Raw genomic sequence first — 144,179 nt, 5'->3', positions numbered from 1 at the left:
AGCTTTACAATTCAAATGGAAAAATGGTAAATTACCTTCATTTGATGATAAAAACAGTAAGTGAAAAAAAAAGGATAATACCCTAATTTGTGAAGTATGTGAGCAAAGTGGTAAAGGTAAAGCAAACAAATGAATATTAGCATAACAGCTCTAATCAGCACCGTTCGGCATTTAAAACTGGCATCATTATGCTTACTGGACTGTGTAGCAATAAGTAGTTGTGATGTTGTTTACCCACTTAATCTTGTGAATAAATTAAAGCAGAATAAATAATAAACAATAGGAAAAAGGGTGGAAAATCATTTGGAACAAATTAAGCTCCTGCTTATCCTCGGCCTAAGGCACACACAGCATACCCCAAAAGTTGTTGAATATTGAAATGTAGTAAAGGCGGAAAGAAAGCACAGACCCAAACCTCTATAGATGACCCAAACATCTATAGACCCAAACATCTATACATGGAGACAAACCTGGGCAGGGCCCACCGCAGACCCCCCCAGCCCACCCCGAGCCCACCATCTGCAGGGGGTCGGGAAGACCCCTGGACGTCGCTGCGGATGCCGAGCTCTCTCGTCAGTGCAGTCCATGTGGTGTATAGGGTAGGTCTGTCCTCCCCATAAAAGAATGTTTTAAATATTTTCCCCTTTTTATTATAATCAGAAAACCACTGTTGAGGGGTTTGGGGCTCTTTTTTTGTTTGTTTGTTTGTTTTTTGTTTTTTTTTTAAATCAGTTTCCTATATTCCTGTTCATTCAATCCATTGGCTACAAGCTTTTGGATCAGCAGGAGTTTCAATGGTATACACAGGAGTTTTAATGCAACCCACAAGTATCATGCAGGATTCTGCAGAAATCAAACTTAATAACCCAGTCTAGCTTCTGTGTGAACCGTGCCTATAAAACTCAGGGGTATGCAGATCCAGGAATTACGAACTGAAAGCCTGATTGAAAAATCCATTAAAGCATATGTTAGTGATCAACTAATATATGATAAGCTACCTGATCTAGAGTGGATTTTACTTATCAATTTTACAGGAATATAACATTTTTGCTGCTGTTCACAAATACCACATAAAAATCCCAGCAGAGATAAGACCAGTGAAATAGTAAAATAAAACCGAGCGTGTAGTGAATGAAATAACCTTTTTTACAATTTATATCTAAATTTGTATTTTAAAAGTTTACTGGAAAACCATAGCAAAATTTTATCATTTAGTTTCAGTCATTGCTCTCAGAAGACCAGATTCAAAGCTTTTAGCTGCTTTTCCCCCCCCAGTAGAAATCATCATTGGTTCCTTCTCTGTTTACTACAGCACCAAAAAGAACTTTTCAGCAAGCACTTTTTGGGTTGCTGTCCCTAACGCAGATTCTCCAAGGAGCACTTCCCTCCGCCCAGCTGGACTTGCACACACTTCGGACGAAGCCTGGGGAGGAATTCCAGTGCCATGATGAAGCACACGCTATCTGACACGAGAATATGCAAAGAAATATTTTGCCTGACTGACTGACCAAGCAAGACTGAGAGCTTTAAGTCTTCTCCATCGGTCCCTGCTAGAAGGTACCGTGCACCTGGGAGGACTGGTCCCAGGATTTGTAAAGCCTCCACGAAAGCTCTTGTGTGATGCTGCCTTTCTGCCTAATAGCGTTTCAGTTCCCAGCCATGCCCAGACTATTGATTTCTGCAGTGACTGCAATCAGTCATAATGAGGAAACAAGAAAGAAACCATCCATCCAGACATAAACCCACAATCAGATATTATCTGGGGCTCAGTGCTGATTTAATTTCTACTGACCCAGTCATTTGGGCTGGCTAGAGGTTTTGTGCGGGACTAAGAGTTCACTTTGTGCCCAACAGTAATCTTAGCATTATTACTGTGTTCATCATCTTCAAGGCATTCTACAAACAGCAAGAAAACATTTTTTTTACTTATTTCTCTTATTCTCACATGTTGAAGTTTGTTCTTCTTATTTTACCTTTACGGGTTGATTTTATTAGTAATAAGAAAGTGTCTAGCCATTTCCTTATCAAATATCATGCTAACTAACTGTTTTTTTGCTGAATAATTCACCTTTAATGTTCTTTTTTTTCCTCCCCATGAATTCTTTCTCTCCACTTCATAACCAGCTGCTATGAACTTTACTGCTTAATACTATAAAACCCAGATACATTCATTTTCCGGATGAGGAGTATAAACTTTGAAATTACGTATTCCCAAGGCCTTCCACCACTGGCAGCCTTCTGAAGAACTGAAGAGGATGTGCTTAGGTCTTCCTGCCCTTTTCTTTTCTTTCTGTCCTCTGCCCTTCCCCCGTTTTTGTGCCCAGATACCCCTCCACTTGTTTCATTTTAGCCCCACAACACTTTAAATCATTTGTGAAGCTGTTTCCTTTGACCTGGTTTCATAGCCCAGAAAGGTCTATACTTCAACAGTGGTATATATAAAAAAAAAAAATCAATTTTATAGATGGAGAAACAGAGGTACAGAGACTGCATAGCTGGATCCAGACCAAGCTCCGGAGAGCGTACCACCGCATTTCATTCAAATGTTCCCACCCGCAGCGGTCAACATGTCCAACGGCTGCTCCTGACGCAAGATGTAGTCCTTGGTCTTTCACGGCCATGGGCTCTCACGTTGCCATCTGTGGGAACGGCTTTCCTCCAGCTCTGTTTTTTTGGGACGCTAATGTGAAATGATGACCAGAACCAAGATATTCATGGTTTTGTCATCTTTTGACAGCTTTGTTCCTGTCTGCCACAGTAGTCCATGATCTTGGCCCAGGGTATTTAAGACTACCCTAAAGTCTGGGACGAAGACAAAACGCTAGGCTGGTGTCTGCCTACCAAAATTCACCTGCGGCTCAATATCTTATTTAAAAAGTCTTTCTGGGAGCTACACAGGATGACTCTGCAGACTGCATGTGCCCACGGGCCATCCTTTGGGAACTCTTTCTGCACGAGGAGTTAAAGCTTACCCAGGCAGAAGGCAGACGGTCTTGAAGGCGAGCATAAGGCTGTGGAACCAACTGCAAAGCTTAGGAGAAAATCCACACCCATCCAACCCCAAATGCAGGACACAAACCTTGAGTCTCCCTGCTCTAACTTCAGTACACAGCAACTGATGCCTGAAAAACCAAAAAGAAACTCCTCCTCCTGCCTTAGAAAAGACTTCCACAATAACAAAACCAACCAAAGAAAAATGCTATTAAAATAAAACACTCCATTGCTCACACTTCTCTTCCTGGGGAGAGATGACAGAATAAACACCACATGATAGATGCTAGTCCTGCTGCTTAATGCACTACAGGCCAGCACGCTCATGTGAGAGGGATGAAAACAGTCTCAGACTGACAGAAGACAAACTAGGGCAGAATGCAAGAAGCATCCCAGGCTGAAGTTTCTGGCCCAGGGCTGCCTCTCATTAAAACTATGCAAAAATTGTCACTTCAACGTAAAGCTAAATGCAATTCAGCACTATTGACTCAATCCGTGAGGTTTTTTTCTAAGCCTGACACTGGCGGGGAACCTTCCAGTGCTCCCAGAGATCAGCTGAGCTAGATCTGCAGAAAGCCCCTCGAGCTGGGGAATTTTGCAGAGTTGTCATGAAACATTTTATTTGCTCCTTACTAGAAGATGCTCATCTTGTGCAAAAGATCTTTGCAGGTCCCATACTACGCAGCCTTTCTGCCAATCATTCAATCATTTTATTCCGCTTCCCCAGTATGGCCACACTATCGATTTCTTTCTTTACTAATGCAATCATTAGTAATGGGAGAATAACAAAGCATCTATCCCAGATTTCAAACCTGCAATCAGATCTCTTCTAGACTTCACCATTGATTTAATTTCTAGTAAACATTTCCAATCTTAATCGTTAAAAGCGTGGCTTTTGTAGATGTCAGGAAAATATTTTCCATTTAACGTTTAGAAAGAGGCTATCTCTAAGAATTGATTTCCAGGTGTTAAGTTGTAATGTTGAAACCAAATGTATCTCTCTACCGAGCCCAACATGAAATTCTAATAACCCAGTAGCAAAAATAGTCCAACACCAAATATATTTGCACTATTGCTATACTTATTTCTCATTCAACTGATATATGCATTTCCGATTAGTTCCTGACTGTGCTCTGTTCATCTTTGATACCTTCAACCACTTTTTCAGGAACAGAGCCTTCTTCATTAGGAACCAGTGTTCACAGGCAGCCTATTGTCTGTCATACAATTATTATAATTGCATGTACAGCAGGAAGGAAGGAAGAAATTTTGGTTAAAATCACTGAATCAGGACTTCCCCATACAAAGCGTTTATCCTCTTTGAGCATCACCTTCATGGTGATGGGATTCTATTAGACCTACATACTCTATGCTTCCACCTTTCCCTCATTATGCATATATACGTTTATATACATACAGACAGGACAAGAAGGTGTTTCACAAAAGTCTGCCTTTCAGATAGCAGCGTTCCACCTTTGTATTGCGTAGGGCATATTGCAGCACTGGGGCTCAGTCTTTGTCCTACAGAAATTGCTGTGTCCTTTCCTACTAAATTTCTAAATCAGTGCGGTCCCCACCTCCAAAGCTTGGCGTTACCACTGTTATATTGTTAAGAATCAATAGCAATCGCTTTTTCTTGGGAGTTTTCATAATTTTTGACTAGAAAACAAACAAAAAAGTTCAAAAAAGAAGTCACCCTTCTGCTGAAGAACTGAAATAGCCTAAAGAAGAAATACCTATTCTTTAGCCATTATTAATTAACTACAGAAAATATGGTACAAGTGTTCATCTACTTTGTATGCATGCACAGGGGGCCTGAACTTTTAAGAACATGGTGATGAGAAAGCAGAGGGTGACTAGAACACAAATATCAAGAACAGAAGTATTGCACAAGTAGGAGTACTCTACTTAGTGGTTCCCGAGGGAGCTGGAAGAGAAAAAGAAATAACAAGTAGATGTATGAAAATGGGAGCAAATTCTTAAGCAGCTGTGATGAAATATCCTCTAAAATACCTCAACAGTTAAAAGGAAGCAGTGATTGGTCTCTGCACAGGGACCAAAGTTCGTATGCTCCAAGTCACATTGATATAGGTCCCTTCCAATATTACATTTTCTGGTGAGCTGTCACACTAGAGTTCCCATTTGGGAGAAAAAACAGGTTTTCTCCCTTAATTTTATTTTTGATAAGCAGGGCAGGCTGGATTCGCCATCATTTCACAGAAGCCTGAGTGTATTTCTGACAGAAGCGCTCCGGTTCAAGCACAAAGCGTCGAGCCTGATGAAAGGGTTGCTGAGTGACATCCTTTGGCCCGGGCTATGCAGGAGGCAGGACTTGATGATCATGATATAACCTCATCTGGCTTTTGCCATCTGTGAAGCTGCGAAGCGTAGCCTGAAAGAACCAGAGTTTCTGAACATTCGTAAGGTCTAATTGTATCTGTAGCCACCCTAGCATGACAGCTGCACGTGCTAGAAGAATAGCCAAATCTCAAATAAAATGCGTTTCTCGTGACACTCTCCCAAAGGCCATTATTTGAAGGGCAGCCCCACTGCAAATACATCAGAGCTAGTGGCTTGGTTTCAGCTTCACTATATACCAGCCTGTTTTATGCCTGGTTTATATAAACGGAGAGAGGCCAGGAGATCCTAAGGTGGCTCTTCCATTGAATCAACCACAATCACAGTCAGCCAAATACCATTTAACATTATAGATGATGTAATTCCACTGGGATGCAGTTAAAACGAGTCCCAACTCACTCTCCCTAGAGGAATGCAATTTATCTGGGCTTACAGCTGTTGCATTCACAGGATAAGATTATAAAATAATCCTTTCAGGAGCATTAGGAGATACAGTGGTTCCAGGGTGGCCAGAGCAATAGAGTCATACTGATGTCCCGGGAAATGCTCTAACTGCAAACGTGATTTGGGGAAACGAGTACGTGTCCTGCAGGACCTCTACAAATTTCAGTGTGCCTGCGTGAAAGGCTTGGCTTCTCCAAACGCTGGGAATTGGGAAGGGAGCCCACCGCATGACCAAGCATTTTCACGAGAATCAACAGTAAAATGAGAAGAGGAAGAATTTAATGGAAACGTAACATGAACTCAGTAGGACAGAATTACATCCCCACGATGCTCCTCTGTAAATATAACAGTTTCACAGAGTTGGTGCAAACCCTTACACCTACATAGTCCGTGAACACATTGACGATTCCCAGCAGGTATGGATTTACTGCCTATTATTCATTCCTCCTTAGTAATAATATCAATTTAGCTGTTAGTTTTTGTTTTGACTCAGTGCTTAGGAATCAGCGGGGCGATAAAGCTATTTAAATGGAAATACTATTCAAATGCACAATCACCTGATTGGAACATGAACAGCTCCTGCTCCTGAACATTTCTCATATAATAGCTGCTTTTTCCCTCATTAAATGCAGAAATCTGATTAACATTTAGATCACACGTGCTTTACTTACAGCAATTAGGACCAGATACCAGAGTTTTGTTAAACTATGTAGGATTTTTATGCTTTATCATGAAGGGAAGAACAAAGAAGCTCCGTAACACTACATCTGGTCCTTTCTACCGCTTCTGTTATACGTGCACTGTCAAGGACAAATGTTAACTTTAAAGAGAATTCTGCAGGGACAAAGTTACCGAGAAAAAAATTGGACACTTGGATGAACTCAGCTTTGTAGTGTAGTACTATGACTGGTAACACTATAATTCTGTATATTCACTGGCAACACCCAATTAAACAGTCTAAGGGGTTACAACAGCTACAGATTAGGAAATAGCTGCTAGAAAAACACATATGTGGCCTGAAAATGAAAACCTTTTTTGTTCTGATCAAAAAATAATAGTAATCTGCAATTCATAAGGTTCAATTCAAGTTAGAAAGGAACAAATCTCAGTTGTTCCAAAAGCTTCAGAAATATAACTGAAGAGGTAATTTATGATGTCCACCGCATTATTTTCCTCAAGCCACATTGTCACACACTTCACAAGTTGTCATGCTGTTCACCGAATGCTAAACATACAGCTCAGCCCTTTAAAATAAGAAGTACAACCAGAATTAAACAGCAAAACAAAACAAATGAAACCGTACCGTAAGAATCCCCAAGTATATTAACATTTCCTGCAACAGCCTGCTCTGACTGGTCCCAAAAGAGATTCAAATAATTTTAATGAAGCATTTTCCAAAATTAAATTCCATGTGAACAAGTAGAATGGAAATGCGTTTCCCAGACAGACGGCAGGTCCCGGCACTGCTGGTTTCCCACGGCCCAGGCGCAGCCCGTGGTCTCAGTGCCTTGCCCCACCGGGGGCTCGGCCGAGCAGCCGCCTTTTCAGAGCGCACCACCCTCAAGGCCGCTGCAAACCGACAGCTTTCAGAGAGGCAGCCACCCGCTTCCACGGGTGAAGGATGCGCAGACCTCGCAGCCCCACCGATTCAGGGAGCGGACTGCTATTTTTAGCGGTGATCGACTTCTCCAGGCAGCGATCTCTTGAGTTTCCCAGGGTCTCGCAGCCCGGAGACCTCAGCCAGGTGGCTACAAGCACACGCGCAGAGCAGCTGCGTGGCAGAGGCGCAGCGAGTCTGCCGCAGCCCGTGTCAGAGTCTCGGCCTCTTCAGCATAAAGCTGATCTGCTCCACGCAGCAGATCTGACACCGGTCCCACACGCCAGATGTGCCGCTCACACGATGACCAGGTGCCTGCGTGGGGCATATCCGATCCGAGACGTGCAGCACCTTTAGCATGGACAACCCAGAGCTGGATGGGCTTTGATGCGTGCGCCAACAGCAAAAGCAGAAAGTCAGGAATTACATTGCCAGAGGTCTCTCATGGTTTAGTTCCTTCGGAGCAGTTCACCAGAAACGCAGTCTGTGCCATGCTTGCTTCTTGTCAGTGTGCTGCACAAACCAGGCAGAAAGTTTCTCCCATCTGCTTTCTTTTGACTTGCCACCCTAACCCCCCACAGCGTCCGCAAACCCAAAATGCTATTTTCCCTGTATTTGTAAGGGAGTGAGCAGGCATGCATGCACGGTGGAAAAGTTCTTCTCTCCACAAGACAGAAAACCAGGTTTAAAAACAACGCAAACACATTTTCTCTATATACAGGTCACCTTTAATCTTTTATACAAGCACTTGCTCAGGTCAAGGTTGAACCGACTTAAGAGAAGGACTCAGAGTCCTTTGAAAGGGACTGCGAGTACAATCTTGTGTTTGCATTTAATTAATCAGCTGAAGCTTTCAAATCTGTACTATTATCTCTTTAATAGACCGGCACCCTGAAGGCTTTTGCAGAGAGCATCGCGGCCCATGGGGCATACTGATGCAAACCACCGCCAGTCACAATTCCCACATTTGTGGCAACTCTACACAACATGAGACATGCGAACAAAAGAGCTCCAAATTTGGGAGACTAAATATTAATTGATAGTAAACAGAGTAAGATTTAGTGGCAGCGATTAGCTTCCCCAGTTGCTTTACGGGTAATGTTGTTGTTGGTTAATGAACTGTGTCTTTTTCTTCCTTTGTGTTTTTTGTTGGTGGTTTTGGTTTTTTTTTTTTAAATCCTGCAGATGTCCGGCATGGAAGAGCTGTTCCTCAGACGGCTCCCAGATGAACAGCCTGGTGACTGTCTAACTTCCCACACAGTCTGTATTCCTCAGACGCTAATTAGCAATATTTCAGGTGCTGTGAATGATGGAAGAGTCTCTTTTTTGTTGTTTGAGAGATGTTAATAATCTAAATTATTAGATTCAATGCAATCGCTTTCCACACCACTAACCTGATGCCACCACAATGCCTCGAGGGCCTGAAGGGCAGAGAGGAGGTTCCTCGCGGTGGCCTCCTCCACAGCGCTGAGCTGCAGCTTCACTTTAACGAGAACATGAAGAAAACCAGGAAACCTTCAGAACCACATAAGTAAGATGCAACCTTGTTGATTTGTGCACTTTATTACCTGCAGCCCAAAGGCAGCAGCAGCTTCTGGCTCGGGTGCAGAGTGCCAGTGAGCCACTGTGCTTTCCACCACTATGGGTACAGATTTATAAGGGGACCAGCAGCGCTCCCCTTAGCACCTCGTGGGGCATATGGACGACTTACGTGACCCAGCTGAGACTGCGTAACAAGAGCAGATTATCTTTTTTCTTTATTTTTTTTTTTTTTAAATAACCAACCCCACTAGCTCTACGAGAAATTGTGCGGTGGGAAGACAGCAAATATTTCCTCTGTCACATTTGCAGTTTTGTAGGCGATAAAACCTGAAGGAACTGGAACATCTCACCTGATCTGCACCAAACAGGACACAGGACTTGGAAACAGTCACTGATGGAGTGCCACACACTATGGTATGTTGTGGCAACGATTACAATTATCCTCCCTATTTAAAATGTGTGTCTTGCTTCTAGTTTGCAAGAGGCTCACGTTTTCTTGGGACTATTGGCAGAATTAAGCTTTATTGCCCGTGGAGAAGAGGAGACCCTTAGGAACAGGCCGCCCTGACAGGAGGACAGAAGGCTTCTGCTCCTCCTCCTGCCTTTTCTGCCATTCATTTTGGCTCCCTGAGCTCCAGCAAGGCAGTGGCCATGGTTGCTTTGCTGCTCTTGGCAATCCTTTGCCCGAGGCAATCGCTAGCCTTGCTTATGCTTACAGCCAGCTCCGACTCCACATCTGTCCCACCTGCAGACAGCGTGCATCTTCCCATAGCCCACAGCAGGATAAAACCTTACCAGCTCACATAGCAGAGGGGAAGGAGCAAGACGACAAGCGTTAGTTGAGTTAAATTAGTTTGCTATCAGGCACTTTCCTAGCAAAGCATGTGTACTCTTTGGACATCTTCACTTCAGAAAATGCTGCTTGTAGTTTGCTGCTGCCACATGAAGCATCCTCTTGTTTGACAAACTCTTGTCAACAATCAGTCAAAATCACTCCTGCACCCAAGGCTTTGGGCAGCCGTGTGGGAGGGTTTTTTCCCCCACCCACCCAATTTCAAGTCCCTTTTTCCCCCCCAATAACCAAGCTATTTAACAAAAGAAAAAGGCTAAAGGAGATTTTTTCCCAGTCTTTCTATTGCCCATCCATCGCTATGCTGGTAGGTATGCTACAAATACCTGCAAAATATGTTTTCCTGAGCCTGTTTCAGTTTACAACGCCCAATAAAGGCCCCCTCCTTCCCCCCAACAACTAATGAACAAGACGATTAGCAAATTACTAAACACAGGGCGGGAGGAAACCCCTCTAAACAGCCTCCGAGAGCTGATCTCCGAACTATTATTTATGAATCAAGACTTGAACTAGTATCAAGCAGCTGTCTGAATTTGGGATCTGGCTCCCCTGACACGCTGCACCGCATCGGTGGGGAACCACGCACCCGTCGTCTCCACTGCCATCCCCAGAAGCCGAGAGGAGCCCAGGCTCTTCCAGAAAAAGTCCTCGCGTACAACTGTGTGAAATCAATAGGCACTTAGAGTAATTTTCTGTAACAATAGCACATCACATGATAAACAAATCAGTTCAGAGGAAGAGATGACTTCTTTTTATTGCTACATCCAATTTATCATTTAGTCTTTCTGCAGAATGGATTCAAAACAAAAACATGTGCATTTATGAGAAAGCTTCTAAGAGAAACAGCATCAGCTAAAAGAAGGAAAATTCATGTTGGGGTTTTCTCACTCTGCTGCCCCCCTCTTCCATTTTGCCTGCCAGAAACCAAATGGTTTGACTATGGCCTTATCGTCCTCAAAAAGAAAAAGAAAAAGGCACCTTCCTTGCTGGAATGACATCTAAACTTGAGGTGAATTATTAGCAAAGACAAATCCTTCTGTCATTTTCATGAGTTTGAAAAAAATCAAAGTAACTTTGATACCTGCCTTGTCTCCATGGCCATCTAACTGCTGGGAAAGCTATCAACTAATCCGTCTGTGCTCTGTAGTTTTTTTTCCCCTCATTAGCACTGCATGTTAAGGGCATAACCAGCACTCCTTCAGTAGAAAAGCCTGGAGCCTTCACCACTTACCCACCACATGAAAAAATGCTACTTCAGTTGCATTTCCTTGCTCTTCCCAAGAGGACTCACGCCATCATTCCCTCCTCGAGCACGGCAGCTCCTGCTGCGGTTCCTCCTGCTCCAGCTCTACCTCTTCCAGCCATGCTTTAGCAGGAAAAAAAAAGTGAAACTGGCTCCAAATTTCAAGAAATAAATGTAAATATGGAGCTCAGGAGAGGGGTCAGGGCTGTGAACGCTGCAGGATGGGACAACAGAGAACCTGCCTCGGGAGGTGTTTCTGGATACAGCACTCTTCTCAACATTTGTAGGGCATCAGCTCTCCCTATAGTAACACCTCAACACCTAATTTTGGGCCCTAAATTCCTCTCCAACTTCTAAGAGCAAACATTAAAGAGAAGGAATGCTTTTTAGCTTTGACTCCACGGAGCATCCTTGTTTGCTCTTTTTCTCCTTTAAAAGCAAAAGCTTTCAGCAAAACATAGCTTCCAGGAACCGCCGCATTATAGAGCGAGGGCAGAGGTCTCACTTTCAAAGCATGCCTTTTACATTGAAAACACTGGGAAATGTGCTCTGTTCTAGCAAGGAGGGAAAATAAGGTTGGTTGAAGGACCACTCATGCTAGATTTGTTTCCCCTTCAAAGGCTCTCACAGGGCTGAGGCACTATATTCACAGCCCCAGAAATCCATAAATGTTGACAAAGATATTATCTGGGATCACCAGACTTTGTTCTTTCACCTGAGATCAGATTCCCTTCTGCTTCTGAACAAAACAGCCCCTTCAGCTACCATCAGGACACAAACCTATCTGATAGTTCGTGCATCAGAACCGCGCTGTCCACATCAGAGTTGCTACAGGAATTATTCCATGCAGAAGCAAAACAAGGAGCAACCAGCCACCGTGCAGAACTCGGGATCCCAGGCACGCGCTTGCTCTCTTTGGCAGAGTTTCACATGCTAATGAGGAAGCGGCATATGTGTAACCTGCCTTAAGGACATACAGACGCAGATTACAGACTCATTACGGGATGCCCAGAACTGGAACGACCCATTTCTGCAGGAAGAGAAAATGAGGTCTGTGTATCGCATTGTATAGAGCCCTGGACACAAGGATGACCTGAAAACCATAAACAGGCTCATGGACATGATGCTATCAATCTCTAATGTTCAGTACTTGCATGCTTTACTATAAAACATCCACATTTGAGAAATTGCTCCCTGTTTATTCAACAGATCTCTATAAAGCTTCACTGATGCTCCAAAATCAGCCACTTCCTCTTGCACTGATGATCAACATAGATATAGCCACTTTCGAAGGGGAAAAAATAAAAACTCTCATAAAAAAATAAGTAAATCTAAAGTAATTCTCTCAACACATCAGTCCTTCACATAGCAAGGAAAGAGACCCTACTGTGCTATCCTCTCCTTCAGGTGACAGCAAGCTAAGCAAGCATTGCCAAGACCTGTAGCCAAATGAAAGATGGGAAGAGGAATGGCTTGTCTTCGGGTGGAAGAGCAGTAATGAAGACTTGCCGGTTCGGCGCTGTTATGGGAGCTTTAGTGCTTTCCCTTGGGAAAGGCCTAGTCATTTGATTGCCAAAAAAATATTTAAGGATTGCTACCCAAAATAATTTCTTCTGCTACTGTACCATATGTTTGTGGCTCTAACCAGGCTTAAAAAAAAATTACATCTTCATTACTGTAAGTATGGCCAGTTGTAACTGAAATATTAAGCTGTCAGGCACAATTCCCACTGCAGCCACTGCGGCGAAAGCCCCCATCAGAGATGGTGCATCTCATCTCAGCTTGTGTATCACGAGGGGCAGCTCCAGGACCGCATTTTGCCCGAGTGAATTACGGTGCACTGAAACAGGTCATACCCAAGTGTCAGATTCACATTTTCACAGGAAATTTGATTTAGGCTTAGCAGTACATATATTCCTTTTGTTTTAGTTCCCCACCAGGAGAGCTGATTAAATGTGCAGAAAACTTCAGACTGCTCTTACGAGTCAGTTCTTCGGTGCAGCGAAAATCCCCACGGCAGCTTCTCCTTGCCGTACGGCCAGCGGGCGCAAACACATTCTGCACGCCCCAAACCCGACTGCCGAAACCACAGGCACCAGAAATGACTGTGGGATTGCATTCAGTTACCGCAAAAGAAAACAAAGCCTCTGCCCACCGCCTTTAGTCTGTACTAAAGTCATTACTGCACTGAAAGGAGAGAGCACAATTATTTAGATTTTATTAACATTTACTATTTTGTTTTTTAAACTTCAGCACACTTTAAAAACTTACGAAAACTGCAGTCGATAGCTCCAGACTCTGAATCTCAGTTGACTTGCAGAATGGTTGAAGAGTTAAGTTAACCCTGATAGACCTGGATACGTTGGCTTTTTTTTTTTTTTCCTTTCTTAGCTTTTCATGGGCTAATTCAAGAGCAAAAGCTCTGTTGTCATGGCCATTTGTGCCAGGTGCTGCAGTAACACAGAACAAAGTCCTTGCTCCTGACCGTGCAGCTTCAGGAGAGACATAAGAGCAAGCACATAGAAAGAGTGGGGTAAGATTCCACAATAGGCACCAGCACAAAGGAAAACCAGTATTTTTTGAGGTTTCGTAGGCACAAAGGTTAGTTTTCAGAAGAGAAAGAAAAGGTGCTTTTGCAGATGCATATGGCAATCTCCTCCCCATGAGTTAACAGCTCTTAGGAGGTAGCATACAATATTGAGTTGAAAATGGGTACTGGCATTATGTTGGTACCCAAAGAGTATGCATCACAGTAGGCTGCGAATCCACGAGCAGGTCTCCTAGACCCTAAAGCAAAGGGTGGTGCTACAAGATGATTTCCATCGAGGTGATGGTATTTTTCCCCAAAGAGAACCACACACATGTAGATACATGTCATTCCCCCCCACCCAACAGGGTTGGCTTGGTTTTTTTGTTTTGGTTTTTGGGGGGTTTGGGGGGGGAGGGGGGTTGTTTGTTTGCTTTTGGGGTTTTGGTTGTTTTGGTTTTTTTTTTTTCCCCCTTAAGAAAGCAGCCAGAAACGGTGATGTTATCTTTGGATAGAGAAACACAAAGAACTTGCATTCTATTTCCAGCTAGATAATCTTCCAGGACATCAATACCCACTAAAACATTTAGAACAATTTATATACTCTTTATACTCTCTAAAAAGGAAACAGCCTTTAAAAGCTGAGTTACACACTATAATTACTCTAATTCTCTGCATCTGGCATTCAAAAAGAACCCGAATTAAACACCACAGAGCACCTCGAGTGCATCCATGGAGCAATGAAGGTGGAATTAACTCCAAATTAAATGGGACGTCTTCAGAGACTATCGAACCACTATTCAAAGTGCATAGATTAAAACCTTTTTACGTTATTGCAGATTATTCCTCTTAGGGCAAGGTAAGTATTTTGAGAGTTTGCTTCACCACTTCATAACCCTACTTGGACTACAGAAATGCTTAAAGTGGAAAATCCTGGAGCTAAACACCATAAATATTGGAGAAGTTCTAGGCTGGATCAGCTCCAAACGCTGCAGCTTGGAATTAATCATTGATCTTCTGGTGAATAAAGACCTTTCTCCCTTGCTGTTACAGCAGAGGCAAATGCAACCAGTACAGCACACAGAGCCACGACTGCTCTAACCCGCTGAACATCTACAGCGCAGTGAGATTAGGAGTTATCGTAAAATTCAAAGTACGTGACTAAGGGAAGCTACAGAGCAAATTCTTCTGGGGTTATTTTAGATGTGCTACATCACACGTATAAAGGATTTAGGAAGGAGCTGCTGTGCTCTTCATCCTCAGTGTAATACAGCCGGCAACCCAAAACGTCCCACAACCAGCAGATTTAGATTTGAAAGCCGCATGTCCAAGATGGGTCACGTCACACCCAAACACTGTCGCTGCTCCATTGATCTGTGTGGATGCAGCAGCCTTTTCCCACTAATCCAGTGTCAGACATTCAAAAACGCCGAGGATTGCTGCCTACAGAAGTAAGATTTACAGGTCTAATAATTTAGTCCACGTGCTTAAAATTGAACAGGGCTGATTTTAGCTCAAAGGTGTGAACCCTGCTCACTGTGCAACTGTATCATACCTAGAAAAGCACAACTGCATGTAAAGAAGCAGAAGGACAGTCTCTTTGAAGGATGCACCCAAGAGCAACCTATGCCTTCGAGCTGGCAAAAAAGCCAAGCGGGATGCAGAGAAGATTGCGGCCGCTTCCCATCACTGATCTACAAAAGGAATTAGGTTTTCAGGATCTGAGGCACATGGCAAGTAAGCCACAAGCCACACAGATGTCTAGCAAAGGGCAATCCACCTACCACCCTCACAGCATGCCCAGGACTCTGCCTCCTTGTCATCCGTCAGAAGATTTCAGAAGCGAGAAGACTGAGGAAGGGAATTCACCCTGCTCTAGCTTGGAGTTGTGCCATAATTCGCAGCTGCTTCACCAGAAAGAAAAGAAGAACGAATATATCACTGAGAAGACTGGTGGAAAAAAAGGTCACACTTTTGCACCCGGGAACAGACTGCGAGTCAAGTGAATTGTACGTATGCCACAGAGCAGCCCGGTCACAGCAACCTGCAGCACATCCTAGTTCATCAGATTTGCAAATATTATTGATTTATCTACATGGCTCTTTATAAACAGTCATCCTGCTACCCGCACAGAAATAGCAACAGCTAATAGATTCTCAGAGGATAAATAGCTGAAAGAAACTATCTGGGGGATGAATTTACATTTAGCAAGTACAGAAAACTCATTCTAGAAGTCTTGAGTGTAATTATAGCATTTCTTCTTGATACTCTCTCCCTTTGCAAGACTGTGGCAATTGTGTGCATGTAACCAGAAGCCATTACAACAAATTGGTTAATTTTAATGAATGCGCTCAATACAATGTCTAACAATACAGTATATGTAAATGTGAGGACGGTACATATAAGTGGTTCAAGAGTTCAGAAGAAAAATGTGGCTAACCTCTGCCTTACGTCGTCTGGGCCTGTAGCCGAGAAAGATGCAAGCAAAGCTATGTACATGTGACTGCAGAGGTAGTCCCCGGTCCTTTGTTTGGTGTCAGATTATTTCATCTGATTTAAATGTCATTCTGCTCCATGTGCTTTAATACATTGTTTGCTGTAATGCACCGATGATAACATTTGTGATGAAGGCAACATCATCCCACTACCTTTCTCATCTGTTCTTTTTCCATCTTGTCAGTGTACAGCCATGGAGGTTATTTTGCTGCATCTTTTTATATTTCATGTTTTGTCTGTCCATAGGCTTATCTTGCTTTACCATAAATTGTGCAGCCTGCTTATCTGTCTGTGCTCTTAATCTATGTGATGTATTCAGAAGTATTATACGTTGCTTACCTCCTCTGCTCTCTTTGTTTCCCAGTTCTGTATCACTGTATATTTTTTTCTTATCCTGCTGCAAATTCCCCTTTCCAGGTTATTAACATATGAAGCATTTACAATTCCTTCTGTTGTTTCTATGCCGATAACTCAAAATTGCTTCAAGTCTTCCAAGTGAAATTCTCGTCTCTGAAGTAGAGACTAAAACCACCTGCCCTTCTCAGCTACCAGAGGAAGACAAGCCTTTGAATGCTACATGGTCTAAAGACCGCTTTACCAAACTCCTCATGCATTTCGACTCTCTTTTAGCTACTGACATTGGTTCCTAAAAAGAATTAATTAGATACTGAATGTGATTATGTAATTTTGCATGAATACTAATTATCCTGATTTAAGAGTTTCCCACATTATACCTTATTTAGGTTCTTACAGAATTTCTTTGACTCTCCCATTCCAGAGTCAGATTTAAAAGCAGGTTTCTCTAGACCCTGTTTATGAATGTATTCCTTAAGGGTCTTTGAAAAATTATCAGTGCCTTCCCACACTTAAAACAATGCAATTCCACAGTTTTCTCAATCCCAAGTCTTTTATGTTAAGCCTATCTCTTAAGTTTTCCAATATAGATTTCAATGCTTAAGTACTGTAATTTCTGGTGTGATTTTTTTCCCCCCCTCTCTTCATTCCTGCTTTCTTTTAAAAGCTCAGAAATTTACATCAGTTTCTTATGGCATTTATCTCCCATTTCCCTGGCAACAGAGAGACAAAGAATTATTATTTTTTATTTCGGCACTAAGTAATCAAACCAGTCCTATTCAGCAAAGCACACATACACATGCACATGCCTGTGTTGGATCAATGTACTTAAACAGTATTTCACTCTGGCCTTAGTTAGTAAATAACCTTTACAAGTTCTTGGAGCCCTGACATTTTACATTCAAGGATTTGACAAACGCCTTATTATTTACATCTATCTTTTATGCACCTTCCCTTCAGTCTCCACATCTGCTTTCCACACCATATTTATTCCTTCTCTTTGCTTCGTGATCTTCCTCATCCCTGTGTTTTATTCTTGATACATGCTTTATCTATACTTTGATTATTCTTATTCTCCCCTCTTCATTTGTATAGAGGGCATTTTAAATGGCTTTAAGCTACCCGAATTGAATAGACTCATAACAGTTCAACATATGATGCTTTACCTTCAGTAGCTTTTAGCCTCTCTGTTACATTAATCACATTTCGTTCCTGTTCATCTACTCTTTACTCTGTTCTTCCAAACTTTGGTCTATGGAATTTACACGTCCTTATTTCTCTTCCTTTTGGTTGTACCTTATATTCATCCATCCAAAGCATTTACAGACACTCATCACCGCACATCTCAATGCCAACTGATTAAATTACAGCCGGTATTCTTTGGATGCCCTCTTACCTCTTCATCCAATTGTGTCTAGGCACTACTAAAAATGAGAGGTCAGATGCTGCCCCTAATCTGCTTGCACAACTCCCCGCGGAGCCCAGGGTGACTCATTCCTACACAAGGTCTTCCAGCCTGTCACCCTGTTACGCCAGTGTTTTACAGCGGATGAAGTGAGCCAAACAAAGAACCGAATCGGGCTCCGCGCTCCCCACAGTGCAAGGCAGCAGACGTGCGTGCATCGAACAGACAGGACATGGACGGTCCCCGGTCCTGCCACCGTTTCTACTTGGGAGGGCCCCGGATCTGCGCAGGACCCGCTGATGCCAAGCGTGGGACGCAGGGTGTGTTATAGGAACACAGCTCCACCGTAGAGAGGACGGGCAGCCTGCCAAGCGCGGGACGCAGGGTGTGTTATAGGAACGCAGCTCCACCGTATAGAAGACAGGCAGCCTGCCAAGTGCGGAGGCACCTGCACGTGCAAAACCTGTTGCAGAGGGAGGGTGGAAGTTGCAGGCAGTGAAAACCCGACAAACTTGTGATAGAAATGGAAGGTAAAGGGAGGATAAAGGGTCCAAATGTGCATCTCAGCATGCTGAACACTATTTATAGCTCGCCAGCTAGAAAGAACGATGGCACAACAGCGCTGGTCTGTGCGCATTTGAGGACCGACAATATTCCCTCCCAAAGGGCTTGCATCCATTTTTTTGACCCTACATTGAGCTCCATCCCCTGCAAGCACCCACGTGAGCTCCAGTCAGAGTACGGCTCACCAAACGCTAGCACTTGCGTTCTCTCTGCGAGAGCAGCGGTATGCTGCAAGCTCAGGGCACCACCACGGCAGCGTTCACTGCGGCTGGCAACGCGTAAACCAAGCCCCCACCAGCAGCTTCATTTTAATAGCCAAAGCTGGGGGCCGCTGGCCTGTAAATGCCACAAGACTGACCAACAGCCACCTGTAGCACCTTTGGCACATAAATAGGGTCATATTTAAAAAACAGAGCTATCATAAGGGGGGCAAAAATCAGCAGCAGCATTTTCCCGTTAACAGTAGCAGTGCCATCCAGGCCACAACCCCGTAACACAACAGTGTCAATGTACTTGCTGTCTCAATAGATGCTGCCACTGCCTGTCCGCATGCTCTTGGGCACACAAATTACCTAATCAGGCTTTAGAGGAGGTTTTTCATCACCATCTACCCACATGAAACACCTTCAGTGGAAGACAGTCCTGCAAGGAAGCAGCCAGGGGAGCATCTCTGCTGCTGGATCCAGCCCAGCTAATATGGATTATACTCACCAGTCACCCAAGCTAAATTCACGGACGCTTGTACATCTAAGGATCCTGAAAAGAGGGTACTAAGTGGACTACAACGTTTTATTGAAGCCGTGACTAATTTTCCAACTCGTAAAGCCCAGTGGGTCTTAGTAGCCCATGCAGGCAGGCCTGTCAAAATGTTTTCATACTGCCTAAAAAAATTTAATTGCCAGTTGCTTTTTCTGGGGTTGAAATTCAGTATTAAAACCACGTATTACCCAAATACAGTTTCCAAAGGAACTGGGGATTCTAATAGTGTAATGACTGTCTCCTAGAGTTCATTTTTCACTTTTCAATAATTGGTTTTTCAGTTGCATTTGCATAGAGTACATGTAAAATTCCATAGCCCATTAAGTTAATCACAACATGAAGCTAACAAGCATGGACACGCAAAGACATACCTAAGCCCAGATCAATTTTTGAAGCGGTGATTTGAAGTTGCAGCAGAATAACTGCTCCTCGAGCCTGCCAATTTGATAGGTAAGAATGTGTTTTAAAGAATCGAAATTTTACACTGCTGAGAATAGCCCGTAGTTATTCAACACGCCCATCTTCTAAGGAAAAACAGAAAAAAAAAATAACAAAAAGAAAAGCCAACACACTTTGAGAAGAGGATTTTAGTGATAGCGCAAGCAATTTAACCAGCAGTTTCCCTTCAGTGTTTGCTTTTCCCCTCTCCATTCTCCATCCACCAGCACCTCTCCTGCAACAGGCTGAGTGCATTAAGGAATGATGCCCTACAGCATCCAGCTCTGCACGGCCCGCACGAGTACCACTCTTCAAGTGCTCTTCACCACCACATTTCCAATTACACCTCCACCCAACATAACTCTGAGGAACGCCTATATATCAGCAAGCTCCTTCAGGTCTCACAAAAACTGGCTTGGATTCACATTTTTCCCGTCCCTGTAGCCTCTGAGTGGCCGCACACACGCGTTGTCACTCTTTACGCTTCGCTCCAGCTGGCTCCAGAAACTGCCTACTGATCACAGACAGGTTGTCCAGCCCTGCCCAGGAGGCTGGAGCCATCCCCTAACCCAGCGCAGAAGGTACGCGTCTCTCCTGCCCTCAGAAACAGGAGATTTCCACGGGAAAGTTTCCACTTTGCAAAACAGTTCTGTGCCGGTGGCTTCCCATCTGCCTGCCCGGAAGGCTTCGCTCGAGCCTGTTCTTCAAAAACAAGGTTTTTGTTCTGGAAAGCCATGCCTGGGAAAAACAGCCTTTTCCTTCTCTCTTTTTGCCGCCCCCTCTTTTTTTTTTTTTTTTGAATTAGTGTTTCATCCTGATGCAGAATGGGAATTTTTTTTTTTTTTTTTTTAAACACACCCTTTCTCCCGTGTGAAAAAGGGATTTCCATTTTCTGGCAAGGTCTATATGCAAGGACTCAAACAGAATAGATGATGTCAGAGCTTAAGAGCTTTCGGGATGATAGTTTTGTGGCGGCAGAGCTGCTCTCTTTTGAAGCTTAAGGATTTGAACGAAATTATGGGAACGTAGCCAGAGGCAGTTTGTTCAGTGTTGGCTTTAGAGGGGTGGGGGCTTGGCAAAAGAAGAGAAATCATTGCTTTTCTCAATAATAATATTAAATACATTTGAAGGCATTTTCTTGTTTTGCTGTTGGATTTGCAGAATGATACGTTATTTAAAACGTACAATATAAACCAAGAATTGAGGTGTCGTTTGGTAGACAGTGCATTTCCTCTGATGGGAGAAGCACCAAAGCATTGACTCAAGCGCTCTGGCTTTTCCTAGCAGGTTCAACAGGATTTGGCACGGGTTTCCTTTTAATGCCATGGCTACTCTTTATTTCTCTGCAGTTATTCAGATATGAAGCCTTAATTTTGTTGTTGTTGTTGTTTTTGTTAATCATGACATCATGGGTGGAAACAGGGCAAAGCAAGCAGCCCCAGAGGGAAATAAAAAATCAATCCAAGCTGCTCATTAAAAGGTAAACCGTCAATAATCTTTGTCAGGCCTTTTTATCTTGGGTTTTAGCACAGTGTGATCCCTAAGGCAGCATGTGGTATTGAGATTTAAAATGGCTCCTACTTTTCACATCTCCATCAGGAAGATTAACTCCTTCAACACAGGCTGAAATTACCCCGATTCTAATCAGGGTACAGGATTAAAGGGATCATTTTGTAACAGCTTTTCTGTATCTGTGCTGACAGAGAAGGAAGAGATCAGCTTCTGAACTTGATTGAAATGGTGCAAGTCAGAAATATCTCCACAGATAGAGCCTCCACAGTGACAACTCAGATTAAAATCTGACCGTTTCATACTTCAAGCATTTATATAAAAAAAGATTTAATTGAATCTGTGTGGGTTTTTCTTCACGTTTCATTTTTCTACATAAGCAACTGGCTATCTAATTTAGGCAAACAGCATAAAAGTTTATTTGGAAAGCTAGTTTATCTAAATACTTGATACCAAGACTAAAGATTTTCCTATCAATTTTATGGGAACAGAGCCTCTGTAATATAACTTTACATCTTTGAAATTAGGGTGAACTCCTATCATATCATTAACATAGGGCTAATTACAGAAGGGATGACAGCTCGTTTCAGTAGGAATAGTGTTGTTTCATTCATGTACTACATATTATGAAAAATTAGCTTCCCAAAACATTTATTTTGTTCTTCACCACAATGCTTTAAGCAGACTGCCAGCTATCTTTGCCTACACGTCTTCCTCCATGGATTTACTGCACTGGATAAAGCACCTTTCAAAGTCACATATTTTTGTTTTCTTCTTATATGTAAGCCTTAATTTGAGAATTTAAGGGGTAGGTTACAGAAAGGTGTGGTTAGTGCATACGCAGATCATGTCTAACCATTACCTCATGCTACAAGCGGGGATTTCCATGTTAAAAAAAAACCCCAAAAATCTGGATTCCACCCCCTCAGGCCTTCTTGGAATAAGGATCTTGGTGCACAGGAAGCAAACACCTATATTACACAGAATAACTTGTCTGAATGGTCAAAATATTAGGTCAGTATATCTAGTTATACCCCTACAAATCGGTTTCCTAGCAGGATGACTCCAGGACATTGGCTATTTATGATGAAGCTATTCGAGATCGCTGGAAAGGGTTCCCTTTCCCTGCCACGACCCCACTAACGTGGTATGGCAGCACACCACGAAGGCAGAGCTGCCACCTTCGCAGCTCCTGAAGGTACCGTAAGCCATGAGAGTGCACCCATGTTTCTCATGCAAGTGCAGAAGAAGTGGCCAAAGACGCCCCCACAAAGCCATCTCCCCTTTCACAAGCTCCCCACGGTGGGAGAGTGGGCCTGTTAAATATAGATGTGTTATTCAAGTGTGATAATAATACTGAATTTTCTAGAAACCCTGGGAGCTTTAACAGGGGGAACAGCAGAGGGAAAGTAAAACAAAAACATTTAATTCTCAACTATGAAATACTTTAAGAAAAGAAGCAGCTGATGCTTATGCTTTATCATCGTCCTACAGCCAGGTTTTCTTTATGTGACGCTTGAACTCCAGCAGTGAGGTAGAATTAAAAATAAAACCCATCATGAGCACACAAGCTTGTGATTGCAAAACTAGGTTTTTCTATGCAGGTTTAAAGTGATCACACTAAAAAGACAGTAAAACAGCAAAGGAATGCAGCTTATGAGAAGCCTTACAAGAATCGTTGTATATTTATCAGAGGCCTCCCCTATTCAGAAAAAGCCAAACCAAATGAAACAGCAATATCCATCTACACTGAGGTATGCACTTAGCTTAATCAACACTTTTTATTTTAGCTCATCAGTTTGAATAGAGACCTAAAGTGTGCTGAATTATTTAGCTTGTTAGTGCTAGATAACGTATTAGGATAATCATCTGCTGTATTTACAATACTGAATAGGTTCTGATTTTCCTCCCTCCTTATCCTAGGACGCGAACATTGCAAAAGGAATGCAAAGTTTGATAATGTTTTGTTTGGGACTGGAAGGGTCTAATTTAGAAATATCGGTAACCCAATTGGTCGAGGTGCTAGGTCCACAGAGGGACGTAGGGCACGGCAAGATTGCCGGCAGGCAGTGCCTGGGTGGGTGCCCCAGCCTGGAGCTGGGCACCATCGTTTCCCTGGTGGTACAAGAAGAGAGAGGGGCTTAGAAACAAGACCCCCCCCAGCAGCATGGTGCCAAGCTAGGCAAGGGAAAAACCTCAAAACGCCACCACCCTTTTGAGCCCCAAAAACCTATGTTAAAATAAAATGGTGATGTGAAACTGGGTTTCACTGTGGTACCTAAACACACAGGTACTGAGAGTGTCTTTTGGTGCAGGCAAGTGGCTCGACCCTTTCTTTTCAAACTGGTAGAAAGGGATGGGTTGGCAAAAGGAAGATGACAGCCTTTCTGCAAGACAGACTGCTTTTCTGTCCTGAAATGAGAAGACTCATCCTTTTGTAAAGGCAGTGCTCTCGGTCCCTTCACACGAGCTACACTGTCACAAGTGACTCGGCAAAAAGGAGAAAGGTGGTTCTCAACTTTCACCCAAGAAATGACCTTTAAACCACAAAACCACCTGAAGCTAAAGTTAAGTTTTGCCTCATGCTGTGTATTTATCTGAAAATATTTAGTAGGAATCAACCACGGGCTGATCAAACACGCAAACACGATCAGCCAGAAAAGGCTACCGGAGACGTGATCCTGGACCAGCTCCAGATGCATTATGATAAAAGCAGTCAAAGAGATCACATAAAAATCATAGAATGGTTTGGGTTGGAAGGGACCTTAAAGATCACCTAGTTCTAACCCCCTTGCCATGGGCAGGGACACCTTCCACTAGACCAGGTTGCTCAAAGCCCCATCCAACCTGGCCTTGAACACTTCCAGCAATGGGGCACCCACAACTTCTCTAGGCAACCTGTTCCAGTGCCTCACCACCCTCAGAGTGAGGAATGTCTTCCTTATATCTAATCTGAATCTACCCTCTTTCAGGGGTTTAAAGCCATTACCCCTTGTCCTATCACTACATGCTCTTGTAAAAAGTCCCTCTCCAGCTTTCTTGTAGGCCCCTTCAGTACTGGAAGGCTGCTATAAGGTCTCCCTGGAGCCTTCTCTTCTCCAGGCTGAACAACCTCAACTTTCTCAGCCTGTCTTCATAGGAGAGGTGAATCACGCGAATAAGCCAGCCACCAGAAAATACATAGGTTGCTGCTGCTCAGTTTGGCATCTGGGCGTTGCAGCTGCCGAGGGAGCAGGAGTGCCTGGGACCTCTGGAGCAACAGACAAGGTGCCAAAAGGAGTTTCCAAACTATAACCACATTTTCCCTTCTGATTTGCAAGTAGCAAAGCCTGAGCCTCACCGCTCGGCCACCCCTCTGCACCCACGGGGCCGGACAGTCGGAGTGGGAAGCTGGTTTGTTTACAACTTGAAGGGCACAACACAGATTTACTGTGATTAACCCCAAATTGAACTCTGTGCCTGTTCCTCACCCAGGTCCACTACCTGATCCTCCTACCAAAAGCAGACATCTAGCTCCAAAGAAGAACAGAAAGGAGAAAGAAGAGAAATCTCAGTTGTGTTTCCATTGATGTACATGCATCCAGGAAGAAAGACTGTGGAAGAGACAAGAGTGCTTGGACAAAGTTAAATTATATGGTTTCAGCTCACTGGAATGGAAGTTAACTAGTGGGAAAGAAATAATCCCTATTAAGCTCACGTGGAAGTTGCATTGCCTTTCCCAGCTCCTGTTCTACAGGCACTTTTTGAGCCTCTCCATCCTCGAGGTACCAGGCAGCCTGCGATCAGTTCTCCGCGCAGGCACAAACTCAGCGCAGGCTAACCAACACACCCTGCGTTACCAGCCGCCCTAAGCCACCGTAGTCTCACCACCACAACTTCACGCGCAGTACTGAGATGAGCCGTGTAAAGGACCTAGGCATGCAAGTGCCACATGAAGGATAAAATGGCAAGTTATTGTAGCACGCATTGATCTGCGTTACATTTTGGGGTGTTAAACATCATATTCAGGCAGAGCCTGATCCAGATCCTCACCTAAGATTAGCCGATATAAATAAATACATCCTGCCAGGCAACTGAAAGCAAACCCTTTTTGCTACAGCGACTTACATCAACCGAAGCCTGGCCCCAGGTACCAGGGTGTTTATGAAAAAGATCTTGGAGGAAATATGAAAATACAAAATTGGTGTGCTACACTCATTTGCTATAGGCTATGAAAAACTAAAATTGTATGAAAACCGATTCCCAGAACACTTGATACAGTTCAGAAGAAGTACAAGGAAGAATTAGACAGTTCCCTTAGCGATGGCAGGCACTGAATACATTTGATACAACAGAAGTGCTGTACAGCATGAAGTGGGAAATTGTAATCTCAGACAGACAGACAATTCCGCTGTTGCTAGCTACTGACGCTGTGGAATTCACTTGTTAATAAGGTATAGCAATTTTTCTCGTAATGCAGCCCCCTGAAAGTGTTTGCATTTCAAGAAAACAGCTAGTAAAGGCAGAGATTTCTATCTGTTAATTTAACCTGCAATCTATCTCTGTCTGCGCTATCGTTATGAAATGCAACAATACGAGTGAGCAAATGAATCTCTTAACTTTGGCATTTCAGACGAATGTTATGTTGAAAACTGTGCATCTTTGCCTGTGAGATTTCTGGAACACTTGAAGTCCTTCCAGCAAGTTATTCCATAAACTATCTACCAGACCATATGTTTGCTGCCTACAAGTCTGGGCAGGAAATGTCCAGTAGGAGCCACATCTGAGAGGAGGAAGCAGCAGCAGCCAACAGCGTTCCCATAACTAATCTGCATTTGCAAATGCCATGTTGGAGCTGGCAAATGAAGCATTTCAAGTGCAAATAGCTGTGAAGCCATTTGTATGTAGCACTGTAACCAACGGGTAGACGCTGGGTTTGTTTCTGTTTAATTTTAGTGAAGTTACCTAGGTGCTGGTAGAACAAAGCCACTTTCCTAGAATTTTTTAAATATATAAAGACTACTCTTATACAGAAAAAAAAGCCTGTTTCTCTTCTAAATGCTCATTTTGATGCGTAGCTAGTTACAATAATTGTGCTCAAATATCATAGCAATTATAAACACTTATCCTGTGAACAACTGCAAGCATACTTCTCTAGGCAATATGGTCCTAGAAGTTTAAAGCACACACATTAAACATGGTTATAAAGTTTATAAAAACATATGTACATGTTGTACATATAAGCATATATACAATATGTTTCCTTTATGAAGCAATTTTATCTTGAAACCGACTTTAGAATCCACTGACATAAGTTTCAAGAAGTCTTCATCTTTTCTATATTTAAACATCATACTGTGTATAATGTCCGTATTGCATGTGTGCAATTAGTAGATTACAGGCAAGATGATATGTTTTCCAGTAGCAAATCAATATAAATAGTCTAAGGCTGGGATAAATCAACACAAAGATGAAATATTGTGATCTGGGCTTGCGTTTACAGGATATAATTCCCATCTGATGAAACAGAGTTTCTGAAATGTGTCTCTGTCACTTATCATTAACACTGCCCAGCCATAACCCCAAGATCATGCTAATATAAGACAACATTCAATTAGTATACAGAGCACTCTCTAAGCAAAAGCCCACACAGTATTAGCACAGTTTGAGATTCCCCCCCGCCCCGTTCTGAGCTTCTACTTCACGAAGAAAACGTTCCACTTTCCTTTTAAAAACCATCGAGTATCCTTTAGTTGATCAGCAGTCAATAACGTATTCCCGGAGGAAACTGCCACACCATATTGATGCAGCAAGTTTCTCTCTTCACCTACGTATCCACCTTCATCCTACCCAACAGGATCATCAGTCTAATGCACAAGAATTTTGAACATGAAATGCACACGAGCTATGTGAAGTTTTCTTTGTTGAACCAAAACATTTTCTTGATATCACTCGATTCCAAAGGCCTCACCGGCAGGTACAGAAAGGGCCCTTTTCCCTCATCCCCTGAAAGTTTCCTCCATGGGAACCCTGGGATGGAGCAGATGGCCGAGGTTCAGGGCTCCTGCTCCAGGAGGGAGGCAGGAGCTGACAGCGCAGGTGCAAAGCTCAGCAAAGGAAAAAAAAAAAAAAATCAGTACACCCCCCCCACGCCGATCCCAAATGAGGAGTTATCTCCGGAGGGGTAATTTTTTCACAAATTGTCGCTTCCGAAACCGCTTCAGTTACCAAAATAACCCACCTACTTTCCCGGAGGACTCTGCTTCCTGCAGCTGTGGCTCGCCCCAGGAAGGAGCGCAAGTTTTTCAGCTCTTTGGGAAAAAAATGTAACTATTCAGCCAAGTGCTGGTCTTAAACCAACCCCAAAACCTCTGAAGCCATCTTGCAAGTGCAGCCAGGCAGTTTTACAAGCCTTCCTAAGCAAGGTTTTCCCCATTTTTAACATACAGCTCATATCCACGTTGAAAAATAACATCCAATGTATACGTGGGATTAGACGGTCGTGGTTTCACTCAAACATCTGTTTGTCCTGTTGTTTCACGGTGTAGATTTGAAGAGAGCAATCGGGAGGACTAATACACATCGGATTTAAGTGCTTGGGATTTTAAAGTTCACTAAACACAAAAGTAATTAAAAACTACTCTGTTTCCAGTACCTGATCCAACACAAAACCAAGCTGCAGCACAAAACTTGCCTTTTTATCCATGTTTCAAAGTAAACACTTGTGACTGATCCCTGTTTTATCCTCGCCTCCCACATTGCCATATGGCTACGGATGTTTCAGACATTATTCCAATAGCTCATTACTTACCATCTTGTGCTGAAGAAGAAAATCTACAGACAGTTTTGACAAAAACAGCAATTGCCTAAAAATGTTAAGCATCACAGCCTTGTGTTGTCTTAGACGTTTTTAATCTGGTAACAAGGATCAGCGTTAATGCCACACGTAGAGAAGAGTGAATCAGCACGTCTGCACCGACTTCACTGTGTCCCCAACAGTTTGCACTAGCAGAGGCTCTAATCCTGCCCGATTTGATCCAGAACAGACATTTCTAATGTGAATTCAGCACACGTCCAGCCTAATTAAAGGCAATATCCTCTCACTTCAGTATGTTTCAGTATTTTCTTTCTTAAGTATTGCACAAAGGTAAGACTTCCATTCACGCATTGACTGGGGAAGATCTCCTACTGTGCTGTGACACGGTCCAGAGGGAAGAAAACCCTCCGGTCGTTCACCCGTGGTTCAGCCGTCCCGGGAATCTGCCGACTGCCCAGGGGGACTTGGACACAGAGCAGCTGAGGTAGGTTTCTGTGATCCTTAAACAATCGCCCTTGTGCACCATGAAAGATGGAGTTTTGGAGAAATTGTGCTATTGATGGGTCCTGGTCGACCTGCTTTTCTCTGGCAGAAGGAAATTCAACGGGGAGCACATTTTGGAGGGAACATGTAGCAGCTCTGAATTTAATGGGTTTCCCTGCGTTACACCCCAAGGCTGGTAAGACCTTTCTGGCAACGAGGAGAAAACAGATTTTCTTCCTCCAAGGAAGCAGTAGACTGCTGCAAGCCATCACGTTACTGCGATTCGACTCCTTCTTGGCCAAGCAACATGAAGGAACTGTGCACATGCCCTCCCAGATGTGCCTCCCTGGTTAAGCTAAACACTTTTATGAACCCTTGAGCAAACACATTTCACCCTGTAGAACAGGGCTGCTCTGAGAGCCTACATGAGAGCAACTGCACCCTACCAACGTGCACGGGCTTTTTCAATTGCAATAACCCGAACCCTTGCAATCAATGTCACCGCAAGCTCAGGACAACAGCAATCTGAGGAGTCCCAGGGTACAGGTCTCCAGCCTCACATAGCAAAGACTGCCTTCATGTTGATTTTTAAGGCTGGGTAGATTTGGGGAAAGGAAGAAAAGGCTGCGAGGAAGAAGAAAGGGAGAACGTGAAGCTTGCCCTGTCTCACCTTTCTATGAGATTTTACTATTTTACCACCTGGTCACCTGTTTCATAAGCAGATGGAGAACCAACATTAGTTATTAGCAGTAGGAGGCCCTTCAGCTTACAATTAAGTAGTTCTGATTGTATCCTTTAGAGGTGAAAGTACATACTAAGTCATGTGTCCATCTATCATTTTTAGAAGTGTCAAATAAGGCACTTAATTAGCTATGAAGCTTGCTAATGAACATCAGGCCAGATCACCTTCCACTTCTGGCCTATCCTGCTCTGACATGACCGTGAGAACCCGGGTCCGTTTGCTATGAGGAGGCACACACGTACTGGAGGCCCTACTTCCAACGCACATCAAAATCTGCTGAGAGCCAGCAATGTGATTGCTAGTCCTTTGGCAGGCTTTATTGAAGAGCTCCTCTAGCAACATCTGGCTGACAAGACAGGCATCTGGCAGGCCACCGCCACGTTATGGATGAGGGATGCCTGGATTTTAAACATAATGCGTGATACTTGAAATATGCCATTAAAACATAATATATATAATGTTATATAATATATTAAAAATGTTTTCTATGTATAGACACACGTGTGTGTGTCTATGTATATAAACATGCATAAAATAATAATAATAAAAATCAGTGCTTGTGTCTTTGAAGGGCAAAAGGCAAGGCAGACAAGGAAATCCAAGGGCACTAACACAGAGCCAGTCCAACCTTGGTGTACAGGGACAGCAACTCAGGCAACCGGAGTAGATTCACTCTTTTCTGCCAGATCAGAATTGGGGGTACTGAACAAAAGAAGACAAAAGAATAAATGAGGGTCCTTATTTTTAAAGCACTACAGGAGATATCCCAAATAATACCTTCAAAATCATACAAGAAGGACTTAAAACAAATCAAGATATATCTGCTTTTGCAGCAGAGGTATTTCCCTTGCTAATACCTGGGACTCAAAATGTGTTTTGATCATGATAGGACCAGCCAGGCATTTGACTTCAAAGTACACTAAGCTAGAGCCTGCCCTCAGGTTAGATGCTCAGTGAAATTAAATACAGTACTTAATCAGAAGTTAATGTCTGTGAATCCTCAAAAGGTCAGCCTTTTTGTGCGCGCAAGTTTTCCACGTCAATGGCTTCAGAAGGAAAGACTGCATTCTTCTCACAGTGTCTCTGGCATGACTTTCCATCTGAATTAAGAGTTGTTAATGTTTGTTGCATACATTATGTCAGTCCTGCTTAAGAATAAAAACAATTAGAAGAAATTCCACTCCCCCACTTTCTCCCCTCACAGGAGATTTCACCTTCTTTAGAGAAGAAGGTCTGGTTTTGCTGTAACAATTAATCCAAGATAAAGAACATGCTTCCTTTATTTTAGTCATTTAAGAGGTTTAAAGTTTTGTTGTTCTCTATTTTTCAGGATTAAAACGACATTCTTCCCTGTGATCTAGACTGGTGAAGTTCCTGGGGGTAGGACACTGCCCAGTACGTGGGAGCCCTGAGTTCAGGTGGGTCTTCAGCAAGGAGGTATCTCCAGCAGAAGAGATGGGCAGACTTGAAAGCATGCCAAGACAGGAAGAAACCCAAGGCGCTCTTTCGCTGCTACCAGGACTAGAGAAACCTTCCCAACTATAGTTTGTTAAAATTTCCTGTAGAAAGGAAAGAAAAGCAAAATAATCAAGATCATCTTCAGAAAAAGCTCCTGATCACCTCAAACTACAGTGGGATTTAGGAGGAAGTGGAGTCTTTCAGTAGGTAGCTCCATCCTCACTTCCCCCAGACAGGGGCAGAGCAATGCTATTTCCAGCTCTCGGGTTCAGTCTTAGTCACATCTGCTTCATTTTCTGTAATATCAAGTGACATGACCTACGTTTCTCTGCTACTGCATGACAAAGATGGGAGGAAAAGCTGCCTAAAACACTGGCAAACTCCCATGGGGGTTAGAGGCAGAACTTCACAAATTGATGATATTAAATATGTAGGTATCTTTAACATAACTGTTGTTCTTGGGCTAGAAACCAGGAGAAACCAGCTTTGCTGTATACCTGATATACTATCACTACTTATCTTTTTGACTTCCTAAAAGCTCAAAACGTAATGCACTTGTGCCATTTTGCAACAACACCTGCTTAACAAAGCCAGGGATGCAAGAGGCAGATTATAGGTTGTAGGAATGTGATTTTGTTTAACAGAAGCACAGAATAAATTTGAGAATTCCTGTCCCTATCAGAAAGCTTCTCTAAATTTGGAAAAGTTCAAAAGTTCACATGAACTCTGTTTCCAGGAGCTATAGTGTGGTTACAATTCCAATAATTTTTGTATTTGGGAATTTGGCTTTTTTTTTTAATCAGAAATATATAAATACATATTGTATTAAATTCTTTTCAGTACATTACAAGCCTGAAATGAAATGGACAAAGATATTGAGGGCTTACACTTTTTTTTTAAATAACTAAAAAAAGATCCAGACAGCAGCCAGCTAATAATCTTATAATAACTTCAGCTCTGCATTTTCCAAATCGTCTTTTTCTCAGTCACACACCAAGCACTTTTATATGGCACTTTTTGTACTATGAATTTTAATAAAACCCACAAAAGAATTGGGAAAGAAGCTAATTTTTCTACGTGCCTCTGGCAAACAGGAATAATTCAAGAATAAGTTAAAAGATATCTTTCTACCACTGAAAATTCATTTTCCATAACAAGACGCTGTCATCTTCCTGAGGAGCCTGTAATTCCAAGATAAAGATGAAAAGATGTTGTTTTATCATAATGACAAGTATCTGCATCCATATTTATTTTGTACTGACATCACCGTACAGTTTGTATTGTCATGGTACATTGAAAAAGTAGGAAAACATTTAGCTATTTCAATAACAAGAGAATAAAGGCTAAAGTACCAAAGGGAAATAGCATAGCACAATCATTTCCGAGTATCCCTAGGAAAATATTTGACCCACATAGAGGGACTAGAGAATGGAGTTTGTTTCCTTGCAACTGCTTTTTCCATTTTCCAGTGGCCAGCCCGTGCATTTTAATCACCGAGTACTACAGCCTTCTCCGTCAGGCAGCCACTTTGCTCCGGCTACGTGAATAAAACCAGGACAGAAGCCAGCAAGCGTGGGGGGAAGACCCCAAAACCCAGGCAACTCGGCTGAGATGTCCCAGGTGCCCAGCCCCGCTTGGCGGGCTCAGTGCTGCCCGGCTGCTGGTTCAGCGGCACACGGGCGAACCCGGGGCAGCATTTTCAGGTACGGCAACCCGGGAGGGGAATAGGGAATTTTGTCAAAAACCAAACAATAGTGGGTATCTCCTCCTGGTAAATGGCTTAATCACTTTTCTGATAAAATTCAGAGCAGCTGCCTTGGAAGTGTCTTACTTGCCTGTTACACCGTTATATACATGTCAGATAGCATTATGTTAGTGGCTTAACTTCCCCCTTGTTTATAAGCTGCACTGAGGTTATCTTTTCACCTTCTTGTTTAAATAAATTCCAAATGTGTCAGTATCAGTGCCTCTACCACAGATTAATAGAATCAGCCAAAAGGATAGCTGACATTTTTGTTGCCATAGAAACTGGTCATGATGTTACACAGCTTGTCTAGCTCCCATTTGCCATATATCTAGCCAGCTTCTGAACACGGTCCCCTTTTGTTTCACGAGGAATTACATTAAAATATTAAAATATAATTCCATCTTAGTTCAGTCCCCATTCTGTAGCAAAGAGGATTACAGAATATTAAGATACTTCCTAAGGAAAGTGCAAAGTGATGATAATATTGCTGTGTGGCTTATGTGCATTCCAGATTAAAAGAAAAAGAAAATACAACTGGAGTAATTTATCCCAGAGCCCTACATCCCCGTTATCCTCCATTCAAGTATCTCCATCAGCTTCACATAAACAGGCTTCTCCTCACTGAACCTCAAAGTGGATGTACTTCAAATATGATTGTACAAGACAAAAACAAAAATAAAAAGACATTAGTGAAGATATTTTTTAATACACCATCAGCATTTTTCTGCATAATGCGTAACCTTCTCAGTGCTGCTATCAGGCTCCCTCTCCACAGAGGCATCGCAGCCTCGAGAGAAAACCACTCACATAGAATTAAGATGTGAAGTTTCAGCACTTAGCGATGCAGTGTGGATGTACATTGTGCCAGAGGGCACTGTACACTTTGAGAAAATGCAAAGCAACTCAAGCAAGAACAATATCTAACGACTCCAAACTGTCACGGCCCTCTTCTGCCTCTCCGAGACATACTAATTCTTCTTATTTTAGAGGAGCCCAATTGCTGATATGGGGATTTAGGTGAGAAATAGATTTCGGGCAGTTCAGTTCTCCCTCTTTTAATATATGTGAAAATCAGAGGGACAGCTGAAGGAGCTGAACTCCATCGCACCGGGCGCTCCACAAACAGACGGCAGCTCCTGCTCCAAAGGGACTTCTTCCAGCCAGAACAGCAGCATCTGTACCTCACTCTGGTCACCCCCGAGACATCCAAGCCCATATTCTGGCTACTTTAATTTGCAGGTAAACAACTATGTCACTGTCACCATTACCAAACTCTATGCCAGTCACTGCAATAATCCCAACGCTGACTTTGATCCTTATTTAGATCACTAAGCACCGTTTTGTTTTGCTTGGCATTGCTTAGGCAAGCACATGCCACTCCTGACTGTGGCCAGGGGCTTCCCTGAGCTGCTCTCAGGTCCTGTGGTAATGAGCACAAGGAGACAGGTAAGACAGAAAATCCTCCCTGTTTTCCATTCTTTCAGGTGTGGTCATCAAAAGCAGTTTCTCACAGCTTCCCATTGCTGCAACCATGCGAGAAATTCCTGCAGAATTTCTATTTTACTTCACCCAGGAACATGCAAGGAGCCACTGACAGATGTCAGATATTGAGCAAAGATTTTGCCCCGAGCAAAGCACTGGATGCTCAAGCTTACGTGTGGCATGCCACGGCCTTTGACTCCAAAGATATCCACGCCCAGCGTCAGTCTTTTATTCTCCCTGCAGTTCATAATTATGCTCCACTTGGGGCACAGCAAGACCGAGCATGCGTTGCTGGTGGCTTTCAGGGGTGGCCACAGAGGGTCCCACAAAGCAGCCCTGCATCTGCTGAGCACCATTCCTGTTCGCTTCCCTAGGAAGGAAGTCGACGAGATGGCCTGAGTGCCTTACAGGATTGCAGAGGAGCAGAAGAGCTGCAGCAATGTCCCTCTCCATGCCACTCCAAAAAGAAGTTAGCCCCAACGGCCAGGTGGCAGCCGGTCCTTACATGGCTGCGTGGTGTGGAAATGGAGAAAGGCAAATTCATATAAGGTTTGTTGTCTCACAGCCTCTCTGCAGCACTGGGATACTCCTAAGAGCTGGTAAATGGGATGCAAGGAGATGTGGGAACTATAGGCTCATACCACTGTTTAAAAAAATAAATAAATAAATCTAGGCACAGCCCCTGCAAGCAGCACAGCAAGCCACTCTCCTTTCCCAGCTAGCCCAAAAGCCAAAGAGATGCTTAAGCTTTTGAGCAGCCCCTGACAGAGAAACGCTGTCAGTTCAACCCCAGTCCAGTCTGGAGTTATTCACATAATTTTTACCCTATCATACCTTTCAAAATACTCCATTCTCTTCATTTGTACAGAAGAGGACTAAGAGGGAAGATGGGGAATATCGAGGTTTGTTGAACAATGCAAGCTGCAGAGGAAGCCGCTTGTTGTCTTGAATTCCCTGGGTTTGACGATCAGGTTAATTTTACATGCCTGGTTGCATCAGCACGTTGAGTTATGCAATGTAGCAAGCTGTCGCACTGTACAAAGCATGACGTATCATCTCATTGATGCATGAAATTAAAAAGATGTGGTTTGCTGGGTCACCCACAGATAAACCAAACTTGATTCTCAGTCAATCTCCTTTTAATTATATCTAAACGTTGCAAGATGGGGAAAAAATAAAAAAAGAAGAAAAGATGGTTCAAATACCTGCTGATCCAGTAACGGTAAATCATTCCAGCCAGGCAATGCTAAAAGTAGGTGAAGCAACGCGGGTATTTTCTTGCTGGTTCTGATGCACTGATGAAGAAGTAGTCCTGACGCTTGTTCACCCCATCCCAGCAAGGCAGGCAGGGAGCCGAGCAGCCTTTCTGGGGCACCCCACGCTGGCAGGAGGCTGCCGGAGCTGCGCAAGCTGTGAGTATTTACCCTAAGCCAACCCACAGACGGGGCTGGCCTGTCGGCACCTGCGCTAAGGCACAGTTTGGGTCTCTTTCCCCACATTGCTGAGGTTGGCAGAGATGTTTGGAGATTCCCCCTGCTCAGGGCTGGGTGCCCCCAGAGCAGGTTGCTCCGGGCTGGGTCCAGGTGGGTTTTGAGTATCTCCAAGGACAGAGACTCCACAACCTGCCTGGGCAACCAGCAGCTGGCAGAAACAGCAGTAGAAAGTAGTTGCTGGCAATAGGATGCTGCTGCTTTTAGGCAGAAAGCACCTCTATTAGCAAAACCCAGTTGTGAGGATCTAGAGGGGAACCACGTGCACCCCAGTGCTGGTCAGAAGAATTCACATTATCGAATTTACAGTTGCTACCACAGGAGCTTGTTCTTCAGGTATGCCATTTAGCCATCCCTCCCTTTGCCCAAGCAAGCAAATATTTTAGCATAGTCAGAAGAATATAAGCATCATCTTTTAAGTCCAAACATGCATTCTTGTAGCAACAGAGATGGCAGCAGGTCAGCACTCAGCAGAGCAAGCCTCAGAGCGGGAGTATGGGAACTCTGCAGCAGGAGTCTACGTAGTCAGAAAAAGCAACCTGCTCTCAGTCACAGCGTAAACCATGGTTGCTGTAAGACAGAGTATGACCTGGAAATTCAGCAGCAAAGACAGGGGCAACGGCAAGAGATCAAGAACATTATTGGAGCCTTAGGAATAAGCCTACTCACCTCATCTCTAGCTTTGGGGAGATTCCCCATGAAACAAGGACAGTCATCTAGCAAGACTGGAAAGTACCAAAGTTGCACTCGGCAAACAGAAAAGATGCCACACGTGCCCTGTCCAGGCACCCTGCAAAGACAAGAGCTTGCCTTTGAAAACTCTACGATTGGCTTCACGTGTAGTAGAAACAGGCTGCAGATTTTAAAAATAATTTAGCAAGTGTGCAATTGAAGGAAGCGTTGAGGGTGGGTTTGGTTTTGGTGGAGTTTTTTTTTCCCCTGAAAGAAAGCAGGAGGGAAGGGGTAGGCAAAGGGTCAAAGAGAGCAAAAATGCAGCTTTTCCAGCTCTTTTTGTAGGGAACGTTGGACTTTGCCCAATACAGACAGTAGCTGGCAGAAGGTGCAGTAGATTCATGCATTACCTTCCTGGAATATAAATTATTCCCCCCAGGAAAGGAGATAAGAAGTAAAACTTACCTTAAAAAATTGATTACTGTAATTGTTTTTAAAAGAGTTTCAGAATCTACCGGGTTTCACTTTGGGATGAGGGTGGGATGCGAACGGTACCCAACACCGATGTTGTCGTGGCAAGACCTTGTTGCTGGACGTAAAAATAAAAATGCTTTCTGTCACTCCAGGAATATAAATCAATAATTGCCAGGGTAAAATGAGAGTTCGTTCTGCCATATCATATTCATGTGATTTGTTAATTAAACCCACACCATTAAGGCCTGCGCTCACAGTGGAAGCGTGGTTGTTCCCTGCGGGTGACATGGACCCCTTGGAGCCGGGACAGTGCGAGATCTGTGCATCACTTAAACCCCGTTTTAACCTGTCTGTGGAGCTAAGTGGTCTACAGTCCACACGTTTGCTTCTGCTCAGTGGAATTTGTGTCTTTGCCATCCATTTTTATGTGTAAGAATGAAGGGTATTTTTACTTAATCATTAATGTCCTGTTTTGATAGTAACTAAAGCCATTGAGGAGGAAAAGAAAACATATAAAAATAATCTTATGATGTAGCCTTGTCAGAAATACAGTACCCAATATATACTGTATACAATATTTTCCCATTCATATGAAAACCACTGTTCAGACCTGTGCAGCCAGTGATCCTCAGCAAAACCACGTTCTTGGGACTAACAGCAGGCTGCAATATGTGCACAAAACCACCTATTATGTGCCTACGAACCACACAGATCCCTGTGAAACTTGAAGTTTGTCCACATGACTTAGAATGTCCACATATGACTTAAACATCTAGTTTATATGACTTACAGGAAATAGAAAAATAAGTTAAAATGTATACGCGTGTGTATACATATAAAGTAAATAAACCAGTTCAATCTAAGGAAAATATGAGAAAAGACCAAGTGAGAAGCGCTACGTAGAGTCAAAACTGCACAAGACAAGGTGGCCCCAGGTCTGAAAGCGTCTCCAGACTGAAGTTACAGTGGAATCCGCTCCACCCCAAACTGGTCCATGACAGAGAAGACACAAGAACAGCTTGAAGCTACTGCCACTTGCTCCCACAATTTGTTATTTTGGCTTTAACACCCCTCCCCAAACAGGGGTGGCAAATACCCTTTCTCCCTGTGTCCTCCTAGCCGGTCCTCCGCTAATCATCAAGCATTTCCATATCTCAAGTGGAGAACTGGGAGGTTAATGAATATGCAGAAGTCACGTCTGCAGCCTAAACATACAGGAATCATTTCAATGAGTCATGCATTTATAGCAAGAAACTTCTATTATTAGAAACGTAATTAGGGCCTGAGATTCATACGCACAACGCTAATCTACTTGAATGAAAGAACATGCACGTTCCCCAAAGCAGAATTTATCCTCCTGTATTCAGATACAAATACGCTGGGTCTTTGGCTGGAGACAATTTTCAACAGGAAAAAGGAAGAAGAAAAGAATCAGGTTTACTGAGGCCAACAGGTAGATAAAGAAATTAGTTCCGAAAGTCTTGAACTTGGTTGGCAGCAATGAAATTCAGAGAAAAATTGCATGATCTTTGCCATAACCGATAATCAAGAAAAACAGATTAATGGCTTTCAGAATAAGACAAAGCAATAAAATATGCAGAAACTCATTAATATATCTATTATGTAAAAGGTTGTGAATCATAAGCTTTTGTATTGTTGGAAAAGAAATGCTAAGCAAGAGGTTTGGATTTCAACAAAACACATAAGTAGCATTTAATATGATGCAAGAGCTATAATATGATAAAATGTATCCCTGTCTTTCAAGAAATTCCTTTATAATGGAACATTTCTCATTTCAATAACTTTATCTGAGATAAGAAAATAATCTATCACACTGACTATCCACTTTAAGGAAACCTAATAAAATGTTATTTCAAACAATGCTCATTTGGCCGCCTGGTAACGCAAAAGATATCTTCTGTATCTGTCTCAGCCATGTTACAGCACTTGTTTTCCTTCCTTTTTCACTCGGAATGACACTAAATTTTGCTAATTTTGAAAATGGTCCTCAAACGTGGTCACTTCACTTCTGCCGTTTCCACACTAATAAATGCATTATGAGAGTTTAGAATGAATTACTAGGCAGAGTTTGACTTCTGACTAGGAATCTTATTAGAGCACAGCTTCAGGGAAAGGTTTTTAATGTAGCATAAATTGTCATGGCAGTTTTTACAGATGGTGTGGCAGTTTCCCCCCTTTTATTTTTTCCCGTCCAGTTTCAGATTAAACACGGGGTATTGAGCAGTTTATGCAAAGCGAAGGAACCCGAATCCTTCCCCTGCTATCCTCCATCTCCCTAACATGCATCTCAGTGTTTCCATCTTCATTTTTAAAGACTTTTCCAACATTGAACTTCGTCATGCAATCCCATTATTTTGCACCTTTTATATATATAAACATATTTGTTTTCACCATAACGCTGTGCTACCTCATTCCCAGAAACTACAGGCGTTAGAAGCAAGACAGGCGTGTAGCAAACAGCTTCGCCAGACCACAAGAGCCTACCAAGAAGTTCACTTGAGCTGTCTTACAAATCTCCACACGTGTTTGGATAGGAAAGCATTCGGGAGAAGGAGTCATAGGTTCATCTTAAAACCTTGTACTTTCCATGGCCAAATCTTGTCTAAGTTGATAACTGCAGCAGCTTTCATGCTAATTGGTGACATTTCCTTCGGGACATCACCATTGGTTGTATATTAGTGTCAGTGCATGTAAACCGGCTTGTTTTTATTCTTGTGCCGTCTGTCAGCAATAATGAAAGGGGGAATTGCCAGGGCTGTCACTGGATTTGCTTTTGTTTTCTCTACAAGTGGTTATTAAACCCATCTTTTCTGTGACACTCCCACCACCTTTGTCAGTAAATTTGTTAAGGTATCGCTAAAACAACCACGGCAAAATTAAACAGCACAGCTGAGGAGCGGAGGAACGGTTTGGTGACATCCATATCTACTTCCTTAGCAAACACCAAAGTAATGCAAAGTAAGTAATGCAAAGCAAAAGCAGCAGCAAAAAAAAAAACAGTAGGCTGGAGAGAAACTCTCCACACCCATCCAAGGCCAACGACATGATAGACATACATTCTCCTTAGAAGAGGCATGATGTGAGACCCAACACATACAAAACATAGAAAATAATCTGGAACTTGGAAAAAAAGCAGAGCTGTACAGATTACAAAAAGACCAAGTGATTTTAATCTTTACTTTCAGGACTTTGATCTTCAACTCTCAGCTCTCCCCACCACTATAGCTAAGTGCATCCCTGCACCTCTGTGCATTACGGCACAAAGGACTTGCCTCCAACTCACCGCCGGTCTTGGCCGTAACTGCAGGGGTGAGGAAGTTATTAAATATTTCCATTATTTAACTCTTAAAATCCAGAGAGTAGCTGAACTGCTGCTTATGTAAATACTTTTGTCACAGAGCTGATGCATGCAAGTCAGTATGCAAATACTTCCACAATTCCCTCAGATCAACAGAATTACACACCTACCCTTGTTTTACACCACATTTGTATCTCCATATAATTATACTCCAAGAAAGTACACCATTTGAAAAAAAAAAAAGTACCTTTCTACATTGCAGAGTTGCTCCCATGCTCAGCATCCAAACTCTTAACTCCCTCCATCAGAGGATAAAAAATGTCCATTGTCACTCCAAATATTTCATAGTGGCAGCTCACTTTTTCTTCTGCCTCACACACCCCAAAGCAAGCTGCTCGCAGCCAGCATTTACAGCAGGAGCTGGGAAAGCCCTTCCTCTTCAAAGGAGGCCCTTGCTCCCAGCTGAGCTCCCCCAGAAGGGCTGGGGCTGCCCAGATGTGGCTGAGGGCTTGCAGCAGCCCTAATCCAAACCAGGCTGGTTTTCAACCCCCACAATGAGTCAGCACAGCTGGTGGTTATTATATGCACATGGCTCGGTAGCTTTCTTGCAAACAATGTATGATTGATATCACCTGTATCCTTATCCAAACCACTCACTGTTACCACTTCAACCAACAAATAACCCCCCGAGCTGCAATTCCTTTGGTGGTCAGGGAAATAGGTTAGTTCCTTCTTTGTAACTCAGTGTGATTTTTTTAAGGAAACATCTGAGTCCTCCTGAACGTCTTTGACTAGCTGGGATCCCAGAGAAACCTCACTTTTTAGTTGGCTGCACAGACGGAGCAATGTTTGTTTCCTGGAGAACAAGACTAGTCCCTGGTCTCGCTCCTGCGCGGAGCCTGAAGGAGACGCACACCCATGGCCAGCCCCGTCCCAACCCATCCCCTGCCACGACTGAACATTATGACCGAGGGCATCTCAGACATGAACGTTATGACCCAGGGCATCTCCCTGACTGCATTCACGGTGTTTTTACATGCGTGCGGGCTGCAGGGTGCTTCTGTGCCAGGAGGTGAGCTGGAGGAGTGACACCTACACTCGACACTGAGAGGGCAGACTGATAATTGCTGTATCCCTGCAGGGAATCACTCCTCAGCCCCAAACCAGCACCCAGGAAAGCCCAGCCTCTGCCCAGAGGAGCGTTCCCCTGCCAGAGACCTGCTCCTCCAGCTGGTCTGGAGAGCCCAGCTGAGCCAGGGCCACTAAAACCTCTGCTGATACCTTCACAATGTGTCACTTTGTGACGGGCCCTTCTCACAAGCTGCAGTAAAAGGATGTTTCTGTGGAAAGACTGAAAATGTTAACAAAGATTCAATTGGCAGTTTAACTTGATGTAAAAGATCTCAGAAGGGCTCAGAAGACCACTGCATATAAAGTATGCAAGATGACTTGAGACAACAACCCGCTAACATCTTCCATAATTTAAACAGGGCTGAATAATTTCAGTGATAATAATTTATTCAATGACTTCAGCCCCTTCACTGTCCATAAATTGTCTTTTAATGACTTACAATGTTCATAGATTTATTGTTTCTTTTTATTCACTTGGGTTTTTTTGGTCTGAAAATTCTTCTCAAGCAATTCAGCGTAGTGGAGCTACGCTAATGAGCTTTGTAGCCAAACAAGTCACATGTTCTTGTTTTGGTTCTCTGAAGGCTAAATTGTAACACTCAAAAATAAAAAGAAATCGGGTTTCTCCTGTGGTCACTGAAAAATTAACTTTCTGCAACTCTGAACCTGGCTGACAGCCAGCAGCTCCATCTGGCTCCCTTCCTCCCTCCGATGAAGACCGGGATGACCCAGCAGCCTCCGCACCGGACCGTCCTGCTGTTGCTCAGTAATACAGGTACACAGGGGCCCCACTGGAAACATCTTCCAGTTGGAAGACAGATTTCCACCATCATCTCGTATAATCTCCTGCATGCAATTGGGCCGAAAGCTCATTTGGTAGCTTCTGCATCAAGCCTGTACTTCTGACTGCATGTTTTCTAGAAGGTTGTCCAACCTCAGTAGTGACATTTAAAACAAACGGGGTTCTCAACAAACCTGTACAGAAGCTGTTCAAATAGTAACTGCCTTTTTAGCTACAAAGGCGTAGGTAACCCAGCCTGGTGATGCCAGGGAAATAAGAAAATAAAATCAACATAGAATGTATAGCAAGTGGAATAAAAATTATCATTTCCAACCATGTCTTGCCTGGAATTTTTTTTTTTCTCTGAAGGATTTCTAACATGGATATTTAAGGTAAGGACCTAAAATTTATATGCAAATGTCTAAATACCTATTCTGTTTTTCCAGGGAGCTCATAACACCCACAGCTCACAACACAAGAAGCCATTCGGTGCTCTCATTGCAGGTGGATCTGTCTTCCTTGGCTGCTGAACTGGGAGAAGCTGCACTTGGGGCTGCACACGAGGAGCCACTGCTGACTCAGTGACCGGCCAAGACATTTGGACTGTTACTACCCCTCCACGTGAACTCCTCGAGAGCACAAACCATGTGATGTGCTGCTTGTCCCTTAGGCTATTATGCTGGCATCTCTATATAAACTTGGTACTGCAAGGTCCTTGAGGACGCAAGTCATTAATAGAAACCTGAAGGCTCCTAAGAGCAAATTAATAGACATATATATTTTATGTATTCATCAAGAAAGGGAAATATGCCTGTGCAGCCATGTATACAGCTTCTGCTGGAGGCAGGAGACAAATATTACCAGTGGAGACTCAGATCCAGGCATGCCTCCACATTTTTCATCCTGTCAGACACACAGCCCTGTAACACCTTCAGACCTTCAGCTGTGCAAGTCCCACGGAGAATCCGGCAGGGATTTCAGGTGCGACCGAGCCAGCACAGCCTTCAATGAGAAACAGCAGCAGCGGAGTTTGCTCTGCCTCCTTTTAACATCACCTGGAACCACAGTGAGGCCCCTGCACCAAAGCCACGCCACCAGCAGCGATTGCTGTGACTACATGGAAATGACCATTTAGCAAGCAGCAGGATCTTCCCAAACAGCTTAGTTTGGGCCAGCAAACTAATTTCATGCAGAACACTGAACTGCAATCAATAGTATCGGCTACTATCTGTTACCAGGCTGTGGATGGGCAGATGGCACAGACATAGAGATGATGGCTTTTGGCTTAGAAGTAGCCTGAGAAAGGCTCTTGCCCTTGAACATGCGGATGCTGATGATGCGTTATCCTCAGCATCTTCATGACTTCTTGGTTCACAGATCTTAAGGTCACTTCCTGACCTGTGAAACTCAAATTATATTTCAATACTGAGGGGTAGGTTCAGACTAAGTTTATTTTATCAATAGGCTGCACAAAATATTTATTATATCAGCAGTATTGCTGATATGAGTCGGCTGTCTCAGCCCCAGGAACGTTCTGTACCCTTCAGCAGGCTCTCTGCTGGGACAGCCTCTCTCATAGCTTCTGCACCTACATTTCTGTGTGTGCACTTCTGTCTGCATGGAGCTACACTCAATTCAGTAACCATTATACACGTTCATACCCAGAATCTGTCTGTCTATAAAGTGATTTCCTACAGTGCCTTCTAATGTGCAATCTTGCCCCATACTGAGGCAGGAAGGAGGCAGCGAGTCTACGTGGTCTAGACCCCGGTAAGCTCCAATCAGACACATTTTGGAAAGAAAAGCACAAAACACCTCATCACTGAGGCTTTCAGGAACCTCCTCCTCTCATCATCTATTCAGATCATCTCTACCAGACCTGCTCTATTAAAAAGGCTATTCAAGAAGAGAGGAAACCTTGATCATGATGCTGTGCTTTGAAGGATGGGAGCCACAAGAACTGTAGTTCCTAGAGAAGGGAAGAGAATGAGGTCACTGGGATGGAAGAATCGTTCTTCAGAAATGGGAGAAGGAGACCTCCGGCGCTCCAGTACTCATTGTGGGTTGGAGATAATTTCATTTTGACTGAGACACCAAATGCACCGACATGGGACATCACACCTCGGCACTGAGAAGAACAGATACATCTCCCCCATGCAACGGCTTTATCCCTGACAAAGCAATCCTGCGCAATCACCACAACTTGTTCCTACAGGAATATTTTGTTTTCCCTTATGGGTTTTTTGTGGGTTTTGGCTTTTTTTAAAGGAGCCTACTGTCCTGCTCTGTGACTTCTTGCCTCTGGCAACATATAGAGACTTTATGCCATGGTTTTAATTTGCATTCCCCAATGAATATATGATTAGCAATTGCATTTATAATTAGTAGTTTTGTCATTTAAAGTTCACCAGTTTTGCAGCCAATTATTGAATAAAAAGCTGTTTATTATTTTCAATATATTATTACTTTATTATGGCTCATTGCTTTAAAATACTTAGTTTAATCCTTCGCAGGTCCTTAAACACAAATATGGCAGCTATTAGCAACCTCTTCAGTCAGGCATAAAATTGTACCCACAGGCCTCATAAACAACGGAGTGCTTTGGAGAGATTAAATCAGTGTATACAGCTGCGAGGGAGGCCATTAGGAAATGCATTCTCATTCTGCCTTAGTGTTATTTTGTTTTGCCACTGTGCTCTTGTCAAATCTATCAACTACCTGTGCTCTCCTCTCCATAAATAAGAGATGTCATCTCACCAGGTCCATCCATCAGAAACATTTCAGTCAACATACAATTACATCCTGCGGTCTCTTGCTAATATACTAATTTCTATCATTTGTATTTCAAACAGGACAAGCCGAATGGCGAAGAGCGGCGCCGTGCAAAGGCCAGAATGATCGATCTCCTCTGTAACCAGGACGAGCGCTGCAGCTCTTAGCAAAGTTTGCGCTTATGTAGTATAAACATGGAACAATTGTCATTCCTGCAGCATATTCTCAGGTCCGAACTTGGAAGAAATGTCATTCAGGCCAAGACTGTAATGCTCCCCTTAGCCGGGCAATCCCCCTTAAAACACAGAGCAAGGTGGACTTGTGAGGTGAGAACTGCTGCAGCTTGTTGAGCAGAGAGAAGATACCTGGTTTTGCACGCGCGGCTTGCTGCACGTGTACCAGGTGCACGCCGGTCATCCCTCCAGCCGCTTTCCCTCTCACCCTCTGCAGCACTGCAACAAAAAGATGTGCTGAAAGATGGGCAAGCCCATGATGACGGAGTTCAATATTTGTTCTGCTCCAGTAGCGCCTCGTGGAATTCTCCTCCCTATCCCATCCGCCAGATTATTCTCCCTAAATCTGTAATCCCCTTGAACTCATCAGGTGAGCCATTTTTCCATTATATTCCTTACTCGAGATTGCCAAGAGCTCCCTGCAGAGCCAAAGGCAAGTGTGCTATTTGCTAAAGGACAGAAAAATCTCAAACGAGGAGGAACTTCTATGGGAAGTAAAAAATATGACACAATTATCATGTAAATTATAGTGGCTGTTTTAAATCCCCTGCCAGCGAGACATGAGGTTACACCACATGTTTCTCAGGCAAAGGGAGAATTGCTTTCTTGCCTGGAGACAAGAGAGTAATATTAGAAGAAGAACCAAAAAAAAAAACCCAAAACAACAAAGCAAATCCGTATCTTTGGTGTAATAAATATTGGCACTACTTGACTGTTTCCCATGTAGTGCTTTCTGTAGTGATATGCAGAGTTGCAGATCCTGTGGTGCAACATTTGTTGTGAAAAGTTAAGGTAGCAAAAGCAGCAAAGAAAAACTTCTGTGAAATACCAAAAGGAAAAAAAAAAAAGGCACATTGTACTTATTCGGTTTCAAGCCTGATTAGGCCATTTTACGTAGTTTCTCTTGTCCTGCCTGCTCTGAAACAGTGCTGTAAATGAGGGAATAAGTATTTAAATAAACAATAATATCAAAAGTCCTTTGAAATTAAAATTAGTAGTAGTAGTAGTACTAGTGGTGGTGGTGGTGGTGGTATTCTCTTTCCCATATCTGATGCACAGAAAGCAACACTTGCTGGCATTTTTCTCCCAATTTCCATGCCTGGTCCCTGGTGGGACCTGCGGCTCAGTACCATGCATCACATTCATCTTGATGGACTTGCTGGGATTATCTCCTCGGATGTAAGTGAGGAACACAATGGCTTTCAAACCTCTTATCTCATCTCTTGCCCTGTTTTCCTTCCTTAACCTTTTCCTGATTTACTCTGGTAAACACTGCACTTAGCCACCCTCGCTCTAATCAGCTGACATTAGATCTAACACTCATCTTTCCTTAATGTAATTTTCTCTTCGCAAACCAACCACACGGCATCAGCCAGGTCTAGCTGGCCTTATCCAGCTTCTCTTTTTAATTACGAACCTTGTCAGCTGCAGAGGAAATTCAAACAGAAATGGTTTAAATACATGTTATACATAGTCCATACTTACAGCTAAAAATAAATTCCACATACTAAAATATCATCAACTACTTCATCAGGTGTATACCGCGTGATACGTTTCCTGTCTCCTCCCACTCAGAAGAGCCTGAAGAAAATTAGACTTGTGGCTCAGGATCAAATGCCAACCAATTCCCAAAGCTCAACACCTACCCTTAGGTAGTTAAGGAGCTAGAGGGAAAATCCTGATTCAAATTTCTTAAATTTAAAGCCACTCTTACCGTTTGGAGTCTGTCTGTGCAGGACATGGAGTCCATAAAATACTGTCTTCCAGATCCTTTGATCTGGGACTTCTTGAGCTACATACCATTTTGGGTTCACAATATATTTTTTAGCTTTTTTTTTTTTTTTTTTTTTGTAAGATACAAAACTGTAGTATCCAACGAAAAAGACTGCTGCAACTTTGGTGTGTTCCAGTCTAATTTTGCTCATTTCAGACCAACTTAAATCCTTCCTAGCTTTTTTGCTGTTGTTCTCTCACCTTCATCCTACTTACTCACTTAAACATAGTTATGCTCCATCTTGTCAGTCTAACAATCTCTAATGAGAAATCTGAAGCCAGGTTACTGTCACCCAGAGAGATCTTCCATGGGATGTCATGAGAAGGTGAAAACAAGTCAACAAGTATTCAATAGTACTCAACAAGTGTTCAAGTCAACAATATTTTACAGTATTCCCATACTCTTGTTCCTACATTTGCAGACGATATTACTGTGGGTTGTCTCTAAATGACTAAGAGATAAGAAGGCAGGGATAAAACAGCCACAAAACTGAGTTTTCTAGGTGAAAGATAATAAGAAGGAATAAGTCTTCAGATCTCATGCAGATATACTAATGTTAGGTCTCCAGCGGAGATGCTGAGTCAGAAGCTACTGACTGTTCTTATGGGTGCTATGGTCTTAGGGATAAAACATAGGAAAACACACTATTGCTTCAGATCAGCCTTCCACCTCTCCCAAAATAACCTCTTCCACTTCTTAAGATGCCACCACTCTGCTTAGAAAGTTTATCTGCAGGAATTGAAAATCTATTAATCAGTATCATCAAATGAGGACATTGCGCTGTGATAAGGGAAGAATGAAATCCCATTCCACAACAATGAGTCAATTAACTTTATGCAATTTAAATGAACTTGGCATAGATAATGTTTGGGCAGAGCCAGCCATACTCCCCACCACAAACAACTAGGACTGTTTGCTGAGAAATGCAGCACCCAAGCGAGGCGCTCCCTAGAAAACAGTAGGATCTGGAAGTGAAAGACTTTGGGCTATGTTTGTTTGAAACAGCAACAGCTCAGCTTCTCTGGAAGAAATGTAACATTTCAAATAAAAGGGAATTTAGATGTATTCTGCTAGTGGTTCTGCTTACACAAACTCAGTTGTGCTGAACGCAGCATACCGCATGCTGCAATGGCTAGAAACACGTACCTTCTGCAATACTGCATTTCCTGCTAATGCACTGGCAGGTCACGTTCTCCTTTTCCTTTTTTTCCTTTATTGTTTTTTTCCACAAGCTATTAATGATTTGTGTATTTATTTTAGAAAGCTTGGGCAATAGGTCTTCCCTTGTACCTACGAAATAAAATCAGTATCTCTAAATCTACATGCTGGGCAGGTCTTACATGGCCATGATATACACGTTGGGCTGCAGGACGGAGGGGAGAATGAAGGAAAAACACTTACCCAGAAGAGACACACACAAAAAACTACTGATTTATGAATGCAACACTTGGAAAGTGTTGAGCATGTAAATCAAAGCTGCCTTGGAGCAAGTTCATTTTATAGCACCCACATTTGTATGGCAGGTTAATCACACTGATGCTGACACAGCAACATAGGGGTAACTTTAATAAAGGTTTTGGGCTTTCTTTTTATTTTTTAAAGGTATAGTTCCAACTCATTTGGGTCCAAAATTTAGATTTGTGAGTGTGAGTTTTAAAAGTCAAAGAAATGGTCAGAAATAAGTGATGAAAATGAGAAAAAAAATTCTAGACTTAATATTTCTCTGCATTGTTGGATAGCCAAGTCACTGCAGCAGGGCATTAACAGATGAGAAATGGGATGTGAAATCAGTGAATTAAGTAATCAGACTTAAAGACAAACAGGAAACAGCACAAGCGGTAAAAAATGAAACCACAGTGCAATATCCTTCTGGTATTAGTAATGCAAGATGGTGCATAAAGAGGTAAGGATGTTTTCTACATTGGTGCTTCATATCTTTTTATGTATCTTTGTATTTTTGTAATATGACAGGTTTTGGTTAGGGTCTGCTCCACGTCTCCTTGGTAGAATATAACGACAAGCCTACACCAGTAATAGACATTTTCTCTGCTTTATTCCCCATCTTCCACACAATTGTCTCCAAGCTATACTGTGGCAAAAAAGCCCATCTACTGACTACAGCCAACGCATTAAAGCTACAGGTGCCTTGGACATAGATGAGCAAGAAGTTGTTCAGCAAAGGAGTGCTGAGCAGATTAACAAACTGGTTGTATCAAACCCTTATCAGTCACCTGTAAGATACTGTAACTGCACAGAATTATTAACAAAAAACATAGTTAATAATGTATACGAGCATGCACACACACAGCAGTCAGGACTAAAATCCTGGCCCTGAATATCTGTCCTAAAGCAGAAATGTCACACAGCTGAGCTAAAGGAACTGCTCCAAGAACTACAACAACCAGTTGGTCTTCCACCCATTACTGGAAGGCATTACCACTTAAACACATACGGACAAGCTAGTACGACCCCTGAGGACTGAAAATTAGTTTGTGACATATTTTGGAAAGATGTAGTAAATACAAGAAAATGGGTCTTATCTGAGAGGTTAAGACAGGCCTCTTTCTTCTAAGGTAGTGAGCGTTATCTGATATGGCATCAAAACAGCGAGGGAAGCAAAGAGCTAGAGTTCATGGGAAGCTTCAGACTCAGATCTTCCAATCACTGAAACCTCATCAAATATATGCCTACCTCAGTTAGGTCAGGTTAAGATTCCCAGCTGCTGCATTTCCTCAGTCTCTGCTAATTTAGGTACTCAATACGTCTACAACTTCATTTTCTTTAAGATATTGGTGAAAATGAACCTTGACAAAGGAAATTGCCATTGTCATTCTACAGGTAAGAAAAACACCTGAGGACGTGAAGGCAGTCCCTGTTGGTGCTGAGGTGGTGGTGAAGCAAGTCTCATCCTTTACACTTGCCAACACACTGATCTTGACTTCTACAGTAACGTATACAGAACGCATGATTTTGTCCAGTTTTGGTCCTATGGTATCTTTGGTAAGACTTCAAGAAAGGAAATGAGATACATAGGCACAGCATGTGATGAGCGCATGATTCACCAGTTCAGTCCAATACGCAACGGCAGACGTGCTGGGAAACTTCAGATGACAATGGTTTCATTACTACATCCAGAGCCACCAATTGCAACCAGTTTCCTCATCGTAGTCTCACCGCTATACCTACGTTAGCAAGTAATTTGACACAGCAGAAGTAAATCATTAGATTCAATCTGGTACTGAGGCTTCTACGTCTACACTGTTATGTAGTTCAGACATTCACTGGGGACTAGATTTAATCTGCTCCCCTCAACCAAACATGCCCACCATGCATGTGGTTCAAAACTTATCGCTGTTTCAGACCTTTTATCTCCATTAGAGGTTGGGAGGCATTGCCTGGGGCGGTTTGTGCACAGCAAAACAGAGCTGTGAATTGAATCAGCACACAATCAGTGGGGACAATGAGAGGACTGGCTTCACAGCCATACTACTGCTCTGAATCAAAACCGAAACGTAGATGTGGTTGTATTACCTACACTTCAACTAGCAAATCTATGGTGAATAAATTTACTGGCTTTCTCTGACTCACTGAGATAGATGTTATGTTTCATTAATGCAGCTACCACAACCATCCATTCATGTTGAAGATACACAAACTGTATAAATTGAAAGCGAAGACCCTGAAAACTGCGAGAAACATGCCCTGTGGATGGTATTACATAACTTTGTATTGTACACAGAACTTATGCTTTAAATGAGGGGAAAATTAAACTATTCAAGACATTCCTTGCTATTTGCCGTAAAGCCACAGGTCAGCCAACCACAGCAAGATCTCAGTTGTAGCAGCTATTTTTGGTCTAGTTGCTTCGTATCGCACGTAAGAGGTTTTTCTTTTGCATCTGATGTAGAGATTCTATAGCACAATCTTATTATATAGGCTACAGGCCTTGCCAGGATTTCTTTTTAATAAAACCTATCTCTTTCAATTAACTTGATTGGATGTGTTAATGTTGTGGGACTTGATTAATAATCCTGGGAGATAATTGTGCAAAGGTCCAGAGGCACTAAAATGTCCATGCAAATAGGGAATGATGGAGGAATTGTAAATGCAATCTGTAACACTCAGCACAGTGGCAAGCCCAGAGCTGTCGCTCTGCTCAGCTGCAAAAAACAAACAACCCATATGCCGTAAGTATAAACTACCTGGTAGCTCAATCTATCATTTCTCTCATGCAACTGAACAAGTAACAGAATTAACAGTGTAATACCTTACTGAAGGAGTGCTTTCATCCTTTGGCTTTAATTAGAGATTTACCCGAACTAAAGCTTTAACTATAAGCATACTGAAATCCAGATTCATAATTCTTTGCTTTTATCCTGCTCTCCAAATAACGTTGGAGGTACCCAGCAGAGAAGTTGCACCCCAAACACAGCACAGACTTTGGTAAGCAATGATTCCTCTCCTGTGCCGTAAGACAGACCAGGTACTTGATCGAAACAACCTACAGCGTCGATGCCTTGAGTGAGCCCAGGTCTGGAGGACAATTTCTGCATCTGCTCTTTGTCCTGTTTTCAGAGCAGGAAAATTTTCAGAAAAATGACTTTCAGAGAGTTGTTTCTTAATCACTGTCCACTTGGATCCGCTCCTGACAACACACACAGAATAAAGAGCCGACAGAGCAGGTGAGGGATGTAGGGTTGGCTGCCATCTACTTATCCTCAGGCTTCAATACAATTTGCCAAAGCCATCGCAACCCCAGTGATTCCTCCTTCTTGCATTTTGCAAACAAAGGCATCTTTTCTTACTTGAAGACCTAAGCCTTAGAAAAGGGAGAGACAGGAAAAAGCTATGCTGGGACCAGTGCTGAGTCTTTCCAGAGAGAATCTTCTTACCTTAACTCGGGAACTATTAGAACTTTCCCTTCATTTCCCAGGTTTAAGGGTTTGGTGAATATAAATTAACCCAGTGGCCAGCTAGGCTGAACAGAGCTACCACTGCATTTCAGTGCACGAACACCCCCAGCAGCCAGCCACATTTTCATCTTCAGTCACATCTCCAACTCCCATTGTGTATCATGGTCATAATCTCACAGATAAAGCGATAAAATATTTACAACTAGAAGGCTGCTAAATTTACTCCCCAGTGCCTGCATATATCTTTTGCACAGCAAGTCCTTTCTGGCTTAAATTTTGCACGTTCAACCTTAATTACTGCTGTCTGACAAAGTGAGAAATTGGATAGGAAATACAATTTTGAAAAGCATCAAAGTGACAGAGGTGACTAGCAACCATTTTCAAAAGCAACTTTAGGCAATATCTCAAATAAAACAGTTCATAAATTGTTTTTCTTGAGCTGGAACTCATGCTGCTAGTTGAACTACAAGGTGCAGAAACCTAAAAGTGACCAGGACTGGGACGCGCTGTGACAGGAGGATGTCACTCATGTCTATCGTGTGACAACAAGCATAGACCGTGCCAGGCAATGCCATCAGGAAGCCACGCAACCCATCAGCCATCTCAACAAATGCATCTCGGATTATTTGCTAATCTGATGCACAAACTCCTCCCCAAGCTGGTAACTCCCTTGAACAGCCCAGTGACGCCGTAAGCCTTGCAGAAAGAGGAGCTGCAAGTGAATTCTTGTTACATCTATGCTCTGGTTCGGCAAGTTGTTAATTCTGCAGCAAAACTGTACAGCTGCTGGAAAAGTTACCTTGGAAGAGTTATCAACCCGTCTTCTGCCTAACCCAGGACATAGTCATGAGCTTCTCCCTGTTCCCCCAGGGAGCAGAAGGCAGCAATGCACTGGGCATGGGGCTGAGGAACAGCAGCCCCCGGGCTACTCACCATGCCACACGTCTGCCACAAGCAAACCGGCTTTTGCCATTTCCTTCCTCACCTGTATTCCCACCTCGTGGGTCCCTGGACCAGTCAGGAAGGCAGAAGTGACCTACAACCCATCCACGAGACATAAATGGCCTACAAATGTCCTCTTCTGCTGGCTTCTCTTCTACACTCTTGCTGCGAAGCCCCACGAAGCCAGGCACTAAAGGCGGTGGCTGCTGCATTTCACGTGCAGAACGGAGCTGCCCTTCCATCAGCAGACACAGGGGATTTCACATCAGAGTTTATTTTCTTTCCCCATGACAGTTTGCATGTCCTGCAGTTGTGACTGTGGGGATATTAAACGAACTGCTCGGGGAATAATTTTTACTAGTCAGGGAAGTCCATTTTCCTCCTACAAAAAAGTAGCTGAAATGCTGCTGTTCTTTTTATTTATTTCAATTCACTGTAGGCAGGCAGCGCACACGGAAAACTGTAACCTAATAAAGACGCCAATGGAACAGAATGGAACAGAATGGAACGCCAGTGGGACAGAATGGAAGCCGAGATACAAAGGCTGGGTTACAACTTTTCTTATTTTTCTCCCTCCGTCTTCCACGGCAACTGCCTAAACCTTCATCTCGTACCTCGAAATCCTAAACACAAAGCAGCGCAATCCTTGCTTCCCCCCAAAAGCCACGTCCCCAGGCAGAACAAAATCTAGGGGGGTTATTTCTTAGACAACACAGCAGGGGTTATTTCACAACCCTGTCCTTTGGAGAAAGCTAAAGGAAGACTCATCACCTGTATGCTGAAAAGACAGAATTTACCTACCGTAATTGCAAAAGACCGTATCTTCACCGATGACAATACACAGTATATAATGCTCCAGTGAAGTGAGATGAATTGAACTCTCCCTTGGTAACAGGCCCTTAACTAGGGTCATTAATCACCTAAGTATCCCAAGCACATCCACTGCCAAGAGGGGACTTTCTGACAGAAAGAAATCCAACTCCTACTGCCAACGGGTTAAAGGGAAGGAGGAAAAAACCTCTTTATAAAAAAGAGGGCCTTCCCCTTAGGAAGTCAGCAGGAGCCACAGCCTCAGAAACAGAGCTTATAATTGAATGTTTTCACTCTGATTTAGAAGAGCGCTTCTCCTCCCTATACTTACAAGCTTGGTTTAGATTGCACAAATTGGCTACAACTATTGGCCAGCATGTCTTTCCCTCCTAATAGAAGGTAAGGCTATACTGACCCAGAAAAATACATGGCAAAAATGCAAAAACCCCAGGGAAAAAAAGGAATCTTGGGAAGTTCAGAATGCAATTTTTTGAAATTAGAAAATAAGAGATTTGTTAAAACATCGCTTTTGAAGTAAAAATAATTTTCAATTAATTTATCAAGCAGTTTTGGAAATAACAATAATCACTTAATACTGACTTTTAAAAAATGGTTATCTCTGATTTCAATTTACTTACCATGTAGACATACAAATTATTATTAAAATAGCTTGAAAGGAAATCTGTCACTCAGTTGACTTCTTTCTTTCTAAAATTTTATTTTCCTTTTCAGTTAATGAAAATATTCCAGGCTTCAGCTTTTTGACCACCTGATAACATTTTCAAAATTCCTACTTCTTCCTGTGGCCAGACAAATTATTTTCTATCTCCCCAAGATCTTACAGTTTTCTAATTTTAAAACTTTAAAACGCAGATTTCACTATAGTGAAAATCAATATAGTGTGATTCACTTAAGGCAGGTCTAGGTACTCTCACCATGTATAAGCACACCACTACTCTAAAACATCCCATTGCTTTAGGAAAAAAGATCTCATGGGTGGAAACCAGGGAACAGCACGAATAACAGGCAATTACAGCAAGGTAGAGGTCATGGTCACAGGTATAAGTTTACAACCCCTTTGATGTCAACTTTTTTGTAATGCTAGACCTGACTTCAGTCAACTCAGAGAGTAATTTGGGAGTTGTTGTGGTTTAGATATTTCTAGAGCCTAAGACAGAGGTAAAGGACTTCAACCTCTTAGGCAACTATTTCAGTCAGATGTACTTTCGACTCTCCTGTCAGGATTGTGGCAATACAACCTACCCACAAATGAAACCACCAGCCCAAAGTGAGCTGGAGGAGAGCACAGCAGCAGATCTGCTGGGCCGTCAAGGCACCAGAAGCCCTCTGCCCATCCGCTCTGCTGCACGTCCCACGACACACCGAATCCCACCCAAGGTCTCCCTCTCAGCTTCAGACCACTCAACGGCCAAAGCTCAATTCAACACCTCCTAGATACAAACTCAACAATTTGGCGGAAAACGTGTCTGTCAGAAGGAAGTCACCAAAGCACACAGACTTCCAGCGAGTCGGTCAGGGAGGGAAAGGCGTCTCTCTGTGCACAACTGGCACGGCTTCTTGTTCTGCTGGAAACCCTCAATATCGCAGCACAAAGTACGATCCTGTGATGAACAGCACAGAATAAAGCACGTTCTCCATGGATTTGGTCATCAGAAAATGATGACATGTACTCACTGAAAGTACTAATGGAAACATGTGCTTGTTTTTGAAATTAAGAGTTAGGTTGTTACAGAAATATTTAAATTTCAGCCCAGGCCCAGCCAAATGGCTTTAGATCATATATCATATTTTAATCTAACAAAGGCTTCATCGATTATCCTGAAATTCAGAATTAGCTAGATGCATTTCATCTGACTCACTTGTCCTGTATTGTGAAATAATGATGTAATTTGTAATAAATTACTAACACCGAGTTTCAGCAGTGACAAATTGTTTACTTAATTCAATAAAATAGTGTCACTTTTGTAAAGTGCATCATCTTAGAGAACTCAGCTGGTTGTGAACTGCAGGTTATGAAGAAAAACATTCATGTCAGTCCAACATACAGAAGAAATAAGATCTGAAGCAAACTAACAGCATTCCCTCAGATTACTCTTTTGCACTTTAGTGTCACTCTCAATTTAAGTCTTTTCATGAAATCAGCCAGCCTGGAATAGGCAGGATCGTTCTCGCTCACTGAGTCTAATATGACATGACTAACAAAAGCAGACATGATATGTCATAGCAATGAATGACTCATCAGACTGGGGAATTAAAAAAAATACCATTTTCCAAGATACAATTTTTGACCTTTACACTATCCCCCAACTTATTGTACACAGACCTTTTAGAAACATCCGTGAGAGCAAGAGGCAATAAAACTTGCCAAAAGGAACGAAAAGGATGGGGGAAAGGGATGGTATTTACCCACCTTTGGCAATTTTTTATATGAGAGGCCGTCATCAAGGAAAACAAAACCTCAGCCTTCCCGCATGTTTGGCCAGAAATTCCTCCATTACAAATCCTTCCTTGCTGTCAGCAGTTCTGAGGCCCAGGACAAGTGATTTATCCTTGTTACCTTACCTTCTCCATCTCTATAATGAGGACAAAGACACTTGTCCATGTTATACGGTTCTGTGACAATTCATTAGTTAATGTCTGTAAAGTGCTTTGAAGATGTGAAGCATTATTACTGATATGGTTTGCACTAATTTTTATGGACCCAGTCAACCTACTATCCGCATATCACTGTGCTTTGCAGGAGAACCCCAACTGTGCTGAAAGGAAAGAGTTATCGCAGCTTGTCCTGGTGTAGCCAACTTAGGCAAAGATTAAGAAAAAGGGAGATGATTAATTGATTCTTACTTTTTCAGACTGATTTGGATTCTAGTGGTGATTAAAGCACAGATCTTGCTACATATGTGTTTCCACATGAAGCCATTCTGAAATCAATGAGGTTCTTGATCTGTTTACCGAAATATTATAGGATGGAAAATTAGGATCTAAGTAGTTTTCCAGATCCCTTGTTGTAATAATTCACACTTTGTTTTTTCTTCCACAATTTATATCTATGACATCTGCTTTAAAAATAACATTGAGAAAAATTTGGTAGGAATAAGAGATAGCAAATTGAATTAGAATACTAGAATAAGAGGCAGTAAATAGCCTGCACATTATATATTTTAATTTATATTCACAGAATAGAATTCCATTTTTCAGATGATCAAAGTATTTCTTTGATTATGTATATTTTCAAGCAATGAAACCAATTTTCATTTAAACCAGTATTTGAAAACCAAAAAATGGAGCAATCTCTGCTGCACATAAATCTGCTCTGCTTTCCCCCACTGGACCTGCTGCGCAGTACACATTATTTTTCCTGTACTATGGGCTAGCTAGGAGAAGAAGCTGCCAGACAGCTTGGAAGTCATATCTGAAGAGATGAGAGAAGACTGTTAAAAGATAGAAAGGAAATGAGGAAAGATCTGAATGCCAGAACGAATACAGGATCTGTGCGTGTCAGTGAAAACAAAGATGAACAGAAGATCAGGGGAAGCAGTGTTGAGCCCATCAAGAAAAGCAAGGCAGGAAACCAAAGCCTGAAAATAATAAGAAGAAAAAGGAGCAATGACAGATCTGTCCTGTGTTAAGTAAAAAGTAGGAAGGAAAGAGGTAATAATGGAAAGATTACGAGGAAACCTGAAGAAATCAATGATGAATTTTCTTCCATCATTTGGCTCTCAAACCTGTCTGAAATGTCCAAGAAATGAGATTTGCCCATGACAGAAAGAGGAAATGCTGGGAAGAAGGAACATGAGTAGCAGGAGTATGTAACGCAGTTACTACTGGAACATGGATGTGCTTGGACACTGTCTTCAGACGAGGGAAGCACCGCTGAGAGGGAAGAGCACAGCTCTGCGGTCGCTCTGGGAGAAGGGGCAGCCCTCGTTCCCCAGGCTGCCACGTACCCTGCTGTCCACCGCCCAGCTCACCTGAAGCTTTTATTTTGGGTAGTGAAATCAGATGCCACCCATGAAGCCCAGTTTAGGGTCCTCTCCTCTTTTTGAGCTCCCTGTGAAGTTCCCCATTAGAAGCAAGTCTAACGGCCAGCTTGAGTTCACCCCAAGGGCCCCAGCTGACCAGGGAAGAACACATCACGATTCCTTCTCCTCTCCTGCCTTCTTCTAAAACCCAATCTTCTAGAAACAGCTTAAACACCAATGCCATGGGAGGCTGAGAAGGCTTTGCAAGCCTGGCTTCTGACAGCTCCTGAAACCCCCCTCACTTGGCTACAACATCTACAGACGCACTGAAGCTTCAAGACTTGAGGAAGAGACGACCAAAAAGGAGTGTTAGACCTAAACTCCTTTTAGACACCTAAAAAGGAGTGCCAGCCCTGCTAGCTGCCTCTTCACAGTGCCCTCATACTTTCCTCCCTGTACCAGCAAAACAGCAGCTCCATGAGAAGCGAAGTTGTTACTGCACCACGGACTTACTCCCGAAGAAATGCAAATGCAGCAACAGTTAATGTTGCCTTAACCCAACATTAATCTACGTACCTAGAAAGCAGATAGTGCTCAGCTTAACTTCTACTCAAATGCACAGTACCATTCAAGGTAGGGAGCTTTGGGGGAGAAGATAAAGCATGAAAGGAGACACGCTTTTCACACTTCTATGCTACCTGCAAAAAAATTCTGCTTTTTTCCCTCCTTTTCTGTGTGAATTAAGAAAAATATTTGAACCATTAGTATTAGTTCAACTGATTGAACTTGAGTGTCTTAGGTCCATTCCTACATAGGAGTTTACACGCAGATAATTTCTAGGCTTATCTGTTTTAAGCTAGTAAAAAAGACAAGAAGAAATTCTAATTCTATCCATATATATTAAATCAGATTCTAATCTTTCCCTCAGCAATTTGATTTTTAGGAAATGATAAGGAAAGCATTTACAGTAAGACTGCTTTTCAATAAATCATAGTTAATTATACATGCGCACTAAGTGCATCAAACAAGTTTGGGCACACAATTAGGTAACTAATTACACTGACTCTGCAATTCCATACTTAAATGGACTTACCTGCCCCCAGATCCACCTGATCATTTCTGGGGCTTTATTTAGTTGCACAATGCTTTCTTTGCTATTAAGCACCAACTGTTGAAAATTTTTAAGCAACTGCACTTGCATGCCTAATTAATCATGTAATTGCCATCATTATTTGGCCACCTTTTTGATAATTTAGCCTGTGCAATGCTTCAATTGTAAGAAAGGCACACGGGAGAATTGAGAAGTTAGTGTCGCAGCCGTGCGTAATCGGGTAGGTGCTCATCTTATACGGTGCGTAACATCCTCAGCTCTGACAGTAGCCATAAGGAATTAAATTGTTCAGCAGCTCCCAGGGGATGCTGAACACCTCTCAGGATCTGCCCCCTCACAACCCACTGAACACTGAAAATCGCTACGGTTTCATAAAAGGGACATCAAAGTACAGTCTATTGCTCAACACTAGTGCACACACCTTGCCATTTACACCAGCATGATTATAATTCCTCCTGGAGATTTGGAAAAACGTGGTGTCCTGGTTTCAGCTGAGATAGAGTTAATTTTCTTTATAGTGGCTGGTATGGGGCTATGTTTTGGATTTGTGCTGGAAACAGTGTTGATAACACAGAGATGTTTTAGTTGTTGCTGCACTCGTCAAGGACTTTTCAGCTCCCCATGCTCTGCCAGGTGCAGAAGAAGCTGGGAGGGGGCACAGCCAGGACAGTTGATCCAAACTGACCAAAGGGCTATACCATACCATATGGCGTCATGCTCAGTATATAAAGCTGGGGAAGAAGAAGGACGGGGGGGACGTTTGGAGTGATGGTGTTTGTCTTCCCAAGTCACCGTTACGGGTGATGGAGCCCTGCTTTCCTGGAGATGGCTGAACACCTGCCTGCCCATCGGAAGGAGTAAAGGAATTCCTTGCTTTGCTTTGCTTGCGTGCACGGCTTTTGCTTTACTCATTAAACTGTCTTTATCTCAACCCACGAGTTTTCTCACTTTTACTCTTCTGACTCTCTCCCCCATCCCACCAGGGGGGAGTGAGTGAGCGGCTGGCTGGGGCTTAGTTGCTGGCTGGGGCTAAACCACGACACATGGTATGGCCCCAACACCAGCTCTTCCCTAGTTAGATTCTGCCTGTGCCTTCGCGAACATCTTAAGCTGAACAGAACAAAGCCCATCTTGTTCTGGCACGAGCGTGTTTGGGCAGGGATCAGCGTATACGATAACGGCCACTCAGATCCACACGTGATTTCAGCATGGTTATCCTTTGGAGAGATAATCAATGGTTGTGTATAAGCAGTATTTTATTTGTGCTGTATCTTACTGCACGTTACACATTTCTGAGCATATACATAACATAATGTGTGCACAGAGGGAATATATACAAGGAAAAGTAAACTTATCCAAACCTCCTCCATACTCAAACCTGTTCCAAAGATGAAAAGGAGCCCTTAACTTCTTTTTCTCCCCCACCATTTCTCTTTTGTTCAAATCTCCAGCAAAGCTAAAAGCTGAAGTGCCGAATTAAGGAAAAAGCAACATCTGTCTTGGTGGCACTTCCAATTTAGCTTTGCAGACTCAAGAGTTTCAAATTAGGTTTGAGAAACCACCACCACTGTTTGTTGGTTTGTGATTACTCAAATGCAACGCAAAAATCCTGACGAAGTTTTTCCACCTCTAGATTGAAATCTCATGGAAGCTTTCCAACATTAGGCTGAAAAGGTGGCTACTCCGGAAAAGTATTAAAATAAAATTACAAATTTTTGCATTATGCTTGCGTTGGACACAGGCTGCTACAAATACCCGAGACCACTTCTGATATTAGGTGCACAATATGAGAAGCTGTGTGTCAAAATTAATGTCGTGTAGTGACAAAGTCAACAATGGGATTTCTTCAGAAATGAGGTATTTACCAGCAGAGTAAAGGGCACGCTACCCTTTTTATTGCCTATTTAGAGGAAGTGATTAATGTTTTCACCAGCCTCCATGTGCAAATTCCACCGAACACAGTGCGATTTGCATACGTGTGTATGTGAGAGGAAATATTTGCGAAAGATTCAAAGAGCAGCATCTCAGCCTAATATCTAGAAGGGGTTTTTTTGTAGCTGGCTAGCGCTTGGGGCTCACTTTGCAACTCTGCCTCACTTTGCAACAACTAAAATTATTTCCTACTGATACAGCAGTTTAACAGTTTATTCTCCCTGATGCATGCGATAAATATAGCGGCTTCAAACCTTTTAAAAATATTAAAGGTTTTATGGCTAGATGTGTGAAAGCCTTGCTTAATCCTGTGCAGACAGCAAGAGTCAACGTGCGCAGATATCTGCATTCAGGACTTTCAAAGTTCTAAGAGTTTTCTTTGATAAGGGTAAAGAAGCTTTGTAAAATACGGCTTGTGACACAGCACTGGGAGAGAATTTTAATGCTGCAGTAGACACTGTCGTTCACTAGAAATTCAAAAAAAGGGCTTGTATGACTGAAAACTTTTGGTCTGGAAAAAGCGACTAGAAGATGAGGAAGGATGAGCCAAAATGGAGTTGGTGGGTCTACCCAAGCATGGCTTAATGGGTATCTACATAATTTTTCACCTAAAATTTAATGATTCTTCAATGCAAAAAATAATTCTAAAATAAAATCAGTCTCGAGGGCTCTCAGGAGTCTGTTAGATGGTTATCAGATAAACGACACATTAAGTGAAAGCGATAACATGTAAAACCTTGCTCTTTGGATCACAAAAATAACTCCTCGGTATACATGTGCGATACAAACGGGTGATGAGGTATTGCTGTGGTGTGCCTGATACATGGACCCAAAGCAGCACTGCCAGCTGGAAAACGTGTAAAGGCAGTCGAATATCCAAACAGACGATGTCGAAGCAATGACTCTTCAAAAGCACGGGAAGGCTGGTGCTTTCACAGCAGGCAACTCAACGCTGCAAAAAGAAGTGCTGGAGCGGCACTAAGGCAGGCGGGATGGTTTTAACTAAGGTTACAAATCAGGCCACCTTCCTGCACCACCGTTTGCTGTTAGCAGTTGACTTCAGAGCAATTTTAAGAAAATGTACTTGGTTACCTGAGTTAAACATACCTGCCCCATGCCATTCTTGGCAGAGGAAGGCAGGAAGATTTGCTTTTGGAGCACGGCAGGGACTAACTTCCTCGGTCTGACACAAACCCTGAAGGTCGGAGGATGCTCAGGATTTATTTCACACCTAGTCACCTCAAAAGCATCTCACTTTTATTTTGGTACCTGTGCTGTATCTTTATGCTGGACAGCTAAAATAACAACAAATTATTCCATGGTTTTAAATTCAGAAATTAAAAAATAAATTAAAAAAAAAAGAGTGGGAGATAGCTGCCTCAGAGAGACCACAGGGCAGGTTGTTATACTCCAGGTCCAGCTTGATTACGATGACAAATGGCAGAGGAAACCTTCTTGTTCACCCAAACAAAGATCAGCTACTATCGTTTTCAAGTTTCCATAGCAATGTGATAGTCCAGCATAAGCAGAGCTCGGGGGAGTATGGAGAAACAATACAATTCAATTATCTCCATCATTTCAAATGGCTGATTGGGGTGGGGGGGAGCCTTAGGAAGCGATCCCACTTTCAAGAGAAGAGAAATAATCTCTTTATCTTTGGTTTTTTAACTCTGTCAAAGATGGCCTAAATTAGGGAGTGACAACTTGCAAAGCAGGAACATATTCTCTTCTTAAATCAGGTCTGGAAATGCCGTGAGATGAACTCTGATAATGCAGCCTGCAAGCCCTGGGAGCCAAAGCTGTGCAAAATTGTTTAATATGGTCAAATCCTTTAATCCTCATATCTGCTGATGCAGAAAACAGAATATTTCTGCCATTTATTACCAGAAACATTATTTTCAAACTCCATAAATGTTGCCTGAAGATCTTATGCAGTGGAGACAGCAGAGGCCTGCATTTCCTTCGCTGGACAATTTTGATTCTAATTTATTTAGGCACAAAGCAATACACATAAATGAACAACCGTTGATTTTTCTTCATCTTCCTCAAAGATTTATTTCAAGAACAACTCTACGCCTTTTCATCTTATTCTTTACTACCTGTAAAGTTCAGGAACTTGAATGCCCTGAAAAACTTAGGAATTGATCAGACTTGTAATGAAAAAGGATCTCTCTCTCTCTCCCATAATACAGGAAAATAAAATATCGTTAACTCTGCAGGGCAGTATACTGAAGATTGATCAATCCCTCTCTTTTCATACCATCCCATAACGCAAGAGCAAAGGGGTCAGTCGATAATTGCCAGTAAATTTGGAACGAATAAAAGGAAATACTTGTTCGCACAGCTGGCCTGAAGAATTTCCTATCACGGAAGGCCATCGAGTCAACCGCTCCAGCTAGATCTTAAAGAGGCAAGAGGAGTTTTGTGAGCAATGATTTCTGTGTCGAGGGATGGGATAGAGGGCACAGCACCCAAGGGAGATAAGAGAGCAATAAGGTAATGATGATTACATTTCATGCTTCAAAGCACGAACCAAGAGGAGTCCGGAAGGATGCCCACACCCCATGCTGTGCTCGTTGGCGAGATGAGTTAGCTGTAGCTTCAGGTATGTCCTGCTCAGACACGAGCACTGGCCTTCACAAGGAGAATTTCGTTTGTTCCCAGAAATCAACATCTTCAAGAATGTGCCGCAATCAGTGGAGGATCCTCACAGCAACGTCCCCTTTTCCCAACACAGAAAATAGTCGGACGTTTTGGGGCTCACGGTGCCGTAAGGGGTTTGGGGAGTGGGGGATGCAGAAGTCCTGCTTCAGACTCCCACCCCATGCCAACCAGGCTGTGTCACCCCTGTGGTCTGCTCCATGGGGCGCATCCCGCGCTCCTGCCGTAGGCTGCTGCTTTTGAACCCTCTTCCAGCACAGCGTACAGGTCTTAAAAGATACGGCTGGGCACAGGTAACACGCCAGTCTCTAAGAGCAGCTTGTCATCAGCCGCGCTTCAAATTCTTTTGAGCGAGAAGTATTCAAGAGGCAGGAGGGTTTGCACTGCACCTTGCAGGGACGTGGCTCCCGCACTGGCCCGCGGGCCAACCTGCCACCCCGACAGGCACGGCTTTGTGCTTTCCACCGTGCTAAGGCTGCTGGTGATAATGCGGCATTTAATCCATCCTTAAATAGCAACGGCGCTTTATGCCTTTGAAAACTCTTCTCTCTGCCGTCGCTACTGGAAGGCAATGAGTCCCTTCATCACAGATGTTTGGGGTGATTCTTGCAGGTGATCAAACAAAGTCCTACAAAATAACTGTTTATTTGCTGTCAGCCAGCTCCGTATCAGAAGCAGCCTGGCCTATTAACAAGCCAGTCAGCAGCATTTGCTTCAGAGACCAGAGCCCAGATAGCGGCGTGCAGGAAGAAGTACATAATTTGTCCAGATGCAGCGAGGAACCGAATGACTAATTCATGAAAGTGCGATTGATTTTGATGAATCAATGCATTACAGGATCCAGGGGAGGAGGGGGAGGCGCCGGGCATTTTACAGGCTCAACTACAGGATCACACTTTGATCTGAGAAACAAAGACAACCTTCTTCTGTATCAGAAGACAAGCCCTGATTTTTTTTCAGCCAAAAAGTGGCTTCACTCTTCTAACAGACAAACATCCCCTGTCCGTACATTTTGCAAGGTCCAGATGCTGCAAATTCAACTCTCCTGGGTAACCTCGTTCAAATCAGTTAAAACACCCGATTTTTAAGAATTTTGCCAGTGACTCATTTAGAATCTGCCCCCAACTGGCACCAAAACCAGTTTTGATGGGAAAAAAAAATACTTACAAACCAGAAAAAGTAATGTTAGCTGTTAACATATTCCCACCCCTAAATTGTTAGGTTTTAAAACAACCTGTTTCAGAGGGAAGCATCTGAAAAGGAGAAATATACATTTATATTCTAATGGGAAAAAAAACAATTTTCTACAGCAAGAAAAGATAAATGAGGAAGGCCCCCATTTAAGTAAAAAGGAACAAGAAAATCTTTGCTTTCCCTGTACTTCTATTACAGATAAGTGGGAAAGCAAATACATTACTAGCTTCACGTTTCAATCACTCATTGTCTATCAAATTTCATAATACACACTTCCTAGCTGTTCTCTCTCTTTTTGCAGATCACGAGCAAAACTGAGACACTGCCTGGTTAAAGCTAATTCAAAATCCGTTCTCTACTGGGATACAAATACATTTCTGTGTCTATTAGGATAGGGAAAGTTTATGGCGGGTGATTGACTCCAAGGCTGATTTAACATTTGCCATCAGGCAGAAATGCACGTTCACAAATACACTAAGACTAGCAAATTGCTCCCTGATTTCTATTCCCCAGGCCCCAGCCTGAGAGGAAAACTATTTATGTTTTTTCCTCATATTGATAAACAAAGTAGTAGTAAACAAACTCTGATCCTCTGCACTGTATTTTCCATTGTGCCAACCATATGGGAAATCATTAGCTTTGACCTTTTGGAGGAAAGGACAGAAGGAGAGGCGGATTTATCAAAAAAGATACTTTACTCCAAGCCTTAGCTCTTTAGGCCTCTGAATAGATTTTCATGACCCAACAAGGCTTTCAAGTACCTGCGGCACTTAAAAAATGCTCACCTCTACTGAAGGTGAGAGCAAGAGTTTACGCAGGCTCGGCGAGCATCTTCTCTTCTTGCGAAAGACAATGCGGTCAAGGAAGAAAATCAATCTCTGCTCTAAAGCATAATCATGATTTCAACGAAGACAGATGGCTGAGAAATTGAGTGCATGTATTTCAAAACCTGCCCTTTGATATCTCCTGATTATTTAACCTGGAGAGCTGAAGGAAAGAAGTCAGAGAAAAACTGCATGCAATAAAAAGAAATAATTATTTTCTTATTCCTAGGCACACCAAACCCTCGCAGAAGGCTGAGGGACACGCATGGGTCAGAAACCAAATTGGCAAATTCTTGTTTCTGCAGAAGAACGCTTCAGGAGAGGCTCAGAAATGAACACCTCATGTGCAACTCCAGCCCTTTCAGGGTCACCTCTTATTTCTTTTTTAATAAAATAAACATTACCAAGATTAAAAACATTCCTCGGGCTCCAAAATACGTTGGTCACCCCAAGGAAGTGGTCTGAATCGCTCTGAAAATGAAACTCAAAATTAAATGCCTGGATCATTCCTCTGCTAGCAGTGCTCGTCAGACTGATGATTTCAGTGGCTCTTGATGACTCAGATGGTTTGGTGGCTCTTCTCCTCCCCACCTCCAGCAGTGAAGACCACGGGGACTCCCCAAAGCAACCGTCAGAGGCACAGCCTTGCTGGGCGAGTGGCAGGGACGCACGGCGGCAGTGACGCTCTCCAAGAGGTACTGCTCCAGCCCTGGTTTACCCCTCCGAGCTGCCGTGTGTCCTTTCCGCTAGCATGCCAGCAGCACGCAGTCTTTGAGGACACGCTGAATACTGGTAGCTCTCGGAGGATGCAGGTTCCTACGTGACCTTTACAATTATCACACATACTGGGAGCTGACAGGCAACTGTTGGCTACAGTCACTGATTTGCAAAGCAAGATGTCCAAAGGATTGAAGCATATTTTTCTCTAATTAAAAAAAGTCTAAAATCCATGCATAAACCACCTGAAATTGGAGCTGACAAAGAAAGCAGTACACTACTGAACCCCAATGTGACAGGCAGAAGTAACCGTAATAAAGTACTGAAGGCTGGACTGAAATTCAGTCCATCTGCCTGTACAGGGGACAGGGATGGCTCTTCCAGCCCTGTACAGGCTTCCCAGGTCTGGGATAAGTGAAAGCCACGTACTTTCGTATGGCTCCTCAGCCCAACCGCATCTTAGAGAGCAGATGGAACGAGGGTCTACCCTGCCTGGCAGCCAACGCACCTGAACCCAGCGGGGAAACGGAGAACAGTGTTGGAGGGGGTGATTTTAATTCTCCCCCACGATAAGATCGAAGCAAACGAAGAGCACAACCACCAGAATGAGCATTATCGACAGCCTCAGCCTCGGTGGGAATCGTGTAGTGGAAACGGTGTGACCCACCAGCTGCCAGGCGGCAGCCACTCACCACCATCACTGTCACGCTGCTTCCCAGAGATGGCCGGTTTGTACCAACCTTCCGTCCCCGCTTGCATTTAATAACCCAGATAAATCTAGCTCCCACCTCTGCCCAGGACCAACTTTCTTTGCTTTCCCTCCCGTATCTCTCTCTTGCACTCCCTGCCCTGGCTTCCCTGCACGCTTGTCCCAGGCAATTAACAGAAGTAAGTCGGCACCCCTCCGCACAGGAGGAGCAGGAACAGGCACCAAGTGACAGACAAGGTGCACAAACATAACTCACTGCTGTGAAAGCAACTAATGGCACTCCTGAAACATTTTTCTCAGGAAGAGACATTCAAATTCAGCCAATCTGTCACAATCCTCCCTTTGTCATTGTCATTTTTACCATTGTCACGTTATTTGATGCTATTAAGCAGACAAGAGCGAGTTGTATGAACAACTGAAATAAGCGTAAGTTGATAAAATAAATTAGCTCAGAAATTTGTATACAGAGATATTAAGCAAAAAGCAAAATGATGTCAAGGTTGAAAGAATTAGGAATTGAATTTTAACCAGCCCACATGTTTATGGCTGATTTCCTGATGAATATTTTATTTTTAATAACCTTCCTATCACATTCACTAAAAGGTCTTACCAAGGATGGATCAGTTAGCAAGTCTGAGGCGGAAAAAACGCTGCTCTGAAACATGAAACACTTTCAAAGCTCAAACTCCCTTGGGAGTAAGAGTCAAAAGGAACAAAGACAACTCTTAGCATGAAAAAGGAAGACGCAGTATGACTAAATAAAAGGGTGATATTTGATAGGTACAAATTGGATATGTTTCCTGCTTCATTCCTGCTGCTTAAAAATGTCAAGTCCATATGCAGATTTGCCAGAATAAACATCTCTTACTGAATGGACAGGGGCTTAGGCTTGGGCCTAAGTCTGAAATCAAAACCTTTCCACCGGTTCTTCAGAGCTAGCACGGACCAGAGGGCTGGAGACACGCCGTTGAGTGCATCACATCTGACGACGAACGCCGTTCATACCGCCATAGGGTGCGATGCTCCGGTACTTGGGCAGTCTCCCCACATACTTTTATTTCATCAAAAGATAATCTCCATTTTCACCTTCAAAAAGGGCAGGTAATTATAAATGCATTCTTTTTTCTCAAATATTTTAAGCAAGTAATTGTTGCCCATGGGAGAGAGTTTAATTATTTCTGATGAACAGCCAAGACACAGAATCAGGAGAACATGACAGGAAGAGTGTGGAAAATGCGTTCCAGTGCTTAATTGTGTGGCTATCTTGCCTTTTCATCCTGAAAAACCAGGCATTGATTTTTTTTCCCCTCCCAATTGATTTCACACAATCTTCAGTTTAGTAATACAAAGTGTACCCAACTGCAAAAGGATCACAGCTCCCTGGGCCAGGGCATCTATGATTTCCCATCACGAACAGGCAAATCACATGTAGGTCTCTGGGCAGCTCAGCGGTGGGACAGCTTGGGCTTGCCTGTGTGACACTGGTTTGAACAGAGGAGCCACTTCTTGTCCCCAACACGCAATGTGCCCAGCTGAATGGCAGAGGCAATAGACCATGCAAAACAAAATACCAATACTTTATGACCTTTACTAAATAGGAACGCAAGTGCGTAGTGAGGCAACTACACATTTAGGAGACAGGAGCTGCCTTGCCACAACAGGACAGCAGCCCACCCGTAAGCAGACAGGATCGGACACTCTGGAAGATGCCCTGAACCCCTAACTTTTATGGAATATCTTGTCCATAAAAGAGTGATTCTTCTGATTTTATGTCAATCGAGGCTTGCCATGTGACCTGGAGCACATGGGTTTATTCTGCTTTTTAAAAAATTAACTATTACTATCGCTCATAAATATTTCCTTTGGTTTCCTGCTCAGTAGCATGCATGTACAAAATGGAATAGTATTCATGGAAAAGGGCACTGTTTCATTCTTGTTCTTTAACGGAAAAAATATTTTGCAGCAGTTGATCAGGTAGGTGATTCATGTGCAACAAAGAGTTCTCAAATGCATCTCCTGGATACAGCAGGTTTATCACACACTGTACACTTGAACCTAATCACGATGCATCATATAAGGGCTGATTCTGCATTCATACATTAATGATGCCTATACAGAGGGTTGCAGGTATATAAATGGCAGGACAAAACCAGCATACGTGAACGAGTACATGATACTAGATTATGATAAGTGAATGCAGTAGCAGGTTGGACTTGAAAAGAAAAAAGATCAAACACGAGACAGAGAAAATGCATCTCAGCACTCTCCCTTACCAATCAGTTACACAGCCATACTCTGGGAAACGGCACGTGTTGCAATTTCCCCATAGCAGCCATTCCCTCAGCGGTTGGGCTGAGGAGCCATAAAAATAATGCAGAGAAAGCAAGTATCGCATATCCTCCCATGACTTCACATTGTCCTCTTCCAAAGAGGTATTCCAAAATGTTATCTTTCACTAGTGCCAACACAGTTTCCTTCCATCACATTTTGAAAGGACTTCTCCTGCTCCGTAAGAAACCAGTGCAATTAGGAGAACCACGATGGTAGACAGCTGACGAAGAAGGTCCTACCAGCATGCACCCTACTCTTGATGCCATTTCCTTAGGGACAGCCCATGGTGCGGGTCTCAGAGGAGCACAATGCAGGTGTGGTCTGAAGACGCAGCAGTGCTGTGGATGCTGTCCCCCACGGACAGCCGGGGTGGCTGCTGGCCCCCGGGAAAAACCGGCAGCAGCAGCAGAATGGAGGCAGGAGTTACTGCTAGGGGAGCGTGGGACCAGCCCTAACCATCGGCAGCTCTACCTTCCACCAGCGTAAACTTTTCCTGTAACTACAACATGAGTTCGATGCTTTCCTTTTTATGGGAAAATGCCTAAGACATGGTGGAGACTAGCACAGATGAACAGCAAATAAAACCTGCAAAGTACACTTGTGATAAGCCTGGGTCAGTGAGAAACGCCTCAAATTGCTTGGAAATTACTGCATGCTACACGTCCTGCCTCTAAAAAGCGATTCAAACTCAGGAAAACTCCAGTCCTCCAAGGAGGGAACAGGAGCAATGCCAGGAGTCTTAAGGAGCCATTTGCACATCATAAATTAAGAAGAGGGAACAATTCACCAGCACTTACAGACCAAAGCAGACCTATGTTGTTTGCCAAATTCATGGAAATAATAAATGCATTCTCAAAACCAGGTCTAAGCTGCATGCGTTGGACTAAAAGCAGTAAGGATAGTTTATATTTGAATTTGAGTAATTTATCTTTAAGGAAAATACGGGTAACCTTAAATTACAGCAACTCTCTAAGAACAATTATATACCTTCCCAGAGAAAACCCAGGGTGAATTTGTTAGTCTTCACCCCTGTGGTCAAAAAACCTACAGCAGGATTCATTTTTGTTGGTTTGTTCGTGTTCTTATCAAAGATTATACCTGAATTGCAAGCTCTTTCACTGCTCAACAGGTCATTCCACTTAACGAAGTATCTGGATAAATACTCGAACCTGCTGATGAAAAGAGCTGTGGAAGTACAAAGCACGGTGAGCGTGAGCTGTTGTTTCTCCATCCTACGAAACCGGTGTGTTCATTAGCACCCGGCCCCTCAGCAGAGAACAAGAGGAGCTCGCTCAGTTCTCTCTCTCCAGCCATCTGCAACTAAAAATAACATTTTCAGGGCTTTGATGGTCACTCTGAACTAACAATTGCCCAGAAGTGTTATTTCAATTTATCCCTACCCTCTCCACAAAGAGTCGTTCTCAAGCCTTCCCTAACATAAGCCTAACTTAATGAGGCACCTGTATCACAGAAAATCCCGCACCCTCTGCAATCATACAAAGAGGTTTTGCAACCTGATTGAAATAAGCCCAAAATATTCTTGTTAGGCTGCATTTGATCTCTATTTTTTCTTAAATTTAAGTGTTTTTTCCCCTGTTGGCTTTTTTTTTATTTCTTCCATATTCCCAGATCCTGCAGGTGTCACATCACAGTGCTCATCAGCTGGGAAGCAGCACAGAAAGTGCAGATCACGTATGAATAAACCCTCTACGAGGAGAAAAGTTCAGTCACAAGAGCTGGGAACTGCATGTGCTAAGCATCGGGCTTTGCACTTCTTCCTCTTCCTTTTCATCCCTTTTGTCATCTGGGTGATTTATCTCCCGGTTTGCATTTTGTGTAGCTTTATGGCATAACAAATCCAGGCTAAAACTATTTGTTTCTCGACTTTAGAGAAATAGAGACTATAGGTAAAAGACCGGTATATCATTTTGACCATCCACCTGCCAATATAAGATTATTTTTCACAGTGTATATTTTAATACGTCCTCCCATCTGACTAGCCAATGTCCTAAGAGACGTGATTCATACTGCCACATCCTCTGCACTATGATGAAATGCTGCCACATACACCCCAAATTTATATTTATTTTTCATATTGGCACACTTCATGGCAAACTTATGTCTAATTTGTTTCCTTCTATTGCCCTCTCGGTCTATTATTTCAGTACCAGCTGTGCGCTTCCAACTAGCTCTCCTAAGCTATATATACACCTGCATTCGCATTTTCGAGGTGAAGGCATTTTGTTATCTTTTTGCCCGTGTTCCTTATTTCTCTCTTCTTTTTTATCTGCAAATCTTTCTCAAACTGAGATCATTAATTTGCACACTTACTCCCTCTCCCAGCTCATTAATGAAGAGGTTAAATAAAACCGGACCTAACACCTTTCCCAGAAAAGCCCATTAGGTACCTCTCCTGACTGCAACACTTGGCTATCCATCATTCAGCTTCTGTTGCGCAGTCTCTTGGCCATGCTTCACATCGCAAGCCTCACTAAACTAATTTGTCAAATAGATTTCTTGAAATGCGGTATCAAATGCTTTGGAAAAATCCAAATTTACGACATTAATTGCATTATCTGCTGCCAAAAGAGGCGGTGATTCTGTTTTAAACCACAGTGCGCTTTCTTAGTGGGATTTACTCTTTATAAACTTGTATTCTTTATTGCACTTAGTTTCACTAGCCTTCTAACGCCAGTGATTTTATTTATTTTACTGATGATAGAAGATATTTTTCAAATGGAACTGCCAGAATCACTTTACATACTGTTTTCAAACTGATACTCTATTAGCTTTGCACCAGGTAACCCCTGATTCCTCCAATTTTATCAGCTCCACATTACTATAATTTGCCCGTTTTGTTTACACAGTGCCTGCTAATTAAATCCCTGTAGGTGAAGTTCATTCCTCTGCAGAAGACCAACACAAGTGTGTTTATCTTTTAAGTTTTGTTTCAAACGGGAGAAAAGGATTTCTTTTTACATTAAAGAAAAGAAGAGACAAGGAAGAAAAAAAGAGCAAGCGCAGTCAGTCGAGGGTGTAGGGCTGCCGTAGGCACGTGTCCTGCCGGCCCCAGTACTCAACCCAAGCGTGTTGTCTTACACCCTTCAGTTGAAAATCCCGCTTAATGCCAACTTAGACATATTGTCCCACTTTTAGCACTCCCCTAGCCTCTCTCGACTACTTTAGACACACAGACATCCCGTTGGCTTGCCCTGGCTACTGCTTCAGAAGGTGCTAATTAGATCAAGGCTTGTAACATTGCACCTCTAAATGTTAGACAAGCCCATCAGCTCTGCCACTGCTGTTCAGCCGCAGAGTCGCCAGTTTAACTCCTTGGGCCTGGTAACGCCACAGCATCTGGCCTTCCTGAGCTGCAAAGGTTCCAGGGCTCTCACCATGCTCCTCCCCACCCTTCAGTACGTACATCTACATTTATTGCCTGTAGCCTTCCTAGTATACTCCGGGATGCCAGAGATAATGTACATAATACTCCTTCACAACTATCGGGGAAAATATCGCCCCATCAAAAACAAATGGCTATCGATACTAATTCCCTGGAGCCAGGAACTAATCTTTCTCTTCGCTACAGAAATGTTTAGAAATTATTTTAGCACCTTAGCCACTTGAATTACTATTTAAATAGAGCTTTCTCTTCATTTATTATAGGCCTGCTCTTCTTGAACTTCCTTCTCCTTTATAGATTATTTCTAAGGGAGCTTCTTTTTCTTCTTTTTGCTGACTCTAACTCCAGCTTATCTTTGTCCTTTCGCGTTTAACTCAGCTCTGTATTCCTCTTTCACTACTTTGGCTGTTTCAACATATGCTTTTAGCCTCAGTCTCTGAGAAGTCCCTCTTTAAGGCACAGCAACCGCTGATTGTTCCACATATCCCTTCCAGCCATCCCACTTTACCTCCTAAAACTTTCTTAATTCTTCAAAATACGGTTTCCTGAAACCTTTGTATTGCAGCTTTCTGTGAAGCTAATATATTGCTTCTTTTATCTCTGGTTTTCATTTTCGTCTCTGCTGTGTGAGTGTGTTTGTGGTTGAGCAAACCCATCTTGTACAATTTCCCAGCTGTATCTACAAAGGCGCTGAACTTGATAGAGACACAGCACAGTCCGCGGTCATTACTAACCCATTAGCTTATAACCGATCCACCTTCTCCTTCCCCTGAGTCTTGCCTGCCTGGTCCACCCACTTCTCGATGGATAAATGGGACGCAGCGTATGGCACACCTAGCTCTTATTCAGGCAGTGTGGAAAGCCCCAGCAAACTAGTTAAGAGCCTGTAATGGAATTAAATGTAAACATCTTTAATACAGATTTAAAAGAACTGCGCGAGAATGTGAAGATATGGGTAAAGCAGGAGCGCAAAGGCCAGAATTACAGAATTACCTGGCCGAGGCATCAAGAATTTGTACTAACGGTTTTCCTAAGCAGCATATGAAATGATAGATTTTCTTTTATTTTTAGTAGCAATTTTTGTTTGGATTAAAACAGCATGTAGTTTTACATCTTCTCTAATGTACAATGAAGAAAATGAACAAAGAAGAGACCTCAAAATGAAAGGATGGTTATGTACATCGTAACAGCTAATGACTACCACATACTTTAGGGATATGGAAGCTGTGAAGAGACTACATTATTTTCGGAGGATAATACATGATGGTCATTTAAAGACACATATATTCTCTGGCTGGTTACAGTCTTGTTAGCTGTCATTCTGACAGTAGAGAAATAACTCCCATATTCTTTTGGTGAGCAGCTTAGATTTCCATTTGCGGACCCTCATGCAAATACTGGCATTAGTTTGAATAAACTCACATCCTCTCTTCTGCCAGTTCCCTGCAGTGCTTTGCATCCATCCGTAAGGCCTGTTCTTCATCTCCTCCCCTCCTTGCTCAAAGGATGCAATTCCAGCTTCTCAACTTTGTTTTAATATCTAGAATATCTGCTTGAGCGGGGTCGCCCATCTCTGTGATGATGCGCTAACGGAGACTATTAACTTCACACAAATCCGCAGACACTGTTTTTGATTCCACAAACACTCCGACACAGGCAGTTTAACCAATATAGATTTATTGCTTAGAAAGGGCAAGCTACACCTCTCCGAGTCCAACGGGCATCATCCTCCCCTCTAGCAATCGCTGATGCTAATTAGCATTTACGAGATACTGAGGATGCAATCAATGCAGCATTCCTCTGCTGAGCAAACTTGTGTTTTATCGCAGGGGTTACTCCCGACTGCAGCTGGGAACAGCTCGACCCAGCTCAGCAGGTGGGAACTGAGGTCCCATACGGACCTTCCCCCAAGCCGTAATGTGGTCCAAGACCCCCAGATATTTTGGCAGAAGCTAACGATGTGCCAGGGCTGCTCTGATGGGTACTGCTGGACTGACCACGTTTACCTATCTCACAGCTAAATGTAAGGGCTGAGCTGTTAAAAAAGTCATACCCATGCCAAATTTTGGGCACAGACACTGGGTGCAGATGAATTCTTTCCAGGGACCAGGAGCCAGAGCTATTTCACAGCCCACGGGAAGCAGAGGCTACCTGGCAGTTTGGATTTAAGTTATAGCTTTCATCGCTCGTGCAGGGAGGCTGGCGTGGTTTCAACTCTCCTCACAGTTACTCTTTGGACAACAGCGAAATAACCTGAGCAGTTCAGAAAAATCTGTGTTCTTACGAGCGAGTTGTTCTGCTCCCGGTCTGTAAACCCTTACATCAAGACACACGTGCCGAGCAGGCGGGGAGGAGGTGGGACCCCGCACACCTCGTGCACTGGATTCCTGGTGGTGTCTCAGAGTGGGCTACTTCATAGCTAAGAACTGAATTACTGACAATATCCAAAAGAAAGAGAAAGATTTAGCCAGAACACAAATAACCTGTTACCCTTAATTTGTTCTTCAATTTATACTCCCCCTGAGCTCCTCTGGAAGTCCCTCAATAAATAATAAAGTCACAGTGCCACAACAGACCTGCATGTTTCCTCCCCTCCCTATGACATGGAGTGCTCTAAGAATCTCATCGTTTTCCAGCAATCACCCTGAACAGCAATTTTACCCTTCTCTTCTTTCCTAACCCCTCCAACATAACCAGAGGGGAAGCAGTTTTCTCCCTTTTAATTTGACATTGTTTAACAATGTCATTTCTTGTGAAAATCTGTTGACATTCTACAGAGCTAAGATATGAGGTCTCATTGTTCACCAACCATTTCTGTTTGGTTTTAGAGCCTTCTAGCCACATCTTAAGAATCCGTCACAGAAAAAGATAAAGCACAACTAAGTTCTTTCAGCAAATTCCTTTTCAGGCACCGTTAAAAATAAGGGGAACATCCAAGAATCATTAATTCTTTCAGCTCACCATCTATGCCATGGAAGGTTTTTCATACTATTTTGCTTGTTCCTTTTACAACAGGAGGCTGATAATATCTCTGAAAGGAACATTTAATACCTCTAAATATGTAAAACATACTGTTTTAAGAGTCTGGCTCCTTCTGAAGGACAGAAGAGAAATATCGTATCTGTGATGACTCACTGATTTACATAGTTTTGCGGGGTGTTTCGGATGATATAGTGATGAGTTCATTCAGATGTGCACATTAAAACAAATTAATAGAAGATTTGTATTTAATTATCTTAGGAATAGGTACTTATATTTATACCTTCTCTCCTTTATTTTTATTCTGTGATTGCTCAAACACATTTGTGAACAGAAGATGCTGCCTGACAAGGCACCAAAACCAAGAGGTTAAAAGCACATTAAAAAAAGCAGGGGGTGAAATTGCTCTTTCTTGTAGTGGTTGTCTACTGGGTAATAAATGCTGCAGAATTTATGCCATTTTGGAAAAAATACTGCAGAAAACAAAATATTGCAGGTTTAAGTATCTTAATTATGGAAATTTCATATTCAATGAACTCTTGCCAAAATAAACTGTGCACATTATCTAAAAAGCAAATGTTAATTAAAACTGTATCTTGATAGCCTTCCTGGCTCACAAGGCATCCTGAACATGTGAGATTAAACAAGGTACTTCAGCTGCAATCAGTCCTCCAGCAATGGGTCTCACTTCATTTTGTTGATGTATGTAGGACCAAAAGAAGTCAACATGCATTGATGGCCCTTAGCAGCACCTCATCTTTTTGTCTCTAACATTCTGAATCTACAGTACATATTTCATGAACTCCATTACAGCTGAGAATAGTTTCATGCAAAACTCTACAATAAACAAAAGACTACATTCCAAACATTAATTAGCTGCTTAACACAAAGATATCCACTTATCATCATACCCAGTGCACACAATAATTAAAGCCATAAAGAAAAGAGGATGCATTAATGTTTCTGTACTCTATAGGCTCTGAGGAGGGATGGTTACGGGTTACTGAACAGGCCAGCAAGTTCTTACCCAGCTTCAGACGGGAACCAGATAAGTCACTTATTCTCTCTGCATCCATTTTTATGAATTAAAGAAGAGCAATAATCTAATACATGTGTGAGAAAGGGGAGGGATGGTCCCCTGCCTAGGTTCTCACCCAAGAACTTGGGGGAGAGGTTCAATGCTGTGTTCTGCACACATCTCTGTAGGTTTGTCTCTTCACAGAGATACTTCAAAAGCAGATGTAATGGGCGATGCATAAAAGCACCAGTAAAGCATTGCTCTAACAGCAGAATCCTGCAGCAATAAAAACACAGGTACATGGGCTTATAGAGGTACATAAAAGTGCATCCAGGGATGCTGGAAATGCCTTTACAGCCTGCAGTAAAGCCTGACGTACCATGCCGTTACTGCTACAGCCACCCAACTAAGTCAATCAAGGAAGCGCAGCTGGGCCTCCTGACGCAAAGTCAAAAACCATCGTTCCCTCCACATCTGTGGCCTGGGTCCATGCCTCCCGGCCTAAGGCACTTGAATGAGGCCTGAAAGGTGGGAGCTCAGTTGTCCTCACTCAAAGCAGAAAGAGCAGTGATCCATCCATCGAATCCCGGGGGGGGTCTATTCCTCTTCATAAACTGTAGGTGACATTTGGCCAACCATACTCCTATCTTAAGCGTCTTGGGCAGGTGAGGCATTCAGTTATGGGCTGAATCCCCCTCCTTCCTCCCCAAAAAGAGAGCTGTACTCTCTTCCTCCAAATATTTTTGGAGAAGGAGGGCAGGCAAGACCCTGAGGGACTCACATATAAACGAAGGCCAGGTTGCTGCCTAGAGTCCATAACCAGCAAGGTATTAAGAGTCTATCAAAACACAATGACCAAAATAAGACTCCTTTACACCCTCCTAAACAAGCTGAAGGCAAATACAATGCACCATGAATGTTAACATATTCATGCTGGTAAAAGATGAATACATTTTCTCAGCATAAGGTAGCACATATATTAGTAGTAGTATCATCACAAAGCTGTGGCCAAATCATCCACATCCATAAGGCTTAAAGCATCCTTGATACCATCTCAGTTCTGTCTGATTCCTAAAAGGGTTCCTGTTACATACATACATACAAACATAATCTCAAATGCTTCACAGCCAACTTCTCGATCACTTGATTTCAGAAAGAAGATGCTGGGGTTCACATGCAATTACAGACTTTGGGAGTTCAGCTACGGAGGAGATGACACACATCAGCTGCAGCCCTTCACACCTGGCCAGGTTCTTTGTTCTGGGGTACACCATTTTTCTTCTAACATGAATTGAAGCAGACTGGGTACAACAAACTGAGTATTTCAGTATCAGGGTTATTCAAAGGTCAGGCCAGAGATTTTGTATGTCCAATTTCCTGCGGTCTGTGGCAAGCTTAGCAGTATTTAGATTGCTAAGGAGGTATCTTCAGAGCTCTTTTTCCACACGGATTTGCATAAAGAATACTAATAAACTGCAGTAGGGGTCTAACCATGTTTTACAGCTATTTCCCAAATGTTACATTTCCCACGGCAGATGAAGAGTCTTTAAAGCTACCTCTAAAAATCATGCCATGAAGTAAAAATCTCTCCAGGTTCATTTATCTGGGTGTATCAGTACCGGCTGAGCAGCTTATGAAACACTCGGCAAAGCCAACAAGTTAGGCACCTGGGAACCCTGAGTGATTTTCCAAATTGCTCAACTGAATCTTCAGGCATCTAAACACCTTTTAAACTCTGGTCTGGGGTGTCTTTAATGCTCAAAACACCTTACGGAGACACAAAAGTGCTTTTATTTCTGTTTTACAGAAGTATTGTAGTCAAAATCCCAGAGAAAGCTGTAGTTCAACAGGTTCAAACCCAGGTATCCCACATCCTAGGGAAGGTTTCTAACCACTGGCCTCCCCATGCAGCCAGTCCGGAGTCTTTCTCAAGGATTGTGTTTAACATATTAGCCCTGCGGCTCTCTGTGGGAATGTCAGCTTGTAAGAGAAATACTGAGCTCAGAGCCTGAACTCATGGCTCCCGTATGCCAATGAATCGCACAGCCACTACATCGCAAAGCTGACCCTATTTTATTGGATCTTAAGATGTTCCTAAATCTTGCCTCTTTCCATGGTCAAGGGATAGAATTTAGTTGCTAGTAAGCTATCCAGATTTCATACTTTAGGACATCAAAGTATGAATGATGTTTTTCAATTTTCTCCACTTAAGCTTATTAAAAGAAATATTTTAAAGAGCATTATTCCCTGAAGTTACTGGATACAAAAATCTGCAAAAACCTTTCTGACTTTTGGCTTTGGGTCAACACTAAACACAGACACAATATGTTTCTTTAAGGACTTGTCACAGAATTATACATCCATCACTTAAACTCAGAATGGCTAAAATACCGCCTGAGACAAAGGGAACCTCACAGCCCATTTGGTTAAAGGATGCTTTAGGGAAAATGCATCCTAATGCAGAAGGATTTACATTCCACTCAATAATTTTATTTTTTTTTTTCACAAGCGATCCTTTCCCACACTAGTAAATGGCTGTAAGCTGCAAAAGCATGATGATACCCTGCCTCTACGATGAGTTTTAGGTTACCTTCACTGAGAGTCCTGCACCAGTGCTCTGGCCTGCCGGACTGCTCCTGTTGAAGGACCCGCTCCAAGTCCCCAGGTCGGCACCATCCTCGTGATGCTGAGGGTCTATTTTCAAATCCCACAGCACTGATGTTTGCTCCTCAAGGCAGCTGAAAACAAGCCGTATCATTCCCATTAGACTAAAAAGCACCAATATCTCGTGAAGTTGCAGCAATATTGTTGGCGGATTTAAACAACCAACATAAAAGCTTGCAGCGTGAGAAGGGCTGACATGGCTGTGTATATCACTCTTTATTATGCTGCTGATAGTAATTTATGTGGAGCGCAAGCCTCACAGACTCATAGCAGCCACACAATACAGAAAAGCGTAAGACAGCGTGTATTTTAGAGAGGAGACAGACATGAAGCTTGGTTTTGTTTGGTCCAGGGACAGTGCATTGGGATGGGACTGAAAAGACCAGGATCTAACTGCTGTCAGTGCACTTTGACTTGCGTAAGATCATTTCCTTCTCTCTTCTTTTGCCTTGTCGTCTCATCTTTGTCCATCTTACCTGCTCAGACTGACAGCTCTGGGGACAGGCTGTATATTAATGATCTGTGGCAGTGGTTGTAGAGTAATCAGCACAGTGCGGGTCCCATTTTCAGGTGGCCCTCAAAGGCACCTCCATAATGAGCACCGACATTTGCAATTAGGTCATTAATTCACACAAAACGCTAGCATGGGTTGCTGGAGTGGCCACAGACACTTGGACCCCTAACTGGCTACCCCAGTGTATAAAGGCTTATTGGAATTTGTGTGTTTCACACGTTTTCCTTCGCACAGAGGGCTCATCAACACCAGTACTTGTTACTACAGGTTTTAAACAGAGTCCCGCGGGTACCTAAGGCTCTGCAGTAAAGAAAGGAAAGGGAAAGAGAAGCAAGAAGACCAAGATCCACTTTGGTTTGGTTGGAAAAAAAGTTTTTCTTGCTGTCAAAGTACAGTAGACTTATCAGGCACTGCCTGGACCCGCTCCCCGCGTTCTCCGAGAGCCGGCTGCAATTTCCACACTGAGTCTGCGTTGGTCTGACAGCGTCAGGCTGGCTCTCAGGCGGTTAGCAGAGAGGTGGGTTTTATCTGATCATTGCTCCATTACAACGGAGCTACTTTTGCTTCTGGAAGACGTGGACTGGCTATGCAGTGGGTAACAGCAACGCGTGGAAAGCTAACGCAACAGTCCACAAAAGGCATCCCAGAAGTTTAAGCTCATCCAGAAGCCCCTTCACGCTGCTGCTCTCAGGACCACACTCCATCACATCCTAACGAACGTCCTGCTTGAAGACGGCAGAGGAGACTCGTACTTACTTGTTGAAAAAGCAAGCCCTCTTCCCAAATGACACGCACACGCGCAAAACCCCTTTTCGACATTTCCTTTTCCCCACCGCGTCCCACAGCCCACACGAAAGGTTGCACACCCACAGCTGGTGGCTGAAGGAACAGCCTGGATGGCTTCGGGAGGCAGGCAAGGTTTTGAAATGGGGATTTCTACATTCCCTCCGCAGCATTTATCCAAGGCAGCATTTGCAAGGCTCAGGTTATCCACACCGCGCTGAGCAAACAGCACACAGCTCATTTATCTGGAGGGGCTTTGTTCAGCTAGGTTTCATGCTCCCAGCTCGAACACAATGTTTAAGTCCTCGAAGATACACTACTATACATTTAGATACCAATCACAAAAGCCATCATTTTAGATGCCTAAGAAAGTAAAATTAAATACCACAGGGATTATATCAGAAACCAGGTTTAGCTAGTATTTCAGCTCTGGGTCATTATTTCATATGTATATATCAAAGGAATGTGAATGTGGAATAGGCTGGGAAGCAGACTGCAGATGCAAATGCCAAAATACTAGAAGACTAATAGATTATTTTTAAGGGGAGGGAATAGACTGAAAATATAGGAGAAAGTTGCTGAAATAAATCAAAGGTGAGCAGATGCACTTGGCCAAATGGCTTTTTCCTTCGTAGTATAGCGATTTGTTTTATCCGTATGTTTCCCGAACCCAGTCAATAAGACTGCATTAAAAATGCATGGGCCAATTTTATACAACACTGGGTTTTTCAGAAAAGCCAGGGCATTTGGAAGGGCACAAGCACTATATTTATGTACAGAAAAGCAGAACAGAGGTTGGGAGAGGGAAATACTTGTCAGACGACAGGTTCCCCATGTAGCAAAAATAATAAATTCCTCTTCTTTTGGGAGAAACACCATTCTTTAACAATAGAAGCTGCCACACTCACATAAGGCACCCACAGGGGGGCAGGAAGAGTAATAGCACCTACAAGAAGAGAGCAGCCTATATTTTTACCACTTCTCTTTGCCACTAGCTGTATTTTAGGACTCCCAGTGATGCAGGCTGGGGCTAGGCATTACCAATGGCTTTCAGGAAAGCTGGCAGACAATGAATTTTCATCAGAAAACAAAGCTGACATTTTCCAATTTTCTGTCTGGACAAAGAGAAGAAAACACTTCATTTGGAGGGAGTGCCAGCTGCGTTGGGGTATTTCATCCCTCGGTCTCAGCTGACACAGTTCAGCAGTTCGCTTCATTTGGCTCCAGCACTTTGCACCGAGAGCTATTTGGGAGCATCCTGCCTCCGCGCCCCTCTGCGGGACGTGCTCTTTGACGTGCGGCGATTCACCGGTCCTGCCTCCTGCAGCCTCTCCAAATCTGTGAAACTGCACGACCCGTCCCGCAGCAAGGGCCAGCTCCGAGCCTTCCTGGGGTAAGGTGAGGCCACCGACCCCTCTGCAGGGTTGCTAACCCCTTTCCAGATAAATCCCGGTGTTACAGGGTCTCAGCAGGTTGCCAGCAGATTACAGAGGCAATCCCTGCTCCGCAGGGCCCTTCGGCACACCTGGGTTACCCTGAATTAGCTTCCGAGAGGCTGGCTCTGTCGGGGCAGGGCTGGGCGGTGCATTAAGCAAAGCTTGTCCGCAATGGCTGGGTTCTCCAGGATTCAGCTCCCGGTACTGAGCACAGGCAGGACCCAGCACGGGCACCAGCCCGCTGCCAGCCTCCTGCTGCACCCATCCTGCTGGCAGGAGCAGGGTATTCGCAGGCGGTTTGCAAAGTCCTTTGGTTGGGTATTTCAGGGGTTTTAAGAACGTGACCATGGGGGGCTTCAGGCTGAGGGGTAAATGAAGGGAAAGGATCTCCGTTTGGAAAGAAAGTGCACTGTCCAAGGAGAGGGGAAGGAGAGAGAGGGGGATGGAGGGACTGAGACTTGCGCTCTCTTCATAAAACCTGTCAGAAGATACCCGGCTGATTTGCAGCTCTGCTTTCACCCTGGGATGCCTGCAGCCGGCGAGCGCTGCACAGGAAGGTCTTCCCCAGCAGGAAGGCAGAGAACACATTCTGTGACACAGTAAAACATTGAAATTAAATTTAACAACAGAGGAAAACAACTTCTGAGAGCTTCTCCAGCAGCAGCAAGAGGTTTGTGCTGCTATAGGAACATCTGAATTTGCATGAAGTGTAAACACGCAGGCACACACACATACACACCCCGCTCCTGTTTGCACCGAGAGTGTTCAGAAAATAGCACATGTTCTCTCCCTCGCTTCCACCTCACTGCCGTCACGGCAGTGCCAAAGCCCTGCAAATGGCTGGAAGGAAGCAGGGCTGTCATCCAGCCGCTCCACAATCGCAATCCGCTGGGACGAGATTGTTCCAAACTGTTGTTGGGGACCATTCAAGCGGCAAAACATTAAATGTTTCTATTATTTAGTGCATGCAGCTGGTTAAACTGAACAGCCTAGCAGGCTAATGGGAACACGGGAATAACCAGGTCAGCCAAAGAAGGTGTGAGCATGTGTGCGTGTGTATATATGAGGATATATATTGCTTGCTGCTTCTTATATCAAGTGTAGATTTAGGAACAAATAGCCTGTGTTATAGCACTTTCTACCACTGAGAGCTGTACAAGGCACTGATTAACTTTTTAAAACCTACTGGGGAATGGAAGGATCTCTAGGAAGGTCGTACGGGGAAAAGCTGCACTTAAAGGAAAATAAAATACAGGAGCCTTCATGTAGCTTTAGGTAGAGTGGGCCAGCCATGCAAAGGCCTCCTGGATTTGGGGGCTCCCGTGCTTTGCAGAAGGAATGTATAAAGAACAGCTGAGGATGGAAATATATTACTCATGCATTGTAGAGTTACTGCTGGACCTTTGGTCTGGATCAGAAATCATTCCCTGTGAAAGTCCAATGTTTCCATATTATTTTTCGACTCTTTGGAAGCTGTTTCCACCATCTGGAACTACACCATCCATCGCAGAGCCCCTCCTAAGCATCTTCTGTCTAGGCAGAATCATGAGGTGCTTCATACCAATTAAAAAATTATCATCTTAGAGTCTCTCATACTGTTTTGCAAACCAGCCTGGAAACTATCCTAATATTTAGGGTGACAAGTAGGAAAAATGAAAGCAAGCAAGCAGAGGCATTTCAATAATGCCAGGACTAATTGCTCGGTTACGTAGCCATTTGGTTTAAGAAACAGTCTAAAAAAAATCCAGTGGAAGTCTCCAAATTTCAGGCATTTAAAGAGAAGGTGGACAAAGCTCAGGGTATGAGAGCAGACAGAATCAGCACAGCAGACGATTTCGTATGTTACTTCTATACCTAATTTCCTGGGGTTTATGGCACCTTCAGTACAGCACACAGGCACGGCTCTGCAGGGTACGCAGCCTTAGCTGTTCCTCGGTTCATCCAGAACGCCCTGGCAGAGCAGATGTGCTGCCTGTCCTCTGATCCACATTGAAATAAATCATACCTTCTAAACATTTTTATTCTATTAAAATTCAACCTGATGGTGACTAACAACACAGTGAGGTATATTTACCATGCACTTTTTCTTTTCATGTTACATGCTGAGTTCTGCAAAAGATCCACGTTCTGATACACCGACTAATTTTACAATTTTGGCATTCAGCTTCATCCCAGTTAAGAGCAAATCTTCCCTATTTTGAAATTTTCAATGCAGGAAAATTCTGCAGAAAAGTGTTTCATACAATCAGTAAAATGCTCCATATTTGAGTCATCCACTTTCATAAAATTAGAAAACTGCCCTAAATGAAAGTATGATTGTCAATTAAAAATCAAGAAATTCTGTTCCAAAAACTTTGAAATGAGATATTTAGACATCGTAACATCTTTCCCTAAATTTCTCTTAAATTAAACAATGGTAAATTCTACCAATTTCACAAAATATTTCTGTTCTAACGCAACTGCAGGTCTCAACAGGGTATGGTTTGTCAAAGTTTCTGCAATTAAATTTACTTGAAAATGAGTTAATATGGCCTACAAGATTTGGGCTAGTAGACCAACACAACTTTCACACTTTTCCAGTTCCAAAGATGTCCCGTTTACACACTATACCAGCCATAAGCTCACAAAAGGGAGACTTCTTCATTCCCGTTCTAGCTATTCACTCCCCTCAATGGCGTATTGTTTTCCAGCTCATTATTTTTGCACTCCGCTGTGTATTTTTGGCTCACGCGTGCCTGCAAAAGTAAGCAAACACAACTTGAAAGACCTATTTCTACTAAATCAAACTTATGCTACGGATTCTTTTCATCTTTTTATTCTCCCTCTTTTAAGGTTCAGCTACTTACTGTGTTGGATTTCATGGCCTTGAAATCTGCTTTGGAAAGAAATGCAACATGGACCCCTGTTGATAATTAGCCTCAAGTTTGAAAGCACTGGAGAAGGAGGAGGTTAACGTTCCCCATCAGCAAACTACAAAGAAAGGCGGGCAGCCTCACGCTGCCTCGCTTTCCGTCTGACGGCAGAAAACCCGTAGCTCTGACATGCAAGAAACATAATTAGAAATTGGTTCCTGCATTTTTTAAATGGAGTAAGAGTTCCAAAGTAATCTCGGTATGACTCCAATTTTTGTTTGTTATCCTAGTAGGATATCCAGTTCCCTCCCCTGGGTGCTCAAGAGAAGTACTCGTGTGCACTAAAATCCCTTTCAAATTTTCCCGGGGGAAATTCCCTAGGCTGGGGGTGGCAGTGCCCGATGGGGGAGGTACCTTCATAAGCAAACGATTCCCACCCAAAAGTGGGAGCTACCTCCTGACCTCCCTGATTTATAGCGAGGGGAAAATGGCAGAGGAGAAACATTTCTGGAAGGCCTAATCCATAGACATAATCCATAGGTAACGCAATGGGAACAGAACGCAGCAACTAATTACATTTGGAGTGTGTGTGCTGTGCGCTTTATTGACTAGACCTCTTAAATTGGTATTTATGTTATTGCTGTGTGGAAGCCTGAGGCCTTCTTTGAGTGATATTAGTAGATGAGATAAATAGAAATTATTTTACAGTTACTGATCTGGTTACTGACATACATGTTTCTTGTTTGTAAATGTCAATTTATTAGCATATGAAGGATAAACTCCTATAATTACTTAAATAACTACATTTTCTGATCAAATCATTAAAAAGAACAAAATAAAAAACCAACACAAGAACATGTTTTCACAACCCCTGAATCTGTTGCGAGGCTGCTTTGGAAGATACATAAACCAAAGCTGACACTATACTTGATCTCAGCCAAAAAGCCTAAGAGCAATATTCTAGCCCGTAATGTTTTCCATCTGACAGCGTAAAGATCCCGTTTGTGCATCTATCAATTATTTACCACCTTAGTAAAAATTACTACCCACACAACCACACCCCACGCTCACTGTTCACGTTGCGGGGAGGAAATTGCCACCTGGGATGGCAAAACCAGAAACCACTCAGCCTGTGGAGTAATTTCAAAGTCAGAGGACGTTTTCTTTGCCCAAGCTGATTTGCAGTCAGGCTGCTACACCAGACTTTGAGAAATCTTGAAAGTGAGCACAGCCCTCATAAGAGAGGGTTGGAGAGTCAACCAAAGAAACCATCTATTGTCCCCTGTCTCAGGAGCTTTAGCACTGCTCGAGGTTACCCCATCTTCCCTATACTCCACATTTTATAAACCATATTTTTATCTGAGAGGGTGGATAATCCCTGTACATAAGAGCTATTGGCAAGTATAAGAGTTATTCAAATCTCTAAATCACAGACATCTGCTGCAGCTCTTGCATACTTTAGCATTCATAGGTGGCTTTTTCCATGCAGGATGGACAGCCCAATGTTGTCCCCTGCAGTTAACAGGTTTTTCTGGTGTAAAACACTCTTATTCATTCCAGCCTTCATTCAGCTATCTGAAAGTTGCCGCTTTCTGTGCCATTCTCTGTTTCCTGACCTAGCAAATATATAGTATCATGGAATCTAGGAAGATGAAACGTGGGCAGAACTAAGTTACACGTGGGATTTCACCTTCAAGTGTGCAGGAAGCGCTGCCCGTTCTCGGGAAACGCTCTGAAAACGCTCTGATGGGCATGCGCTGGACTTTGCACATCAGGAAAAAGTGAGGAGTGGCACAGCCCTCGCTCAGCAGATGATGCAAAATATGGAGGACAGCAAGACAAAGGCGCTTCACAAGGGTATCAGCAAGGCTGCGGAAACGGGCCCCACGTCGGCAAGTGAAATCAGTGGGTCCGAAGAGCAAGACCACTGACAAAAACACACACGGTTTCCCCCAAAGGTTACATAGATGAAAAATAAGAATCATCCTGCTTTCAGAAAATTTTCCCCTGGATATTGCAGAAATTATGACACTTTTTCACAACCTCTGGATGTTGCCGACAGAGGAGCGGCACACGGGAAGGTTGTCTGCATCTCTGATCCTCTTCTCTCCATGATGCCTTGTCTTCATAAGTAAAAAATAAAACAGCAGCTGTGGAATAAAGCTGTAACCATGCAGAAAGACATTCTAAAATAAATATCTGGTGCCTTTTTTACCAGAATAGATCTGAAAATATTTTCTGAAGGTGAAAGAATAATGAATTATCAATAAGCAACGTGGGTGGAATCAGTTGCATTCCATCTGCCTTCTAGCTGCCTAAATCCAGCAACTACCGCAGTCCCACAAATGCTCTATAGCTACAGTAGGTGAACAGAGAGACCCTGTATGTCTCCTACTGATTTATAGATTAAAACCCTGCTTGGAAGAAGCTACCTACCAAGATGTGTTCAAGTTTTTACAGTCCTGATTCAACTGCTGCTGAAATCAGTGGGAGTCCTGCCACTGATCCTAACAGCACTCAGATCACATTTCCCACAGAGAGTTATTCAGGAATTTTAACACAGATGTTTTGTCAGGAAAAAGAACACAACTGTAGAATACGTAGCGAAAAAAAGTAATTTTATATTGGCAGGAAGATAGATAAAATACCCTAATAGATTTTTTTTCTTCTCTGATTTCCATTATTCATGGAACTCTAATGATGCCTTTCTGCATGCAAGACAAAAGTAAACCACAGCCTCCTGATAGCAAGCGTGGCACTCCGTCATTAATGTAATGTGGATATGTTAATGCAACAGTAATTGCCTACCCTACTGCAGTCAAATCACCTTGCACTGGCAATGTATCACTGTTACAGTTTCATTTTCATTAAGATGACAAAAAGGACCCCGAGATGATCGTCTGTTTTTGTATCGTATTAATGAAAGTGAATATTAACAGAATTGGGAGGGAAATTAGGAGCAAACCCAGGAAGCAGCTCAAATGATGCCCTACCACTGTAAATAAATCGACGTGGCGAGCTCGTACTTCTCTCTTGGGACCGGCCAGAAAGAAGACAACGGCAGATAACCCGATAGGCACTCTGCACACCCAGGCAGTGTTGGCTCATAATAAAACTTTCAAAACATGCAAGCTGCAGTCAAATTTAATCAAGTGAATTTCACATCAACGGCAGCCTCTAAAAACAATTAAAAAATCAGGAAGAATCACAATTTCAAGGCAATGTCGACAGCCAAAGAAAGCACAATCCATATTTGCATTAGGTCCTCATGCATCTTGTCACGTATCTGCACTGAAATCTTCTCCCCGTTTGGCACAAAACTTTCTTACTTTTCGAACAACTACTGAATAAAGTCCGTAACTAATTTATCAAAACAGCTCTCAGCCAAAATGCTGAACTCTGTGGGCCACGGTAATGAATTACTGACTTTGGAAAGAAAAGTTTGAGACAGATATGATTAACTTTCCATGCTGGAAGTGTGGCTGCCCCGAAAGGGCAAGGAGTGTTGGGAACCGCAGATGGCATCCCGGAGCTCAGTGATGAATCAGGAGCATCTTTATGTTCCCTGGGGGGATGTTCGCACTGTGTCTGCATCTAGAGCTGGAAGATGCCATTGGAATGGCAGGACCCATCATCGGTTTGCGATTCGTACGTGATATAACTCAGTAACTGGATGGGCTGCAAGAAGGGGATACAGAAGCATTAAATAACACGTGAAAAGTAACAATTAAAGAACCAATGTGGAGGCTTTCTATCTCCAAAGAACCTGTTCGGTTTTGCCAAGGTTATCTGAAAGGATACTCCTTGACGGCGAGGATCCAGCCAGCCAGAGTTGAAACACGATTTTTTTTACTTTTAGGTTACAAGGGAATAGTGCAGGCGAAGAGGGATGCTGCTGAAATTCAACTCCATAATGGAAACCTGGATGAAACGGTTTCTGCATCCTTATCACCTCTCTGCAATTCAACACAAGCGCTAGCAGACTAACCACGTGCATAAGACAGTCGAAGGAGTTCATGTTAGTTTAGCCATGTGTTGCTACTCTGATAAAGGACAAACTGACTCACCATTAGAAGCCAACAACAGCCTTAGGAAATGTACTGTTAAGCATGTTTTTCGGTTTAAAGAAAATAAAATACATGTGATGCATTTTGAAATTGTGAATAAAAAAAAAGTCTGAATATTCAACTGTGTTTTGAATTGCAGAGTGCACACTCAACCTGAAAAATAACCTATGTTCTGCTGAAGTCATTCATGTCCAGACTTAAATTATTTTTATTCTTTGTCAGTGGTAAAATGATGCTTAATATTTTATCTCTTTTGTTTGCAGCAAGATTTTTTTCTCGTTTTGGGAAACAAACATCTTTCCCTAGGGTGTATGGCATCAAAAAGTTCCTGAAGCAAAGAACATTTTTTGCAGCGGTTCTGAACAGGGTTCATCTGTAGTCTGACTAAGAAGCAACTTGTGCATCACTAGGGTCAGAGATCATACGAATGGAGAGAATGTCACGTAAGAAAGTACCAACAAGGACAAAATAAGAAATATGGGAACAGTTCCCCATGTGCCGAGAATGAACTAATGCTAAAGAAAGGGTAATTACGCTCCTGAAGTAAAGCTTCTTCTAAATCAAAGTGGCACGATACAGTATATTGTTACCAGACTCATGGAACAAGCGCAAAGAGCAATACAATAAATAAAACCAAAATTCCATACCCCATCTGCTCTGTTCTCCAAATTGAAGCATCTCAAATATTACAGCACCATTTTCTGTATTTCATTACAGAGTCTACATTTGCCACTTACACATTTAAGCATGGAGAACTTAAGTGACTGTAGTAAGTCATTATGAGAAAACATGGTTCAGTAATGGGGTGCATCCAAAACCGCAACACAGATATATCAAAGCATTGCTAATCAAAAGGTGAAAGAAAACACTGGAAGATAAATCTGAGCCTAAAAAAACCTGATGATTCTTACACACCTATGTCGCTCATGAAAGTGGGATGCTGGGGAAAATAAAAAATATTGAAATATTATCACCTTTTAGAGCACCTTAAGGAAGCAAACAGCCAGATCAAAGCACAGCTGATTTATGAGCAAATCCCACCTATTCTTTTAAGAGCTTTCCAAAATTACCAGTGTATATTGTGGCTTTAAAAACAATGGATGAAAAAGCAGAGGTGCAAGGGATTTCATTCTGCACGTAAAATAATCTCTGTGTGGAGCATATTAATGTTCCTTTGAGGGGCTCTATAAAAGCCCCTACATTAGAGAGATAAGGAAATATATTGAAATTGGCCAAACTAATCCACAGAGCTAAAAGACACAACAAAACGATAGAATACTTGCTCTGCAAGTTCTTCTGGGCTCCATCATAAAGCCTGGGTTATTTATAATCAGACATAAAGAATAATGAGGAGGGGGCATGTTAGTCCTCTTGCAATGTCCCTTCACGCCCCTATAATTCACTTGTTTCTAAGGAGCACGTCCTGCTTCGCTCAGACAAACAAGATGCAAGATCACATGTCTCGAGAGACGGAAAGAGGAGAAAATCCACAGAAACGACAAACACATCCACTCTTACGTCCAGCACTGTCATAATTAATGACAGCAAAAAAACCTGAAGGGACGTTAAACCCTGTGCCTCAGGGGTTAGGTCAGTCTCTAAGTATTATAGATCCAAAGGAGCCCATGCAGGGAATCATATTATTCCGCATCTCCTTCCTGCACAGCTCTTACACTTCCCCCCCCAAAAGACCGTAATGAATATTGTCAGAGACAAGATACTGGAATAGATGGACCTTAGGTCTCACTCAATTCCTGTGTCTATATTATTATTCGAAGAGAAGCTGTCACAGGTATCTAAATGAGGATGGAGCCCCTAAAAATGAAAAGGCAGGAAAAAAGGAGTGATGCAGCAGGCAGTTCAGCCAGCATCTGCTCCTCTTCCCCACCTTTTTCAAGTATAGAGGTAACACTTTGCATGATTTGACAGTTCTTTAAGGCTAGGACTCCAGCCCCATTCCCAGGAAAAAGAAACAGGTTTGTGTACAGCGTATTTCATTGTTGATAACTTTTTTCCCTAGAACTTCAATAGAAAGCTCAGAAAAAATAAATAACGCTGCCTCCCAAACGCCTTGCTCACCTCAGCTACCTTCCAGGAGAAGGCCACCTGGCCTACCATGTGGAAACAAGAAAAGAAAGTGCACAGTCAACCCTCCTGGCTGCTAACAGAAGATATTTATTATACTTGTCCACAGTCTTCAAGGAATTGGTGTGTTTGTGCATAATTTAGTAGGCAGTTGCAGGAGTTCGTTGTTATAGGCTGAACATCTACTTTAATGGTTATAGATACAGTCTGAGTTTTCAATCTGCTCCTCTATTTCCAAAGGGGAAAACAATGTAAATAGCTATAGGAAAACCAGGATATAAATAACGGGGCATAGGGTGGGATGTGGAGTGCGTTCCCACCGAAAGCTCTGCAGGCCTCTTTGAAGGGTCCTTCTACCCCTGGTCACTGCGTCGTGTCCTGTCCCACTCCTGCCTCAAGCAGACGAAGCGGATGTGCTGCCTGCGATGACCACTGCGATGACCACTGCCGCATCCCCGGGCTGCCCGGAGACCCAGCGGCAGACAGAGCCCCACGCGAAGCACACAAAACCCCTCGTCTGTCTCTTTGCCGTTGACAAGAGAAACACCATTCAAAACCAAGAGGTGAACGTGCCACTGCAATAGTGCCGAAGTAAGATCTTCTCTCCTCCTTGGAGAGAGAAGGTCTTGCCCGCGCCACCCCTCCCAAAAGCAAATCCCAAGTCTGAAAAGGCACTGCTTGATCTTATGATGACGAAGGACATGGCTGGAAAGTGCCAAAAGTTGAAGGACAGGAGCGAGAGGAATTAAAGCACTGAGGGATGTGAAAGTGAGGAATACACTGCTGGCAGTTCAGTTAATCTGTGCGATGCTTCTAGTAACAGTTTCATAAAAATGTAAGTTTAATAACACCTAAGCCCCTTCCAGAAAATGCTCATTAACTCACTGTTGCTGTTTGGTATATCCTGAAATTGCTACCTTTAAAAACCTGAAGAAAACTTCAAAGACTGTGAGGCTGAAGAGCAAATATTCGCTGGTGTCTGAAAATGAAATCTAAGGTAGGGCAATGAGCAGAGGAACAGTTGGTGAACAGTTGGTGAATGGATATTTTTATGCAAGGAATGCCTGAAGGAAAGAGAATGAAAAAAACTGTGTAGGAAGAAGGAGCAATTAATATGCTCCTTTTTTTTTCCTTACGCTTATTTTGATTTAAAATTCTAGTCTTTCAGTATCACAGATTAAGGTTGCTATACAATTTCCCATGGAAAAAAACGTGGTCATAGTGGTTGAATCAAGAAATGAAAGGGCCTATGACAAGAGTTTTTAATTATTCAAAAATGATCACAAAGATATTCTGAATTAATTTTCACATTTTTGCATTTGTACATTTCAAATGAGTATGTGTATAGATATTCACTTCACTGGGAAATGGCACACATCCTTAAGACCAGTTCCCTCATTAATGTCATTCTTGATTGGGAAGGCCACCAACTGTAGCAATGTCTTGCTTAAAACATTAAACGCTTTAACATTTCGTGTGAGCTACTCACAAAAAAAGCCAGCCCTGACTTCCCCAGAAATATATGCAACAGCAAGCCTTAGATGCTGAAAAACAATTTAAATAAATAAAAATAAAACCTATTTTAAAAAAATACTCTGGATCCAAATTCCCTCTTGCATCTTACTAATTATGGGGTATGGACCGTTAGGTGTGCATCTCTTGTTAGCTTAATGGGAGCTGTGAGGCCAATACTTGCTATAGCAGAGCTGAAACTACAACCCAGTCGTTCCCCTCTCCCTGTTGTTTTACAGCTGCAAAAAAATATTAACTACAATTCCGCAAGTGTTCCTTTCCTATTTTTTGCCATTCAACATAATACTGCACGTAAAATCTCAGCAGAGATAATTAAGCAACGTATTAGCGCAGAGAAGCTAAAGCGAGCGAGGTTGTTCCTCGCTGCTGGTAGCCACCGTTGCGCTCATTTTTTCAGCGCTGTCCGGTCTCGTGGTTTATTCTAGCAGCAAAGAGCAGCCAAGCATCATCCCAGTGTCCACGGCTTCCAGGCAGTTTGGTGCACACAACGAGCGTGCAAATGAAGACTGCCGTTATGGAGGTTAATGGGTTACAACAGCATAAAACAGCAGTAACGGCGGCCAGACTCTGTGGCTTTCCTAGGCTGAGCGTTATGACTGAAAATTAGATTTAGAAAAATTATTTTCAAATAAAGCCTCACGCAGTTTTTAATTGCTTACTACAGATAGCCCTATTGCGCTGCTTTGGGGGGTTGTATACGACTGTTCAGGGTGCCTAGGGAATCCTTTGCGGGCTGCAGGGCCGTGCTTTAGGCAGGTACGAGCGGAAATAGAGGCTACAACCAAAGCCTCAGAAAGCAGCAGATACCAAGCGAACCCGCAGATGAGCCGGACTGGACCCTCCCAGCTGAACTGAGCATGGGGGTGATATGTTGGCTTCCAGCAGGGATGAGGAGAGAAAGATCTTCATATCCCCCATGTTTTTATAAACAAGGAATCAAATACAACCCCAAGGAACTTGTAGACATGTGGGAAGCATGTGGACAGTTTGGGGGGTAATCATCTGAAATTTGGCTCTACTGAGAAGTATTCTTACTAGCATATAAATAAGGTTGTGGAGGGCAGATGCAGAGAGTTTAATAGCGTGTTATTAAAAACATGCTCCTAGGAACAGCCTACAGATTCTTAATGTTGTTTTTTTTAAAGCTATCATCATTTTTAAGAGAAGTTCCGCTCCCGAGACTTACATTTTCACAACTGGAACAGAAATGAGCCGTCCAACAGATGGGGAGAAGAAAGGAGAATAGTCGAGTAAAGATCACAGAGGAAAAGCTCTTTAAGAGTCTCTGCAAGAGCAGGACAAATATTGGCATCAAATATTTATGGACAGTCATTCAATCAAGGCCCACGAGCTTCCTTTCAAGTATTCATTCTCCTTTTTATTCACTTCTGGCAAAAATTCACTGCATGAGCGAGGTTTAGCATGACTAGATCTTTGTGTAAAATATGTATACTGGTTGCAAGCAGTAAGTTTTCATAGTTGGGGAGAATCTGACATTTGTGAAGACCATGGGAATTTTGGTGTGTGTTTCAAAAACACTGAGATTTTACCCCAGATGTCTTCTAGCTGATTTCAAAGCAAGAACAATCAATTCTACTGGCAATAGGAATACCAAATCATTCATAATCTTTCTTAGAATGAGACAGCTTTTGAAAAAAAATCCATTTCCCAAGTTACACTGAATAACACAGGAACTTAAAATCAACTCCAGTTTGAGGATAAATTCTATGTAGTGGCTACTCACTTGGACAAAGTTAATGGGATACTGCAAAAAAAACAGGGAAGGCTCTTCCCATACCTATTCTACACCCACACATGTATGTGTGTGTGCACGCACACACACACAAATATACCGATTTTTTTTTGTTTGGCTTTTTGCTTATTCAGACTTGTGATTTAGGACATTACTCTCCATGTCTGAACTTAAAATTACAGCAAATTGCAGAGCAGTAATTTCAGGGAGCTATGTCCTCTCTCTAAAGAGACCAGCCGGGGATTTCCAATTCGCACATCTTTTACAGAACCAAGTCCTTATCCACAAAGTCCTCATACACTCTTAACTCTTTGAAATGTTGCAGATGTGTATCCAATATTTGCAAATTAATTTCTCATGGTATAGTTTTTTAAATACATATATATATTTTCCAATCCTACACGTATCAGTGCACACATGCAGTGAACACTGGGTGCATTTTCCTTGTACTCTGTCATTAAGAGCTGTATTGACAGCAAACAAGTTACATATCTTTTTTTTAACAACATATAATTTTGCTGTTGTTTGCACGTTTTCTCCAAGACATATTGGATACCATTTGCTTTTCATTACAAAAAATGTGCTGACAACAAAATCACATATTCCTGACACACAAAAGAAAGAAGAAATAGCTACCATTTTTGGGGCAGGGGAGTTGTTACATGGGAAACTTGATACCTCATTACCCGGGTACGCAGAGCTCGCTTGGCGCGCGCACGAAAGCACATAGCACGTGCATCTACCAAGACACAATAGAGGTGTTTGAGGCTTCCCAAACCCCTGTCCTTTTTATTCCTATTACAGTGTATTGATATATTATTTTTAATTATCTGAAGATAATTAAATCTGGATATTCAAGGGTAGCCAGATGCAAACACGTCTGAAGATTTATGCAGTTAGGCTGCTACATTTATAAGTGTATTTATACCTATAAAGCCTGTAAGACAGCATTACAGAGGGGCCTGCGCCCGATGCTACATTAGCTAGGTTAATTCATCACACAAATGCCCAGTAGCAGTGGCAACATAACATCCAACTTAATGACAGAGCTAATTTCTGATTCTTTATATTCAAGACACACCTAAATCAAAGATCTGCAGATAGACCTAAATCAAAGATGTGTGTAAGAGCCTTTGGAGAAGCCAGAGCCACTATTAAATTGTATAGATCTTCAGCCGAGGTGAGATATATAGCTCCACTGGAGTCAAGGGGTAATTTTACAGCAGCTGGTCTCCCTCTCACCTAAATTCAGACTGTACACACGCAATCGATACCCACGTACCGCTCTGCTAGACTACGTCGGTGGCCCCCCAGTTGGATCGGGACCTGGCGGTGGTTGCCTACGGGAGAAAAGGAGAGAAGCCAAGAAAAGTCCGCCTATGTATCTGGAAAGTGGTATCTGAGAGGAAGCAGGCAAAATGGTACCCCTGGTATCTCCTTATAAACTTCCCAGCACGTACTGGAAGGCAGACCCAGAATACCAGCTCCAGGAGTCTGTAACGCACGCATTTTTGGGTGAATCTTTGATCTCCACACGCCGTGTACCTGCTTCACACACAGGCTTTATGCTTACAATGCTCCATGCAAGAAGAGCAAATCCCAGTAGCTCAGGACATGCCTCTTGGTCCAAACCTTTATCTGGATGTGCAACACTGGAAACATCAGGACTATTGTGTCCGGCCTCTTTCATAGTTTTCCAGGCAGGAAGATTTTAAAAAACTATCTGGGATTACAGAAAGAAAGTATCTTGAAATTGGCCAAAAAGCTGGAACAACAGAAGAAATTCCCAAAAAAGCAGCAGGTCCCTGGGCTATGGCATTCCCAGTCTCCAACAGCTCAGGGTACCCCACAGCTGTATTGGGCCTTTTACATTCATCAGCACGCAGCGGCTCTTCCGACTGCAAAGCAGCCTGAGAGAGCAAGAGAGCAGAAGAAAAGTAGCAAGAGGACAATTTTCTTCCTCTGCCCATTTTTAATTGTCATTTCTATAGAAAGTCTTCAAAAAGAGTAAGATCATTAAAGCCAAATGGAGCTACTGGAATTTATTGATGAAGGGAAAGTCAAACCCAGCTTCTCTTTTGTCCATGAGCTCTATTTATTTATTATTACCAAAAAAGCCACACTGATCTCTCTGGAGGTGTACTGTCAAAAATCACGTACTTGGGTCTAAAATATCTTTTTTTTTCCTAGTGTGGTCTCTCTCCCTTTCTCAGTTCCCTTTCCCTGGCCCTTGCCAGCTGGTTGGTAGCTAGTGCAGCTGGCAGTGATGCCAAGTGCTTCGTTACAGTGGAGCCCTGGGCATTAGCAAGGAAAATAATCAGTGGTCAGGGAAGCATGTACTGAATATGCCAGCGACACTGAGCAAATAGGTCCAGTGCTCTTTGTATCGTGCACTCCGACCTGCAGGACGCAAAAGAAACTGCGTATCAGAAAGAAGAACGAGTGGTTAAGCCTTAGAAAAATGTTAATAGCAGCGGTGACCTATCATCTGTAGCAAGCCTTTCAGCGTAAATCAGCGTACCACCAAAGACAACGCTGAAGAAGGCAACTGCGTGTGACAGCCGCAAGTCCCATGCTGTGCAGAGCCACGAAGGTCCCTGCTGCGGTCCTGCTGCAGCCTCCTGGAGACCAACACCGCGCACGCAGCACGCAACCGCTCAAGCCCACCAAGTCCATCGGGATTCAGAAATTACTCACTTAACCAGCACGAGCACAGTGCCAGGAGGAGAAGCTCACAACCACTCTCCACTACCGTGCAGTGGGGAACAACACAACTGCACAGACAGAGCTGCAGGCTGCAGCCATTCAGGCTGTCTATGTAAAAACTTGTTGCAAAAGCTGGTGTGTTTGATAATGGAGGAAAAATTCGGGGAAAAATCAAATTAAACCTGTAACCCACATGTCCCCCTTCCTAAGTGCTGTGCAGCGAATGCATTCAGCAACAGAACGCTGCTGGTCTGCCCTGGCTCAATCTGCAGCTAAAACAACGCTACAGGCTCCCGTAATCAATAAGCAAAGAGGCAACTCATCTAACGTGGGTGCTTGACGGGGGAACCACATGCGGTCCTTCCTTTGCACAGCCCATGCTTCTCTTCATCCCAAAGCCACACTCATTTTACACTCTGGCCCACAGAACATGGTGGAGCAGTAGGTTTGGTCATAAATTCTTCTCTTTTACACTTCTGTTCAGGAGAATTGCAGTAATTCCAGCTGGTATTTCAATAGAGTTGAGTTTGCCACATTTCTAGTGACTTCAACATCTACTTCCCCGGATAAAGGTATAGTTTATACTGACAGTAGATTCCAGGTGAATGCTTATTGCAGCACAAACCACTCATCCTCACCAAATGGATGAGCAGCAGACCTGCATCTCTAAAGAAGAAGCAAGAAACAGACTGACTCATTTATTTAAAAGGCTGGCTGAGGATTCAGCCATCTTCTGAGAATCCTGATATTATTTTTTTTTCTTTCTGCAAAATTAAAAGTCATTAAACTGATTTTCTTGTAATGTCTCTTGACTCTTGCGTCTTGCTAAAATGAGTATTTCCCTTCTGTGCATGTATGTATCCTCTCAAAACCAGCTGCACACCCACCAACCCAGAGCAGGTCTGAGAGTTCAGGAGCTAACTAAATCTCTGGGACTGTGATTTTAGCACTGCTGATCAGGGTAGGAATCGCACGAACTATCAGGAGCAGGTTTGTAGAGCTCAAGGCAAGAGATGAATACAGCTGCAATTTGACGGGATGATTTTCAAAAAGGAGAGGCCAAAAAACAAACCAGCAGAACTAAAATAACTTTTCACCACTGAATCAATGTAGCAGTCAGTGGCCAAGAAGCAGAAGCCCGAGACCTGCTCCAAGGGTCCCTACACAAAGCCGGTTAACTACAAAGGCGGCACAATTATCAAAAAGCTAGGAGACAGCAGAAAAAGGCTTACGATTCTGCAGAAGGCAGCAATCTTACCGGCCTAGAATAAAATGTAGTTTTTATTCAGGTAAAGATCTCATTAAAATCTGTGAGAGTATTGAGTAAGTAAAAATAAGGAACTCGGGGTCCAGCCTATCCCATCTTACTAATGAACTCTCCGACACAGAGAACAAAATTTTGCCCAGGGAGCAGCTTCCTTGCTTTACTCCGTGATCTCCTGTGAGCTTACAGGAAAGTCAAGACAGTTCATGATGTTTAAATCAAGGCACAAGTTGATTTATTGTAGCAGAACAACACGGTATGTATGTCTGCTTCAGGATTCTTTCCTTCAGTTATTTTTTTTACATCTCTTCAGAGCACAGGAAACATATGACATGATCTGAATATTTATGGCACGCTGTGTAAAAGCAGAAGCCCCTCTTCTGTACCCATCTCATTACAGGAGTTTACATTTTTGGAAAGGCTTCCTGTTCTGGACCAACCTGAATTTCGTATTTCTGCTCCACTGTTAGCCCAGACTAATACAATGGTGTAGATCGTAGAGGATTTCAAATCTTGCAGCAGCCTTTTCAAAACCAGAGCCCATGTAAAAGAGTTCAGCTAGCCACTCTCCTTCATCTGAGGGGAAAGCTTGCCTTAGGCACAAACAAAGCTTCAAATTGATTTAATTTAAAATTTCAAACTTCTGTATGCTGCTCAGCTTCTGACTGCCATCTGCTTTTTCAGCTTGCCGTGACAGAGAGCACATTTTTTATTATGTTTGTTCAAGCAGGTCCATCAGTACAATATTAATTTCCAGAGTTTGGGAGTTCTGTATGCTTTAAAAAGCCACTAGTAATAAATCTGATCAGAAATTATCAACATAAATATCATAGCTCATTTAGCTAGCTTTCAAAATTGCATCTTCTCAGCCTCAAGCTCCCAGACTCTGTTATCTCCTTGAATTGTCCCCCATATTTGTTTGTGCTGCACCAAACCCAAAGGTCCCTCAGGATCTTAAATCAGGACCTTTTATATCAGTCTATGAGTCTTCAAAAAGTAGAAACCAGATGTATTTTGATCACACCAGGTGACGACACCCCTGCTCAGGTATTCCCACGAGAACTGTGGCAACTCAGGAGCAGGGCAGTGAAATAGCCTTTACAGCAGCAATCCAGTTTATCTCAAATCAGACCCTGGGCCCTACCAGCTCTTGTCTTGACATCCCACTCCAGGCATTCCTGGGCCTTTTTGCCCCTTTTTTTTTCTCTTAAAGCTTCTTGTATAAAATAGATTTTCCAAAGAAGAAGAAAAAAGGGTGTCACTTGGGACCTCTCCACCAAGTTAATCTACTTTTCCAAACTGCTTACCTAATGTGTTGCATTGTGCCAAGGCAAGAACAAGTAGAGCTCTTCTTCCACTTGCAAATGTACTAAAATTAAGTTCTTCACTAGGCTTTACGCTTAAAATATGGATCCCTCGCATCCTTCCAGAACACCCTCCTTCCAACAAACACATTCCTAGAGACAGGCATATGTTACAAACATCCCAATAAAATGAACTTTGGAGGAAACTGCAGCTTGTGCCTGTCCCTGCTGAGAAGCCAGAAACACGTCAAGTCGTGGCTAAAACTGGAAAACGACATTAATAGTCGGGATGTGAAACAGCCCAGATGTGAGTGGCTGTGATTAACTCGCAGGTGTACCCCCGACTTCGCCCAACACCACGTCAAGCCCTCCTTTCTGTCAAAACCAGATGACTGCTCATCCCTGCCTTGTAGACTGGACTTAAAGTCCCAGTTTGCTTTGCATAAGGAACTACACAGCCATTAATAATTCTTATAGGTGAAAAAGAAAACTGGGAGTCTGCCCACACGGGTCACGTATGAGTCCAGTGCTCTTTCTACAGATTGCTTCAGGCCTGCTCTTTTACTTAAGTTCCAATTTAGATAGTTGTATCTTCCACCTAAACTCTCCTCACCACCTCTGGCAGCCGGCCACCGATGGGGTATTTGCTCCCCTATCCCCCCCCCGACTGATTTTATTTCTATTCAGCAGCGAACTAACAATCCTAGATTCATATTGACACTCAACGCAGCGCTTCAAGGTCTCCCTGAGAGGCACTACATAAATGTAAATTCTATAATTATTTGAAAGCAGAGTCTCTTCCAACCTGAGTGAGATCTGATAGCATCTCTGCCTTATAAATAATGTAATGTGCTGGCAGGGTTTGCTTCTCTGTACAAGGCACAGAAGGCCCAGCTGGAGCACAAACAAGCGTACAAGAAAAACACAGTTGACAAAAAATGTACCGGGAGACCCAAAAAGATGTTCTCTATAGATCTTGGCATAGATGGACAACAGGGCTTTCTTCTGATTTCGGGCAACATCTGTGATCGGTGAAAACTGTGACTATTTGGGAAAGATTAGAAAGCGGAGCTGAGCCACGCTAGAGATGCGAGAGGTGAAAATATCCCAAATATTTCAGTCAAATCTCTTTTGTACTCCTACCTTCAAAGTCACAGATTGTAAAATAATAAAACGCTGTTGTCAAGATCCTCAAAACAAACAGTCAAGGGCAAAAAAAGATAATAATAAAAAATTCAGCGGTGCCTTACCAACAGACCCCCACCGGCAGCTCTTCCCTTGGCTCGGGGTGATGTGGCACAGATGTTGTCGGCTGTGTGGGACAGTAACGCTGCCCGGGGCGCTAGCGCGGGCGAGAGCTCAACGTATGTCCGACATTCCCATCCGATTTATGGCCCCAGAATCGGCCAAGGTGGCTTTTTCACTTGCAGGTTGGTAAAAGGCTTCAGATACGTTCCAGAGCTTACAGAAAGCCCCTCGCCTTTTGCTCACTGACTGTATTTTCTGAGATAAAAGGCTGAGGGGAAGGATCCGGTTTACTGTAAATAAACAGCAAACTACTGGACCATCTGGAGCTTTTCTGTAATTTATGCTTGCTCTGCAATTTTAAGGACACTTGTTTCCAAATCGTGACACAGTTTGGGGATTTAAACCATAATCTTTAAAACACATCTTTAAAAGGTATTACCTAATTATTTAGGCTGTAACTGCTGCAAAACCAGCAAATAAAACAGACTTCTTTGAACTGGTGTTTTTGAAGTTAGCAAGCGTTTGAAGTGAGTTATAGGTAAGACCATTTGATTGACTTCTGTGGAGATGGACTGTAAATGAGAAGGGGAAAAGGTGCCTGGTCTTTGTGCAGGGAAAAAATCGATAGAGAACCGGTCGAGGAGAGCTCATCCAGGAGATGATAGCCCAAACGGAGCTGGGAGCTGGAGAAGCCAAATTTCACCCACCGAGGCAGGAACTGCTGTGCGGCTTATAAACCACTTCCACCACGTTTAAACTTCCATAGGCTGTCTGAATAGGAACACATTTTTACCAGAGAAACTATGACTTACCATGAATTTAATGCTCAACTAATGTACTACAAAAATTTTCCCTTCTTTCTATGCCAGCAGCTTTATTCTCTTCATTTATCTGCTGGGGGACTGTCAGTGATGCCTGCTAATTTTCATTTTATTAGCAGACCCGTTTTTTCCCTGATACATGTTTCCCAAACATCCATTTTAAAGACAATTTAAAAAAAAAGGATCTAAAGGATTAAATCACACTCAGCGTATGATTCGTTTGGGGTCACTGCAACACAGGAGACCCAAATCAGTATCAAATCCGTTATATCCAAGAGCATCCCTGAGCACACCCTCCTCAGCCTGAGTCCCGCACGAGGCATCACGAGGCAGTGGGCTTACCTCTGTTTCGCCTCATTCCTGTAATTAATGTGGGTGACTCGTTTTCCGAGTGTCCAGCACCCACGCCTGAAAGGGACAGCCCCGAGCATGCCTGTAAGGGCGATGCCTTTGGCACCCTAAGTGAGGCAGGGTGAGAAATCTGCCTTCCAGAAGATGTTCAGATACCGCACAGATTGACAGGGGATAAAAACCTGATAGGCAGCCATTTGTTACTATTAATGTTTGATTAAGAGCAGACGTTATTAGCTTTGCGTCAGAAAACCAACAAGTCTTCTATGCATGGATGGAAATTCTGTGTTTGTTGATAAATAAACAACTCATAAATGAACGCAGAGAGTTTCTAAAAGGGAACGCTGTCTGGGAATCACACTGTTCCTAAGGCCTGAAGAAAACAACATGGGCCTGGTTTCCGTTCCTTCTTCGTCATCCTCTAATGTTCATGCTGGGATAGATAGAAAGACGGCTGGATCTGCTTTTGGGTTTTTACAGAAATCTCTAACTGACTATACATTGAAAAATACAACCCTGCCCTTTTCTTTCATAGAAAGTCATCAGACTTAGCAGCATTAACCTGGGTCTCCTGACTGCTCATAAATACAAAAAACTTGAGTCCAAATCTTCACTTCCTTTTTTTATTATTCCTTTTTTTTTTTTTTTAAATAACATTAACCTGTTCCATCTAAGTCCTTATTTTCTGTATTCAATTTATTTTGGTCAAATAGACACTCGGATGAACTTTGTACCTAACTCATGTACTTCAGAAAGAAGATATCATGCAGCCAGCAAACCCATCATGTGTCTACTGTATTTTGGAACAGGGTTAGAATTGGGTAAAGCTCTTGTGAGACGGATGAAAATATTCCTGAATGCATATAAAGGAGTTTCAAAAAGCCAATAAATACAGTAATATTGCGGTCCCCTACAACAAAATGACATGGCTGGAAAACGATCTCAAGAAACAATTTTCACGCCAGTGTAAGACTTATTAATGAAGAAGAGCGCACCGTTACAGAGAACGAAGGGAAGGGAATGCATTGGCATTACATTTCAGTAACCGGAGACCCTCTGGAACTGGAACTTCAAAATAGGATTTCGTAAAAGCTTTTTCTTTCGTAAATTCCCTTTGCAGAAGCCTGCTTATTCTTTCATAATCACTTCAAAGCAATCCCCAGCCTTGCAATAAAGTAAATTCAAAGCAATTAGAGAGTAGATCTACACAGCAAGACCAAACAGTGCTTATAGAGGTTTTCTGTAAAGTGGTTCTGCATACATTTTCCTTGGAATGACATTATTTGTATAAAGAAGTAGGGGTATATTTTATGAAGGAAAGAAAATACAAAATAAATTTATGATAGCAAATAGAAACACTGCATCTCTGGAGTGCCATGTTATATTGCAGTTTGCAAGCACAACCAATATAGCATCGCCCTGCTACATTCATACATTTTAGTGAACAACAACAGAGAGGGGAAAAAAAGAGAAGAAAGGAGTCTTCCGCAGCGTGCTACAATAAAAGCCACCACGTACTACAATAACAAGCTACATATGTTCAAGAATAAACTTTGCGTTTTCCTGCCCCGGCTCCCCAGCGGCCTTGCTTTGCTACCTTGCCAATTGACGGCTGCATGAAGGTAACCCTGTGAAATGTAAAACTGCTTCTTCCCTCACGCTGGCGAGGCGGTTGCTACAAGAGGAGCTGAGCTGTGCTGAACGGAGATGTGGTTATTTCATTGTGATGCAAATAAATGTAACAATTAAGAATATAATTTTGGAAGATGTCAGTGGCGTAATTACTCATATGGCTTCCAGCCAATTAAGCAGTAGGTGAATTAGTCCATTTAATTGGGTTTGGAATTTCAGCGCAAGGTGTTTTATGCTTTGTATTCTGTCAACATTTTGCTGAACTATACGTTAATAATTCTGACTGCTCTCAAAATAACATCTGGGCAAATTTGGTCTGGAGTACAAGAAACCACTGCTTGAAAGGTTGCGTACACCTGTGATCCCAGTTGTGCAAGCAGATTGACTCCCACAAAAGCTCCATTCAAGGAGGATGGAAGTCTCGATTTGCTTGTAAGCCCATTAAACACACTGAATGGCCATGAAGATGAAACAAGGCAGCGCTTTAGGACTCGGCAGTTAGAAATCTTAGAGCAGAACTGGCAATAATAAAAGAACAACAGAAAATGATTATTCCCAGTATAAAAAAGACAAGCTTATAACATCAACTGAAGAGCAAAAAGAAAAAAAAAAGTGTCATATCTCTTGCTTGGGAGACTGCTGTGATTCAGCTAATCTCCTCTATTAGCAGATGATCACAATACACAATAGTCCTCAGTAAGATGCGAAAACAGAGGCACTCATGGGTTAGGGGAGAAGTACTTCACAGCTACCCTAAGGAAGCACAAAATAGACACACTAACATTAAGACTGAAGATTACACTGTTAATGACAATAACAGCATACAAATGATCCCTCCTTCACAGGAAAAGATTAGTTCGAGAACTAAAAATCCTCCTTTAAAAAGGGACTGATGAAACTGAGAGCCAAACTAATACGGCAGCGAACGTCTATTAGCCACAAGGAACAAGAGAGTGCAAGACCTAGATGAGATGCTCTTTTTATGGCAGGAGCTGGTTCTTTTTATTTTACTTTCACGTTGTCATTCCCTAAAACCAAGAGGGTCCTTGGGTGTGATTAGCATCTCTGATTGAAATTCAGTCACTGTTCGCTCAGCCCCGATTGAGTCGCTTCATTCTGTAGACTTAATTTTTGAGAATTCTAGGAATAAGTAACAGGCTTTGAGTTAGGAAACCTCTGTTGGAGAGATCAGCCTAGCATCGCTCCATGCTGAAAACAAAGCAGTGGAAAGGAGGAGCAATACTGCAGGTTTTTATTTTCACATGCACAGCAAGACTGGAATCCCAGGAATGCTTTCAGGGGAATTACTGCATCGGAGCTGGACTGCTTTGTCCATTCTATACAGCTTCAGACTCCTTGCAAGGATTCCTTGCACCTCCTAACATTATAGAAGAGAAATCAGAGGTATAGGTACACACCTCAGTTCATTGGTAATACTCGGCACAATTAGAAACTCCTACGTAACTCAAGAAAAGTCAGAGGTTGGACTCTGCTGCACAGTGTTTGCAGAGCCGGGGAACAGTCTGCAGGAGTTAAACGTGTAAAATGCAAGTCTGAGATCTGGATTGCACTCTTGGACTCCTCTGTATGTAACACCTTACTCGAACAAGTTGTTGCAAGCCTCATTCTTCCCATTTAGAATATCAGAATAAATCAGCGATTCATATTTCAAAAGGATTTTGAGATCTTTGCATGTAGCGTGCTCCGCAGCATTATTGTTATTTATAATTAACAGCAGGGTTACTCCACAATTAATGACACTTAGCAGTAGTGCTTTTCATCTTCAAACCACTTTCTGAGCATTAATTAACTTTAGGCTTCTGCTATTCAGAACATCTTTCTTTTTCTCCTTCTGCTTCCCTCAATTCCCTGCATTACAGGGGTAATGGGGAAAACCATGTGAGCTTCAAGCAACTTGATCCTTAATATTTAACTTTAGAGGGGCACTTCATAATTTTCACAGTGAGAACTGGTTCCGCTTTAACAAATTTTCTCCATGGTGTCTTTGTAAGACACCAGAGTGGATCCACACTGCCCCTTTTAACGGGGACTGCGCAGACCGAGCGGCGTACAAACAGCTTTTCTATGAGTTTCCCACCTGCCTGACCACTGCCCGCCTCTCCTTGCTGCCCTGTGGAATTATCAGAGACTGCTGAGGGGTGCTCGGAAGCCCTCAAAACATCTCGGTGGTTAGCGCAATGGGAACAGAGATGAAACGCGCGTTTTCTTCAGTCTGTGCTTTATCTCATCCAGAATTTCATTCCAGCAGCAACATCTCAGGGCAGCTGGTCCCGTTTTTTTCTTGATTAGACATTTCTCAGCTACAAAATATAGCACATAGTCCATTTTTAGTGAAGGACTTCTTACTCAGTAATGTATTTTATATCTTGGCATCTGCAAGATAAGGCAACACACAATACCCCTCTCTTCTTCACGACGAGCTGGTCAGCAGTGCGCAACAGGACCCTGCTTCAGTTCCTCTCCTGCCAGCTGGATCGGACATTCCCGCCCATTTTACATGCTTTGGATGTACCCAGCATTGCATCTGGGACACTTGTTGATTTATACAAGCCATCATTCAAGGTGGGCTTTACTAGCATGACATGCTTGTCTGTAATTGTCTTCATGACTGTTCATGAACATAAATGTGTTCGTATCGCTGTATTATTTTGTTGACTGCATCGTTCTGGGGTTTACAGTCTTTAGATAAGTATTTTTAAAATTGTATTGAAGGTTCCTCTGTGTTTTAACGGCAGTCTTCTCTTCTAAAGTTAAGCATGCAATTAATGGAAAATCGTTTAGCTATTCCAGGGGACTCCTAGACGCCTGGGTTTTCAACAGGTTGACTTATCCAGGGCTCTTCCTCACTTCGAACCATCAATAACATGCACTTACAGTGAAAGAAATCATTCACAGTGGTGTCCCTTTTGGTAGCTGCTCTGTCTTGGACCATTATATTGGCTCCTAGTGTCCTCAGAGCAAAGGTTGCTCTCACCTTTGGAAGAGAAACTGAGAAGAAAGGGGCCGTGGGGGAAAATGAATCTATATAAATGCAATGGGAGAAAAAAATAACAAGCTATTCTCTGCTGCTCTGAGTCTCCTTATGAGAAAGAGTCTGTTACACTACTGGCTCAACAGGCTATCCTAGGCAACCTTGCTGCTATAAAGAAAGAATGAACGATATCAAAGAAATGTAGATCCCTTACTGAATCATTTTGGCTTGCTATCCTTTGGCTCATACACTGTGGGGTTTGGACCAGTTATTTATTGAAGGGACACTGATTCATTTTAAATTACTTGCCAAATTGGTCAGCATCTACCGTAAATCAATACAAACCCTATTTATTAGGTCCAACTTTGCAAATTGCCAAGTCTCTACAAGTTCCTTTGCATCCCTGTACTCTACCAAGAGACAGAGAGAAGCAATGGACTCAGCCACCAGACGCAATTAGAAATTCAACTACACATGTATCCCTGTACACTGGAGTATGCCTTTCCTGGACAGCTTCATCATGAAATGAGGTTTTTGCATCATCAAGATTGTATGTATGTGTAAAGGGAATGCATTAGCTTGCAATGAAGTATGGTTGCAGTTCATGTAATTTTATGTCATTCATCATACTAAAAGCACAGTTATTTATTCTAGGGCTTCCATTTTTTTTAATGTAAAATCTATAACAGCAAAAATCCCCAATCAGTGAAACTATCCCCACTTTTGCGTGATCGTAAGAAAAGAAGGCATTACAAGTGGTAGACTAATTATGCCTTCTCAGCATATATTTGGCCCCCGAGGTAAAGATAACATAAATTCTTTATTGTGTTCTATTTTAACGTCCAAAGATTAGCATATTCCACCACTTTTATAAATAATAGAGTTTCCAGCACACTTTGCATTTAAAATCCAGAAGTGGAATGTATACATCATTGATTTTAAACAAGAAAAAGCTGTCTGCAAACTGACAGAAGTATCTCGCCCAGTACACTGTATTAACGTCCAGTGAAACAAATCACGTAACCAGCTGCTGGAATAACAGCCAAATGTCCTAGACTACTGCACCATATAATTCAATTGATTGCCCTGAGAAACAATAATATAGTTATAATACTTCTACTAGCTTGATCCCCAGGGGAGCAAATTTACTCTGGTCTCCCTAACTGGTTGATAACATATTTAAATGCCAGTCAGTCACTAATCCGTTGCTGCTCCATCCTCTGAGAGCTGCTTTATTGAACACTGTAATTGCCTGGATGTTGTTTTTCATTTCTGTAGCTGTTGCTGTTAATTAAATATTTCGTAGAAAGCTCTCTCTGACATTTCTTACTGCATTCTTGAATATCTGATAAGATATACAGGCTGAATATTTGTACCTGCTGCTCTCTGCTGATACTCTTGTCCTAGATTCAAACCCCCAAAACACTGAAGAAATGACATACTTTTAGTGAAATTAGGACTCACATTGTTAAAGGGCTGAGGGGATCTGAATGAAATAGAGGCATATGCCATGTCTGTTAGATCGCAGATGTCAGCTAAAGCAGGACGTACATCTGGACTACAAGATTTACCTTCCTTCTCCCCGTATACATGCAGGGACGTGGGCACTCCACTTCAGTAGTGGCAGAACTGATTTTCTGGAGTCGAACCTTAGTAGCAAATGTCAGTCTGGGCTTCCTTAACGCAAAAAATCTCGAAGGCAAATAAAGTTCAGAATTAGTTGATTCTATGTATGCCACGATACAGGAGAAAAGTAGCACAAAGAGGCATTATAGCAGCTCATGGGGATGGCAGGCAGAGGTTCCTCTTCACATGGTCTTCAAAGGGAGAATGAAGGGATAGATCCAGCTGTGGACATTCAATGCCCAGTGGCACAGGAGTATCGACAGGTTAAGACCGAGTTGGGGATCTGAAAACATCAAGAACTTCTCTAACACTTGAGATACAATACTGTTGTTTTCACACTGTACTCTAATGACTACTGCCTGCCAAATTAACAAGACTGTTAATGAAAAGAAACTACTGTTAATGCTCTGAATTAAGTTGTCCAATGGTGTCTGACAAATAAGGCTGGAGCAGTAACAAAGGATCTATCGTAGGCGGATGTGGATACACACATAATACACGTGTTGTCTAACCATAGGCATTTACATACACAGTGTGCATCCACAGGACCACTGTGTGTGTATGTACACACATTCACCTGCCAATCTTAAATATCTGGATTAGTTAAGCTTTTAAATAACACAATTTTAAACTGCAATTCAGATGTTTTAAATGTTTAAACAATAAGGATGAAATCCCAGCACTACTAAAGTATTTGATATATCCTCTATTAAGTTCAGGGGAACACAACGTTTCATTGGTTTTTCTATTATTAACTGGTTTAATGCCACCAGTATGATTAGCGATCCATCACACTTAGAGACTAAGACACTGCATGGACAATCTACGGAACGGTCCCTTGGGAGCTGCTTATTACCAGCTCCTGTATGTCCTCAAACAGAAAACATTGGTGTACTCCAAAAGTCCCAGAGCCAAGGATGCTGGGATGCCAACAGTTCAATGCAGTCCATACAAAAGACAGTATGCTGCAGAAAACTCAGGTAAGGAATAAAAAAAGTTATTTCTGGGACATTATTTTGGAAAGCCCTGCATGCAATTACTTCGACAGGACATCTGCTGAATCCTTCCTCTGTACTCTTTGTTTTGAGTCTGGTATTTCAATTTACTGTTCCAGGGCCTTCCCAGGGTCTATTGGATATTCCTGTAGTCAATCAATTCACCAAGAAGTCCAGCCTCACCGCAGACATCAGGCTGTTCCACAGCATCCCTCTGTCTTTAATATGATCTGGTTCAAAACCATCTCCCTTTTAAAAAGAAACCATACAACCCTATTCATCCCATTATCCTGGACTATGAGATTTTAAAGGTTGGTAGTTCACTCCTTATTGAAAATGAGCAAGAACTGCGTCACCTGTGCACACAGAAACCAGTCACTAGCCGTGCACCGAGATACCGAGAAGCACACTAAACCTTTTTCACTGCAAATCAAAACTAAGCTGAATTACTTCAGTTTTGCTGCAGGCTAAAAGCTTGTACAAAGACAATTCTGCTCAGACAAGAGGTAACTCGATCATTAGTGCGAGCCCAAGCCACAGGACTGAATGTCTTTTAACATTTTGGAAAACTCAGCTGTCTCTTTCTCTACCTTTGTCCATCAACAAGAAGACGAGGGAAACAGATGATGCTTCCCACCACTCTTCTACCCGTAGGACAACGTTTCCTTCTAGGTTCTGCCATACAGTCGAATGACCTTTTATCTCTTTGGCTTAGCAATACCATCTTTTATGAAACCTAATATGAAAACATGGGTTTTCTCTTTGTCCATACCTTGCAAGCTCTTCTTCTTTCAGTTATTTATGATTTTAATTCATGCACCACTCCATGCCTGTACTCTGCTCTAATTTAGACTGCATGCTTTCTGCTGTGTAATTCTACAGTGTAGTTGGAGATACCCAAAAATGAAATACTCTGTACAAAATAAAGTTGCATTGCATGGCCTGAACAACTCTTGTTTCACCTGCTCTAAGCAGGCTGGTACCCACTCTCTGGATAGACCATAGCATCAAAATTCAGTTGTGTCCCTTAAAGTCTTCCTTCACTTGCAAGTAAAAACCCACTCCTGCTGAAAATACGTAGGGAAATTCCTCACAGGACACAGCTTGTTTCCCTAAGAGGATCCATGGGGACAACCATTAGAGCAACAATTAGAGATCTAGCTTCCTTCCTCTACATATGGGAAATACATGGAGGAGGGGAGTGTGGCTGGGAAACACTTCCCATGCTTCATTTGAGCTTTCTCTTGAACCAGGAGTGCGTTTAGGAGGGAGTGTTACTTTAGATGAAGAGAGGGTGGCAGGAAAGGGAAGGGAAGACCGTTTCCACCTTCACACACAGCATCCCTACAGCTCTCCAGGGAGACAAGTAGTGAACGACCACATATACTCTATTGCTTCTCTTTGGTTTATTTGTCACTCTTTGTAGGTTTATAGTTAGCTCCTGCTGGTAGCCCCTTATTTCTGCCTAGTTAAGGAAGAATATGGTGGTGTATTCTTTCAAAAAAGAAATGTTTTCCTTTACTGCACCGCAGGTGACAATCCCCTGGTGTCTAGCAATGCTGGCAGAAGATGACTTGGAGATTTTTCAACAGTCAGAAATCCTTCTGGAGAGACCCTTTTCAGTTTTCCTTTCCGAGTTTAACCTGCCATGTTTCTAATATGATTATGACTCTCAGTTCCCTGCCAGAGTGACAGCATGAGACAAGTGGGATTTGGCAATGATGTAGGAGGATGAACGGTGGCGAAATCAGGGAGTGTACGACCAAAGTATCAGGGTCCTTTGCATTCAAAGGAGCAGCATTTACATTTCCCAGTGACCACTGCACAAGCATACTGACAGCTACGCACTGCCAGATAACAACAGATTTGTTACAGACCTCTGGGCCAAGAATTAAGGGGAGATCATATTCTGTTCATTCTATTTAAAGAGTAAGTGAACATGCAAGCAAGCAAGCAGAAAATCTAGTGGAAAGAACACATACACTCACGTATCAAGAAAGAAGGTATTTACATGCTGACAAGAGCAATATACAAAGATTCTTAAACTACAGATTTCTTTTTGTAAAATAAAAATAACTGAAGACAAAGATTTTAACCCTATTTTGAGGCTGGCGAGTATTCTTAAGCCTTATGAAAGCTTTCTGGGCTGGATCTGCAAGCCTAAATTATTTGGTGATTTTAAAGCCAGATTAATTATTTCAAGCAACCTTCCTCCTCCCCCAATCAGAAATGCATATAGAGATGGACTAGAATATTCCCAAATTTGTATTAAATATATGAAACTGTTTCAACCCACCAAACAGCTCATGTTCTAAAAAAGTGAAAGTTCTCATATTCATATTTCAAATTTTTAAACATGAAATGAATTTTCAAGGTTCCTTTAAGTAAATATTAAAAATCCCTCCTCCAGCATTTTCATTTTGGTGAGAAATGAGAAAATGTTTCCTTTAGGATTAAACAAAAATTATTTTAAAATAAATAACAGAATAAAACAATTGAAGCCCTAGACTGGGGTCTTGACCCTGGATGAGCAAATTTGTCCCCTCCTAGGCTAAAAGTACCAATTCTTCCAACAGCTCGAACATTTCGGGGAGGTGACGGCAAGAAGGTGCCCTCCATGCTCTCCCTTCCCTGTCCCAACCAGCTGCCTGACCACAGGTCTCCAGAAGAGACCGAGCGGCTCGTGTTTGTACATTAACCTCAGCGGCTCAAGTGGCCAGTTTTCTACAAATATTCAAATCTGGTAATTATCATCATAACAACTCTGTATTGTCCTTGATTTGTGTTTTAATCTCTGTAATTAATGTATCTAGCTGCCACAGCAACAGACGCTCTAGAAGCATGTCTGCTGTATAATCATAATATTAATTAAAACCACAAAGTAGCTACACAATAAGGAAAGGACTAGATGGCATAGGAGACCGGCGGCTTTAAAAAATAATTTAGAGAACCTTCCACATCAGTGTGTCTCATTCAGTGTAGCTCAGGCAAGGAGCAGATGCTTTTCCCGCTATCGGTTGCGAGGCCGTACCGTCGCTAGGACCAGAGTTTGAGGGTCTCACTCTAGCTCCCGGCGGATAAGTATTTGCATCCCCAAGTAATCAGTAGACTGGCCCCTTGTGGACACTTTCAGCAAAGTAACTAAAACCCAAACAATACAGAAAATTAGTAAATTCTCTCCCCCTGAGAGAGGGAGCCTTCTTCGAGATTAAGGCATTTCTGTTGCCCGTGCTAAATGTTACCTCCCAAGCAGAGGAAGATACAAGCAGGCACCTCCACTAGGACAAAGCACCTTCCCCAAAGACCCTGAAGAGCTGTAATTAGTCTGATTTTTCCCAAAGCAAATTTAAGGAGCATATTCACCTGTGTAACTCCAGGGTGCCTTGCTCACTCTAGCTTCCTACCACACAGCAACATCATCTACTTCTTTCAGGACCTCCAGGTCTATAGTTAACAGCACACCGAAGGATCAAGATCGGGTATCTGTCCTACAAGAACTGTCAAACAAACAAGAACTGTAAGGGGAAATCTTCTTGCCCAACCCAACTGATGGGGTGCACAGGTTGTGCGTGTTAGGATGTGCGCACACAAAATTTGGTTTCTGGGCTGTAATCCTAGAGAGCACTGAAAGGATGTCTCTTCCCCTTGCTGTTTTTGGGGGTGAAGTAACCAAAACTGTGGAAGAAACCCCCTCCAAAAGAAACGATGAGAATACAGGCTGTAGGAGCAGGTAGATAGAGGAGGAAGGTTCAATAAGGCCCCTTTTTGTTTCTAATCAGCAGCGACTACAGTGGAGAAACCAGCTGTGAACTTGTCAGATCTGCTGATGATACACAACGATGGGGGACAGTCAATACAGAGCCAAGCAGCAAGGGAACTTCAAAGGGAAACCACATTCGCCATGTAATTGGAGTGAAACACGGCAAAGAAAAGGCAATAGAGAAGGATACCTGCTGGTGAAACCTGGGGCTTTGGGGAGGGGAGGTTGTTTTGTTTTGTTTCAAGTAGTAATAGGAAAGGTAATGGCAGGAAGCAACATTTGTAAAAAAGCAGAGTGGAGCCCAGATAACGGCAAGAGTGCATGAAACATGGGAGCAAAGGCTAGCCCTAGCTTTGGACAAAATACCTGTTCTGGAGAGAGACCCTTAAACCACACCTGCAGGCAAGCTCCTCTCAATGGCAATGATAGAGATGGGAATCAGATGGAGGGGAGGGAAAGGCACAGGAAGAGTAAAAAACAGTTTTACTAATTAATATATTCTGCATTAGGTGGGCTAAGGCAGTACTTGAAAAAAGTTTATAAGAAAAAGATATTTATCTCTTAAACTGATTTTTCAGCTTTGAGATCTTGGTAATGTTATAGCTACCAGGAAACCACGCGGCAGCTGGCAATCCTGTTTTAAGCTTCTGTTTGCTAGTGACACTGAAAAACTCAAGGTTTTTCTTTTATCAGTAAAAAGAACTGACATACAGTTTCAAATTCTTACATGGGTATCTATTAGCTGGGACAACTGGAATAGGTCATTAAATTATTATGCAATAATTAGCCCTTCCACTCAGTAAAGACTTCAGAGCTCTTTACAGAGGTTGTTGCTCATAGCCAGGAAAGCAGGGACAGCAAGAAGCCAAGTTGCATCCAACAACACTGCAAATCAATGGCATCACCAGGGCCAGAGCTTGGACATGGTGCAGTGGTGGTCTTGGTAGTGTTAGGTTTATGGTTGGACTTGATGACCTTAAAGGTCTTTTCCAACCTATACGATTCTGTGATTCTGTGACCGCCCAGAGCAGCCCTGCACACACTGGACTGTATCACCTCTCGGGCCCAGCTGCTTTGCTCACCCATCTTGCTGCAGCCACAAGAAGGTCATCGCTGGCTATGGAGTTGGTTCAACGCAAGCTGCTGCTTGCTGCTTGCAGTGAAGAAGGACCTGTGAATAACCCACTTTTTACTTTCTGTGCATGATATTTGGGAGCTTGGGGCTGATTTTAACCTGTTTAAATATATTCCATAAAGCAGCCAGTGCTTTAACTATCAAGTTAATATCAAACCTTGGCATATTAATTCCTGGCTTGATCTGATCTGGTGTGCAACGCCATCTCTAATATAGTTGTCTTCCTCACTATAGGAAAATTTACTGCAAAGATTCAGCTTGAACATACGTAACGTATATAACAGTCACCTCTTTGATATGAACTGTAGTTTGTAACACAGCTGAATGCTTGTGTTGACTTTCCTTTTCCACAATCCTCAGAAATAACGGTTAATGATACTAAAACTTTATACCTCCTCCTTATGACTTGCAAAGCACTGAGCAAATACAAAGGAAGTGTGGGAGCGACAACAGTTTCTACCAAACTTACAGCTAGGCAGAGTGAGATGGAGTTTAATATTAAGTTTAATATGAAAATAAAGCTGATACTGTCCAAAGATTGACACCTGCATTTCTGCTAGATACCTACACTACTGGAAGAAAGGGAGCTGGCAGTGTAACTGGGGGGTCTGTTTTCTAAGTCTGGAAAAGCACAGGCAGAAGACTTGAACCAGGGCCCAGGAACTCAAGATGGATCCCTGGTGCTACGGTAAAGCTCATTCATGGAAATATCTCAGTCCTTGCGGAATGAGAAATGAGGTGCTGCTGGGATAAATTGGTTAACAAGTGAGGAGCTTGCGCTTGTCATTTACTAGTGCCAAAGTACTCTTTTGAATCAAATCATCTCAGACATAATTCCAGCAAGAAAGATGATCTCATGAGCAACTCCGAAGTCCCTTTAACACATCCTATTTATTTACAAGCCCTATTTCTATGGGCATAGAAACAGAAGACACCATCTTATTGCTCTTCTGCCAGCCAGCATGTAACCCAAACATTTAGTCTTGGCTTTTCTCTCACCACAGCCCCTTGGTTTTTAGTGTCACTGTTTCATCTGGTTGGCCCCAAAACACAGTCCCACTCAGTCCCAGATCATCGGTGATGTAATTCTTGTATTTGGTGCATCAATCCCTTGGAAATCCTCACTTTGCACAGCGTGCTTCTGCTACCGCAGTGCTGTGCACTACTATGTTTTAGGAAGGGGCCTTCTGTTATTTCAGTTCTTAATAAACAAAACGGCAACCAAGGTGGCTAGCACTTCATCTTACAAGTGTAAGAGGGTTCAGTAGAACCCATAACCCTTCCCAGAGATGAGCAATACTCCATAGCTCAGCGGACTGTGAGAAGCTGAGCAGCAGGAGGGCTGGCACGCATCCTGATCAAGACAAACACCAGAAATAGTATTTGTTCCCAACGAGGAACCAAAATAGATCCTAAACTAGATCCAGACCCGCCTACGACAGCTCAATCAAAAAAAACCAAAGAAGGTTTTAAATGAAATTTCCAGCTCTTTTAATAATTTTCCCCTCCCCACACAATTGTTTTCCACATTTACTACTCTCTACCATACATGTGCACAAAAACCAATGCGAAGAGCTCTCCTTTCTCTTTCCTCTCCTTTGCTCTTTCCTCAGGATCCCCTGGCTCCTCTTCTCAGCAACCCTTTTCCAGCTAAGGAGGACGTAAGCAGAGCACAGTGCTTGCTAAAAGTGGTCTTTTTTTGTCAGCTGATGAAAAACTTATCCCTTTTTCTGATGGTTGCTTTGAGTTAGCCTGTTACCCTTCAGTTGACTCGGGTTTCTCACAGGAAGCTGAAGACCTAACTGATCAGCACGGAGAGGAGACAAGACAGTCTCTTGGTAGTAGGTAAACAGAAAATATGGAGGGTCCTAGAGGAAAACTGGATTTCACACTGAAAACCGTGAACAAGACAGACATGGCCCAGAAGAAACAGCATGCTTTCTGCAACCTGGAAGGGCAGTAGCCCCTTGGTCCTGAGAAGAAAGGCTTTGGGGAAAGAGAGGAAGTCATCATTATGGTTCCTGTCACCTCTTAGAAGCCAGAAAAAATAGGAAGGCTGCACTCAGCACCGAGCATCGCAGATGCACCTGTCAAGCTGCACCAGTCCCATTTTCCAGCTGGATTGGGGCTGGTGACTATTCAGAGAAGCTATCTGGGAAACACAGACCCTGCCCAAACCTTTCAGCAAGAGCCTGCATTGCACAACAGCACGTCCTCCTTGCAGCTCAGGCAAAGGCTCTGCCCTTCTCCTAGGATGGATGACAGTTTTGAAAGGTTTCTATCAGTAGGTCGCTCAAAGCTTGAGTACAGATTCTAGAAGAGCAAACTACTCTGTGAAAGTAATTGCATTACAGCAGTGGGAACATGCAATTAATGGCACGGAGCAGACATGAATTCAATCTGGAGTAGAAATTAAACACGCCACTTTGAGCGTAGGTTGCTATTGCTGCTGTCTTTGTCATTTAAGTTTCACACACAGTTTTTTCAACAAACCATCTACTCATCTCTGGTGTTCAGTTTACTACCCTTTCCATGCATTAGTTTCTGGAAATACTTACATGCCTAAGTCTACAGAACAGATTTAAGTATTCCTGCCGTTGGGCCACTTCCTTGCACCTACAGGTACAATCATGTGTATTTGCACTGACAATTTAATCACATTGCACTGATTTGTCATAAGCGATCACTTACTGTTACTAATAATGTTCTCATTGATTGGTTTGAATGGAACAATTGACAGTGATTGAAGGTCAGGCTGACATGGCCAAGCTGAAACATCCATAAAATTAGACAGGTTTTCTTCCCATACATGTACTATAAATTATTTTGAAGGCGATTCATATGAGCTTACAATGAAGTCTAAGATATAATTGTCTTTCATTACTATGCAAATTATGCAAAAAAATCATCTAAGATCTAGTCCTATTCATGATATACTGCTTTATCTTCTTTTTCCTCTGACAATTCACATCTGTAGCATACAGAAGTTAGATTATTATCTATACCAATATTAACTCAATTTACTTTTCAAGGTGGTAGTTGTGTTTTTTCTTAAAGCAGCTATTTTGACATACTGTACTTAGAAGTTGTGGAATTCAAAGCCAAAAGACAACAGTGACTTCAACTTTCTTCACACACTTTCAAGGCAGTGTTTAAAACTTTCAAAGTCTGATGGGTAACTAATATAATTATACTAAACTTGGAAAGAAAACAGATGGCATAAACCAGGCAAATGAGATATATACCAGAAATAGTTATCAACTGAAAGAATAATGCAGCAATGGGGTTTTTTTAAAGATGCTTTCTGAAATAGATTCACCATCATATATTATTTTCCACTTCTGGGCTCGAGCCTGAGCATGTTCAGCATGTACTGAATTACCCAAGAACAGACCTTGTGTTTTACAGCTGTAGTCTCAACTATAGTCATGATTATTTTCTTTAAGAAACATCCAGACATTTTAAGAATCAATATTGCAGAATACTTACCAAGCAGCAAATCACAGTGTGCCCTCTGCATAAGTCACTTCTGAAAATAAAGTTGTCACAACTATCCATTAGAACAGATAATGCTTTATGTTAATCTTTCATGGGGTAACATGCTTTGACCACATCTAGTGCAACTGCAGAACTCAAACAATGTGATTTACTAAAGACCATACTCAAAAAAAGCTCTAAGAAGTAGATCAAAAATCAAAAGGAGGAACAAAACTAAACCGCCTTTATCCAAAATGCTTTTGCCCCTCTTCAAACAAATAAAGACAGATCTAAAAGTTGCAAATGTAAGTAAAATGGCATTTAAATCTCATATGAATATATACATGAATATTCAGAAAAAATGTCATTGGCCCAAGCACAGTTCTCTTCTGCAGGAACAGCCTCCCCTAGCATATACCACATTTCAGCAACACAGATTTTGAAGTGTGGCTTCTATTAACTAAGATCATTTGTGAGAAACATTGCTGTGATAATGAACTTCTATTTAGTTCATCCACGTTATCATCCTATCTGCATCTGCATTTTGAGAGTGCAGCTGAGATTTTGTCAAAAGGGAACTCTTCACATAAGTCCTTATCTTGACATGTTAAAAATTCATATGGTTTCCAAAGACTCACCCCCATTTTATAGCTCCCTGCTTTCACCCCTTAAGCCTTGGTGGACAACCAGTACCGTGGGACTAGAGAACTACTGACCCTCTACAAACACCAAGTGAACAGTGAAATGCCAAAAGAGAAAATCCTGTGCACAAAACCAAACAGGGAGTCACAGCCCACAGACAGGAGGATAAAAGTTCTGAGCCGTGAGTTACCCTAACTCCACCCCAGCTCAGAGCAAGGGCACACCAGGTGATGCTGGCTAGAGGAGTCTGATCAGTCATGGCCAACACATTTCATATGGCAATTACAACAACAAAAAATAAAATCAGCCTGTTGACAGACATTACCCAAATAGGAAAGAGGCTCCATTCATCAGATAATTTGCTTATCGTGAACAATTATGGGAGATCACCAGTACTGCTGGTTGAATTCTGCCAAGCTACTGTCCCACTGAATTAAAAAACCTAAATACTGTTGCACAAGGAACCTGTTTTCTGCGGGCAAGCACAGTCTATGAAAACCAGCACATTTGTGCCTTCTGCTCATCTTCAAAACACACGAAACATTTGAAGGAGCCGACACATCCAAGTGCTACGTGAGCTCTTGTGATTTTGCCCTTGTTGAAAGGACATTTGTTTATTTATTAAAAGAATAGTTATTACTAGTATTTTAACTGGTTTGGGTTTTTTTTTAAAAAAAAAAAGCTTGTTTCCTCTCAAGCGTCCCAGGTTTTATTTCAGAGCCAAGTCTGACCCGCTCAAGCAAAAAAACCTTACTTCAATTAAGAGCTTTGCCTCAGTAAGGACCACTGGTTTCAGTCCTGAATTATTTAAAGCCGAGAAACCGCAGCTTAGGAGCATTTTACAAAGCTTTTGAAATTATAAAAGAGGTAGAAGAAACACCTTGCCCAAAACACTGCTCTTGAAGATTCTTACAAACCACAAAAGCCACTGGTTCAAGGGAACCATTGTGCTATCAGCCTAGGAAGGCAACCTTTTCCTCTAAAATATCACCCAGCACCCACAAATTTTCATTTAGTTAACAGTGTTTTCCATCGTATTTTAATGTGCTCATGCATGGCTGTCGATTGTCTCAGCCTTGCTGAGATTGCTTCAGGGGGAGCTACTGACATCTGATACCAAGGACAATTTCTGGAGCAAGGAAGATTGTTTTTTTTCCCCGAGGATCTACAGTACTTCCAGGAACGAGTCGGGTTTGTAGGCTTAAAAAGCAGCATGCCAATTCTGCTGATATGGGACAGCACATGAAGGTAACTTGTACGTACCGGCAGTTCCCCAGGGTTAGTTCCCCTCTCGGGAACTAACATACATGTGATTTGCCCTTGTTCTGTGACTCCTCCGACTCCAGGAGACTGTTGTAATATTATTTATGCTTCTTAGTCATCAAAGCTTTTTTTAATCCAGCTTAGGTGTGACATCTTGGGGCCAGGTGAATGGTGGGGTGGAAAAAAAACATGTATGCACTCTGCAGCAGGTCTTATCTTCTGCAATTCAGGCTTGATTTGAGTGTGCAGTCAGACGGAATGAGCTCATTCAGTATCTCAAAGATCAAGGACTTGGTAAATCCCAAATGCGAACATGTGACCACTTTGAATAAGGATGGCTGCCTCCCTGTGCACTAAGCACAACTACATCTTCATTTGATCTCTGCTCACATACTGAACTCCATCCAGATTTAGTTTCAATTTTCCTTTTTGCCACAGGTAGAAAGTTGGCTCTCGCATATGTTGCTGAGGAAGTCATAGACATTAAAAAAAGGGACCTGATTTCAGCTATGTCCATTATGCAAATGCAATTAAGGTACATTATCTTCATTTGGTTTAAAACCTTTAAAACACCTTGAGCAACAAGCCTAATTATACTTTCTTCGTCATGCCTTGAGTTTCAAACGCTCCTTGCCTTAGCGTAAAAAAAAAAGACTAACAAACAAGCAGAAAACCTTGCATCAATATGTCTCAGTTAAACAGTAATAATCTTTTACGCTTATTTTGCCCATTCTTCCCAAGGAAATGCTTTACAAAGTGCGAAGCCAAGATCATTCTACCTACCTCTGGGATGGAAAGTTGGAACAGTTTAATCACACAGCAACACCACGCAACATTTTAGGATCAGGCACAAAGAACAATACTAGCTCTAATTGAAATTACTGCGGGAATTAAGGCATGCAGAATATAATTACTCATACTGGACTTTGGCCAGTGCAAACTGGAGTATAAGCCAGGACATGAAGTCCAGCCACCTAGTTCCTGCCAGAAGTGCCATGAGATCTTTAATGAACGCAAGTGGCAAGATCCCAGAGTATTGCATCCTATATAATATGGCCTTTTAAAGAGAAAATAGCCACTGAACAAGCTCCAATTTTAATGTGGCTCTAGTGCTGAATAAAAAAAAAAAAATCTTGCATCATCTACTAAACACAAACAACATTCTCATAAAAATGTAAGCTAAGTACTGATTTGGCAAACTTCAGCGTACTTAAGAACTACGCACCAAGCATTATACCAAATTCTAGACAAAGTCTAATGAACCTCTTTAATCAAACTTCCCTGGGCCTGAAGAACATTGACATGATTCTTTATTGTGGAAATAAATCTGTTCTAGTGAGCTCAAACTTCTCTTCAGCCTTGTAGACAGAAGTGCATTAGGGAAAGCAGAGCAAAACCCCAGTATCTCGTATGATTGCTATGCAGTCAGACGCCCCTAGAAATATAAGTTGCTTAGAAGTAGAGCTGCTACTTCTCTTCTCTCTCCTTGTCTGGACAGATACCACAATCTCTGTCACAAGTCACCACTGCGTGTAAACGGATGTACTCCAAGTAGCTCTTTTCCCATTGTGTTTTGTGACGGAGCACAGCGCTCCCTTATTCAAGCAGCCCGATCACTTTGGGGCAGATACCCCCATGGGTGGCATGGGGAGAAGCTACCGGAGGAGTAAAAGGAGTCGAGGGAAGCCACTGGAGCTGCGCAGCTGGGACCCAGGGCAGAGTCCCATCTTTGGCACTTCCAGCACAGTTTATTGGAACCACTGCACAAGCATCCCAATAATTAATCAGACCACTCGATTTTTAAGCGGCCAGCTCAAAAGTAGGAGATGCGATTTTATGATGGGGATAATGTTTGTCTAGTTTTGTAGATGTCCTTGGCATCTAAATCTAAAGAGTGCTAAGCATTATTGTTATTAAAGCAACAAAACATGTCCTAGTAGCAGATACAAAGGAGTGATTCTCAAAGCACAGAAAAGCATTAAAATAAGGTCACATTCCTTAGAGTCCCACGGGATCTGAAATACAGATGCTGTGAGTAGCTAGCAACTAATTAGTTGCAAGCAACTAATACATCGCGCAGTGCTAACACATACAGATACACAAACATATCCTCATGTATACAGACAGAGTTTGATTGTGTTTTTAAATATTTCATGTTGCAGGCCAATTATCATAAGGGAACTGATACGTAAAATTGCAGAATTCTTAATTATGCTGTGTTTTCTTCAACTCATTTCCATTTTGACCACAAAACTCTGTGCAGCCCTAAAACAATTCATCAGTTACAGTAAAATGAAATTCATCGATGGGGGGGGGGGTGCGGGGGGGTTTAATGTAAGAATAAAATCCCTGGCTGAATTCTTTGCTATGAAGAATTAAAAAAGCATATATACAAAGTGAGGCTTTTTAAATAAAACCACAGACTAGCAGGTAATTTTTGCCAATTTATATGTATCTTGCCAAACTTCTACTTTGTCTTCTACCACATTCCACCTTCCTCCATGTGAAAGTGTCACCTGAACGTAGGTGGAAGTAAGCCCAGCAGAGCCAGAGGAGTGCTGGTCCTGGCCAGCCCCGGCCGATGAAGCTGCCACCCCCAGGGCCCTTCAGCTCAGGGATGCCCGACCCAGCGTGTCCATGACCGGACCTGTGCAACCAAACACCCCTTCCCAGAAGGACCGACTAGGCTGGCTTTCATTTTGCAACGGAAACTATGCCATGCGGTTAACTGGTGGACAAGGCAGCTTTAGAAACTGCAGATAGCAGCCACCTTAAAATCTTGCCGTTTAAAATGATGTGAAATACAACTGTGTGAGCAGAACGACCGAGCTTATTCCTCAGACCCTGCTGCTGGCAAAGGGCAGCCAGGCTTCTCCTCCCCAGCCAGCATTCCCAAGTGCATGACGGCTCTTACTTTCCCCCGAAGCCCTCTCATTTCTTCTCCCCCTCCTCTGTGCCTACCCTTCTCACACCTCCTTTTTCATGCCTCTTTACCCACCACTCTGCGATGCCTGAGACAATTTCCACTGCCTTGTGTCCTTCCCCAGTGGCCTTGTTATCTTCTTCCCATCCTCCTCCTCAAAACTCACTGTGTTCAGCCAGCCTTCCACCGAGAATCTGCACTTTGCACCCAGAAAAAGTGGGTAACATTTACAAAAGGATATAAATAACTCCTGTCCTAAAGTTTTATTGACTTTCAATGGGATTTCGGATCCTTGTGGTTTCGTTTCTTTTTTTTTTCCTCTCCCCATTTTTTTTCCTCCCTACATCACCATTTTTTAACGGTACTGGTGTAGTTCAAGTGGAATAACATCCCTAGTATGGGATCAGCTATACATCTGCTTATATTGACACAGTGGATTTCCACGTAGGACAAGATACAGGAGTATAAATCCCATATATGCCAAGTTAGATATCTGATCTGCAGTGGAAGTTGCCATAACACAGAGGGCGAAAGGATTCTGACCCATAACAGACCACTATATCATTACAACATCTGCATTTACAGGGAACCACATCACTGAAGTACTACATGCTATCACTGGATATAATAGAAACTTGGTTTTCTTCCTCCCAAAACAGTGTAAAAAATAATATCCAATACTACTTCATCAGGGTTGGAAATGGATATATTATCTACTGTTAACTGAACAAGTTCATGGAAAATATTGCTTATATTTTTTTTAAAATACTGTATGTGCCAATGATTTTCTATTTTCATATTATTCTATGTCAAAAAGACAAGATTAAATCCCTCAGTAAAGCTACTGACAAAAAGGTCAAGTGCATTCCTTTAAAAATGCAAAAAAAAAATCTATATGTGTAATGTATGCAGAGCTCCTGCTTTCTCTCTCCCTTAAACACTTCTTTAAAGTTAATCACCAATCTTCAGTCACTGAAAGAGGGGGTCACCCTCTCAATATTTAGAAACGTTTACTAGTTTTTGCTTATCCTTCCTCTGCTCTTCATCTTCACTTGCCCAAGAAACCCTTACCATCACAGGTGTCCAAGATGAACCCCCCACACTGCATGAACAAGAATCGATGGAGTACTGTACAGCTTCACCTAAAATTGAAACCTGCCTCTACACTTTACAGCCTTCAACTCTTGTAGCACTAATAACACAGCAGCTAGCCTGGGTGGAATGAACACCAGAAAAGAGAAGAATTCTTTTTGCAATTTAGAAAATTATAGGATCTTTTTTTCTTTTTTATGCGCAGGGTTTTTTAAGATACCTGAAATTGTTCAAGCGTAATGGAAAGTGACCTCTTTCAGGTGTATAATTTTCTGAAAACCCCTTAAAACAATAAGCTTTTCTCTTCTTTACAAAAGAGAGTTACCCCATAATTGGCATGCAGACATGGAATCGGTATTTGCCAGAAGTAGAAGCTTTCTCAAATAAATTTGGAATGTCAGGTGCAACCGTGAATCTGTCGGATGATTATTATTTATCTGTTTAGTGCTGACAGAGTGCTGCACCCAGTATCTGCAGAGAAACAGCCTTATAAAGAAAAAATTCTCATTTAGGGAAGGGCCAAAACTGGGAACCAAAATAGCCAACATCTCCTCCTGGGGCTGCCTTAGACATTTATGCTCATCTTTAAATATGCAACTCTCTGCTTCAGTCTCTTATTTATTTATAATAAGAAACTGGTAATATTTAACACACATGTAAGAGTACAGATACTTGAAATGTAATGCATTCATTGTGACCTTCAGCTGGAAGGAACTACAGAAAAACAACAAATTAATATTCTTTGCCGTACTCTCATGCTTTCTGCTCATGAGTAGTCTGTGCTCATGTGCTTTATATAGAATTTAAGTTTGTTCATACTAAAGAGCCAATAATGGAGAAAATCAAAGCTTCACTTAATAAAACTTACTTTGATGTCACTACATTTTCCTTCCATTAACCTTTCAACTGCCATGGACGTTCTGCCTATATGCATTCATTTGTCTGGCAAAGTGGAAAATTGCTGGCAGGGTAAGATCTAAAAAGAAACCATCAGATGAGATAAAAAGAGAAGATTTATGAAAATCTGCTTTATAGCTCCATGCACTAGAGCACTATAAACTGAAAACTTTGCAAATTAGAGTGTTATTTATGGCCTTCAACTTCCATGTCAGCAAAAGCCATCATACCCGTAGAGTTAAAATTCTTGGAAACAAAAGTTCACAGATCAAGCCCAGCATCAGAGATGACCATGTGAGGCACAGCACTCTTGAAATACAGTTGACGATGTGCTGCTTTACTTTTAATCTGATGCCTGTTATGGGATTCATGGGTGGTAAAAAATAAAAATCATGGAGACACAAAAAGAAGAAGAGACTATAATGCTCTTAATGAGATTTATAGCTGGATGTAGCTTTGCCCAATGACATTTCCTTTGTTCTTCAGGTACTTCTCAATCTCCGTAGTCCTCATTCCTGGGTGCTGGAGTGCTCTGCCCCGCAGGACATCTCTTCTGCGATGTAACGACCCCAACCTGAGTTCCACATTAGTCGATCGGAATTTTACTGTCAGCTCAACCGGCCAGGCTCCAAGCACAGACTCATGCACAGCCCTAAAGTTGGGGAGCTGGCATTTTGGTTCAAGCCACAATAAAATGCACTTGTTTACTAATACAACCCAATAAATCAAAGTTCTACCTGCACCCCCAGCTCTGCCTCTACGAATCGGTGTGATGCAATTGTAAACACTGTCTGCAGCTTCATTTTTTCCTAGGGGAGATGATGCACTCGTCGATGTGCTTGGCTTTTCAAGCTTGTTGCCTTCTCTGCTCAGCAGGCTGCCCTTTAACATGCTCCATCTGGCAGATCGGTGGTGACACCCTTCCCCTCCACGTGCTGGTAGGCTTGTGACGGCAGGCTTTGGGACGCCCTTCTTCCCATCGCTTGCCTCGAGCCAGCAGAAGAGCAGCCTGCTACTCCCTATTAATTTTCCAGTGGGGAAAAACATCTTGGGGCTCCCTTCTGAGCACATTCTGCTGCTCATAAGCTGGCTTCTGCCTCACACAAAAATTAACCGTGTCTCCGTAGGGTTTTTAAACAAGCTTCAACCCAGGTTTTTCTCTAGATGCCTCAGATCTGCTTCCAATCTACCTTCCTGATTCTTTCCAGGCAGAGGAGACAATCTACCATGGGTAAGGATGGGGCCACAAAAGTAACCTATTTCATCTGCTACACCTGCATCCCTACCACCCCATCCTTCTGTTTGGAAAGGATTTTTTTCTCTTTTCCAACTATTCTGCAGATTAAAAACAGGTTTACTTCCTAAATCAGCCACATTCACCTCCTATTTTTCCTTTTTAGTGTATCTCCAGGGTTTTCATGTGAGAGTTCATTGGCTCCATTTGCTTGTTTTCCATTAAGCAAGCAATGCTGCATCACTTGCCATTTTAGTATTCAGACTCTTTATGATCCTTCTATAATAGTGCAGTATTTTCCTTCCCATTTTAGTGAGGAGACATCGAATTCAACAAAGTTTTACTGAACAAAAGTGCAACGATGAACTGAACCAGGAGTTCACACACTGTAGTCCAAATCCTCACTAGGAAACCCAGCCTCATCGCATTCACAAGAACTGCTTGAACACAGTGAAGATGGGTACCGAAAGACATCTAAATAGATACAAAAAAATCAACAGAAATCTCTAGGACACGTAATGAAGTGAAGGGCAACCCCAGTGTGAGTTGGGCAACGAAGCTGGGGAAGGGTCTGGAGCACAAGGCTGATGGGGAGCGGCTGAAGGACCTGGGGTTGTTCAGCCTGGAGAAAAGGAGGCTGAGAGGAGAGCTTATTGCTCTCCACAACTACCTGAAAGGAGGCTGTAGAGAGGTGGGGGTCTATCTCTTCTCCCAAGTGACAAACCATAGGACGAGAGGAAATGGGCTTAAGTTGCACCAGGGGAGGTTTGGACTGCATATTAGGAAAAATTAGGAAAAATGTCTTCACCAAAAGGGTTGTCAAGCATTGGAACAGGCTGCCCAGGGAAGTGGTGGAGTCACCATCCCTGGAGGTACTGAAAATACGTGTAGGTGCTTAGGGACATGGTTTAGTGGTGGACTTGGCAGTGCTAGGTTAATGGTTGGACTGGATGATCTTAAAGGTCTTTTCCAACCTAAACAATTCTATGATTCTATATTTTTCGCCTGAGGTTGACAGCTAGCACTTTCTCAAAATTACAAGGAGGAATAATTGGAAGTTTGCTCCAATTCTTTCTTCAGCCATAATAAAAAACTTTGGAAAACAGTCAAGAGCTGCAACAGGGTAGAAATAAAAGACGTTGTTAAGGCCAATCTTCAGCTTAGAGCGTATGAAAGTGCAGGCAGCCCCGCAAAATCTCTCTGTTCGCTATAGCGAAGAAGCCATGGGTAATGTATAAGGGCAACATGTTTGCCACTAAAAGCACAGAAGTTGTGAAGAACTGGCTGTTCAATATTTGGATTCAGAAAGCCGTTTCTGATATGAACTGCCCTAGTGGTAACTATTGAAAAAAACCCAAACCCTTAGCCTTCAGCCTGTCAAAGAGACAGCTGTGACCTTAATTTGCCACAGAGATCTTTGATGAGCATGAAAGTATTTCCCTCCAATATCTTAGAAGGACAGCATACTGCCTAATGAGCAAGAGGTCTCAAACCCACAGGCACCACAGTAATTACAAAGGGGTATTTAATTATCTAACCCTGGCATCTAAAGAATTAACAAACCTTGATAATGAAAGGAAACCAGAGAGGAAAGAAGAATTCATCGCCTAAGCCACAAAACGCTGGGAAAATCACTATAGAGACAGATTTCAATAGATTCATATCTGGTATTTCTAAAAGCTTACTGTGTACTAAAATGCCAGATGTTCACACATTATGGTTGTTATTACTGTTAACAGCATTAATTGGGAGAGAGAGGAAGTTAATCCAATTTAATTCAGGAAACTAAGTAGAGAAATATATAAGAAAACAAATGGAAATCTGTAACAAAGACAGATACCTAATATTTTGGCAATCTGCACATTTCATACATTACTGGCACAATCATTCCAGAAGTAGCCAAACAAAAGGAATGTCCCTCTCTAGGAACTATTTCATTTACATTTGTTCACCACAAGGAACAGCAAAATAAGTAAAATAAAAGAACTCCTCATGGTCAGGCCCCTGTGTGGCCTCTTCTCGCAGCCCTGGCGATGATGGAGCTTCATGCATACTTCTGCATTGCTTCACTTGTGTTATTTATTTCCTTTGCAGAGAAACTTCTGCCTTCTCCATGGCAGAAAACCACTGGTTACTTGAATTTCAGCACACCATCAAAAATAAAAGGCACCATTACATGTAGACCCTGTCTCCTTGCAAATGTATGCAAATGCATGTGTATAACAAAGCAATTTACATCTGCCCAAAGCCTCAAAGTGAGTGTATTTGCTTTGATCAAAGCTTAAAATGGGATTTATCTGTAGGGCATAAAAACAATGTTTGCCTTAAAGAAAACAGCAGTGGCTTTAGATCGCTGCAATGAGGCTGTTCTGTTCATTCTGGCATTGCTATTTGTAATGCTGCTAAGGTTGCGTGAGCATTTCCCTTATAATCCTCTGTATCCAGAAGCTTATAGCTTGCCAGTGAAATGTCTCTCCAACTTACACTTAGCATGTAAGACATTAATCTATCAGCTAGCCTTTTATTTCCTCACCAAATTATTTTAAAAAACCCCAAACCCATGTATTTCTTTATAAATTGTTTTTTATTATTAGCATCCGCTCCAATTTTTTCAAGAAGGAAGCTAAATTATCTCAAGATGTTTTAAACCAAGACCAAACAAAGCTAAGTTTAATCTGGAAAACATTTGTCTAAAAATAAAGGCCAGTAAATGTATAATGTACAAAAAAGAAGGTGCCTGTGATGCATTATTTGGTTCATTAAACAGCTGCTTCCCTCAAAAAAACCCAACAGTGCAAATATTAAGTAGGCCATGGAATTTTTCCATCAAATTCTGTCAATAGAAAGAGATATAGTTAATGGTAAGTGAATGATTTGAAGAAATCCAGAAATCGGTGAAGATTTGATAATGGGCATGGACATTCCCAAAGAGATTTTCTCATCTGCCACAATAGGGAATCCTTCTGCAATGTCCAAGAAATTGAAAAAATCTGCAACATCAGTGAATTCATCCTACTGACCAAAGTCCAGCCACACTTCTCGGAAGATGCGTTTCAGCTGACAAATACTTTGGAAAACATGGACTATTCTGCTCTAGGGGGTTCTGCAAGTCAGCTGGGAGGAGAGTTAAGTTTTAACAAGAAGTCACGCAAGTAAGTCCGTTAAAGAACTTGTCATGCTGTTACTGAAAGTAAACTAAAGGATGTTTCCAGGTGGAAGATGTTATTTGAAGTTGCTGAGAGCAGCTCTAAAGCCAAGTGCAAAAAAACCCCCCACATTTAATAATTTTATACTGCATATTGTCCGATGCAAACAGGAACAGAAGACTTTTAGGATAAGAGGTATTCAGCGTTAGCTGTTTCTTTTTGTCTTCAGCACCGAAAGTTTATTTCATTCACCGTAAGCACCACAACACAAGGGGTGACGTTCCTCACCGGCACGGCACCCAGGTAAACCTCCTGCCCGCCAGCAGTTATAACCCAAGGGCAGAATTTTGTCCCATAAATATGAATCCGTTCATTAGCATTTCCAGCACCATCTGCATTTTGCATGTTAAGGATGTTATTATAAACAGGGAGGTTCGGGTAGTGCTTAGTTAACTCTATGCAACTGTCTCCCATGCACACAGGAGAAGACTGCTCACAGGCAGGAAACAGTAATTGCATATTCATAAGTATCTCAACACACAATTAATTGCTGAGCGGTGAAAAAGCAGTAATGAATAGAAAAGATTTCTAGTTTAACACTGAACGAAATACATGTTAAGCACACACTTTATGCATGTTACATCACCAACAAGTATACTTGGCTCCACACCTGCCACAAACTCTTCATTGCATCAGAAATCCAAAAGCTTTAGTTGCTTAATAAAAAAAGAAAAGTAGTGTGTCCTTCTTCATTTACTACTACTGCAATCACAACAGATCTTGAACTAACTCCTAATAAGCAGAGCTAAGTGTTGGATTTTCTTTTTTCCATGTTTTCTTGAAGCACTGGCAAAGTGCACAATAATAGGCTGCAACATTATCATATTGCTTCTCACTTAGGCATTCAAATAACTTAGCTATAACCTAGTAAAGACAGGTCTTCTGATGGCTTTGACACTTCCATTTTCACTTTCTCAGTTTTGATGCTTCTCATCATTAAATTAAGTGTAGTCTGTAATTGTTGTTAAATGACTACCAGCAACAGAGCCAGGGAAAACGACTCCATTTTTGTATTGACCTTATAAATCCATTTAATTGGCATGCGATTGTCAGGCCAGATGAGTTTCTGTTGAATCAAAAACTACATCCAAATGTGTGAAACCACAGTATCCTTCCTTCCAATCATATTTGGCCCATGTACCAGCTTTCTCAGGTTTTCATAGTTAGATTTCCTGCAAAGTTTAACGGTCTACGTGAATACACTGTCCACCGTCAGTATCTTGATGTTAGTTTCTGAATGTCCAAATCCTTTGTTATACTTAGGATCTAGTTTTAACCATATAGCTAGAAAATGTATTTTTATTAAATTTATATTGCTCCTAAATTAATGCATACACGGAAAGATGTTAGCATCAAGATTTAGTACTTTTTAACCTTGAAGGTATGCCATATATTAGGTATTGATTTTATCTTTTTTATTACACAGAAAAAATAATAAAATATGTCTGCTGGTGAACTGTTATACGACAGAATAAATGGTTAGCAGTGTATGTTATAAAATAGCACGGTGACACCACGTATGTTTGCTTTAAAAGCTTATTATAAAAATCGATGATATACACCTTGGTTAGGCTCATTTTTTCTAATTAAAGAGACAGTGTCAAAAAGAGGTTTTCAGTAGTTCAAGCTGTAATTCTTATTTCTCTTCATCATCTGTAATATTTTCTCTTACTGAGGAGGCCTTGCAAATAATATTACTCTATAAAATTTTGTTCCTTTCCACTCAGAAATAATTCTGTATGTGGCGTTGAGGTTAATGTTGTTCTTTTATGTATGACCATCATAACGTGCAAAGCTTCAGATTAAATCCTCTGGTTTTCCTGAGCAGACTCTAAGGGTGAAATTCTGATCGCCTTTAAGTCAAAGAAAAATTTCTATTCACCCCAACACAGCCAGATTTTACACCCTGAAGGTACAAAAGCTGCTTCTCTCTCCTCCAAGAACGCAAGGAGAAACCAAGGGGAATAACTCAGTGGAAAGCAACATAAAAGAAAGCTGGCAGGATCTCCCCTCTAAAGGGATCCCTCCCAGCAAAAAAGAAAAGAGAAATACCTTGGGAGAAATGCAGTGCTCTTTCCATCTCTTCCTAAATTGCATGAGTCATAGTACAGATTTAATTTTTACCTTACGTGATTAAGGTGATCTTCAAGGTTTTAGAGGCCTGCACTGGCACTCGAACATGGTTCATCTCAAACTCACAAAATACCCCTGTGGTGCAGCCGTATCTGTTGCTACTTTCCTCAGCGTACCGCAGCAGTTCTAGGATCCAGCTTTTAGAGACAGGGTTCATTTATATCCCTGTTGGTAGTTAACAGGTACATAACTTTTTATAAAAAGCCCTTCCCGTACCTTAAATAGCCTTGAAACATTTTTGTTGGTAGTTGCCCCTTTTAAGCTGATTGGTCTTCAATCAAAATGAACTATATCAAAACTATTTCGTTATTCACCCAGAAAATTCACTTTCAGACACAATCATCTTTCTTTCCTGAATTCCACCTAATTTGTTAACCTGTTTCCATTATCGAACTACCTGTAGATGAATGCTATATTCCAAGGCAGAAAAGGGGTCTTTGCACAGAGGGAATATTACTTCTCTGGCTCCCAGACAAAACTTCATTGGCATTTCTTGAATCTATTTTAAATTGCAAGCTTGGGCATTCATAATGCCCCGCTCATTAAAGATCTCTGCATAAAACTGATTATCGGCCATGCATCCTCAGCAAACGTGTGGCTGGTACTAAACTAAGGGGAGGGGTCAACAAAAAGAGCAGAGCTTCAATCCAGAGGGCCTTTGATAAACTAGAAGACAGAGTCAAGAGAAACCTCATGACCCTCAACGAAGAGAAATGCGAAGTTTAGCAGTTGCCACGGACTAATCCCATGTATGAGCACAGGCTGGGAATCACCTGGGTGAACAGCAGCTTTGCTGCAAAAGATCTGGAGGTTTTGGTGGGCAGCAAATTGGATAGAAACCAACAGTGGACACCCACCACAAGTAAGGGGAGCCACAACGTGGGCTACATTAGGAGTTTGGGGAGTTATTACTCCCCTCTGCTTGGCACCAGTGAGGCCACACCTGGAATATCGTGTTCACTTTTGGATCTCCCCGTTCAGGAGTGATGCTTGGAAGCTGTCAAAGGTCCATGAAACTGCTATCAAGATGGGTCAGTGAGCTACAAAACAGATCTGCATAGAGAGCCCGAGGGAGCCAAAATTGTTCATCTGGAAACTAAGAGCGGATCTACCGGTGGCTACAACTACTGTAAAATCTAACACAAAGATAATAGCCAAATTCTCATTGGTATTGGCAGACGATACAACTCAGGGGCAACAGCCACAAATTCAGGCGGGAAGGTTCAGACTGGTCATTCGAGAAAGCAGCATGGGCACACATTACAAGAGAGGCTGTCAAACCTGTGTCCTCAGAGGATTTCAAGACTTGGCTTGACCAAGTCATGGCTGACCTGGCTAGTGTTTGTGATTGTCCCACTTCAAGCAGGAGGTCAGACTCAAAACCTCCAGACTTCCCTCACAACCAGCACGTCAATGATTTGAATATCACTTTTGTATGGCGTCCTCTGTAACTCCTCCGTTTTCATACTGTTTTCCACATATCGCTTCTGCTGAGTTTTCAGGTGGTGCAACGCGAACTATTGTAGAGAAACAAAGGTGAAGCCATGTCAAAGTCTCCTGCCCACACTTCTAGCCTGTTCCCATCTGCTTGCATAATTTTCTTTCTTCCTCATTGAGAAAGGCATTTGTAAATTTTCTTCTTTTTTCACTCTCTCCCTTTTCCTTTTCAATTCGTTGCTATGCAAGCCACAAAATGCAAAAATGCCTGCAACAGAACAGGACCCTCTCTTACAAGTAAATTCACTTCTGTATGAAGACACAGCCTTCCTCCTTTCAAGAAACAGCAGCCAACAGAGCTAGTATGTGGTCAGACCCCTCGCTGCCTTTTTAGTGTCTTTAGTTTCCTCTCAGCTTCCGAAAAGGAAAGCGGATCCTGATCAAGGGAACTAGAGAGAAAAGCCAAATGCAGTTCTCTATCGCCTCAGACTGCCTTAGGCCTCCTGAGACCTTGGTATCAGGCAAGAAAGGCAGGAGCTTAAGAAGCCTTCCTTTTTCATCTAGTTTCCACTTTCCTGTCTCCCCATATTCTTTAGATATCAGTCTGACAATACAGATAAGTAGAGTGACCTATACAGACCTCTCAGATATACTCGGATCTCTGGAGAGATCCAAATGGGAAAAAAGAAAGTGCTATCTCAATTGTCTTAAGATACCTTTTATGAAAACTTAAACCACAGACCATGCTTCATTTTGTGGTACTACCATTTCATACTACTCTCAGGTTACCATATGGGTTTCACTCAGGAAGCTCCTACAATAGAGTCTTGCCAAATCATATTATACACACATATTAATGCGCTTTTGAGAGTATAATGATGAAGTTTATAAAGGCCGTAAGTTATCAAACATAATATTAAAATATCAGGTCTTACATATAGCAGTATTTTACCTGTTTGTGAACAACAGTGTACCTGGTGGGATACACAGAAGCATCTTGCAAAAAGCATAAAGATATTTGCTTTACCATCGGATATACAGGAAATCTGTCTTTTTATCCTTGGCTGAGCCTCAACTACTTGATTTAACCTTAGCTAACACCACAGTGTCAGCTCATAACCCATTTCCCATTACTCCATCTCCTAAATCTGAACATTCTTGAGGCAAAATTCACAAGTGTCAAGGGTTTGGAGAGTCTCAGGAACGGGAAGTGCTGTCATTAGGCTACAAGACATGTTTCAGTGCGTACTTTGTACGTTTTGCGAGCTTACTTCCTCCTCCTGCTCTTAAATCTTTGTTGAGAAAAGATTGTGACTAGGAATGATGAAGTATGTGAACTAAGGGGATTGTAGTGTCCTTAAAAGAAGAAAGAGAAAAAAATGGCACGGCATTCTTTGCAATGGTTATCATCAACAGCCATCCTTTGTGCTTGAGCACTCGCTAAAGCATAAAGTAACTGCAATACACCCCATCTCTATTGATTCAGAAAAGAAAGGTAATTGATTCACCCTCAGGATTTCCTTTAAAAGGCACTAGGTAAGAATTATCTCTCCTATATCATATCACAAAACACACTAAACAAAGCTTCTTGAGATTTGTATACTGTCATCCGTCACTGGAATCCCTGAGCTCTTTTCAAGTATAATTGAGAGTAGACAACTATATTTTGGTTGCAGGGTCTCTCTCCCTCTGTCAGGCTAAAACCCTCCACTTGTAGTATTTGGGAAAGGGTTGGCTTGGAGCGAAGGAGGGTTTGTTATTTTGCTGATTGACTCAAGTTTGAGGCTTAAAAAGATACAGCAAAATGATCAAAGTAAACATTGAAGACTAAATAACATCAAGGAAGCCCCTTTCCCCCACTCCCCCCATCGTAGCTTCTATTTGCATGCTTAATTTCAGTACTTTAAAAGTTCTGCAAAAAGAGATCATGCCAAAGTGCTGAGGCATGTGCTATATGCATTGAGCCCTAGGTTACACAAAGACTCTTACTCAGCAAATGCGGATCCAACTACCATGATAATTTATACAAAGGACTTGATTTTTAGACCTCCTGAATTCTCCTTTTCTATGGATTTGCATATTTTTAATGCATCTTGGCATATAACCTCTAAATGTTGGCCTTTATTCTGAAATGCTGTCAAGTCTCCTGCTATACATTACAGAACATCAATCACATGATAGAGATGCCTTGCTTCTAGCTCTGGCACTTGTAGCTACTTATAAAATCTATTAGACACTTGGACACAAAACTCCCTGATAACATTTGAAAATTTGACCTGATGGAGTGAAACTTTATCTAACATGGACGAAGAATAAGGAGAAAATGGCGGTTCTAGTCTATAGCCTCCAAAAATTCTTTGTTGGAGATTTTACTCAATGGTTGTAGCGGTAACAAACCACGAGAACCAAAGCCAGGAGCTACAGACTTAAACGTCTTCCCACAGTAAAAATAGAAATCTCAAAGATATTCTGTGCAGGACAGCAACTGATAGCCAAGAAACTGCCTGCCATAATTAATGTGCTGTTTTTCTAGATGAGCCTCTTCACTAAAATATTTTTACTTTGAATTACTGACAAGTTAAAAAAAGAAGAAGGGCTGAGCGCTCAGACTGGCAGATTGCCTGAACATACTTAGAATCATTAACTGATCTCGTGTTGTCACCTGCTGCCACCTTCCCACAGGGGAGCAGATGTCCCGAAACAAACGGTGCTACTCGAGGGGGAACGTGAAAGTCAGGGGAGACGCAAAGGGCAGCTCAGAGCTACCATTTCTCAGGGGACTAAAGCCCGACCACGCACCACTTTTGGAAGATATGGTGGTACTCTAATCAACGAGAGAGAGGAACAGTAAAGGTGTGCATGCCACAGTCCACTAGACCTTGTGGATGTGAAAATAAAGGGAAATACTATCCCAGACTTGCCTCCAGATGTAGCTAAAGCTGAGTGATGGGTGAGGAATATCTAATGTACATCAGCCGCTTTTCTTTCTGCAAATTGTCTGTGAACAATTCATGAGTGTCTTGACTTTATCACAGCAGACACTGAATATTACCTGAGATTAGCCATTAAATACTTTCTGTGAATACTTCCTAGCCTGTGACACGTTTCCAAGTATTTGATTGTATAAGATACCCGAGTGGATTTGGTAAGACATAAGTCACACAGTGTATCTGCTCCTTGACTGGAAAAGACAATCTCAGAGTCAGATTTCTAGGGTGAGCAGTCACAACTACCTATCCGAAATGTTTCTTCTGGAAACATCTTTCAATCCTCCTATCTCAGTGCTAACTGCAGCCAGAAAACCTACTGGCTAGTCCATTTAAAGAAAATAAACATAAAAAGGAAATAAACAACTAAAGCTGATTCACTTTCATATCTAAAAGAACATTTGTGCAAGATTACACAGTCCTGGGAACCAAACCAAATCCAGGCAGAGTAGCCGCCTTTGGAAAGCACACCTATGACTGATTTCAGCTAAGCATGGACACAGGGACTTTAATCTCTTTCCGGCACCAACGCAGGAATGATGCGTAGCTAAACAGCTTACCTAGCTCCATGTTTGGGTGCGTGTGAGAAACTAATGAGAAACTATGCTTATCCTAAATATGGTATCCTCAAAACATATACGCAGCAAATTCCTCCTTTCTCTTTGGATCCTGCAAGAAAGTAGGAGAAAAATCCAGGTATTTTTTGTAGAGCACTGGAAGTCCTGCAAACCCTCATTAAAGGCCACAGAGAAACCATACATTTTAATGTCTCCAATGTGCTGATGCATTCCTCTTTGTTACCTGGAAATAATAAACCTACTGTGTACATTATCTGCATGTAGGCTATCCACGGCACACTCCAAGCATGCATCTTAGTAGGTAGGGATAAAATACCCAGGGTAAAATAAGACTTTTAAACCCACGTGGAAATGCTGGCTGGAGATTGTCAACAATTTATGTCATTCATTCTCCTGCCTTATAGATGATGCATATCACTAATGAGCAAATTATATTTGCCTGTAGACCAATACCTGAAACTCCTCCTGATAGCTACAGCAGGCATGGGAACAGGCCCTAAATTTGCTAGTACAAATATAAATCTGTCTTTGCTTGAGCTTAATCATACATTAGCCATTGCACAGTCTAAAGCTTGGCTCTCAACATTTTCAGGCTAATCAAGAAGACAGTTGAGTCAAAGCATTAATAGCTCCTCACTGCAGAGAATACCATAAGGCATCATAATTCACCTGACTCCGCACAGTTGAGAGCAGTAAGGGAGATACTGATGACTGCCCATGCATACTGTTGTGTACAACCACAGAAAACAACAGACTGCTTGGATGAGCAAAAATGTCATCAAAATTTAAAAAAGGTTCGCCTGATTTTGGCTTTTTCAGTGTGTACAAATGATAAAGGGTGGATGGACACTATTATGAAAAAGGGTGTTAGCAATAATGGAAGTCCCTACGTGCACAGGATCCTACCTCTGTGCTCCGATTACCATGTGGGGACAACACAGTTTTAAGGGCAAATTTGCACCTCTGAACAAAGGTTAGTGAATGTGATAAACACACCCTGCCTGGCAAACCATTACATCTGCGAGAACAATTTGTACCTCTAATTATGAAAAAACCTAACAAAAAATATAGAACCTTTTTTTGGGAAAACAAAACACTTTTCTAGAATTGCTGTGCTGTACATGTATTTTTGGGCAGCTATTTTTTAACCTTCCTTCACTGAACCTCAAACTCCAATAAACAAGCTATTAATTCTTTTTCTTAAGCTCCTAAAAGGGCTTCATGGACCCTCACTGTGAATTATAGCGGTCTGTGTAAGGCGTAAGGCTGTGCAAGTGCCCATCCCAGGTCCTTCCAAATGTCAGAGATCCCCATGTTTGTAGCTGCATCGCAGAGAAGTGCACAGTCCACAATAATTTTTAAGAGAATGCATTTTCAATTCCATGCATAATGCATAGGAAACATACACTTTCCTTGCTACCTTGTGGGAAAGCCATGTTTGATACACACGCACATTAAGGCTGCAGGGTCTAAGCTTGTCACCGAGGCAGCAGTCTGGGATGGATAATCATCTCAATGTACAGAGATGAAATTCCCAACTACTTTTCTCTCAACATTAACGAGAATTATATAGCAAAGGTCTGACTCTAAACAAGCCTCCCGAAGACGGCTAGTCTTCATCAAACTAGAAGCAGACACGTGCCTGTGCTGTGCAAACACAGCCAGAAGGAAGCAAGACAAAAAAAACTTTAAAAAAGGAATTTTGTAGAAAAATGGACTAATCGTTCCCAGGCCTGAGTGAAACACAATAATCCCTTACTCTGAATTATTTTACTTCCCAATGGAGCTGATGAAGGAAAGCAAAATTGGAATGATTTGGAAGATTTTCTACTGCCAAATGGAATGTAAAATCAGTGACTCCGGGGTAATTTTGTCAGGTTTGAGACGCCATAGCCAGGAGCTCTCCAACTGTTTGACAAAACAGAGATTAGTTCTCAGAGCTTTTTACCTAATTTTTTTCCCCTCTTTGCAATATTACTTTCTGTGTTGGGACATCTGGTCCCACTGTGGGAAGGTGATAGAGTCTCCTCGCATGAGGTGAGGTGGTTCGGGAAACCTGCCAGCAAGGAGGTCTGCTCTCCATCGCTGCTTTGTCAGGCAGTCGCAGGACGTGGAGTGCCACGCGTCTTCCCATCCAGAATTGCGTTAGGTATGAAAAATGGCCGCGTGTCACCTATTGCTCTGTGCAATTAATCACCGGCTGAAGAAGATAGGGCACTAGTTACTCTCCAAATGACACGAATACATGACTGTTTAACTCCTTTGCACAAATAGGTCCCTTGGTTGAGAATGGCCTTCTCGTTCGTAGCCAGGTACAAATAAACATGCAAAATACACAGCTAGTCTGTCACCCAGAAAGTCACGTGGAGCTTAAACGCACTGTCTGACAACCATCCATCTTTAGGAGACACCACCTCTACCGAGGGGCTTCAGTTCTGATCCCCTTTTACAGGGTTTGGATCAACACAAAAAACAGTCTGCTTCACTGGTTGCTTCTTGTTTAAACAAATAAAGGAGACCAGAATCAGGTCCAAAATTTCTCCTCAGTCCAATCCCCCCTGATTCTAGAGCATGACAGCTTAAATTGTTTATCATGAACTGTTAAAATGGCATTTCAAAACTAATCATGATTGATTGTTTTGAGATAGTCCAGAATCTAAAAACCTTCACCATGGATGGGAAACTTCCCACTTGGGTCCTGCTTTGGATGTAGCCAGCCAGCATTCCAAGTCACGTCTTCATCCGACCGTACCCAAAGTTCATTATTTGGTTCCAGAGCCTTGGGTTGCATCCAACTCTTAAATTACTACCAGTTTGATAGCAAAAACAAATGCTGTCTGTTTGGCTACTAATTAGTCAACAACGATGAAAGGAAAATAAAATAAAGCAAAACTTCTCTTCTCTGACAAGCTGTCATAAGGATATGAAGAGCACTAAAATAACGTTAGCTCCTCTAGAGCACGAGACACCACGGCAGCTCGTTTCAAAGCATGATTCATACTGTCTCGCAAAGCAGCAACCTATGAGTAGATAAGTATCACTCTGCCAAGGAAACAAGAGGCACGGGAGAGTCCAAAAATGTTCCTAGTCACAGCAGATCAGCTATTGGAGACATGGTGAGAGAAGATGAAAAAAAAACAGTTTGCAGCAACAGCGCTATCCAACATTGTAGCCGTTACCAGCAAGATAACGTGATTAACAGACAGCTTTTAGAGGTTTAAGAAAATGCTGTGACTTAAAGCACTCATTTTGTGAACAGTAACAGTAAAAGGAATTACATATCCCACTAAGTCCACTGTGGGTAAGTCGAGTTCATAAATTTCCTAAACCTCTTCGATGTACATTCCTGAGACACCACCAGTCCATGCACAAAGGAGCACAGTGTGTATTACGCTCATTAAAACCGGTTCCCTGAAATAGAGGCTGGAAGAAGCCATTCTCTTGCCTAGAGAGCTCAGCAGCTGAGCAGGAAAAGAAGGAACGCTGTTGGCATCTTTTCTCCGCTCTGCTCTGAGCTACCGCGTCCCACCACAGCCTGCTGCTGCTCGCTGTCCAGCCGGCAGGACACATCATGCCACTTCACGTGGCACAGAGGAGGACCCAGGCCCCCGTGCTGCCAAGAAAATGCACAAAAATCAATGTGCTACACAGCAGCAACCATGAGACAGGGCAGAGGAAGCCAGAACAGTTCAGCATGTCCCACGAAGCACAGATTGCAATATTTTGTTCATGTTGGTGGACCTCATGTCTTGCCCTGAGCTCCCTAGGAAGGACCCAAAATGCAAGAGCTTCCCAGCCGCACTGGCTGCATCTCTCCCAGCTCTCATTTGTGAAGCAATCAGTCCCCTGCACGAGAGTCTGAAAAGACACACCAATATACACCAAAAAACAACTCCAGAAAAGTGAATTCCAGGCACATTGCACGGAGGCGTTCAGGGACTTGGCAGCAGAACAAGTCTGATTCAAGGTCCTGTGATAAAAGTGAAATGAGCTCACATCTCACTGCTGTACATGCAGTTTATGAGCTGACGTTATTTTACATGGTACGCTCACTCCATCCCAGATGAACATAGAGCAAATAAGCCCTTGAAGGATTCCTGTGAACTGTACAAATACTGGAATCAGATATGAGCAAGACATCAGCCTTCAGAAATGCAGACTGGGAATCAGACATATCTACACAGATTAAAACCCCCAGCATTTAAACAAAGCCACCATGTACATATCTGCCATGTAGGTACGTATGGGCTACCATCCTACATTTTTTTGACAAAATTATTTGTTGGTTTGGGGTTCAGCAGTTTGGGGATCAAACTCTTTCGTATTTTCCAGCTCGTATTTCCAGGAGGGGAACAAGGGCTGGAGGGAAGCTTCTGAAGCTCTTAGTGAAAATTGACTGTATTATTATAAAATAGGAAGCATACTACGGTTTCATCTGTTACCATCCTGTAAAATGTATTTAGTTTACAAAAGCTCAAATCCTCTTTTATCTTCTGTAAATGGTAGACAAAGGCCTTTGTTAATCCAGGTGTTAAAACACTGTATAGCTGCCAATTAGACAGCCTTGATGCAACAGGAAGAATACAGATGAAATAATCTGTATCTCAGGTAATGAACTTCCACTGCGGTCAGGACTAGAAACAAACACCTTCTGGGAAGTCATCTGTTGACAGATATTCACAAGTTATTGCTGATACTCAATTTGAGAAATATTCAAAGAATTTCCAATAGGAATCATCAAGCACTGTTTCTTACCTGACTCCCTTATGTCAATATTATTTTAATTTATATGGCATACTTTGTAGTGAACTCTATTCTGAAACCAATCCTGATGTAACATATAAGTGCTGCCTTTGGGAGAACAGAGGTAATGATTTCTTAGCAAAACATCATTTTTATATGATGTTTCATAAGCAGACAAATACACAGCTAGAAAACTAGGACCGCTGAATTTCCATCATTTTGGAGAACTTAAGTAGAGACTACTTTGAAGTTAATATAATATTGACTTTCCAGCACTGATGATTGAACTGTTATGATATAGTAAATGATCCACTGTTAATATTTCACCTTTCTTTTGTACCTTTAGTTTTTAAAGATACCCAAAGTTAAAGGATATGTGGTTGCAGAAACACGGCCTGGGACTCACAAGGCTTGTGTTACATTCCTGATTGTGACCTTAACTCTTTGGAACAAGCACTGCAGTAGAAACTTTTTCCTGTTCATATCAAAACTAAAGCATAGACGTCATTACACCTTACAGTAGCTTGATTTCATAACACAGATATTCCCCATTTGAATTATAATGAAGGTATACCTTGAACTAGATAATTTTTATTTTTAATAAAACAGTAGTTTACTTATTAAAAAAAAATGTAGCCTTCAAAATGTGGTTCAAGTCTTCCATTGATCTCAGGTTTGTGGGCCCAGCTGCATTACTTACCTATGCAGATCCTTATGTGTCTAGTGAATAATGAGTATTTTACATTCCAATACTATCCTGAAGAGGTTTTTCTTCTGAGACCGTGTTTCTGGCAAATTAATAATTCAGTGATGTTTTCATGGTGGTTCTTTCACCTTTATTTATTGCCCTGACTGGAAGAGACAAAATTTCCCTTTGGAGAAGGAAGACTAAGAACATATCATTTAGAACAGCTGCCTCAAAAAAAAGCGATTTTCAAGTTCCACTGTAAATTTTCTGCTTTAAATTACCTTTAGCTCTTCTGGTAATCTGTCTGCGCTATTTAGGGTTTATATTTTTAAAAGTAATGATAATGGTAGAAAATGTCAGGATCTCAGGTAAATAAGGTTTTAAAAAATATCACATAAGTGTAATAAAGACCTATTACTTCATATTTCATATTTACTTTTACTTCTGTGCTTTCATAACTTCAAAGAGGCAAGGAGCTGCTGCACAGCAGCTCTGGGAAAGTTCAGGATATTGGCAGCAAAGGTACAAACCAACATTAACTGGTAACTCGTATCATCTCCAAACCTGCTTCAGCAAGACACTTTAGCGCATGCCTCTCTGACAGACCATGAAATATTTTGCTGCATCAGCACCATAAACCCTTTGTCATCCCCTCAATAAAAGGCAAAACAAAATCAAATCATAAGAAATTAAAAATAATTTCTTATGGAGATGAACAAGCACAGACTTTCACAAAGTGACAGTGTTCAGTGCTCTGAAAATGGATAGGTTTTCCAATATTGTTTTCCAAAAATAGTTTTGAACTGAAAAGAAAAGAAGCAGCAAAAATACTTCTCATTTTTTAAAATTCTAAGTTTCTACGGTTTTATTAATACATTTTGCCAACTCAAAGAGTGAACAGAGTCCCTTTTCTCAGTGTGAAGCTGGATACATCATTAATCTAAAAGTAGCTAAGCGGTGTGGCCAAGGACAACTTCAAATCGAGAAAGCTGTCAAAGAAATGCTCCCTATGAAATAAACCTCCTGAGATCCAATGAACGTAGACACTAACTTCAGGAAATTCAGTAAGGCTTTGTTTCTTGAAAACATCCCATCATTAGAAAGATGGACCACCTGCACCTCCGTATGCCTCCAAAGCTCTGCTCAAAATCAGCATTGTCAGTAAATTAAATTGGTTTAATAAAGTGAACTTTTACCCCAACAGAAGTGGAAGACTTTCTGTGAAGTCTTTCAGGGAGATCACTGGAATTCAAGGTTATATCCTGAAGTTTCCTCAAATAACCTGTAGTAAGAGCCAGTATAAAACTTTAAGAAGTATGAAAAAAAGAAACATCATCATAGTAATGTAGAAACTCTGCGTGACACCAAGGTGGAAACACCCAGCATGCTGATTTCTAGCATTTTTATACCAACGTTTGTCAACCAACACCCTACTTAAAATAGCCCATTCTGGCAATACCGCTGCTACTATAGCTCCGTTCAACTTATCTCTTAGTGTCAAAAGAGAAAACAAGTTGATAGTGACTACAATTTTTTTTTTTTAAGTCTATAATAAAATATGTGAGTATGATATGTGTAGGAAAGGTGCAAGGGGATGGATAGTAAACAACACCAGGAACAAAAGAACAGGTTTCTAAAATGTAATGCAGTGCCCTACTAAGATGCTGTGACCTAAAAGGGTCCATCGCAAAGGGTTAGAAAGTATGTCGCTTCATCAGGCCACTTCTGTTTTTAGGCCCTCTTCTGAGACTGCTGCTAAGCACAGCAATTAATGACACCTTTTTTAGAAGATTTGAGGAGAGGAACACCTTCGCACGGGGAACTGGAGTGAGGCCAGCATGCCCGCTGCCATCAGCCTCTGAGCAGGCTGCAGGCTGCTGCCAACAAGAGTCTGAATTTGAACCGGATACACACATCCTAAATGTTCCTCTCCCATGTGAAAACCTTCGCCCAATGCTCACTCCTATCTTTTCTTCTTTCCAAAGGTCTTTTCCGGTGGGTCACGTGTTGATACACAACCCAGGTAAGAAGTGTGGTTATTTCCACCTACGCCACTCTCTACTAGCTTCTGTTGACAGCTTGAAGAGGCGAATAGACATCTCACAGTATCTTCATAAATACTTTAAGTGCCCATCTAAGCTTTCAGTGGGATTTATAGTTCACTCATTTGATATTTAAAAAAATATACGTCCCAAAAACATCTGGTATTCTTTAAATTCTGGTCCTGAGTAACTATATTAGCTGGTAATTCTCAAATACATAGGATGTCACTGCCCAGCACCAGAGTTTCCTCCCTGTAGCATTTTGCCTTTTGGAATCAACCAAACCCACCAGCAAAAACACAGCACGGTGGCTTTCATTCAGCTCTCCGTGGTTACTTTGAGTCTGCAGCAAGGTCACCACACAAATTAGCATATTCCAGTATGAAATATTCAAAACCAGGCAGCACAACCCTACCCTACAGACTTCTGAGTTTACTGGGGTCACTCTCTTCAGTAAGCTTTATTTCACATAAAGGTGCATTTTAAAGAAGAGTCTCCTCATAAGTAAAATAAATAAATACTTCTTCTCTCCCAGAAAGATCAGGACTGTAAACACCAGGCTGTCATGACTGATTTCCACCGTCAAAGTTATCAGGCCAGGTAGCTTATAACGTATGTGTTTTCATGACACCTGATTAAAGTTGGTGTCATCACAGTTTTATGGACTACTTAAATGTGGCAATTTCCATTAAGTGTTTTTAAAAAAGCAATTAACAGTTTTAACAAGAGTTCACTAGTTCAAATAATTTCAGCATTGACTGGTAGATTGTCCTCCTGGGTACCATGCTTGACATTTGCAATATCTTAGTCTCTCACAAGTAGCATTTTGTCTAAGTAGGAGAGAAATTATGAACATTACTCGGTACTGCAAATATACCTCTTTTTAAAAGGAACAACAGAGTAACAGCAGACCAAGGCACCATCAACGAGCAATCAACAAAACTTGCAAACAATGCTACTAGGGGCAGTGTTCCTGCTGAAGAATTTGATCTCCCATCTAGTATGAAAGCAAATCCATTTGCAACAACCCACCAAGAAAAGACAGGGAGGCAGCTACGTGTGAAGGAGAGCCTGAGAAAGACAGATCGCACCTAAATTGTTTAGTGTGATTGACAGATTTGCAAGGGAAAACAAAAATCAGTGAAAACGAGTGTCTGCAGTATTGGTGGAACTGAAAGATCAGGTTTTAGCAGGGTCTTAAACTGAGTGGCGAGCAAAGGGTCAGCAATGCAGGTGTTAGCCTGACCATTTGGAAGACATACCAGAAATCGATATGAAAATAAAGCCTTCTTAGACATTAGGTTTTTTAACTACTCTTTTGCTAATAATAACTATTGTAGTGTCGCAGTGCAAGAGGT

The sequence above is a fragment of the Ciconia boyciana genome, chromosome 7 (assembly GCF_034638445.1).
Source record: "Ciconia boyciana chromosome 7, ASM3463844v1, whole genome shotgun sequence".
Classification (NCBI taxonomy): Eukaryota; Metazoa; Chordata; class Aves; order Ciconiiformes; family Ciconiidae; genus Ciconia; species Ciconia boyciana.
The sequence above is the reverse complement of the archived record's forward strand: the minus strand, read 5'-3'. Positions refer to the sequence as shown.